This window comes from Hoplias malabaricus, chromosome 4 (genome assembly GCF_029633855.1).
Source record: "Hoplias malabaricus isolate fHopMal1 chromosome 4, fHopMal1.hap1, whole genome shotgun sequence".
Lineage (NCBI taxonomy): Eukaryota > Metazoa > Chordata > Actinopteri > Characiformes > Erythrinidae > Hoplias > Hoplias malabaricus.
The window spans coordinates 34,027,829-34,160,892 of record NC_089803.1 but is presented as its reverse complement, the minus strand read 5'-3'; the positions used below and the strand labels follow the sequence as shown (position 1 = coordinate 34,160,892).

Below are 133,064 nucleotides of genomic sequence, written 5' to 3'. Positions count from 1 at the left end.
AAGTCAGAAAATCTTATTGCATTTAATGTATGAAAACCACATTAGTCACACATGCATTATTTTATAAAGAACTAGGCAGCTGCTTTTGCAGTAATTGGTCTAACAGAACTTCTGTGTGTGTGTGTGTTTTGGACAGTGTATGGCCCGATTTGTATTGTTAAGAACACCCGTTGCTTGGTGACTTGCCTGATGCACAGCTTGGCTTAATTCTGATTTACAAACGAGGCACACTCTGTCTCATGTCTCTGTTTCTTCTCTCCTCCAAATCATGACATACTATCAGAGCACTTCAAAACACCATTCCCTCATATCAGCACAGCCTGTTTCACATCATTTCTGGACACTGAGGAAATATGCTTTCACACGAGCAGGACTATAGTAGTGTCCTATGACTATTACACTCACCTACTATTCCCATTCATATATTTAAAACCATTTCCTATTTTAACCCATTACATCAATTCACCTCCATCAAGGTGGTGATGCAGACATTAAATTAAAAAAATGAATTTGAAATAAAAAAAAATGAAAAAAATGAATATATATATATATAATATTATATTACATTATTGTTACTGTCTTCTAGCTGAAGTAGTGAATCTCCTGATTACCACAATACAGCATGAGCAGCAGTGGTAGCCATATGCCCATGCTCACATAACAGGGTCTCCATAAGGAGGTGGTCAGTCGTTCCTAGTGAAAACCATGACAGTAGGACTGCAGTGCAAGCCTTTCAACTGACAGTTGTGGGATTTACAGCCCACTACACTGACCCTCTCTCCATCCTACAGCTTGAGCTGCTTGTCCCTCAGTGCTCAAATGCCTCCCCACTCTCCCCAGCAGGAGTCACCGGGTTTGGAACTGCAGGAGTTGCAGTGATCTACGTATCAACATGTATAGATTCAATGTTGCAAACACAGCAACTGCACTGGCAAACATGAGCAGGCACTGTAATGCAGCATTTATCAAATTGTTTCATTCTAAGTCCATACGCACACATGCACACCCTCTACCTGATTAAAATAAATGCTGAACTCCATTTGAACTCACCACTTGCCTCACCAAGCCCTAGTTCAGAATCCAAGATGGCTGCCTGCAGTTTATTAGTGCTTCTATCTGTTTTCTCTCATTAGATTTACAGACCAACTGCTTTATGTGAAATTGTTTTCATGGTGGTTGGATGAGTACAATATCGCATAATGCACTGTTATCAACTGCTTTCGCTACCAATGCTAACCAAGGAAAAGCTAATAATGAAAACTTTGGGCATATGGATTTCTGAAAGGTTTAACAGGAACACAGTCAGCGGGTGTGGCTTTGTTCCCAGCTCCATCATCCTACTTACGTGGTATATGGAATGCAGCAATAATGACAATTTCAGACCCTCCTCTATGTAGGGTTTAGCCAGATTATTAGAGTGAGGGAAATGTCAGCCTGTGTTTGGTGCAATGGGCCAAAGTTTTCATACTGAAAAGTATTACAGATATGAAGATACTCCTTTTGTCTTCTTTAAGCAGTGGCAAGAAGAATGAGTATAACCATGAAAAATCATTCTCTGAGCTAAAGGTTAGCATTAACACTCAACTTTATAATGGAAAAAAATATTTTGTTAAATCACAACCACAACCATGGCTATCAGATTTTAAAGTTTAAATCCTGCTGGTTTTGAGCAGGAAAGAGCATTGCCAGTGCTGAGCTTGCACTAAAAGCCAATTTCACTCACAACTATAGCTCTATGCTGAGGTAGCATCAAAATCAATCACTCACTGTACACTTCCTTAGTCAGGTCCAAGATTGGATTGGCTCCTCTATTGCATTACATTCCTTTAATGTAATTAGTTTTGGACTTGAACCATGGTATGGCTGTTTATTATTCATGTAGGTCCCACTAGCTGAAGAGAAAGCTGAAAGGAAGCAAATGGAGACCAGCCTTCACAGTTTGCATGCCATCATTTGCACACCATCATTTGCACAATACTAATTGGTGGCTGTTTGTTTTCATTCAACCACTGGCAAAACCATCGGGGGAGCATGGGGGAGGGCAACTACACTGGGCCCCATGGTGCAGAGGGAGGCCTGTCAACCAAGGCCCCCAAATCTTTACTAGGCCCCTCGTATACACATACACTGATAACACTGTACCCATGAGTCACTGAAGAATTAAATTTCTTAACAAAACCTCATCAGTTAACGTCTCCTATATTCATGATGAGCATGGTTTTCAACATTGCATATTTCACAATTTGCGACGTGATCTATTCATTATTATTCTTAATGCTAAAGTCTAAAATAGCTGGAATATAATAATTGTTAGGTTAAATTTAGATGCTACAATGGTGGTACAATACATTTCTTTATTTATATGTAAAGTATAACTTTATAAACAACAAACTACAAAGTGTAATTGCATGAGCACAATAATATCCTATTATGAAACTCAGATCATCCCTACTCTCTGTATATTGCACTTATGAATACACATTGTAACTGCCGAATGAAGGACATTTTCACCTCCACTGTTTGGTGGCCTGACGTACACACTTCTGATGGACAAATGTAAGGTAACTGAGCAGTGTGTGCCTAAAAATGAACTGATTTCCATTAGGCACATTATGCATATTTTCTTTGGGTGTAGAAGCTGTTATCTCATGAACTGCATTGTGTACTTCAAAGGTTATAGGGAGTTATTTGAGATTCAGCCCTAGTTACACCTTTGCTAGCAATGTTTTGGGAGGGGGGAGGGGAGGGGAGTTGTTGTTTTTTGACTGACCAGTTTCTTTAAAGAAGAATATTCTACCCCATTTCCACAATCACATTTCCATGGGCTTTTAATGAAATGTTTTTGACATTCTTTGGTCAAAATACCACAAGGATTGAACAACATGGGACCATTCTCTCTGTGTATAAATCAACCCCGTTGAGAATGACAGGTTTTAGTGCCTGTCCCTTTAAATGAGCTTAGCACAATTGCCCAGGACTAAAGAGCATGGAGAAGAAGCTTTGGTTTTTAGTCATTTTATCTTGGGTCTCTTTCTTCTCTTTTTACAATATTTATCCAGTATACTTATTTATTCTCACTGCTGCATTTAACCTCATCTTGGTTTTCTCATATAAATGCAGGTCTAGTGCTCTGATTGAAGAGACTGAGAGCAATGCAGCACAAAATCAGAACAATTTGTTGTATCCAATGTTTTCTTATTTAGGCATCCCACAAAAAAATACTGGATGGTCTTACTTAATAGTTTTATGTGTTAATGTACACAAAAATATTTTTCTTCATAATATAGTCATTTTATGGCCTAATTCCTCATCCCAGATTGTCCTACTTTATTTCCTTAATTCTCCTCTCCTGCCTAGCTGTGCCTTCACAGCCCCTCATCCCTCAGACCCTCTGCCCCTCTTGGTGCATGATCAAGAGACCATGCATCAGGCCACCTGAGACCTGTGTTCTTTCCTGCCAGATTAAGGCCCTCTCAGCTTCCAGCACTATCCCTGCATAAGCTGCAAATTCCACTGCCGTTCAAACACTGCAGTTAGCTGTCAGCTCTCTTCCTGCTCTTTGAGTGGAGCATTGTCAGGCTTTAGCCCTGGAGACAGCTTTAGGAACACTGTCAAAACACTCCTCTCAAATTCTCACACCCCACTTCTGTAGATTCACTCAATGTATCAGAAAAGAGAAAGCCTTGGAAAAGTGTGTGTTTGTGTGAGACAGAGAGAAGAGAGAGAGAGAGAGAGAGAGAGAGAGAGAGAGAGAGAGAGAGAGAGAGAGAGAGAATCCAAGAAAGCGAGAGTTAAAAAAGATGATATGTAAGAAAAGCACAGAGTGTCACTCTGCAAACAAGCTTAATACATGGAATGGCGGTTCACTTGTTTTGTCAACACTAAGGACCAAAGGAACCTCAGTTACACTTGAAAAGCAGTTCCTATATGGCTTAAATGAGTATAAATCTTGCCTTCTCCATTCATCTGCTACTTGTCATTGCTAGTGTTTACATTCAGAGTGGTTGCTGAATGGGCAAAAGAAAAGGCCAAAGAAGCCTCTCATTAGCCATTGTCTTGGCCTGAAAAGACATTGACAGGCAATGACTTGCTGAAAGAGCCATCAAGATTAAGACCTTATATAGGACCTTTGTGTCAGAGACAATAATAAACTAAAACGTAGCTAGAACACTCACCTGCTGCTCTTCATTCAGTTTACTGTTGTCATGCATTAAATTATTTGTAAGTACTTTCAAAATGATTTCAGTGACAAGCAATATTGCTGTCACTGAAAAAAAAATTTGCTTCAGCGGCGTTCATACAGATTTTCATTCATTCATTCATGTCTGTAAGCGCTTATCCAGTTCAGGGTTGCGATGGGTCCGGAGCCTACCCAGAATCTGGGCGCAAGGTAGGAACTCACCCTGGAGGAAGCGCCAGTCCCTCACAGGGCCACACACACTCCCAGATTCAATCACACCTATGGACACTTTTGAGTCTCCAACCCACCTACCAACGTGTGTTTTTGGACATGGACACAGGAAGAACACACCAAAGTCCACCTTTTATACAGACTTATGTACTTCAATGTTTTTTCTCTATCCAGTTCCTTTAAGATGAGTTGGATATTAGACCTCTATTTAATACACCTGAAATTACTTGAGTGACTTGCGTGATCCATAACTAAACATATAACATCAGTGCCTGAACTTACTAATATTTTTGAGGATAAATATGTCAAATCCACACCACAACACTTCAGCGTTGAGTGCGAAGACACTAAAGAATAAAGAACGCTACTGCAGCATGTAGTATTCCAGGATCATATAATTCATATGCTTAAAAACTGCCTTTCCCTGCCACTCTTTCCTAAATCCAACATAGATTTCTTCCATATGTGCCCGCAGCTTAAAGAGGGCGTGACCTGGAAAAGAAAGCGCCAATAAATGAACCTCTTCTTCTCTGTAAATATGCTGTAAAGTCCTGGAGCAATTATCCCCATACTTGCTGGATCTACCTGTGTGTACTCTGAATGACCACTTTTTTTGAGTACTTGGTTAGCCACACTTGTCTATTAAAAACAACTGGAAAATTGTTCTTTTCCAGGAAAAGGCCCAATTACTCTAGGCATGGCTGTATTTCCAGGGATAAACGGGCGCTAGGTTTTACACTCTCAGAAAAAACTGTAACTGTATTGGAACCTTTTGACATATTGGGCCCTCAGTGGTACATTTTAGTACATTTAAATAGGGAACATATTTTTTACTATATTTCATTTTAATTGTAGATTTTTTAGTTAAATTGGTTTCTACAATGCAATCCTATGGATATTACATTTTGTTCTGGACAACAGACATTAAAATGCCTTTAATGTAGCTACACACTGCCATACCTTTGAGCACCATCTGTACCTTTAATGGATAAACACTGTACCCTTAGAATGTATTTCTTAGTGTTGTTAGTCATGATTGTAACCCATAAGCTACATGCTGCTTTTTTGAAGCATACTCAACACCAAAACATGTTCACACTTTCACAGAAATAGAAATGATCCAATAAGGATATACAGGGACAACTTTATCAAAGCTGTTCAATAAAGCATGACATCACCTTTTCAATGGCATTGTTAAGCCAAGCCTGCCTTTAGTAGACTGTACAGCAGGAGCCAGGCAGTGAGAGTAATGGCCATACTGAACGAGTCTCTGTCCGGCATGCCTCCAGCTCCACCAGCCACGTGAACGTGTCTAGCTTATCAGGTTTCACTGTGAAACATAGTGGTCTGTGCGGCAGCTGCCTCTTTCCTCAGCCAATCGCTCCACCATCTTCAAACACAAGGCTGTTGGTTTTCAAAGGCGGTTGGTTCTTTAATGCTGCTCTGAGGTACCCTGGTACTCCACCCCTCACCCTCACGTTAACCTGAGCCACAAAAAAAAAAAAAAAAGGAAAGGCAAACAGCTGACCTCAGATCTGCGGCTTACACTGCTCCTGTTGGTTTTACCTGGAAGTGTTCAAAATCTCATTCCTTAATTCTTTTTGTTCACAGATGACATTTTGTGAATGTAGCACAACAAATGGAGTGAGAGTAGTTGTCTAACATTTCATTAACATACATCAAAAGAAAGAATGCGTATTCTAGTAGTCCATTAAATCCCTTTTAAAGGCAATGTCAGTTTACATTCAGTATTTCCGCGTCTATTAAGGTGGACCGACAGGTTTACATTCAAACAGACACATTTAACTTGTCTTTACATTTTTATTCACCGTTTGAATTATTACAGAAACTCATTTGTAATTTGAGTTGTTCAATTATGTATCATTTTCGGTCTGTGTTTACTTTCATGCAGTTCACTCTCTCCTATTATCTCTCTCTTTAGAGTTAGGTTCACCTTAAGTAATCTGAAACATCAAAATGTCAGTATACACACCTATGGAACAGGGATAGAGCAATATCCTAATTTCTTTTAATGCTTTTCAATGTTTGGAGTTCACTCCGTCATGTAAACATCACCAGATGTCGGTTCTTGGCTGTGGCTCAGTAAGCGAAGCAGAGAGAGAAATCCTAGCATATTGGACTAAGAAACTTCATCCCCACCCACACCTCATTTACACCCATAGGGAAACGTAAACACATCAGACTTTTTCCAGCATGCAAACAGATTGGCAAGCAGCTAATTGTGAATTTTATAAAAAGTATTTTTTGATTAAAATCATTTACATTTTAAAACCATCTGGTGAAAGTCTAGTTTTTAAGCTCATAAATATGGATAAGCTTTTTCACTTTGAAACTGCAGTGTTGCAAAAAACTAGGGAACTTACGTCAAAATCCTAAGGAACCAATCCCATCAACTTGCAGGGTGCGGCTTTCAGGCTGCAGATTAGTGGTGGAGGGGTAGGTTGAGATACATGCGGGGACTAACTGCATATTCAGAGATTAAGGTGTACTTAATGTATTTGAAGATGTAATATTAAAGCATTGTCATATATATAGTTTCTAAATCCCTTATTTTAGATTGTACAATTGCATTCTAAATGTGAAATAAGTATCCCTTAATATGTGGACTACTTTAAGAAGCACACATTACAGACACAGATGTTTGGTTGTGCACAAAGTTTGTACAATTTTCGTATAAAGCATAAAATTATCCTCTCCAGAGGCATAAAAATAGTCCTCTGGAGCAACCACACATGAGTCTAAATTCACCATGATAAATGGCAATGTGGGCTAGAGGGGTATAAGCCCCACCAGTATTGGGATCAGTGGAGCAGTGTAACAGTGTTCTCAGGTGTGATGGAGCTCTATCCAATATCTCTGAGATGACTTGGAGTGGCATTTTTGATGCAGAACTAAACATAAAACATCAGTACCTGACCTCACTAATGTTTACACGGCTGATATCAGAAATGTCACATCATCTAATGTAAAGCCTTGCCAGAAGAGAAGCTGTTATTGCCACAAGTGCTGCAATCTTCCTATTAAACACTGTATAATCAGGTGTTCCTAGAGTGTACAAGGTTTTGTATGACATCAGTGTGCAGTTGTAGTTCTTCTTTATGTTACAACATCCCACTGGGAGAGATGATGAGATTTGTAATAGCCTGTCACTGAAATTCAGCACCTCTCCTAAGGAGGAGGTGGGAAAACATCTGATTTCATTTTGGCTGCAGGTTTTCCTCTTATTCAGACAGTGCTGGTATCTCTCTGTTTAAGTGCCCTCTCTACTGCCGAGACATGTGTCATGTTCTGCTGTTATTAGCAGCTGTGAGCTTTTAGCAGCACTGACTCATAGGGTCAGATGACAGTTCAATAGGGGGTCCTCCACTTCACCAGTCCTCTGCAGAGTGTCTCAGAAATGGTATTGTTGGAATGACTTCATTGCCACAAACAGCCTTGATCTAAACCACCCCCCACTGTCATCAGAGCCCAGAGTGTCCAGACTTTAACAGTCTTCCACATGCTGATGGCATAATGACAGTGTCTGCATTTCTGGCAGGTTATTTCAGAGGACTGCAGCTCTCACCACTTCTTTCTTTCTCCCTCTCACTCTGGCAGTGGGTCAATGTCAGCAGATGATGTTTTGCTGTTTGATATCATGAGGACTTTCTAACTATGACTTTTCTTTATTGAATTACTGTCCCATGCAAGAACTCCCACCAAAATAACGAGTTTCCGCTTTATTTTCCTAACCCTTTAAAAAGTATTCTAAATAATTCAACCATTTCAATGTGGCTGCCCACATAAACATTTAAGGATGGGCTGGAAAAGCCACTATATGACTGAAATTTATGGACACCCACGGAAAGGGCTTAAATGTGGGATTATCACTCCCTTGTTGCAGTAACAGCTTTAAATGTTCTTTGAATGTTTTACACTAGATTTTGGACAATTGTTTTGAGGATTTGGTCTTAAAGGGGAGTTCCATATCTCCAAAAAATGCAACTCCATTGCTCCACAGGCCAAATATATGTTTGTTTGTGTGTGTGTATGCATGTGTATGGGGTAAGTGTTTGGGGTTTTACCCCTTTAGCCAATTCATGGTGATATTTGGCCTCATGTGCAGCTGCTTCAGAGCACCTCCTGCCTCTTTGTGTCATATTAAGATGTTGTTGACATGTTTATGAATGATGAACAATACAATTATAATGCAGACAGGGGCAGAACAGTGGTCTAAGCCATCGTAATTTTCCTAGTGATGTCTGAATTTTGGACAGAGCAAAGTAAAGGGGAAGTGCATGTGGAAGAATGCTAGTTAATGCCCTGAAGCCCACTGGCGAGACAACTGCTGTACTATTTATGAAGTACAACCAAAATAGCAAGATAGGGAGTTGGGTAGATTTGGATTAGAGGGGACAGTGAGAGACTAGCTTGAGAGACCCTTCAGAACCCTATGTCTGCAGTTTAACTGTTCAAACACAGTTTGTGTAATCTCTGTAGAAATTAATTGCCAGTGGACTGGGATGCTCTGGAGCTGAAATACATGAGCCAAAGTTTACTATGGCTAATTTCATGTATTGACTAGAGGGTTATAAAGCTGCTCTGCAGCATCAGAGTGTGGAGCAGTTGTCTGGAGAAACAGAACTCCATCCAATACCTTTGGGATGAGGTAGAGTAGAATTGTGAACCAGAACTAATCGTACAAAATGAGTATCTGTCCTCACTAAGGTTCTTCTGGCTGAATGTAACCAAATCCTTTCAAAATGTAGTGTAAAGCCTTTCCAGAAAATTAGAGGCATCTACTACAGCCAAGTGGGTCAGACTACAAATTAATACATCATATGTCAGAACATTTAAAATAAATATGAACATACTATATAAACTATATAACTATATAAACAGAGCCTGTTAAAGTCATTGTTGATAACCATCTCTCTACAGAAGTTGTAAATGTGACATCAAACCTAAAGGAGATGCAGAAGTAATGACGTCTGATTAATATACACACCTATCATTTCTCATCATTATGAAAGGAAACACTCTCCATAGGCTTCAGAGGCACATTATCATCCACATGGCTTTACTCTACCTGAAGGAAAATGCAAAATATCTGATGGAAACCACATCTAGAACCACTGGAGAGTTTACAATGAGCTTATGTCATATCCTTATCAGGGTAATCCATTGTACTTATAAGATTCTAAGAAAATGAAGAACATGGGTTTCCCTGAAATTGCCAAATGAAAACCATGAGAGAACGTTTGAGTGCATGCTGTGATTTGACAAGGGATATAATGATAGTCAAAAAAACTCTAATATGAGTTGACCTAGTTTGGTCCATGCCTTCAACATATGGTTGTACTAGACTGGTTGTGGGAGTGAACTTGGGCTGGGCGTCTGGGAGGCTTCTGCTTTAAAGGAGCAATCAGTCATTTTCTACCATGATTTTCTTTTATGTTATGACAGCCATTTTACTGACACCTAGTGACTTGGATGTCTCAGGGATTCCACACTAAACATATTTTGAGTATGGCCACCCCCATGTGGGGGGCCCACCCCATGGGGCTGAAACTGATTCATTCCATGATTACAAATGATTTTTTCCACAGTGTGATTCTCTGCTGTACTGTGTACAGAATGACTTTGCAGCAGGAATGTTTCTAAGCAAAGTTCTTGTTTAAGTGCCCAGGCACCTCTTGGAGTTTAAACTCAGTTGAACTTGAATCTGTGGTAAAATTGGATGAGACATAAGTAATGGTTTTCACTCTGTCAGAGGGAGGGTAGTGTGGTAGCCTTAAAACAAGCTCTAGCCGTAACTGAGAATCTGTTCTTCGTCAGGAACACTAAACATGGGCTGTTTTTGGGCATCATTACATATTTAGACCATTGTGGTTCTTTTATAGTTTCTTGCATGAAAAATCAAAGACTGCGGAATGACTGATGAAATCAATATTTACATTCCCATTGTATATCGATGTACACTGATTTATATCTCCATGTACATCAGTAATTTACATATTTGAGGTGTTGTTTAGAGAAGAAGGGTTACAACTCTTTCATTGAGAGAGTTAGTAGGCCCTCCTAATCTGAAGCATGTTGTAGCAATTTGAATTACAAGGTAGATTATATTCAGAAGATACATTTTGTTGTTCTTTTTCCTAGTAAAAACACTAACATCCACATTTGCAGCTTTATTTACTGTATGTTTCAATATATTTACCAATATAGGAGCTTCTGAGCTTCTGAGATATATTGTCAGATATATCAAGTATATGAGATAAAATAAGATAAATATACAATGTGTAATTAATTATTTTCTGAATTGGGCAGAGCACCTGCTGCTCAGTAAGTTCATTGCTCTACACTGAAATATTTACAAAACAATTAACTGAACTGCTTTTAGCACTGGATCACATTACATATGCTTCAGCTCAGGTTCCATTATCTGGTCTTTCATTTTCTTATAATAAAGCAGGAGGAATCAAATATTTCTCACATTCCCCCTCATCTCTCTCTCACTATATATTTTTTCCTCTCTCCCCTCTACCTCTTTATGTTTCTCACTCACTCTGTTTCCCCACCCCCTCTTTGTCTGCCTGTGGTCTATTGACAGGGTGTCTGTTGACATTGGTCTGATTGCTCTAGAAGACATGGCAGTTCTCACAGTGCTGAGGTGATAACCAAGACTGAGCTGATAAATTCACTCTGAGTTAAGATAGCTCTGTGCTTAAGAGTCACCTTACTGTGTCCTTTCATTAACAGCCTGGGAGCTGTGTGTAGGAGGCTGTTCTTGTGATAAGCAACATGCTAATGGAGTCTAAATCCAACACAGCAGACACCAATCAATGGGTTATGTATGTTAACCGTCTAGTAATGATTTATGGCTGATTTCTGTTGTTTCCGTACTTGAACTAACTTTTTTGAAAAACCTGGAACAACTTTATAAGCATTCTCTCTCTCTCTCTCTCTCTCTCTCTCTCTCTCTCTCTCTCTCATTAGAGCAGAGTGAAACCAATGGTACAAGTTGATATTATCTTTATGGCCAACTTGCCTCACCTTTCCGAGGACAACTTCAAACATGCAAGTAAAGTTTATCTGTGTTGAATTATGCTTCTATTTAGCACAAGTGAAGACATTAATAAATATAATGGTTTTGCACATTTATCACATAGTATTCCCTTCAATACAAACACAATTTAAATCTCCACAATGTTCCCCTTACCATAAACATAGACAACAAGAATTCATTACACACATTTACCCTGGAGCAATAGGTGAGGAAAGTTTGAAGAATGGATGTTTGCCAGTCAGGTCAGAGCTGTGCAAATTGTATATCTCCTGGAAGAGACTTAATTATTATGTGTTTGTTGTTGTTTGTTCTTGTTCCTTAGTGTAGTAGTAGTAGCAGCAGCATGTTCAGTTTAATTACTTGTGCTTTTGTGTGTGTTTGGTGTGTGAGTTCAGTGGGTGGGGTGTTTAAAGGCTGTTGGTGAATCTCAATATTGAGTAACAGACATGTAACACATTAAGTGCACATTGTCCTCACCTCTTAATTTTGATGCCAAAAACCCTACAGTGGTTAAGAATCTCAGTAGGTTTTGTGATTTGTAATTTGCGTTTAACTTAATTTCTAGGATGGAAGATGAAAAATATAAATTTTTACTGCACTTTGTTGGTGTTCCTTCTTTCAGAGTGAAGTCATGTTAAACGCAGGCCCAAGTCAAGTGATGAGTTTCAAGTGAGACGCAAGACAAAATTACTGAATTCAGTCTTGTATCTAATTTATATCTTCTTGTTAAACACGGCAGTACACCTTGCACTTTCAGTACAAAACAATCGGGCAAACCTTGGAAACTAAATATGTCTTACTTGATGATCTACGCTGATAGGAATCACAGGCTAGTTACCATTTTGTCTTATCATTATATTAACCTTAAAATAAAGCTTTGTTGCATTTTCTAAGAACCCCTGCTGTTTCCTGCTTAAATGTTGATTGATTTATGACACTGTTCTGTGCAAAACCAGTACAAGACAGGTACAGAGGAGCAGCAGTGTATTCAGTGAACCACTTCATTATCTGCCCTCCTATAAAAAAGAGAAACAGGCGTAAATCCCCCCATGCCGCCTTTAATTCTATACCTGTGCAAATCCAAAGCTTCATAAATCCATGATGCCCCATTAAAAAGAGGAGAAAAGGGTGATTCTGAGGGATTATCTTCAGCCCAGGTGGTCTTCATTTTCATCCTTATCTGGAGGATACGTACTTCTGCATGCAACGTCCCCCTTTCATTTTCCCCACCATCACTCTTCTGTTCCTTCTCTCTCCACTTGTCCTCCTTGTCTCTGTGTCTCGAGTGTCTCAGAGCTCAGCACCTTGCCTTGATTTGCCTGTGCTCTCCTCACCTGAGCTCCCGGCTCATAAAACCCTGTTGAATCTCTATTACGCTGCTGTAGTCTGCAATGGATTAACAGCCCGTCACCAGAGGATTACACAGCTCTACAGCTGGGAATCGCTGAGAGAGAGAGAGGGGTGGGAGCAGTAAAGATTAATGTGGCTGTATTTTCCATGCTGACTTGATCCATAACAGTTATCTGTGAACTTTTACCTCAGCCGTTCGAGACACATCAGTTTGTGTTTGCCTTTGTTTCACTGACAGCCCATTTTTCATGCTCAGGTGTAGGACTTACTCCCTGCATGATTTAAATATGATGTAGTCCATTTCTTTATGAAATATACTCAACCCTCAGCCAGTATATTAAAAAATAATTTACTCGTACACTATATACTCAAAAGTTTGTGGACACTAAAAGATCGTCTACTCTTCTGGGAGCACTTTACACTAGATTTTGGAACATTGCTTTGGGGAGCCACAAGAACATCAGTGAAGTCAGGTACTGATGTAGAAATATTAGTTCTTGATCACAAATGCTACTCCAACTTATCTCAATGTATTGGATGGTGTTTTATCATCTTACTTCTCCATAGCCCAAAGCTGGAGAGATTTATACCTCATTAATTAGCCTTGGCATTGAGCATGGTTACTTTAGGCAGGCCCTTATGCAGCTACTCTAGAGAATTCTGTTTCATTTCATGCTTTTTGTGGACATTATACAAGTTTTATTCTGTGTCCACAATGGAGGGCCCTTAGTACCACAAAGTAGTTATAAGGTGTGTCTACAAACTTCTAGACGTATAGTGCACAGAGCACGAAACAATGCATTCATTTTGAAATCATATTACACAAGCTCATGTAACCTACAGCAGGAAAGGAATTGTTTCCTTGAGAAAGTGAGGTGGAGAGTTACCAAGATATTTTGAAATCTCTGGTATGCCACTGAGAACTGAGGATCTAGGCTGAGCAACATGTGTTATCACAAATTTATGCATGCAAACACACACACTCATACCTGCAACCATATGCAGTTTCTGGCACATTAGATTTTCTTGGAAATATATAGCACTGAAAAAAACAAGAATCAGAGTTCAGGAAACGTCTTGAACAAGAAAAATGCCTGATATTAATAACAAATCCTAATATTAATACAATATAAAAAGTCTTGTGGATCCTGTGGAACAAACTACCTCTTAATATACACATTGAAATAGCTCATTAGACTACATCACACATGTTCAACATAAGGCACTCAGATAAACTACAAAGAGCACATTAAAAAAAGGCCTAAAGCCTAGTTCACTGTTGAGCCCATGATGTGCTGCTTTTCCTTAAATTGGGCATTTGCCTGATGAAGACCCTATTGGTCAAAATGTTGCAACAGTAATTAAACAAGTGAGCTAGGTTTGTTTGTTTAAAAAAGCACCTGTCCTGCACCAGTATTGTAGTCTCGCTAGATGCAGACACTCATCTTTATTTCAAATTAAATTCAGTCAGGGTGAAAATTTCTAATACATCTTTTCATGAAGATTTTCCATGTCTGAACATGGAAATTCCCTTTCTATGGTCACAGAAAATACATTTCTGGTGGATGTAGTATACATACAAAATTTCCTGGAAGAAAAAATATGCACTAGGGTTCAGATTACCCCACAGAACAAAAACCTTTTTCCAGAAAGTCAGTGACTTCTGTCATTATGACAAAACCACCGCAGCATTCTCATTTAATGACTTTTTCATCTCACTTTTATGGGGAATCCAAAATTTTAGCAGACGTCTTAGAGTCACTTCACATCAGGAGATTTAAATGATCTGTTAGCGGTGTCTTTGGTGTACAGAGCTTGTATTATCACCTCAGGGGACCATTTTATTATTCACACAGTTTGGACTGATGGCTCAGAATACTTAATAACTAATTCTTCTAAAATTCTTTATGAGGAGCATAAAGGAGATACTTTTATTTTACTTAAGTGACTTCAGTAAGAGATTCCTTTGTCTTTCTGTCTGATCTGATTATTGTCAAGGGGAAGCTAAAAGATTTTATGGAGTTTTTTCTTTACTCTGAGGGTACGGGTGTTCTCTGACAGAGTCTGATGATGGTTTGGGGAAAGGAGTCTTTACCTGTGCTGAAGTTCAGTAAAACACCTTGAACAAATAATGGCGTATGGGGCAGGCAGCAGCATGAAGGGAAGAAACAGTAGAGCTTTGCTTCTGATGAAAAAAAATAGCACGGCACATAATCACTGTTGTCTGGTGTAGCCAGTATCACTCTACACACTATCAAACATTTAATGATTAAACTCTAGGGAAACACAGCCAGCAGGTCATTCTTTTTACACTAGCTCGTGTAACCTATAGCAGGAAGAGAAGGGTTTCCGAGAGAAAGTGTGGTGGAGAATTACCAAGACAGTTTCCGGGCTGGGTTTGCGGGGGGAATAAAGGCTCACTTTTAGAGTCTCGGTTACATAGCTTCCGCTGTCTGCCTTTCTGTTAACTCTATACAGATTTATTAAAGATTTCTGTGGCGGGTTGCTTAGGTTACAGCATACATAATACTGTGTTGCATGGGATGATAGCTATGGGCAGAAGCTAATCCCCAAATCCAGAAGAAATTTAAATGTGTGTGGTGGCACAGCTTTGAACTCGAAATTGAAATATAGGCCTTTCTCAGTTTATGAAAAAAAAAGAAGTACAGAACAGCCTGACCACATGTAATGAGAAACACTGCATGTAATTACAAGCGAGGAAGTGCGTATCCTGACCTGACATCACAGCGGCTACAGCATAAGACAGTGGGACCTTGGGAGCTGCCAAACTTGAGCCTGAAAATCTCGAGAACTGAAGTCAAAGCCATATGTCCATCCGCAGGCATAAACAGGCGTGGACGTGGCCAGAGAAAAGAGCCACAGGGAAACACAGGAACACGCTGGAGATGTGAGGAGTGTGCAGGAAGGCTGTGTGGGGGGTCTTTCTGCACACTCCTTTACAGCTTATTGTTCACCCTGACAGCTCCATGAGCCCTGCCTTCAGCTGAAATCAGTCCATGCAGTTTGACTCCGACACACAGCCGACCACCAACAGCACATTCAGCTTTCAAGCCTCTTTGCTGACCATCGCTCACCCCCTGAGAGGGTCAGGGGGGTTGAGTGTGAGGTCTGGGGCCATGTGTTCATGAGTGAGCATATTGTAATTGCCTTGGAAGATGGGAATTGGGACACAGCCTTTTTTTGACTAAAAAAAATTAACCTTTATTAATTGCACTATTAAAAATAGGTAGACCAATGCTACCTATTATTGACAGTCCTGCCATACACCAGTATTTGAGCTCTGTGTATGGCAGGACTGTCACAGCCCTTATCCACCATCACACAAACCTACCTGATGGTGGATAGTGCTCTGCCCGTGTCAATTTCCGTACACCAAGGGTACATTCACATACAAACACACAATAACTAAATCTCCCTGGCACAAACACGAGGTTAAACACAAAAGGGGGAGCCAAAACCAGTGTCTGTAAGTGTGCACTGGCACTATATTTTCAACTTGTTTAATATTGTTTTTATTAAGAGAAAAATATATTTATTATAATATTATGTGTGGTATATCCAAGGATGTGGATTGCCTTCCCTTATTATTCTGGAATGTGGGGTATTAATACAACACCATTTCCAGAAAAGTTGGGACATTTCAAAAAATGCAGTAACGAGAAGACTCTGTGATTTCTTCATTCTCATTCTTATTTCACAGTGTAATGGAATTCCAATGTTTAGTTTAACCAATACAGGGTGGGTTCCTGCTTTGTGCTCAATTAAAACAGACACACCATGACCACGAACAGGATGAAGCAGTTACAGAAGAATAATTAATTAGATGATTAATTAACGAACGGATGTACTTAATGTATTAGGTAAATATAAACTCAAATGTTGGCGCATAATCATATTACACCTATCCTTATAATCACACTCACTCACTGTCTGTAACTGCTTATCCAGTTCCAGGTCGTGGTGGGTCAGAGGATGCAAGTTGTTAAAGTTTTACACGTTTTTGCACATTCTGGCTTGAAACAAGACTTCATTGGCTCAACAACCTGTGGTAACCATTGCCTGATTCCCTTCTTCATGATGCACTATAGAGACAAAGCTTTTATACAGTTTAAAGCCACTTGTGTTTAGTGTAGTGCTTCATAACAGTGTGATATAAACTTTCTATGAACATTTCACTGTTATTTTGCCCCTGTCCCAAAGGTGGAGTGTGTTGCAGGCATCAGATTCTAAATGTCATATTTATTTATTTATTTTTTCCAGTTAAAAGTTTGGAAATTATTATTATTTTTTTAATGAAACTTCAGGATAATAAACAAGTCACTGTTATTGTTTTTATTGTGCTGCTCCTTCTCTCTGTCCCATTGAAAACAAAAAATAAAAGCAAACACCAAAACATGGAAAATGTGGTGTGGCTGATGATTATTTTGTCTAACATGCTACATAGGCCACCTGGACAGTTTCTGTGTACGTCCTTATAAGTAAGCAAGGCGTAATGCAAGATTAACATTAATACAACCAAAATAATTTGGTTTATCAATTTAAAAGTTTTAAAAAAGGGTCGAGATAATGAAAAGTTTTTTAAATCACATTCTACATATATCTTCAAGTTTTTTGGAATATTTCAGATAAAGTTTGCCCCTTTAACTGGAGATTTAAAAGTTGTGAAATCAATTTTCAATCTTTCATTCATTCATTGTTTGTAACTGCTTCACCATGTTCTTAGTAACTTAGGGTCACTGTAACACTCCACACACTAATCATCCTTGACACCTCCATAGAGGGATTGAGAGAAAGTTTGGGGGCTACAGTTTACTGAGATGGGGGTGGGGTGGGTAGTGGAGCTGAATGGCCAAGCGATGCATGTATTCGGCCCACCTGAGAAGGACTTTACAGGACTGCTTTGAATTACAGCAGTGGGTGTCAGGGCTCAATGTGGCTTGTGTTAGGGAGGAGCCATGGAGAAACACAGAGTGATCGGAAATTGACTCAAATAGTGTGCACTGAGCGAAATGACCTAATTACTTAACTATTCCTTTACTCCAAAACCAAGGAACAATTCCATCTTTCATGACCACCAACCAGCAATATACAACTCTGTTAATCCTTCAGCAACTCCATCTTTCCTATCTATTGTTAATGCACTCTATGTCATTTTAGAAGGTTTCAAAGCCAGTCTTCTTAAAATCTTAAAAAAAAATCTTAAACTCATGGACAGGACCATTTAAAGAAATATTTCAAATGAAACCAGAGTATCAGTTTTCAGTACTGTGACTATAAAATGAAATTATATTTAAAAGAGCCTAAAGTCATCATGCCCAATGCCAAGTGTTGGCTAGAGGTCATAAAGCCCATAGACATTGTCTATGGAGAAGTGGAACTGTGTTCTTTGTAGTAATAATATACCATCCATTATCTTTGGGATGAGTTACAGAAGGTTTTGTGATCGAGAACTAATTACGAAATCAGTCCCTGACCTCACATTGTCATGACATTATCATTGTGGTGGCACCCTCAATGTTGGTGGTACCTACATTCCTATACCGTCAGTTAATGAACATAACTGTACCTTATTCTATTATAATTGTAGATTTAAAAATTGTTTTTGATCTCATATGTACCATTTTATCTCCAGGATTTGCACTCATTTGCACTGCTTATTTTACACAGTTCTATAATGAAAGATTACAACTGGACTTTAAAACCAATGTTGTAACTTAAAGGTACATTTACACTGTGTACCTTTTGTGACCAGTAAGTTACAAGAAAAAACATGCACTAACTCTGTTGAATGTTGAATGCCACCAAATCCTTGTAAGAATGTGCCACAGCATCTATTGTAAAGAGTCCCCAGAAGATTTGAAACTGTGCTGGCAGTAAATGGAGGAAAAACTCCATCACACACCTTATGTATCCTAATGACACACTGTCTACAATAAGCAAAGAGAACTTTGCTTCCAAATAATTGACATAAAATTATGCAGCGCTGTACGCACAACCACAAAGACCATGTCAGTCTTCAACATGCAGTCACTAGACAAAACATGATGGAATTAGTGTAGTTTTTTGGTGTAACTGGAGTGGGATAAATGTTGAATTTTCTGGTGAATACAGTGTGGGTCGGAATTCCCCAAACGAGCCTTAATTTAGCTTTTATCAGAGCAGTTTAATGAAACAATCCAGCACTGTATCCTGTCCCTGAGGAAACGCTTTGTGAAGATGCCCCCCTCTCGATTCCCCCCTGCAATGGGTGACCATGATCTTATCTATAACCCACAGGAAGGGAAAAAGCCTGGTTCTGACTTCAACACACTTATGTGTGCGCACACACACAAAATGTAGAAACATGCCAGGTTTTTTTTTTTTCGGTGACTGACAAACCCCCTGCTTTTGGCGTAAGTTTGCAAACTTTATGACAAGGTCAGGGATTTTCTTTTCAGCTTGGAGCTGGCCTAGACCCTTCTCACAGGTTTGAAGATCTCTGCCTTATTTGTCTATTGAGCTTGGGTTTCAGACACTGCAAGCCAATAGCTGGACCACAGGGTTTTCTTAAACTCTTTGCCCAAACCCACAATGCCTCCTCATCCACAGAAGGAACACGTCCCTCCAGCAGCACCTTCCCCTCCTGGGAGCTTTCAGTGACCCTTCAGGCAGCCCCCAGAGCACAGCGGGCCCACCAACCCGCCTCAGAATGCTGATAAGTTCGCCATTCACCCACCACCCCCTCCTCTCCCCTCAATCCTTTCCCTTCAGTTCATATTTTCGAGGAGGTCCATTGACTTCCTCCTCCTCTCAGGCCGTCTCTAATCCGGGGGGCTCAGTATCCAGGGAGGCTCTCCACAGTGTGGGCCTTTATTCAGCCTTATTACGCCAGCGCTAGCAGGCTTATCTCCTGCCTGGTGACAGTCTTTTCAAGGCTGCCCTTAATGACTTGGGGAAGCTCACATGCTCGACTTCCCAGGGTTCAGAGAAGCCCATGATGTCAGCAAGCAGTGGAGAAGGAAAGCAGCAGTAGGACGCAATGGGTGAACAGTGCGAGGCTGGGTGTGAGTGACGAAGAAATGTGATCCACACTTTGAGGGAACTGACAAAAGATAGAAGCAGGGTTTTGTGAATTCTTTAGGTGAAAGCAAAACATTTTCCAAAGCACCTTGTCAGGTTAATGCAATAGAGGCTGGGGTTGCAGATCAGCTGTTTCGTTACATAATGTTCCTGAGAAAATGACATACTATCAAGAGTTTAACTTCTGTGATGAGCTATCCATGGAACTGGAAGCAATGTTTGTCCTTTTTGATATTTATGTTTAAATTATTTGAAAATATCAGCAGCTGTTTACAATGTTCCAAAATATCTGAGATAGAGCACATCAAGAGTGTGCAAAGATACAGCCCAATTCCCTGCTCTATTCACACTAGCAGGATAAAATCCGGGTAATATCCGGGACAAATGTTATAAATCTTCTGTGTAACGTTCAGAAAATGTCTGTGTTACTGTGCATTTGTGAAAAGGGCTATATATGCACATATTATATCATGTCTGAGTGTATTTATTCTTGAACAAAGGCAACAAGGCTAATGAAGCTAGCATGCAGTGGAAGCTTCTAGCCCCACGGTTAGATTATGTATACTGCATGTTTAAATAATTATACACCACATCAATGTGTTAAATGGGACACATAATACCCATTCTCCATAGGTTAACACAGTTCCCTGGGGTCTTAGTTAAACATCTTTGAAATGCTTTGATCAAAATACCACAAGAATCCAACAACACTGCACTGTTCTCCCCCTGACTAAACAGCCTTCTTCATAACAACCATTTTCAGCACCTGTTCCTTAAAATGAGAAAAAGCCAGGCTGACTTTAACACAAGTGAAAGAACCCTGGGTTTTAGGCATTTTTGCTGGGTTCTCTTTATTCTGTCCTTGTTTCACTATTTTTGCTACACATATTTCTCCATGCATTTTTATTGTGGTTGTTCTGCATTTAAACTTGCTTTGCGTGCTCACATGAACACAGGTCCAGTGCTGAGATTAGAGACACTCAGAAGAGGAAGTGCTCTAAATTCTGAAGTCCCTGTACTTCTGGTAAGAAACGGAACAAAATCAAATAACTCAGTTTATCCCATGTTTTCTGACTTGGGCAGCCCACAAAAAAACTGACTGGGTGGGTTTAATACACAGTTTGTATTAAGTGTCCCATTTAAGTAATCAAAGTTAGTAATACTGAACACAAAGTTAACGAAATTACAAACATAATTCATAATTTATACTAGTATACATTTTTACATAACAGTATGTAAATATATCCATATTCCTAGCACTAACATTAGCAATCTGGCTTCCTTCTGCATTAGCCAGCTAGCTCCAAAAAAATTAAGTCTTAACCCCTCAGTTTTTTGTTGTCAGTTATAATCATCAAACTGAAAGAAATAAACACTTGAAATATATCAGTATTGAATGAGGATAATATACAAACTTCACTTTTTGAATGGAATTACTGAAATAAATCAACTTTTTCATGATACTCTACTTTTATGACCAGCACCTGTACAGTGAGACCACTGTAAGAAGTGAGCACACATGTTTACATGGTTATATATTTCTGTAGCATCCTACACATGTATTGCTGTCTAGAGGAAACAGAATTAGTTCATTGATATTCTCCAACTTACCAGACAGTCTTTTCAGACTCTGCTCTGATTTTCACAAAAAGCTTTGTGGGCTTTTTTTCCCCCCAAATGTTTTTTGTTGACACTTCTCATAAAGGAATACACTGAAGAACACACAGCATTCATTCATTATGCCCATTCATTACACATCCATTCATACTCACCACACAAATACACACAGACAGGACACACACACACACTCACAAACACAAAATCTGGCATCCCCTGTGTAAACACATATCCAACACACATAGAAGTCTGCATGTGTACAAACACATGTGTCTTGCCAGTGAAATCTTCTTTTATTTAGTTTATATTAAAATAACTTAGCTTTAAAAAAAAGCTAAGATTTGATTGTTTTAACCACATGCAAAATTGAGCAAAACTATCTGTCAGTACACTGAGATCATTTTACCTGATAAACTCACTTAAAAATGTTATAAACTGATATTGAATGCAAATAATGACTAATAAATCTTAAATTATGATATGTTTTAAACAATCCTCAAAGGAGATCAGTTAGAAATAGAGATTATATTTAAGATGATTTCACTTGCCAGACACTAGTTCTTGCAGTTTGAGTTCTTGGGAACCCACTTGAAAATTTTACCACTTCTGTGCTCAATCTGTCAGGTTTTTCCTCAGCCCTGCTCTGCTGCTTTTAAGCAGTTGAACCCTTGGGGGAAGTTAATGAGTCCCTGCCTCTGTACGCATAGATGGGTTGCAGGTGGCCATCTGTCCCTCACATGGCATCCGGAGACTGTCCCTTCAGTCTAGAGAGGGAAGTTTATGTCCAGGTTTTGCATCCTCACTACCATAAAATGTTTAAGAAGCCCTGGGAAACATGGCCAATCGTCCAATTAAGCAAATAATGACTTCAGTGGAGCTAATTACAGCGGAGAGTCTGGAGATATGCACGCCCTAAAGCAGAGAGCAGGCCACATTTTACTGTGTGTACACATTCTGGCTCTGCTTTGCAAACCCCACTTCTCTGTTTGTGTGTGTGTGTGTGTGTGTGTGTGTGTATTTCCATTTACTTTAAGGGAAAAAGTTCTGAATGTTTTTTTTAGAAAAATCACTGTAAAATTTACTAGGTCTGGAACAGTAAATGTAAAAATAAAGTGCTTTTCTTCACAAGCTGCATTTCTCACCATTTAAGTTCAAAATTTCACAATTTGTCCCCTCTGTTGAGCAAACGGGACAAATGGAATTCAACTAAACCAATGGTGGACAGTGTCCTCGGCACAGCATACCTAAACATGTAATACATAAAGTGACCCTATCTCCTAACACGACTTGACTATGAATTTTAGGACGTTTAGGAAAATCAGTGTTTCCTCTCAGTAGATGGAAGTGGACATATTGACTGTTACTGGAATAAATGTATGATGAGATATTAGACCTCTGTGTTTGATTATAGGGCTCAGTCAGTCTTTGATCACAGCTGATGATGGGGAGAGGATGTGGACAATGGGAATGTCAGCAACTGTTTCAATAATTAAAAAAATTCTCCAGTAAATGACAGTTCTTAATACGTATTCCAAATAAACATTTAAAGCATGATTATACAAAAACATCAAGCTCTTCAACAGGTTTAATCATACCACGAGAGTATCATGAAAGTAGAAGCCTCTGTGGTGCTTTTTTCCACTGATTTACTCACCCAACTGCTTCATGTGAAAAGTTGATATAATTTTAAAAATGAGGAAGTAAACAATTTAAATGGTGAATTTTTATGCTCATCTGATTTTTATGCAATATATATATATATTAACTTTTGAACATTCATTCATTGTCTGTAAGCGCTTATCCAGTTCAGGGTCGTGGTGAGCCGGAACCTACCTGGAATCACTGGGCTAAAGGAAGGAACACACCCTGGAGGGGGACCCAGTCCTTCACACATTCACTCACACCTACGGATACTTTTGAGTCGACAATCCGCTTACCAGTATGTGTTTTTGGACCGTGGAAGGAAACCGGAGCATCCAGAGGAAGCCCACACGGACACGGGGAGAACACACCAAACTCGTCATAGACAGTCACCTGGAGTGAGACTCAAACCCACAACCTCCAGGTCCCTGGATCTGTGTGACTGTGACACTACCTGCTGCACCACCATACCACCCTCTTTTATAAATAATTTTGCTAAAGTAAGCTTTCATTTCAAACAAATTGCCAAATTAAATGAACATCTGTACTAGATGATTTTTTAAAAATAAACTAGATAGATAGTGTACTTATATATGAACACCTTGTTATTTGGATTTTCCCTTTTACTACAAATGTGCTAACATTATCTATTTTAGTATTTTACTAATTAAAATACTAATTATTCTTTTTTTTTTAGGTATCAGCTAACTGCAGTGTTCAAACATTCCAAGCGTATTAACTAATTTAAAATCTAAATTGCTTTTGTAGTTGTAATCCTCTCATTTACATACTTTAATAACATTTATGATGTATAAAATGTGCCTCTAAATAGTGTTCCAAAACATTTTTTGTGATGTAATTATTACTTTTACTGGAGAATTTGTGACCTCTACTTCATGGAGACACATGACACAACTGAAATGTGTTTCAGTCAGTATAATCTTAACTATTCTTCCAAGATGCGTAAACATTTTTTTAAATTGAGCCTAAAGGATCCTTCTGTCCCCAAATACCTTTTTTTGTGTGTATTGACTGTGGATCTATAAAAGAAAGGAGCTCGCTGTCATTCTTTAGATAATAACCTATTCTAAACAGTGTCCTGGAGAGCAGAAAACAGTCCACACACCTCCCCCTTCCCTGTTCTGAGCCTTTCATTCTTTGGCCTTACTGCGCTGAAAGAGCTGGGGATTATGGCAAGGTACTAATTGGACATCAAATTTGCTGGTAGTTCATTGCTAGAGAGCTTTAGAGGCTTTGTTAAGCTCTGCAAACTATCTCACTCTGTCCACAGTGTGTAAGTGCCATATTTTAGGGCTGTTAGGCCACTTATCTGCATCACTGCTTTCATTTACTACGAGTTAAACAAAAAACTGAGGCAGAAACCAAAAGTTTTTGTAGATTTTTTTTTCCTCAATAAGCCATGTATAAGCATTAATATAATCAAATAAAGAATAAAAACTTAGATCACATGCTTTTATTCAATTATTCTAGAGAATCATGTAAAAAAAATAGATGCATATTTTTATTTTATGACTTAGAAATTAAGGCATAAAATGTGGCCTGTGCCAAAGTTGTAGCACATTTATTATTTCCAATTCTATAAACTCATTAGCAGGTCTATCACTAGAGATAAATGATTAGGGGGCTAAGCTTTAACCAGTGGGGTCAGGGGTAACTGCCTCATGACGAGGTACAAATAAAGCAAAGCTACAATGTTACTTATAGTAGCAGGTCCAACATACGCTTAAATACTGAGAATATAAACTGGCACAATCAATGTGCATTTGTTCTATAGTTGTAGTTTAATAACCTGGGTGTCTGACTGTACAATTTAACAGCAGAAATAGTTTCTCAATTAAACGTTTATTACATAAACTGAGTTTTCAACAACTATTAACTCAACTTATTATATACAGATATCTGTAAAATACACACCCAGAACATCTGGAAAATTGGACTCGTGTGAAAAGACCTTTACTTCACGTTCATCAATTATCAGGATTCCTCTGCTAGCCAGAGGTGGCCAAGGCCACCATAAATTAATCCTGGCCCCCCACCACTGCTTTGCCAGTGCACCTCGAACAAATAGTTCTTTGAAGAAACAGATGGTGGCAATAATACTCTCAACTTGAGACTGGGACATGAATGCACATATCGTTCTGCATTAACTGTACTTGACAAGCAGTCCATGCTGCCGTGAGCCCCTCCTCCATCCCAAAACACGTACAGGCAGTCATTCTCCCAGTAGCTGCAGTCAGAGCTGAGAGGAAACCCACAAACTCTCTACTCCACGTCCAAACTTACAGAGCGTGATATGCCACCACATATGACAAGTTCAATCAGATGACCTACTCTTTCTGTGAGCCAGTACAACATGTACATTAGATTTGAAACTCAACCAAATACAAAATAAATAAATAAATAAATAAATAAAAATAAAATAAATATATAAATAACTCTGCCAGAGTGTCTCTTTTGTCACTTGGCCGGTCCTAAGCCCTAACCCCACAAGTCTTTTGATTCAATTTGAAATTCTAATATTAAACAATACAAGACAATATTGAGTTATGTAATGAGGGTCTAGTCATGGTTATTTTGAGATGTGATGGCCTATTTCCATAAAAAAAATAAAATAAAATAAAACAATTATCAACAGAAGAAAGTTCATTTGTAGTTCTAAACGTATTTAGAATGTTTTTGCTCACATTTTGTCTCTTCCATGATGTTATTCCTCTCTTCTACAGTGTCAATTACAAATGGAAAATTACGCAAATTGGGCGATGATGTCATTTAGCAACCTAGAACCTTTTACGACAGCCAATAGTCACACAACACGATAGTCACCCGGAGCGGGAATCGAACCCACAACCTCCAGGTCCCTGGAGCTGTGTGACTGCGACACTACCTGCTGCACCACCATGCCACCCATTAAAAATTCAATTTTTAAATTTGTCCCATGTAGGTGAAGTTCTCACACATTTTCATTTAGAAAGTCAACAAAATGTACTTCATCAGATGTCAAAACCTTTGCTCATGAAGTTGATCTGTGAAAAGATAGGAATATTTGATATAAAAGTCTGTGTGCATTAAAGGAAATACATTCACATAGCATCCATGTTTACAGAAGCTGTGCAAAAAAGGTTTAAAAATTTGTAGAAAAAAGCTGTTATTATTGTCATGAGTTTTGACAAGACAGGTAAACAGAAACTATCCATAGCACGTGTTAACACTATTTATTCAATCAAAGGAGAGGGATTACAAAGACAGAGAAAGCAGTGGAAGCTGTTTTGACATCTGGGGAAATATAATTATTGGATTTAGATAAGGGGGAATTCCATCTCCCGTGGCAATAAAAAAGGAAAAGAAAAAAAATGGTGTAAAGAAGAAGACAAAAGCACAGGGACATTCCCTTATGGAGATGAATGGCATGTTTAAATTGCATCATTTATTCCATCAAAATAAAAAAAGGAAAAGAACAAACAAGCATTAAACGTTTTAATTATCATATCCTGTTTGCAGGACAATAAAAAAGAAAATATGTAGACATGTGCATCAAAGGCACACATATGATAAGTGTTCTCTGGGTGGCTATGGCTCAGTTGCTGAAAGCAATGTTGACCGGATCTCCAAGGCCTGTCTGTACTTAATACTCCACACAGATGAGAAACCACACAAACCCAGCTCCATATGAGCATTATTTCTGTGATCTAGGGATTTTGAATAAAATGGCGCAATTAGGATTAGAACAATCAAATGTTTTGTAATATACAGAAAAGAGAAAAACACAGTATTAAATGCTGCCTGTAGTAAGCAGTTTATTTCTTATATGTACAGTCAACAAAATTTTGAATTATGTCCAGTTCAATAATACTTAAACGTTAAACTGATGAATTTTGGCAACACATTTTCTGGTCAGATGAAACCAAGCTTGATATATTTGGATCAGATGGGGTTCAGCATGTTTGGCATGGACCTGGCCATATCTGCCACACTGACTTCATTTCAAGGGTCAGGGTTAGGGTTAGGGTCAACCCTAACTGTGGAACATGGGGGAGGTAGTGTGTAAAGAGTTATTATGGGGCAGTGTGAGTTTAATGTTTTTTTTGTTTGTTTGTTTGTTTGATGTGTTAACAGTTTCATTCATTCATTCATTGTGTGTAAGTGCTTATCCAGTTCAGGGTCATGGTTGTTAACATTTTAAATTGACATATTGTTTACCATGAATATACCAAATTGCACCAAAATGCAAGGTGGTGCAAGAGTTAATGTTGCAGTCACACAGCTCCAGGGTCATGGGATATAGGATGATATAAGGCAAAGATATAAGGCTCAACGCAGACTGACAGAGCACACCCTCCCCACAGTAATAACGTATACTGAGATATTATTATGAGATGGTATGAAAAATGTGGATACCGCACATCCCTAAGACAAACAATTACTAATTCCATCAAATTTCAGGTATATCCATGCTAAGTGTGTTCATACAGACTTGTATGTGACTGAGAGTGAGTGATTAGGGTAAACTTTATTCTGGGATGCTGGAGGGTGAATGTGTCTCTGTTGTTGTCCAGTCCACACAGAGAACAAAGGTTAGTTTGACCTCTAACCTTTGCCTGTGAGGTTTAGAGAGGTAGTGGAGTAATGACACCTTTTAGAACATAAGTAAGAGCAACATTTTTACCTGAAGAATGCATGAATGGTTTTAAATATGGACACAGACTTAGACCAGAGCCGGCCCAGACTTTACTGGGGCCCTAATCAAAATTTTAATAAGGGGCAATCGTACCTAAACTCAGGGACATAATGTGACCATTTTTTGACAGTAGCACCTGATTCTCCACTAGTATTCACCCTCCTTTTTTGACTTAAGAATAATCAGCCAGCTATACACCTAACAAAATTAGGTGTAAACAACCCATATTTCCTCAAAAAAACAATATATAAATAAACAGTTAATACATAATTAACTTTGTGATCAGCCCTCCAGCATCCAAGTCAGCATTTGTCTGATTCTGTAACAGAAGAAAAAGGTGGAACAGAAGAAAAAGAAGCCAATGTAGTTGTTTATTCTCCAGCTTGCAGATTTTGTCACCTTAAATGATGCAGTAGTTTTGTCCAGGTTCCTGTAACTGCTTTAGTGTGATTGTGTGAATATAGTGTCAGCATTTAAGGTGAAACTGAAACTTTGAAGACCCCAACTTAGCACTTGGAAAAAACTACGTAATTTTTTAATGTGGGATGAAATAGTAAGCAATTTTTTAGACTGTACTGGTGTGTTTGTGGAAGTTTAAATGAGCACAAGACAGCATAAATACATCAGTACATTTTCACTTTTCTGATTCAAAGTTTGGTTCATGGTATTGTGATGTGCTTAGACGGACACACAAATACATTACTTTTTACATTTTTATAAAACATTTTTAAATTCAGATTTCCAGATCTCATAAAGTAGTGTGGTAGATCCATTACAATCATTTTTTAGAAGATTCATAGCAAATTTGCAATGGCTTTATTCGACCTATATTTGAATATTTGTTTTACCAGTTCAAATAAGAGATTTATACGTAAGTGAAATGAGAATGTACTCAATTTATTCATTGACATCACACCAAAATTTCATGTAAAATATGGAATTTCAGCTGCACCAGGCCTAGTGGCAGGGGGTACTTTAGTGGGCAAATACCCCACTGACCAATCATCATGCCCCACTACACCTCTTCATTTCTGTTGATGATTGAATAGCAGAAGATCAGCAGGCAGAAAAAGAATAAGGTGAAACTAAACTTCCTCTACTATGTAATGGACGTCCAGTTTAAAAGACTACATAGATTACTAAGAGTTGCGTGATTTGCTGTAACTCATGTTTTTGTTCTGGTGCTGGGCCTGAGCTGCCCACAAGGAAAAAGCATTTATCCTAATGCTCACTATAATGAATGCAATATGGCTTGAATTTTTATTAAATGCTGAGCTTACTGACCTATATTACAGCATAAAATTTTATTATAAGAGGGAAAATTTATTTTATTGGATACGTAGTACAGGATTTAATGGTTAAAACCTTTATGAATCCCAATCCTTTTTTCAAGTCTTAGACCACATGAATTAGAAGCAAATGCTTGTAAATGCTTTATACTACATCCATGGTTAAAAATAAAAAAAAGAATGAACACACTTTCCTACAGAATGGTTACCATCATATCTACTGAGAAATGGTTCATTTGATAGAAATCAAAATATGCCACAATTTATAGATTGGGACCACACAGTCTACACAAACTTATTCAAATGGGACTAAAATTACAGAGATTTGCTGGTTCTAATTATATCACCCACAATGTTAGACTAGTCCTGACTGGTCAGTATTGTTTACCTAAGCTCAGGTATTATGAGTAAGGGCCTCAGGTTCAAATCTTTTTGGTTAACCTTTCTGATCTATACTGCTGATGAACATTAGGCCATTTGTCTAATGGGCTCGAGAGATGACTACACAACAGACAGCAAATAAGGCCCCTCAGGCCTGACACCCCCATGCTACAGTGATAAGATCTCCACACTACTGAACCAATGAGAGACAGAGTCACAGCCTTAGGGCCATGGCGATGGAGAGGTCATCCGTCTGAGACCTGCTTTATCTACTCCTTGATAAAAACGGCTGGCCTTCCTCTTCTCAACTGTGTTGGTTTTGGGAGCTCTCTTGATGGATGAGAGGAAGCCTGTCTACATGTTTGTTCTTTTGAAGCCACTCTTAAGGTGTAAATAGTTGACTTTAGCTGACAAGGACAGGGTCTAAATGGAGTAATAAAATTTACAAGGAAACCAAATTCCTAGAAGCAATTTGGAAACAACCTTATGTTGGTGGGTTTTACATTTCTCTAGCCCAGTGGTTCTCAAATTTTTTTTCAGTCCCCATCTCAGACGAAGGGGGATTTCTGTGCCCCACCTGTCTCATATTGCACCCAAAAAATTATAATAAAATACACATCCAAGTTTACAATTCTCTAATTTATTTAAGTAACATCAACTTCTATCTCTAAACCAGTAGCTTAACATTATAACACCAGAAACATTAAGATCAATGTTCAAAAATTCAGAAAGTTTAATATTTAAACTGTGCTTCAGTTTCTCACTTTTCAATCTGTGGAAAAATGAGCAAAGGCAAATACTGCATTTATAGTGATGCGAGACAGATTAACATTAACGTTAGAGATGCTGTCTCCCAAACAACACACTATGGAACTTTACAGACTACCCTACAGAATCACTGCCAAGTGTGGTAGCTATACATGCATTTTCATACTATTCAGTGCAGCAGTGTGCAGTTTGGGACATGGCCAGAGACTAACGATAACTTGCTGCATGTTTAGAGTGCTTTCTCACAACCTGAACACAGCTCATATTGACGTTCACTAACTCTCAGATCCTCTGTTTCCCTAAAAGTTATATACAAGTCGCTTTTATAACTGTAATTAGCCGTCATTGTTATCTGATGTGCTCTACTTACTGACCTCAAGCCCAGAGCTGGTAAAAACTAAGAGGCCAGTAAACATCTATGACTGGAGCAGCTTTATATTTGAACAGGCGCCTTAATAAAGGGTTAAAGAAGACCCTTCTCAGACTCGCTACCAAAACACTTTAATCTCTGAAGCACATTTTCAATATAAACGTTTGCAAATAAAAGCATATTTTGGTTCCAGGCAAACTAAATCATTCTGGTCTCCTATCTAATGTTCTTTCATTATGTTTAAGGGCTATTAATGAATCCATTGTGAGTGGGTGCTTTTTCCTGAGTAAGATTTATAGGCAAAAGAGAAAGGCATTAATAAAGACAGGCTCATTATTAAAGAAATGTGCATTCCTCCAGATTCTTTGCGCCCCACCTGCAATACCTACACGCCCCACACTTTGAGAAACGCTGTTCTAGCCAATGCTTGGCATTTGAGTTTGGTGACCTTATGCTCATGTGCAGCTGCTCCAAAGCTTCTATCATTTAAAACTGTGTTCCACGTTTTTAAAATGCAAAAAGTTTATGTAAAGACTCAAAGAAATATTCTTAATATCAGAGTGAATAGACAAGACAAACATGATGCAACCCAACACTGCCTGACTCTGATTTCTGAAGGACTCTGGAATGTTTTCTCCTCAATTTAACTGTTGTATTCCCCCATATATTGATGACTACTGAAACCTTTGCAACAAAAGAATATTCTTTAAACATTTTAAAGTGGACTTCATTGGAACAGAGGGAAATGTGCTGAACTCAGTGTTTTAGAGTACATTAAAAGGGTCTTGAGCTTTCAACCCAGAACCCAGTGTTGGTGCAACACTTCCAGAAACATTCTGGAGATGTTTCTTCTACAAATCCTGCTTTCCATTTGTAAGGTAATGTCAGGGCTGGGAATGACATCAAACCTTGAATACTGTGTTTCCAATGTTAGCATCATTAGCATTAGCAGTTGATTGAATTAGGGAAAATGTTATGCATCCAAACACCATGGAAACAGCAGTTGGACAGTACTGTGTAAGCAATATTAATGAAGCAATGGATTACATTGTCCTCCAACACTAGGAACAGAGTGTAATCTGTTGTTTAATAAGTTTAGGGTTTTTTATGTTTAAAGGGAACCAGTCTTGCAGAATAAGCTTTAAGAGGTGCTTGACTGTACTATGTGTGTGTGTGTGGGGGGGGGGGGGGGGTGAGACCTCCCACCCTCAACTCCACATCCTCCACTGGCATTGGATGTATGGTATGGAGAGCATGTATTTAGGCCATGTTTATCCCCATTCACAGCAGGGAATCTGCTCACCTCACTGCCCTCAGCCTTCCGCTGTTTTCACCACTTTCTACAAGAATTTGCACCTAAACAGATTCCCACATTATCAAACAGAACAGAATGTCATATTACAATGACTCAGTGATCAAAGTTCTCAAAATATTCACAAACCGTGTGTGTCCAAAAATGGTATGAAGCATTTCTGGTGAATGGAGTACAGAATTATGGAGCCACTGTGGACACAGACATTCATACATGTTGCTTAATCTCCATAGAAAATAATGAAATAAAATAAGACAGTTCAAAAATACATTTACATTATTTAGCAGGTGTTCTTATCCAGAGCGACTCACAAAAGTGCTCAGTGTTCAGACAGAATATGTATTCTATAGGTTTGAGTCTAAACTCCCCCTGATCTCAGACACTGCCAGAACAAGGGCCAGTGCTCATACCTAGAAAGAAACAAGTAAAGTGCAGTATAAGTGCAGTACAGTCTGTTTTGGTGAGGTCACAAAGTGGGTCACAAAGAGATGGGTGCAAGAGAGTCCACTGTTTGGACAGCCAGTGGAAGTTCGTTCCACCATCTGGACTCTAGGACTGAGAAGAGTCTTGACGCTAGTCCTCCATGTGTCTCTAGAGATGAGCTGTACTTGAAGCTTGAAGGGCTTGAGGTGCAGCCCGACTCTTGGCCATTGCAATAAAGTAGGGAGAGACGGGTCCATTCTTGGCTTTGTAGGCAAGCATGAGAGGATTAAACCTAATGCAGGCAGCTACAGGAAGCCAGTGAAAAGAGCGCAGCAGTGGAGTGACATGGGTAAACTTCATAAGATTGAAGACAAGCCATGCAGCTGCATTCTGGATCAGCTGAAGAGACCTGATGGCCTCCAGAGGAAAACCAGCCAGGAGTGAGTTACAGTAGCCAAGCCTTGAAATGATTCTAAATATGTCATCGTACTTAAAGGGAACATCTATAATTGCGGGGAAGTGATATTCTCCGGTTTGTTTTCATAGTGTTGCATCTTTTATCGTAAAATGTATGTTTGAGGACGAAAAAAAAACTTGTTTGTATGTTTGTAGTTTTGCTGTTTGAATTACCACAGAAGCTCATTTGTAAATCACTTTTAAAGCACTTTTAGTCTTTTTTTATTAAGTCAATATTACCCACCTACGGAGCAGGAATAGAGCAATATCCTCATCTCGGTCCATGCTTTTCAACATCTGGAGACCTCCATATTGTCTAAAAACCTCCAAAATGCTGTTTTTCTCTTGTGAGCAGATAGAGAAAGCCTAGCATGCTTTACAGAGACACTTTTTTTTTTGTCTTTTTATATTTACAGACACTGGGGCTTTGTAAACACATCAGACCAGCTCGGATCACATTTTTCAGCTCTCAAACAGATTGAAGAGCACCAAATACCTTGCATGAAATCATAATACCAGTAAACTGTTTTCTCTGATGATGTGTTATTTTCAATTTAGTGAAACATGAAATCTGACTCAGATCTCCAGATTTTTGTATAAATTTGTATGTGATATAAAGCATTTAAGATCTCTTATGAAACACTGACTTATTTTAAAGAATGAGGAGGTGTGAGGCCTTGGGCAGTGGAGAAAGGTGGACGCAGGGTGAAGTACTATGTCCTACTGTGAAGCACACACAGCGGATTTGAGAACCACACACTGTGCACAGCTTCTCAGGTCTCTCAGAGGTGGGCAGCCATATACCAAAGAATTAGAGCCGGTCAATCACAATGAAGTGATTAAAGCCAAGCTAAGAATAGCAGCGCAGGACCATAACACAGATACAATTGCACAACCAGGATAGGGGATTTAAATTTTTTTTTTACACTGGAGAAGATTTCATGAAGACTTTTGATAGAAATTTCCCCAATTATGATCCCCAGATGATATTTAGAAATGATGGCTTATAATAACATAATCAAAAACATTTGTACAAAAAAAGGAAAGAGTTTAATGTTAAAAGGTTTAGATTTAATGAACATTTTTGTTGATCATTAACAAAATGTGAATGTCTTTCAGAAAATCATAATCATCTCTAAACTTCCTCCATTAAGCGAAGAAAAAAAAAACCCACACAGCAAACATGCAGTGAGAATGGTGTTGGCAGAAATTGTTTTGACCAACAATAATAACAAGAAGAAATGGAAGAACGGAAGTGTGTACTTACATGAAATTCTCATCAACTGGTAAATGCTGTTTTTCTTTTTTTTTCTTTTTTACTGAAGTGGGCTATTATTATGCTATGTGAAAGACCACACTAACAGTTCATTAAGATGAGGTTTGAGACATTAACATTTATGGGACTTATTAAATGGTCCAATGAAAAGAAAAGTATGTTACATTAGTTATGGTACTCACACAAACAAATGTAGTATTAGGTGTTTTGCCCATGAGCTCAGTATGGCATGTTCATTCCCAAACTTAAACATTAACAGTAACTAAGAAATGTTAAATTTGTGCAAAAGGATGGTGGATGATTATATACATTTTTTATGTTTTCAAAACATTTTTAAAAATCACATCATTTGGAGGCCACTGACATTCTCTAATCTGATTCTTCCATGATAAGCTTTTTGTCTCTTCTAATTTGAAGAATGGATTGTCATAGATAAATCTGACATTGTAAATGTAAATAATGAATGTAGACTTTGAACTCAGTAAAAGAAAAGGCTGTAATATTACCATTTTGACATTTACTTAAAAAAATTGTGGGTTTGATTTTCTCCTATCAGCTTTCAGCAAGAGTTCAAAGACAGAAACATATGAATGTAAAAGCATATACAGTGAAGTACACCTGAGCTCTATCCGTTTACAGTACATGTCCACACTGGTTGATGACAGGAACTGACAGACAGGTTTTGTGGTATTGTCTGGAGAATTAAATCCCTATCATCTTACTTTTGTCATTTGACTTTTTGTCAAGTCTTTACTTTGTGCTTTGAAGTAATTGAAAACACTGGGAGCCTGCACAAACGTAACGAGTGCAGCGAATGCTGGGTTGTTTATTTAGCTGGAGGAAATCTACAGGCATATCTATTTCCTTCTCTGATGGCAAGCTTGTTGTAACACTGGCATATTAAGCTCTACAAGGCAGAAGGTACACATATGACCAAAATAATAAATAAAAAGAATCAGTAATACAGCAAGGAGAGTGTGAGGGAAACACTTGCAGCTCTACAGCTAAGTGTTTACTAACAGCTGCTACTGGCAGGTTCTCAGATGTGTGGATAAAGTTGATTTTCTCTTATCGTGTTTTCTACTTATCTGAAATGAACATATTCACACAACTTCCATTTTAAAAGGGAACATATTATGAAATTCTTTTCATATTATGGACTTTTTCAGTGGATTTGGAGCACTTGCAAAACCAAAAACTGTGAAATAAAACAACCCAATTTGCGTGTGTGTATTTTTCTAAGCCTGAAAACATGAGAAAAAATGTATTTATTTGATTTATTTGTTTTATTTATTTATATAGATTTATTTGTTAAATCTCCCTGTTTCTGGTATAATGTCCTCCGTTTTCGGGTAATAAAATTGGCCACCCTGTGTGTGTGTGTGTGTGTGTGTGTGTGTGTCTGTCTGTCTCACTGCCACTGACAGGTTAAACGCAGAAGTGCCTCACTGCTGTGCACCTTGTTTTGGAGTAAACAGAGGCGCATTCTCAACAAGCCCTGAAACCTCCTGATTAGGTCTGTTTAAATAGGCTAAGAAATGTGCGTTGTGCGTTGTTTGATCCTTTAGGCATTTTGACCCAAGCATGTCACAGATTTTAAGACCACCGAAGTCTGTTAGCTATGACAGGCCATGGCACTGAAAAAATAAATAAATAAGATTCAGAGAATAAAGACAGAATTCTGAGAATAATCTCGGAATAATTCGCTGCACGTATAATGACTTTATTCAATGCTCTGGCCCTAAAAAAGTTAACTTGTGGAGTATGTGGTACTGCCAATAAAAAATAATATATATATATATATATATATATATATATATATATATATTAATTGAAAAAGAATTTAAAAGCCAATGAGACAATTACATCATTATAATTGGCAGGTTTTAACACACCACCTAAAAATCTACTTTGTAACAATTTTTTTTAAAAATGAATTTGTTTACTTGTAAATACTTAAAAATTATTTACACATTTACTCAGAACCAGGTTGACTTATGGCTCCATTTACCTGGTAACGTTTTGACAGTTATGTTAAGCCATATATGCAAACCAAAACTGGCTAAAAAGAACTCTCTAACGTCTGCCCTAACTTATACCATGATACAAATGGCCCAGCAGCCTACGAAGTAAGAGTGTAAAGAATTGCCTTGGGTCTAGTCTGAGATTTCTATAATCTCAACTAATTGCAAAATGCCATATACAGTAGGCTAAATGCTAAATAAACTGAGCCACCAGCATACATGGCTTACATTTACATTTACTTGTTATTTTTTCCTCTTCTTCTCAGATCTCAGGTAAAATGGGAGTGGACAACAGGAATTTAGGTTCAGTAAAAAAGAGAGGGCACTGTTATGAAATGTTATTAGAGCTCTCATTCTCATGGATGGATTAGTAGCGAGGAACACTGGATTACAGGGTCCCTGCTGGTATGTCAGAAAACCTAGCCAGCACCCTCCATTTCCAGTTTAAAGTAGAAGTTGCCTTCTTGTGCTGCTCTAAAATCAGCATCCTCAAATCCCAACCTTCACCTTGTAAATAAAACTAAAATACTAACCTCAGACTAAGGTTAAAAGGCAAATTGATTTAATTACAGATACCTAGTCAAGTGCCCCATACCTTATAAATACTACTGGTGTAAGTTTGCCCTTCATCAATGATTCACTGAAGCTAATAGAGAAGATTGTTCAGTAATCAAAGGTCAGAGCTGAGCTGTAACTACCCTCTCATTCCCAGGGATTAAACTCAAGGCCTGTCCGAACCTGAACAAAAGAACAGGAGATATCAGCAGAAGCCTTTCTAAATTCTGAAGGATTATCCCCTCGCACTGATATGAAGGTTTCCCTTGCTAGGTGAAGGACAGAACTGAGGTTAGAAGGTGTTCCAGAATCAATGCAAATGGAAGACATCTATTGTGAGGAGGCTAATTCTTAACCCACAACTCATTAATCCTTGTAAAGGTAAGGGTCAAAGCTAAGGAAGGGAAGAGGGTTGGAAAACTAAAGAGAAAAGGTTAAGAACCAGGTTAATGAGAGTTAGTATTAACATAAGTAGAAGGCTATGGAGCATTCTCATGTCTTTCAGTTCCCAAAGTAATGGATTTAGAGCTTTAGCTACCCCACAGTGGGGGCAGGGGTGTAAGTGGGTTTACATAGTACAATAAAGTTTAGTTTTACTCACTCTGACTGGGCATTTATAGACATAACTTTTTTTTACTGTTTTATACAGTAAATACAATAGTAGCTTCCATCCAACACACCCACATGTCAACTACAGCATTTCAACATGCCGTTACTGCCCCCTATGTCTTGGAGTAAGAAACTTAAAAAAGACAAGTTAAAATTGAAGCTTTATATTAACTTTAAAAGTGTTCATAAAAACTCTTTTAAGATCCATCTTTTGAAAAAAAATTTAGGATTCTGTTGGGCACCATAATAGTGTTATTACGATGTGCATTATATTCCTCTGTCATATGCTTTTAAAAAAACGAATAATACACTAATAATGCCCTTGCTTCAATGCTTTTGTCTGTTTAAGTGTTTGTAAATGATCCAACAATGCTGTATGTAGAGTTGTTACATTAACATTCTGGGAAGCATTGCACTTCAAACAAAAAAACATTTGCTGTAACAATGAAATGGAAAATTTGGCCTTATTTACCTGTCAAAGTGATTAATATCCTTGTTATTTATAACCATTGTAAGACTTCCTGTAGTCCTTCAGTATTCTACAGTGCCCCCCCAAACACACACACACACACACACACACAAATGTTATAATAAAAAGAAAGATAGATAGATATAAAAATTTAATTTTCTAATGGTTAAATCCTCATTGTGTTGGTCCAAATAGGTCAACAAAGTGTCCCAGCCCTTTTGCCTGTGTTTATCGCGGTGGTTTGCTCTCCTGAATGCAGAGGCTTGGTGAATCTTTAGTTCGTTTGAGACAGATTCGGAGAGGATCTACAGATAGTAAGGAGAGGAGAATGGAGGGAGGGATGCCAAGAATAGCCCCCCATGGCTTGTCCAGTCAGAGAGAGAGAGAGAGAGGCAAAGCAGGCTGACCAGAATCTTACACAAACACAGATAATGCCTATAGATTCTGGCCTCTCCTTTCCTCCTTTCATACTGTTACTTTCTCTCAATTGCTGTCCTGCATTCTCTTCTCCTTTCTTCGTGTTTTTGGGTTACTCTCATTCATAGATGTAGCTGACACTCAACAATGCTGGGCCACTGGAGCTGAAAGCTTCCCAGCATGATGCTCACTATCCATAGAAAAGGACAATCAAAGAAGAGATCTTCTTGATATATTTTGTAGCTTCTCCTATCAATGAGATCAGATGGAAAGACAAAGGAGATTTTTGCTCAAGACTCCTGCTGTTTAGATATTTATTCTGAGATAATACGCTGAGTGTCTCCTCTGGAGTTGCAGGTGAGATCTCAGTAAAATTACTAAAAACACTGAGAACCTTCTGGTCTGAAGCTGTCGATTTGTCCTTTGTCTCTTTTTATCTAATGCAATTATTCATCAGGAGCTTCAGTTGAATTACAATTAAGTCCCCTGAAGAATTAACAAGCAACATTTCAGCAATTAAAATGTCCTCTGGGTTGAACAGCAATGTCTGTAAATGTTCGGTTCTCCATCACAATAAACACATGTTCCAATTATCCAAACAAGTCAGAAAAGAATTATGACTGTAGAATTCCTAAAGAGTGGGGTTACCACAGGAGGAAATAACACAGGCAAAAAGTAATAGAACACAATGTACCAAACTATAAACAACAACGATAAACAAAACAAAAACCAAGAATATATGACTGAGGATGTCACTGCTCTGTTTTTCCACAACCATTGACTAGCCCTTTCAGCTACCCTTAGATCCTGGCCTCTAAAGCCTCTGTAGGATGTGGTAGACTTAGCTACAAATCTCCTAACACCTATCTCTACCGGTCTTATATGCAGCTGCCATCCTCAAATGGAAATGATAACTCTATAAAATAAACTATCCATTTACTTTCAGAGTACAACACCATGTGTGGCCTCAGTGTAGTTAATGCAATACACAGAGGGACCTGTAGTTTTGTACTTTCATCTGCTGATATTTTCCCATCTCACACTTCATCTCATCTCCAGATATTTATAGATCGCGCTCACTGCATCATCCAGGTAGATGCTGCACATTGGTGTTAGGTGAGGTGACATCTGTGTGACTATTAAAGGGGACATTTTATACCTGTTTTTCCACAAGTGGAAATAGTTCCCTAGGGTCTTAATGAAAATTTGTTGACATGCTCTGGTCAGAACTCCACATGGACCCTGTTCAGACCCACCAGTATCAGCACCTGTTGAGAATGAGCCTCTGTGTAAACCATAGGCAAGGCACCCAGCCGTGAGGCACAAGGAGCAGAAAGGTTTGTTTTTAGTCAGATTCACTTTGTTTAATATATCTTCTTCAGATTTATTTATTTACTAATTACTTATTTCTCCACATTTGTCATGTTTATTTTAGTCCTTTTAGCCTTATCTTGTGCTCAAATCTGTGACTGGAGATACTCAGATGAGGAGATGGGACATCTCTGAAGTGCCTGTTTCTATGTAAGATGCAGGACAAATTCCAAAAAACATGTTTTTCACAGGTTCTCACAGTTTGTGGGTCAGTGGGAGCACCAGGTCTACAAATTAACATTAACATTATATGCCCTCATTAATGATCATTTAGTCAACCAATAGAAATGGTACAAAATTAATTTTAATAAATCTCTTGATGCTAAAATAGAGTTAAGGACATGATTCCTTCTCCTACACAGATGGGTGACGAGATCTACTCAAACAGCACAGAAATACATACTGTGTGTGTATATATATATATATATATATATATATATATATATATATATAGTAACAATTAGCTGTATATCCAAAATATATGTGCTGTATATGTGACAGCACTAACTTTTCTTCAACTCTGATTTTCTGGATCTTTTCCAAAACGAACAGCAGGACAGTCTGATATCATAAGACCTATGTAAGGTGGTCTCACCCTGGTGTTACTATAGTTACTGCTGCTCAGGCCAGTCAGCACACCTCCATTTGGATGTCACCGTGGTCCTGCCGACATCACATGACCTGCTCTGACCACTTTCTCTGCGGATTGTTTTTTCCTCTGGTGCTGATTTAACATGCTCTGGCATCTTCTTACCGGATCCCTTTATTTTGCACGACAGGAGGTCTTCCTCCACCCCTCCCTCATTCTCTCCCTCTCTTTCTTTTCAGCCTCATTCTCTCTCTTTCTTTGTCTTTCTCTCTGACATATTACCACTTCCTCAGTCATTTTTCTCACTTGGTCTTTCTCGTGAGGTTCTGTTTTATCAGTCTCTTTATAATGTATCTCTGGCTCTTTTCTGTCTGTTGTTTTGTTATTTCTCTCTTCCTCACATTCTTTCTTCTTCAACCACCTTTTCTGTCTCTCATTTTTAATTGCTTACTGTTTCTCAGACTCACTCTCTGGTTTTCTCAAGCATTTCTCTGCCTTAATTTTTTATGACACTGACACCTTCTTTGTATGGGTTAATGTATAACAGAAAGCATCTTTTTTGGGGTAATTTTTAAGAGATTATGTAATTATATCCCTAATAAAGCCTTCTCACAAGAGGAAAGTGTTGGAAAGACATTTCTGATACTTGTTTTTCAGAGTTTAACCTCTGTTTGTGGTTCTAAATGCATTTACACAGTTCTTCTATTTCACTCTTTAAATGTTTTTCGAGACATTGGAAACCCTGGTTGGTGTGTAGACAGAAAAGGTGCAGAAATATCAGTTTGCGCCTTTAACACTTGTACCCAGACACAACCTAGGTGTGATACAAAGGTTTGTATTCAAGCAATAAACAAACCGCACTGGGGTGGCAGATAGAGTCTCAGCCACACAGCTCCAGGGTCCTGGGGTTGTGAGTTCAGTTGGCTGTGTAAAGAGGCCACAGGTGTGAGCGTGTGAGAGTGTAGTTGTCTGTAAATGACGGAACGTGAATCAGACTTGCTGAATAACTAGATTCACAGTCTAATACTGCCCTCTGCGGTCAATGAGAGAAACGGCATGTATGTGAACGACAAATGAAAAATTAAAAGCATTGATTGTATCATTACATTGTCACTTATCCAGGGCTGAACAGGCCGCAAGTTCTTAATGTCGATGTGTTTGAAGTAAGTGCAAGGGTCTGAGCTGGATGGCATTGTCAAATGAAGGCACAAATTACTGAAAACGTTAATACTGGCTCTGACAGGAAGTTGTCAGAATAGTGCATCACGACACTCTGTCTTTCTCTCTCTTTCTCTCAGCTACAACTACCACTTTACCACCTGTCAATAAATATGTGTCTGGACTGATTTGGGGAGAAATCTAGGGTGTGTGGAGGTAATTGTAAACGTTTTGAGGAAAAGTCTAGGCTGTACAGCAGTAGTGACCAAGGTCCAGGATATCTGCCTATCTCCATTGTCTTGTTCTACATAATGAACTTTTTCATACGTCTATAGCTTTATACATCTATAATTAATTAATGTTAGTAATCATGTTAAGTAAAACAGGTTAAAAGTTTCTGCCAATAAAATATTACAGTAAATTAATGAGAGGACACATGGTGACCTGTGCTGTACAAACTAGATGAATAGTACAAGCATTCTCCACCCATCCATCCATTTTCCACTGCTTATCCGAGTCCGGGTCGCAGGGGAAGCAGTCCAAGTAAAGAAACCCAGACCTCCCTCACCCCAGACACTGATTCCAGCTCCTCCGTGGGTATACCGAGGCATTCCCAGGCCAGTCGAGACATGTAGTCTCTCCAGCGCGTTCTGGGTCTTCCCCGGGGTCTCCTTCCCATTGGACATGCCCAGAACACCTCACCAGGAAGGCGTCCAGGGGGCATCCGGACCAGATGCCCGAACCACCTCAACTGGCTCCTCTCGACGTGGAGAAGCAGCGGCCCCTCTCCGAGTCTCTCCCGGATGTCCTAGCTCCTAACCATATCTTTAAGGGAGAGTCCAGACACCCTGCAGAGAAAACTCATTTCAGCCGCTTGTACCCGCGATCTCGTTCTTTCAGTCACTACCCAAAGCTTGTGACCATAGGTGAGGGTTGGGACGTAGATTGAAGGGTAAATCGAGAGCTTTGCTTTTCTGCTCAGCTCTCTCTTCACTACAACGGACTGGTACAGAGTGCTCATTACTGCTGATGCTGCACCGATCCATCTGTCAATCTCCCGCTCCATCTTTCCTCCCTCGTGAACAAAACCCAGAGGTATTTGAACTCCTCCACTTGAGGCAGGATCTCACGTCCTACCTGGAGAGAGCACTCCCCCCTTTTCCGACTGAGTACCATGGACTCAGATTTGGAGGTGCTGATTCTCATCCTTACTGCTTCACACTCGGCTGCAAACGGGTCCAGTAAGAGGTGGAGGTCCCGGCTCGATGAAGCTAACAAGACCACATCATCCGCAAAAAGCAGACATGGAATCCTGAGACCACCAAACCGGAGCTGAGTACACCATACTCCCAGAGCACCCCCCACAGAATATCCCAAGGGACATAGTCAAACGCCTTCTCCAGATCCACAAAACACATGTAGACTGGTTGAGCAAACGCCCACGCACCCTCCAGGATCCTAGCGAGGGTAAAGAGCTGGTCCTGTGTTCCACGACCAGGGCGGAATCCGCATTGTTCCTCCTGGATCCGAGGTTCAACTATCAGTCGGACTCTCTTCTCCAGTACCCCCGCATAGACCTTACCGGGGAGGCTGAGGAGTGTGATCCCCTATAGCTGGAACACACCCTCTGATCCCCCTTCTTAAAAAGGGAAACCACCACCCCAGTCTGCCAGTCTAGAGGCACTGCCATCGACGTCCACGCAATGTTGCAAAGACATGTCAGCCAGGACAGCCCAACAACATCCAGAGCCTTGAGGAACCCAGGGCGGACCTCATCCACCCCCGAGGCCCTACCACCAATGAGTTTTCCTACAACCTCAGCCTCCTCAGCCCCAGTGATAGATGAGTCCTCCCCAGGGTCCCCAAGCTCTGCTTCCCCTTATGCTCGAACATGGTGTTCATAATGGATAAACTGTGAAGGGCACAGAAATCCAATAACCGAACACCACTCTGGTTCAGATCAGCGGGGCCGTTCCTCCCAATCATGCCCCTCCAGGTCTCACTCTCATCGCCCACGTGAGCGTTGAAGTGCCCCAGCAGAACAATGGAGTCCCCAGAATGAGTACTCTCCAGCACCCCCTCTAGGGTCCCCAAGAAGGCCAGGTACTCTGAACTGCTGTTCGGTGCAGAAGCACAAACAACCATCAGAGCCCTTTCCCCAACCCGAAGGCGCAGGGAAATTATCCTCTCGTCCACTGGGGTAAACCCCAACGTACAGGCGTTAAGCTGGCTGCCACCCGATCCACAATGCACCAGACCCAGATTACTACCTCTCCAAAGGTGGTGGGCCCATGGGAGAGTGGACCCATGTTGCTCCTTCGGGCTGAGCCTGGCCAGACCCCATGAGTGAAAGTCTGACCACCAGGCGCTCGCCGAGGAACCCCTCCCCCAGGCCTGGCTCCAGGGTGGGGCCCGGGTAACCCTACCCCTGGCAAGGGAAGCTGTGTCTCTTTTGTTGTTTTGTTGTTGTTCTTCTTCTGGGTCTTTATGGATCACTCTTTGTTTGGCCCATCACCTAGGACCAATTTGCCTTGGGAGACCCTACCAGGGGCTATTGCCCCCGACAACATAGCTCCTAGGCTCACGCAGGCACGCAAACCCCTCCTCCACGTTAAGGTCGTGATGATCCTATTGTTGGAGACTAAATCTAGAACTGTTAATGAGTGTCAGCTCTGTGATTGCTCACTGTTCTACCTCAATGTATTACTCTGATTAACACTGTACAAACACTGTTTTAACTCTACTTTAAAAGAGCAATCAGCATTTTTCTGCAATGGTTCTGCTTCGAAACAAACTGCTAAGTCTGCTAAGAAACAAATATTATAAATGGGACCAAGTGGTCCCATCAGATATTCTGTACACACATATTTTAAATATGACCACGCCATTTGTGGGGATGTATTTTCATGGGCATTGGCTGATGCATACAGTGAAAACAAAGCAATTTAATTCCTTATCTCCGTTAGTAAGAATTACAGATTTTTAAAAGTTATGTCAAAGGGAAAAAAAATTCTCCCAAATGCTTTAAAAATCAGCCAAATGTAAATCAACACCTTCAACTACACTGGATACATATGGATATATGAATATGCCTATAGTCCATATCCATATCTCCACTTATCTCTGCACCACACTGCTCCAGCTGGAAAGATCCACCCTGCAAGTTGAGGTTTATGATGTCAGAAAGCCTGTCTGTCTGAATTTGCCCATTTGAGTCTTTGGCACACTGCAGTTTCAAAGTCAAATTGCTCAGCCATTAGCTTATAACCAGCACCACACCGACACATTAACACAGTACAAACCTAGATGGTCACTGGAGGGCGTCTTTAAAGTATTCAGCATTAAACTGAAGTGGACAATGCGTTGTTACCATGGCTCACCACTGGATGGCGGAGTGGAGCACTGCACTGAAACCATAGATCTCTCCATGAGAGCTCTTTCACGAGAACCGTGAGATCTCTCTCGTTCAATACATACTTCTGTGTCTGTTTTCTTCTTACAGCTGAGCTGGCACGTTTAGGTGTCTTGCTGCGTTTAGAAAATACGAATTATCACATGTCGGTCACCCCTGCTGTACTTTATTTGATGTTATTAGCTATTTCCGCGTTGAAGGGGCGATGAAACCTCAAGGGAAATGACTTCAAAATGAGGAAGTTTCACAATTTCGGGAAAGCCTCCACAGCGCACACAGGCTCGAAGAGATTGTACTTACCGCTCTAAACGTGTGTAGGTTTTCGGTTTTAGACCGTAGTTATTGGTTGCTGAGTATGAGCGCCACTGTAACAGCCGACACTTTTCTCAGGAAACTGAGTCACTCCACTCTCAGAAAACTATCCGACTTTCTGGACCCGCAAGACGCCTGGAAAACCGTCCTTGTTGACATCCAGAAACCGTTAGGAGGGCCCAGATACACACAGCTACACCTCAGGTAGCATAAGTGTCGTTTTTGCCTTTCTATTCACTCATTATTGCAGCCTAAATGAGTTGTAATTTATGCCACGATGAGATTTTTGATGTCGAAACTTTGCACAGATACTAAACTGATGACATTCAGCTATAAGAGTTTTGAGGATTAACTTTAGCTCTGGGTCATAAACACCACTTCAACTAATGTTATAGTGTTGAGTAGTGCTCAGTCCAGAGAACACAGCTCCACTTCTCAACAGCTCAGTTCACTTGTGCACCCGAGGCAGATGTTGGCTTTTGCATCTTTCACTGATAACAGTCAGGATACTCTCCCCATCCAGTCTTTTTGTAAATAAGCTGAAAGTGGACTCCTCTGACTATAGCACAAATTTGCACTGTATTTCAGACCATCTCAGATGAGCTCTGGCCCAGAGAACTGTGCTGTGTTTCTGTGTAGAACTGATGTGTGGCTTTCACCTTGCATAATTATTTAAATCCGAGTAAGAACAATTTCGCTTGAGCCTTTGGTGGGTGCTCATTATATACCTCTTATATACTGTTCATATGATTTAAAACAGAGTAACTTTACATTACGTACAATTTCTCTCCTATTTTTCCCCATCATAACATTTTTTTTAACTTGTATGGCAGTTCTTCAAGTTTATTCTTCATTCATCATACATTTTACTCATTCATTCATTTACTGTAACTGCTTCATCCAGTTTACATTCACTGTGGGTCTGGAGTCTACCTAGAATCACTGAATAATAAATCCACCTACCAACATGTGCTTTGGAACCCGAGCACCCGGAGGAAACCCACACACACAGTGAGAACACACCAAACTCCCCCTGATGTGTGGATTGAACATACAACCTCAGGACCCTGAAGTTGTGACAGCAACGCTACTTGTTATACCGCAGTGCCATGCCACACGGTTTATATTTACAAAATATAATAAGTTGGTCAGTGAAAACATTGGAATTGTTTGTACGTTCATCAGTTAAGAAATATTCATAAAAATCACAGATTTTTTTTTTATTCTATTGCATTTTACAAAATGTATCAGTTTTTCTGTAAGTGCGTTTGTACTTTACCCACTGTCTAGCGGCCTTATTATCTGTCCACTTAATATGTCTATCTGCCTATGTCTGAAGGTAATCAACAGATTTCTTCAGATAGTTCTTCGTCTGTTAGAGTAACTGGCTTTACAGAAGTGACACTATTTTCATAAATGATGTTTCTTTATTTTCTTTGTCAGGAAATTTGAAAGATTGGTGTTTCAAGGTAAAAGTCCCACAGTAGAGCTGTTGTATGACTGGGGGACCACAAACAGCACGGTTGGTGAACTAGTGGAGATTCTCGTCAGACACAAGTTATTTGCTGCTGCAAGTGTCCTACTGCCAGGTCAGAGATTCACTCAAGTAAAACAACGGTGTCTTAATAACAAAAGCTGTAATAGTGGTTATGAAGCCCTATTACGGCGGGGGCTATGAATATGTTTCCAATGTTTTCCTTTGAGAGAAAATTACCGCTGCACTTATTTTGTTAATTTTGTTTACATGTGCCTCTGAAAGCAGATATAAGTGCACCATCTGCTACCACAAACATAAGAGAAGCAGCAAAGGATCCTCCCACTGCATTCTATCAAGTAGAGACTCGGCTTTGTGAAAATGTACTTAATAAAGCATCAGCTGTGAAAGAAGCACCTTACACAGAACCTGACAGCACCACGCAACCAGAAGAAAGTCAAGAACCTGACCATGAAGGTGCGAGTATATACAAACCACAGTTCCTGAAATGTTGTGACAAGGTGCAAAATGGAAATAAAAGCAGAATTCAATCATGTGCTAATCTTTTAATCCATATAGTTTATTGAAAATAATACAAAATACTTTTTATTGTTTTTTGAAAAATATTTGACTATTTGATGCTAAAAACACATCTGAGAACTGAGGCCAATTGCTGTGGTTTTGAAAGTGATATGATTTCCCACACTTCCTTATTATAGGCTTTCAGCTGCCTGACAGTTCAGGTATCTATTGTATTATTTTTAATTTCATAATTGAGCACCTCTCAATTATTATGGAACAATGTGGCCTATATTTTTCTCAACATCTGATTAGGTATCTTTACACTATTTTTTATCAATGTAGGGTTAAATCATTTACACATCATTACATTCTGTTTGCACAGCACCCCAACTGTTCACACAATGAGGGTTGTTTTATGGTTATAATCGGACAAAGGCAACCTACATGCTCCTATAATAACAGTGTTATGTGATTATGTGAATGTCATTGTCAGATATTATTTGAAGTAGCCAATACTGAATGGAAGTGCAGCTTTAGTTCTAAATTTGAGTGGAACATTTTTAGATAATATCCAAATGTATAATTCTTTTTTACAACCAGATAAAGAATCCTTTAAATAAACTTAATGTGAATAATTTAGTTTTATTTACTCATGTTAACTTGATACTTAGTTTCATTTAAAAATCTCTGATGAAACACCCACCTAATTCTCTACATACACAATATGGTGTGGTTTCCCAAACAAGATTTAAGCTTAGACTTGGACTTTATCATCCTTTCAATTGAAAATTGCAATTCAAAATGCTGTGTAGTCCAAGACTTGGCTTAATCCCTGACTGAGAAACTACCCCAGGGTTTCATAATTTAATCAGCAGTTTATCTGTTTCTCTCAGTACAAACTTCAAGCCAAATCAGAATTGTTTGATTATTGCAAACTGTATTTTTTCATTGAGATTTCACCAATATTAGCAATAACGTTTTATATTGATATTTATGATATATTGGTGGTGTGAACATTTTTGTAAAATACACACTGTGCCTATAATTGTTGTTTTAAAACTAATTTATCTCCAGAAACATTCAGATTTTCAAATGTAAATAAATAAATAAAACAAATAAATAAATAAAATAAAATAAATAATAAATAAAGAAAGAAAAAACACACTTAATTAAATACTGTGCCTATAATTGGTGTTTTAAGCAATAATATGTATCATTCTCATTCTCTACCACTCCATGAATTCAGGTTTCTACACATTTACATATGAAGAGTTGAGGCAGATGACAGGGAACTGGGACGACAAGCCTGTTGCAGAGGGTGGCCGCAGACTTGGAGAGGGTGGGTTTGGAACTGTGTTCAAAGGCCTCCTCTGCAGCAAACCTGTAGCAGTAAAGAAACTCAATTTAGTAAGTATTTATCCAATACTGTACAGTCAAGGTTTCATAATTTCAGTAATTATATAATATAAATATATATATATTTTAAATATAGGCACTTTTGCCTATTGCATTTATTGCATAATTGATTTGCATAATACCAGATAATAATGAATAATAGGTTTAATGTACTGAATAATACAGCTTTCTTCACATTCCGATCCACTGTGTGCACTATGATGTCAGTACATGTAAATCTCTTGGAAAATGGAGAAAGTCAAATACTGACATAACATTTTCCATCTATAGTTACATGTACTTTTTATTTATGTATTTTATCTTTTTTGTGCTCTCATTGATTTTCCTTTTTTGAACGGCATTGTTATTGGGTCCTGCATGTCAGAGTTTCACTTGCTTTTATGCTTATCTGTGTAATAACATGACAAAAAAATGAATCTGAATTTTGAGCAGTTAGTTGTGATTGATTTTGATTATTTCATATTATTTTTATTCATTCATTATCTGTAACCGCATATCCAGTTCAGGGTCGCGGTGGGTCCAGAGCCTACCTGGAATCATTGGGCACAAGGCGGGAATACACCCTGGAGGGGGCGCCAGTCTTTCACGGGACAACATAGACACACACACACATTCACTCACACCTACGGACACTTTTTGAGTCGCCAATCCACCTGCAACGTGTGTTTTTTGGACTGTGGGAGGAAACCGGAGCACCCGAAGGAAACCCACGCAGACACGGGGAGAACACACCAACTCCTCACAGACAGTCACCCGGAGCGGGAATCGAACCCACAACCTCCAGGTCCCTGGAGCTGTGTGACTGAGACACTACCTGCTGCGCAACCATGCCGCCCATTATTATTTTTATAAATAGTGTATTTTAATTTATTTTACACATGTACTAGTATCTTCATGTCAGAGGCTTCATCAAGCAGTTGACTGTAAATTCATGTTAGGATAATTCTGTTGTTTAATAATTGTAGTAACTGCACTGTTCAGTGTACTCTATATTAATTTTGAGGAGATCATTTTGCTTGCCACTATATTTAAAATGTAAAACTTTGCCTCTGGTCACCACTTCCAGGAAGAAAACATGTCTCCTGAAGACCTCACAACTCAGTTCAAACAAGAGATTCAAACACTGAAGAGGTGAACTGATAGCAAGACACTTTATCTGCCAATAATCATATTGTTCCTGTAATGATTTTATAATTGTGTATATATTTGTTCGTGTTTTTCTTCCAGGTTAAAACATGTGAATCTAGTGAATATGGTTGGTTATTCTAGTGATGGCCAGCACCCATGTTTAGTGTATACTTACATGTCCAATGGATCATTACTGGATCGACTTGCATGCTTGGTAAGTCTCAAAATGTAACAGTTATCTTACAAAACTTTAAACATTCAGTTATGGAGCCATATTGAGGTTCCTTTAATTATCTATTTATTTACCTTTTGTACCAGCTAGAACTTATTGTAGAAATTCTGTAAATAACTATCCATCTCTCATTCAGATTCAACAGGTTCAACCCATTAATAAATAAAGTACTACTCATAATAGCTCATTTGGGCTATAGTATGTTCATGTGGAAAGCAATTTACTGCTTTTTTTGCTGCTAGTATTCTCAGTGTATGTTCTATACAATATATCTTAGTGGCGCTAAGATATATTAAAGATAAAAAAGGCTTGGGTGGAATAAAAGAGTGAAACATGTAAATGTTACAAAATCCAACTAGAGAGTATACTAGAGAGTCTCTCTTCTAGAGATTTGGTTGAAAATCTGGCTGCAGAGTTCTGAATTAGCTGTAGTTTCTCAATAGACTTATTTAGAAGACGAGTAAACTAAGATTTACTATAGTCCAGTCTACTTAAAATAAAAACACAAATCAAATCTGTATGTAGTTGAGTTACAACCGTATTGATAGCTGATCTCTGTGTGCAGGAAGGAAGCAGTCCTCTGTCCTGGGGAGTGAGGTGTGAAATAGCACTGGGGACAGCTCAAGGACTGGAGTATCTTCACCAGCACAACCATATCCACAGAGATGTGAAAAGGTTTAGCAGATATTTCGCTGAAATATTAACTTTTGGTTCCATACATATGTGTTACTCACAAGGGAACTGTTGATGTTTAGCAGGTTGTATCAAAGAAATATCCATAACATGATAAGTAAGTATAAATATTATTAGCACAGTCCTAGCTAAAGCTTGGTTTTCTGTCATGAAACCTTAAGAAAATGTTAAGGGCGGTTTGGGATCACATTTATTATACAGAAGTGTTTTTAATGTGATAGTGACAATATTTTTGGGCCTTTTCTAGCACTGACAGTATTCAAGTATACACACTGTGTGTCATGAACAACTTCTGTGTTACTAAGAGTTAAACAAAGGATGTTGACTAAAACATACTTTAAAGGTTGTTTGTTTGTTTTTTCGGTTTCTCCCAACAGTGGAAACATACTGCTGGATGAATCCATGGTTCCGAAGATTTCTGACTTTGGGTTAACCCGAGCCTCGGCTAAGCGCTCATGTACTACAGTGATTACAGAGAGAATTGTGGGTACTACAGCCTACATGGCACCAGAGGCACTGCGCGGAGAGATCACCCCCAAATCGGATATCTTTAGCTTCGGAGTGGTACGTTCTCAAGTGTGAGAGCTGTAACAGAAAGGTAGCTATAGAGTCCCGTGCAAAAGTTTGGGTACGTCCGATCAAATTGGAAATATTGTAGCGAGCACCAAAGAAGAAAACCGTAGACACAGCCATATTTGCTCAAGAGTGCTATTTATCACGCCTTTAACCCTGGCAAAATGATCAGGAAGAGAACAATTTGGGCTTTTCTGATGTGGAGATAGTGCATTCACTCATACACTCAAACACCCTATAATCAGCCCCAAACCGTATGAACATGACAAGGGGGCAGAGCATGGGTGCCTTTCTTGACTTCAGAATTGGAAAGGAGTATGACATTTCATAGCTGCTATGCTGAGACATATTGACCTGCTAAAACAGGGCAGATTAAGACCATAACGATGCAGAGAGTCACAGTGGCCTCCAGACCACTGCAGAGAAAAGGCCAGCTTTTTACTAGCCTCTGAAATGTCTAATGAATAAAGCATATGCTTAGTTCATTGAGGAGGGGGAAAACCTGACATTGCTGACTCTTACAGGTCTTGCTGGAGATATTGTCTGGACTTCCTCCAGTTGATGAAAACCGGGACCCAAAGCTTCTGGTAAGTTCAGGGTAGAAAAGCATTATAGAAAACTTCCCCACATAGGTTTCAGCTGTTCATATATCACATACTCTTTAAAATAATGGAATCAATCCAACAAAGACAGAGACCACTTTATTCTATAAAGATCCATTATACTATTCGTAAAAACTAATTTATCTCCAGAAACATTCGAAATTTCAAATGTAAATAAATAAATAAAATCTTAACAAATATATTTTAGCACATTTCTGACACTATTGTCCATGCATTTTTTACCCAATGTGTGAGTATTTGAAACAAAAGGAGGTATGTGTTTTTAAAACATGTCTCTGAGTGTGAAGTTTATTGTGTTTCTCAGATCGAGATGAAGGATGAAATTGAGGATGAGGAGATCACACTGGAAGAGTATGTTGATAAAAAGATGGAAGACTGGGATCTGGAGTCGGTGGAGAGGATGTACAGTGTGGCTAGTCAATGCCTGAATGAGAGGAAGAACAGGAGGCCTCTGCTAAAAGAGGTATTTGTGTCTGCAGCTTTTTTTTGTTGGTGCAGAGATAAAGAACCAGTAGTGCCATGATTGGAAAAAATACAATTATGAATACAATAATTTAATTCAGTTCTGTTAAACAGGAATGACGATCTTGTAATAAAGCATTCAGTTGATCAGAAAACAAAGACAGTATCCAGTGTTGAAAAAAAGCAAAATGTGAAGAAAATAATCACGCTAGTGACAACATTTCATCATATTGTCTACATATTATGGGAGGTATACTGATTTAAAAGTGAATGCTGATCATATGTGGACAAAAAGTTATAAAAGTAAATATAAATCATTACTATTTTATGATATTTTTCCTTTCATACATTATTACACTTACTACTATTGTGCAGATTGTGGCTCACACTCCTTCCACCAACACGTACTTTGATACTTTATATTTTTCATTTAGGGGGTGCCATCCTAATGTCACTAGATCCAGCTCTGCACAGTGCTAATGAAAATAAACAGAGTGAAAATAAACAAACATTGTTTTAAGATAAAACACAGCTTTTAAGTCATTTTCACATGCTAATCATGAGGATTAGCATATGTGTGTCAACATCATATCAATGTCATAACATATGCAATGGCTATATATATATATATATATATATATATATATATATAATTTTTTTTTTTTCCCATCTGTAGGTTGCTACGGAACTAGAGGATTTGACTCGCTCAAGATTTGACAAACAGAAAGAGTGAAAACCTCGACAATATTGTGTATTAAACCTAAAAGTCTTGATTTGATGTGTTTTTAAATGTAAATATTTGTATTTAATTTTTAGATCTTTTTTTTTTTAACCAGTGGTCAGTAATTGACCCCATATTGTATAATAAAATATCATTAGTGATTTAAATATTTTATTCTTCTTTTAAAAACATTTTACAGAGAAAAGCATTCTCAAGACCACCAGACATAAGACATAAACACTATATAATTCCATTTACATGGGTACACATTACAGATGTTTAACAGTGGATTGCCTCACATTTTCAGTAGCTTGGTGCCTTGAATTTCATCACACCTCAACTTTTCCTGACACCTTGTGCTACAGTGTGCAGAGCACACAGCAGTGCTTCATAAAAAGCAGCAGTAGCTATTGCAGTATTTCAGTGATCAGCAACTAGGGAAGCTTAATTGACATCAGAGTTGGGGTTCGTTGTTGTCAAATAATCCTTTGAAGGAAACTAATATTAAACCACACATTTCTAATTATTTTATTTTTATTTTATTCTGTCCTGGAGCTATTCTGGCGTTATTCTCCACAGGGCTAATTACACCTGGTTTTACATAAAGTAACTAATTTTACATTTTATTTCACATTTCCCTGTTCAGACTGCATTCTCGATCAATGGGTCAAAACCTCTGGACACATTCCACTGAAACTGACCCCAACCTCATGATTTCTAATATACCCCATGCCATGGCTACATAGACAGATTAGAACATGACAAAAATCAATTAACAAACAATGAACCATCATTTAGATCAGTATATACATCAGTTGCATAGGAAAATATGTTTCTTGGCAAATGGGAACATCAAAGTGTCAGTCGTATAAAAAAATGGGACATGTGGTATAAAAAGTAATGTTGAATGCTAAAATATTGGTGATCAATCAGCTGGCAATACATGTGATCTTACAGCTGTGTGTTTTGTAAGATCTCTAGCATTTAGGCCTTGTGTAAAAATACAAAAATTACAACAAAGCTGGAATGGAAAAAATAAAGGAATGGGGGATTTGTGGAGGTCTCTTTGTTCTTGTTCACATTTAAGAACATACATGTTCATGCTTAAACAGTAACCACCCAATAATGTAACAATTCATACTGCACTTACTGACCTTTGCACAACGTAAATTCATGATTCATTTTTCATGAGTTCTTGTCAAATTGGTAAAAGACATCTCAGCACATAGCATATTTGTAAAATAGATGTTCTATGAACAGCGTTCATGCTGTATGTTTCCAAATGTTAAGCCTAAATCTTTATTTAAATGTTTTTTTTTTTTTTTTCTTCCTTAAATCTGATATGTAACCTTTGTAATCCTGCACTTGGGCTGAGGTGCGATTCCTGACCATATCCTAAACAAACACTTTTTCCTCACAAAATAAGCTTCTATTAGATACCACAGGGGTAGCTACAGATGTCTAACCACCATGTGAGTGTGTTTTATTGTATGCATAGTTCATCATGTGGTGGCTGTATTTGTGGCCTCTGTCAAATTAGGGGAAATCTAGATATATATGTGTATTTGAATAAAGGTAGAAAGCTTTGTGTGAAATAGGCTTGGCTTCCATGGTCTGGAACGTTCCACCCAAGCACACAGAACAGGGAGTTTGGTCTTGTTTGTCTTTAATCTTCAGCATCCTCTCCATCCCCACGCTGCCGAGTGATCCTGCGGTCTCCTCTTCTTCCTGCAGGGCCTTTGGGCTTAGCAAAGGCCTGCTTGTGTGCATGCTGTTTGGGGTGCACCACCTCATACAGGTAATCACCAGTCAATTCATCACCATTATCGATCTCTAGCTACAAATGAGAGAGAGAAACGAATGCTTAAAAGGCTATGTTCAATCCAATATTTTATTATTATTCAAAATAATAATAAGTTCTCATACCTTTTTTTCTACCTGCATCTGCAGTTTATTCTCCACCATGTCTATGAGAGGACTCTTACAGCTGGAGTAAAGCATCCTTTCCTTAATACTGCAGTTGTATCCCGGCATTGAATATATAAACACTGCAGTAAACAAATATGTACTTAATAGTGGGAATCATGGGTGATAATCAATGTATATACATATACATACATACACACACACACACACACACTAGGGGCTGTGAACACACACCCAGAGCGCTGGCTGCTCGGGGAGTGTTTGGGGGTTCAGTGCATTGCGTGTGCTCTATATTTTCACTTAGAAAATGATCAGAACATGTCATTTGACCAGGGGTACCCAAACCTTTGCAAAAAATGTATGAACAAAGCTGTTCACCTATAGACTCTAGGTGGTCCCCCTCGTGCGAATGCTTGTAAAGGAAGAAGTGATAGCGTGCAGCATCTTTAGAAATCCTCTTGGGTAGGTCTCTCACTTCTGTCGGGTCTGTGTTTGACAGCATGATGAGCTCCTTGTCAAAATCTATTTTCTGTTGATGGATCACATGGGGATATGGTTTTAACACGAGAATGAAAGAAAACTTGTATATAGCAATTTGTTTTATCATGATTTAATAGGAATGCAGTTCATTCCTGATCCACGAAATCTAATAACCTTCAGTACTGATCTGAACCTAATGTTTCAATCCCAACTGAGGACCTCAAAAACTGCCTGTTTTTACCTTTTTCCTGAACTGAGGGCATTAGGAGCTGGATTATTACCTTGTGAGCTGGATCAGGTGTAACAGCAGAAAAAGACACAAACGTGTGCTTTATAAGGGACTTAAAAAATTAATCACTGCAGTTTGGAGAAAGACTGCTCTCCTACAGTCTGTTTTTATCTTAACAAATATGATAAAGAATTTCACAAAAGGGATGCTGATTCTGGGTCACGAATCTCTCACTTAATAAGATAGCTGACACAAAATGCTGAGCCAGTCCTTTTCTGAACTGCAGTATCTGCAGAGCAAAGTTTTGCCAAATCTTTAGTGAACAAAACCCCCATATTCACTTGCAGGAAGCACAGATATGGCAGCCTTACCAACTGAACATAGTTGAGTTTCTTGGCCATGAATTTCTGCAGAGCATCCATGGCATCGCCATGTAAAGGGAAGGCTACTCCCTGCAGAGTCTGCTGCTTGGTGTCCACACTGATGTCAGTCTGCACCTGGAGACAGAGATCAATGCAACTTAGCCTACATTATATATTCCAACGTTTGTAGACAACCCTAATTTTTAGCCAATTTGGTGTCATTAAGGTGTATCCAACATGAATACACATGTTCTATAAACTCCATAGAAAAGTCTGAAATGAAATGCTACACACCGGAGCAGCTGCCATGCTCTTAAGGCTGTGAACCTCAATGTCAAATATGTCTAGAGCGCTTATAATCTCCCAACAGACTGTGGGGCACTGTAACTGCAAACTACATCAATGAAGGACCTTTAAATATTGGAGAACTAATCATTCAATATCAGCTCACGTCCTCACTAATGTTCTTTTGGCTGAACGCCATACAATATTTACAGGAATGTTTGAATATCTTGTCTAAAGTCTTTTAAGAAAAACATCCTGTTACTGGAGGAAATGGGGAGAACATTACGTAATGCTCTTGACCTCAGAAGAAATGACAAGCTGGTGTCTACAATTTTTGGTCATAGAAATGTATGTTACTTTATTCTGAGTAATGCACTGTGATTCCACCACTGTATTTTATATAGTGAATATTAACAATCTTCAGATATTAAATATTAATTCATTTTATACCAAATATTATATTCTTCAAGATCTCCCCTAATGCTAGCTGTGTGTGGAGCGTTTAAACCTGCCCTGCAGCATATGGGCAACAATTAAAGGTATGCCAGTCAAAAGACATTTATGAATGCTTTGGCTTGTAATAAACTTATTTGTTTTACAAAACAACCTAGATTTGTGAGATATACATGAAGACCGATACTAGTTTAGTGCCATTCATATTAGTGCAGTGTTAACTGTTCTCTGCAGAGTTAGTGACAGAAAAGGCAATCCAACTTCCTTTTATATTTCCCCCCTCTGATTGGCCAACTTCAGAGAAGAGCCATGGCCCTGCTTTTTTAGTGCATTGCCTTATATGGAATGGGTTCAACGCATGCTATTCCCATTCAAAACTAGGAACTCAGCAATTACTGAAGAGGCTAAAACAAACACTTCTTTGCAAGTGGCAGGGATGCTTTGTTTTGGTGCATACACCAACTAGTAAGACTGTCAATGTCAACACGGCAGATTCTAGGAAATATACAGCTCTCAGCCATAACATTATGACCACCTTCCTGTTTCTACGTTCATTTTTCAGTCTCACAGCTCCACTGACCAGAAAGGAGCACTCTGTTTTTCTACAATCACAGATTGTAGTTGATTTGTTGCTCTGCATACTTAATTTCCCCTATTTACCCTGTTCAAATTGTCAGGACCCCCATGTGGCAGGTACAGTCTGATTTGGCTAGTGGATAATTCTCAATGCGCTGCAGGGACACTGATGTGGTTAGGGACACGGTGTGCTGGTATGAGTAGATCAGACACAGCAGTACGGCTGAAATTTTTAACCCCTCAGTGAGAGTCACTGCTGGAAAGAGAAAAGCCCACCAACCAAAAATATTCAGCCAACAGTGACCAAAGATTTTACGTCTACAAGTTAGTTGTGTCTAACTGACTGGACAGTGAATGGACAAGGCTTTTAAACACTCCAGCAGCACTGCTGTCACAGTTGATTTCATGATGCACACTTCTACTGAAGCTGCAGTAACAGTAGCCAACAAAGCGTTGCAGATTTACTGCAGTGAGCTGCACTATAGTGAACGGGTTTGTTATCATTAAAGCAACATATAAAGTGTTGTTTATTTTAAAGTTTAATTCTAATTATAAAATCAAGGTCAGAGGTACAGAGATAAGTCTGTATGTGCGCATGTGTGTGTGGTTGCGGGTACCTCACTGAGTTTGATCTGTCTCAGTTCCTCTTCAGCGGCAGTGAGTGGAAGAGGAGCAGACTGTGAAGTGATGTGCTTCTTGTATCCATTAAGAGAAACGTCATCCTGAAGAACACCAAAAAAAAAAAAAAAAAATATGGCTTGCAGAAGTGCTTTTTATATCACCTTACTGTAATGACTCTATGACCTTGTATGGGCTGGAAGCTCATGTTTGTTTTTGGATATCTGACACAATCTTTGAACGTGTGACTCAATTTGGCCAATCAGATTGTATTATTAACACCAGTGTCATTACTATGGGAACCACTATGGCTAACACAGAAGCCAGATTTAGCCAGCAGAACCTGACAATGTGTTTTATAATTAAAGTTTACATTGCATTGGGGGGGACACATATATGCCACAAGGAAATCAGCAATTAAAATGTTAAATACATTCAAATATGAAAATTCTTGGTTGACAGAAGAGTTTGTTTAATTGTGGGTATAAATATATTACAACATTAAAAGCTAACCAACATATGATAATGGCCCATCCTTTATTATAAATATTATTTCCAATATTTCACTGGTATATCCTCAATTGTTTATGAAGATGATACTCTTTACATACTCCTTTATGCATATGAGAGTGGCAACATGTTTCCCATTATATGGTCTTGACAGAAAATCAACACCAACATTTGATAATCTAACCATTTTTGTACCATAAATAATTAAGAATGATTCCCCAATGCCTAATTACACAGATGTTTTTAAAATCTAATGTACATACCTTTACAGTGCCAAAAATTTCATCTTTAATTAGGCCGCCCCCAAACTCTTTCTTCACCGTAGCCCTGGTAGCGGCATAGAGCATTTTATGTCGCACCTGTTAAATATAAATCAAACAAAAATGTGAATTCTGGTGCTCTGATAAATGTGTCATATATCACTTTCCAACATCAAATACAGCGTAATGTATACAAGCTGATTTCAAATCTTTCTCAACAGCTTCAGAATGTCAACTTATTACTGTGATTTTGATAGGGCCACTACTTGACTTTCCTTCTACGATGAGAACAGAATTATCATCTACTAGAAAAACAACAGTTGCCTAGTCAAACAAAACCAAACTGAAAAACAAAACTGTTCTTTCATTAAGACAACACACAGAAGGCAGAAGATGAACTGAAACTACAGTACTTCTTAGCAGATTCTGTATGTACCTAAAACACACTGAGCATTTATTCTATATATCTAGGTTCATTTGTTTGCATACCTACTTGATGACACAAATATAAGTTAACAGCATATTTATATTACTGTTAATGAACAGAGTTCAGAGATCATTTTCAGTAAGGAGTATTTTTGTAACCTGACACCATTGGGCAGAATTGCTAATACAATAAAGCAAGCCATTTGTGTCTCCTGTGAAGATGGTACTTATGTAGGAAATTCTGCACCAACTTCTGCTTGGCCATACTCATTATGACGGCAGAAAGAACTCGTCACTTTTTAACCTTTCCATTTAAGGGTTTTAGGTGGAAATAAAACTTTTTAATGGGTAAAAGAGTAACTGCAAAAATGAATTCATATGTGTAAGCAACTTCAACAAATGTCTATCACCTCACACACTCCTGGAATTGTGCTGACAAGTCTAAACCTGTTAGAGCTGCACCATGGGTAAGAATGTTTTGCCTTGGCTCCTGATAATCTTATTGGTTAAAAAAATTTTGCTTTGGGTGTCAGATTCTCTTGCAAATCCAATCACTGCTGACCTGGATCCAACTAACATTTCTCCCCACTTACCTGCATTAGGAAAATGCCAAGAATGTGTAAGTGAATTCACACTACTAATCACATATCAATCGAAAGTTGTACATCATTCTATGATGTAATGAGAAAAGCAAGTGCTATTTCTAGACACTAACAATGTGACAATCTTTGGTAAACATTGTTCAAAGAACAATTTGCTTTTGTTCTATGTGTATTTACCCTCCAAATATTATAAAATCCTCTGAATGGGGTGATTATTATTATTAATATTATTATATTCCATCACCTAGGGCTGAAAGATCAATTTAATTTATATCAAAATAGTAACTTTAAAAGAGTTGCAATTTTAACCACAGCCTATTTTAAGGGGCAAAATTTTACCTGATCAGAAGCAATCAACTACTCATGTGCTGTGACATTACAACCACACAATACATTCAAGCCTCAAGCAATAAAAAGATGATGTGATGGTCCCTTGGGCCAAAATCATGTCTTCTTTAACAGAGAAAACATATTAATCAATATATTGATCAGAAAATATATATTGGTCTTATCAATGTATGTTGCTAAAAATGTAGCATAATACGGCCAAAGCAACCAGACCACCACACTGAAAAAAGCCTGCAGGTTTGTATGATATTATTTTGGCTGCCCTATTGTCAGTATTTTATGTCAGTTCTATGCGCAGATGTGTTAGCTTTCATTTAACAACAGTCATATTTCATCTCTTTAAGAGCTATACTATTCTAAGAAAAAAAATGTATGACAAAATATAATCAGCAGTAGAACATAGCATCACTAGTATCATAGGCGTAATAGTATATTTTTCAAAGGGTTATTCTTATTTTTCATGAAGAAAATATAATGAAACACAGCATAGGTCTGTAGTTCCTAACATAGACATGATGCAGTCCACAGAATGAAAACCATCAGTCTATATTCATTAACTATCATACAATAATGCACAGTAAAAATGAGACCAAACAAAAACTTGTTTCTAAGAAAACATGTTTCTAGTTTTGGTAAAGGTTTTACTAAATGCCTTTTTCATAATGACAATCAGCAATAACTTTACCCGACTTAGAAACAAATTTGTGTCTTATAACTCCTCACAATCCCTTACCGCAGCACTGTCTGGTGACCAGGCGATGAACACCCACTCATGCCCAAAACTATTGGTGGAGTCCAGCCTGTACAAGATGTAGCATGGCAACTGGTTCTCCAGGAGAGGAAGCACAAGGGAGTTATAGTCTTCCTCCCAACTCCGAGATGCCCGCTTGGTTTCACCCAGAACTAACTGTTCTATTAAAAAAAAAGATGGCAAACATTAGATGGTATGATACATTTACTAAAACTGAATGCAGTTTGTTTTTGTACATGTATGTTCAGCAAGCTGTGTCTAAAATGTAGGTGACAAGGAGGTTCTGATCGTATGACTCATTGCTCTGTGAGTGTTTGGAAGAACAGGCTATAGCTCAGTGATGGGATGTCACTGTCACATGTTTCTTTACCGCTTTCAATCACAATCTTCAGAACTCTGTAGTCTCCATTTCTGGCATTGGCAAATATTTCTTTCAGCTCCGCAGCAGCTTAAAGGCAAGAAGATACGTATGATTAAACAACAGTACAAGCGTAGTCACTAAGATACTATTTTCCATGTGCTATTTCAACTCACTGCCAAATTCCACATCTGTAGACAGTAAATTCCAAAACAACACAGACAGCTGAGCCTGTTATTGTGTCTCTAATGCAACCATTCCAGAGTTACATAAAAATCAGTCTACAGATATTTTTATTAAAAGAAAATCAGTACCTAAAAAAATGGTGGCGGTTTTTGACATGGCACTACTCATGCATTGTGTATGTGTTTCAATATATTATATAATCATGACAATTTCTTTTTTTATGTCCCCCTCTGGTCATGGAATACCCCCTAAAAGTGGGTAAAAATCGCAAGGCAATTAGATTTGTTCCTTAGGTTTATGACATAATGAACTCTGACTATCTGAATTTGCCCATTTGTTTTTGGAACACTGCAGTTTCAATGTGTGAATACTCAGCCAAGGCTTTGACTGTTTACTTCGCTCATTGTACGTCTTCTAGCGTATAAACACACCACACATGGCATTTCACTGCAGGGGGTCTTTACATATCACAGTATGAAATAGCTGCCATATCTCACAAACCATAGGCTATACACAAAGACACACTGACATTGTCTTAGTCTGACATGCCTTCATTTAGAAACAAGCTTCTCTTAGTGAAGTAAATTTAACACTATGATTGTAAATGTAAATTAAATTAAAAGATAGTTTATGCAGAGTAGGAATGTCTTTAAATAGTCTGATATGACATTTCACACAACCCCTGAGCAATACACACTGACCTGAAAGGAAAGCTGGCTTACATTAAATCTGGCTTCATATAAACAATCTTCCATGAGAGAGGTATGACTATCGTTGCGATTTAAATGTTAAATAAGTTAAGCCTAGTTAACTCGAACTCAAACACCTGGACAGCAGCTGTTAATCAAATCCTGACTCTCACTCCTTGCTGAGCTCTACAGCTCTTATCATGTGAAAATGGAGCAGCTGGACTGAGTGAATGAAGGCGTTGCCCGCTTCAACATCTCAAAATCTCACACCAGCCAGTGATTTCAGCAAGAACTAGTCCCTTTACACAGGCCAGCCCACAGAAGACGAAACGATAAAATCGAAGACGGTATAAAAAACCGCTGGCTGCTTTCAACAGGGAGTAGGTTACTGTAGATAGCTGAAGTTGTTCGAGTCTTATTCTGATTTCCCGTTCCACCTTAAATGAAACAGCAGTGGTAGAAAGACACTGCTCTTCAGTGAAATCAATTCCCAAACCTCGCCGCACTGTTCTTCCGAGGAGACAGAAGGCTTAAGGGAGCGCCCAGAGCCCGAAGTAAATGCAGTTTTACCCTGTATTCCTGTCTGGTGGGACATTGTTGGACACTCGGAGCTAGTGGTCGGTCGGTGCGGAGATCACAGTCAGGAAGAAGGAAACACAGCGAAGACACGCCACTGGCTCCGGCCCGCGTGACGTCACTCGGTCGGCTCTTGCGACGCCTCCTCTTTCTCTTCATTGCGCATGCGCACAGGGGAAACGACTGTCGGTAGAAGAGTTTATCAAAATATTCTCCCCCTTTTCTACAAATTAACAGAGTTCCAAGGTCTTAATGATACCAATACCACTTGGATCAAAGATGCACTGTTTACCCTCTTTGTAAATAACACTGCTATAAATGCTTCTGTTCCTATGCAAAAGCTTCAGCTCAGTTCAGAAATGGAGCCCAGGAATAAGGAGCAGAAGCAGGGGATTTTAGCCACTTTGCTTTCTTCACCTTTCCTGTTTGCACCATATCTTTGTTTTCTTAAAATTATGCAGCAGGGACAGCACGGTGGGGCAGCAGGTAGTATCGCAATCACACAGCTCCAGGGACCTGGAGGTTGTGGGTTCGAGTCCCGCTCTGGGTGACTGTCTGTGAGGAGTTTGGTGTGTTGTCCGCGTGAGCTTCCTCCCACGGTCCAAAAACACACGTTGTTAGGTGGATTGGCGACTCAAAAGTGTCCTTAGGCGTGTGTGTGTGTTGCCCTGTGAAGGACTGGCGCCCCCTCCAGGGTGTATTCCTGCCTTGAGCCCAATGATTCCAGGTAGGCTCTGGACCCACCGTGATAAGCGGTTACAGATAATGAATGTATACAGCAGTGTTTCTCAAAGTGTGGGACATGTAGGTATTGCAGGTGGGGTGTGGTTGTCTTTATTAATGCCTTTCTGTTTTGCCACTCACAATTCATTAATAGACCTTAAACATTATAAAAAAAGAGCATTAGATGGGACCCCAGAAAAGCATAGCTTGCCTAGAACCAAAATATGCTTTTATTCGCAAATTTTTATTTTGAAAATGCGCCACTGAGATTAACCTGTTTTGGCTGCGAGTCAGACACAGGGTGGGCCATCTTTCAGCCTTCGTTAATATAAAGCTGCTCCAGTCATAGAAGTTTACTGGCCTCAGAGTTACCGTCAGAGTCTGGTTTATAAAGTTAGTTTTTACCAGCTCTGAGCTTGAGGTCAGTAAGTAGAGCACATCAGATAACAATGACGGCTAATTACAGTTATAAAAGCGGCTTGTATATAACTTTTAGGGAAACAGAGGAGGACAGGAGAGTTGGTGAACGTTAATATGAGCCGTGTTCAGGGTGTGAGAAAGCACTCTAAACATGCAGTAAGTTAACGTTTGTCTCTGTCCGTGACCCTAACTGCACACTGCTGCTCTGAATAATATATATATATATATATATATATATATAACTGATAAATATATATATATATATATATCAGTTAATAAGAAGTGATAATATGAAAACCAGCTACTATAACACCAGTAGAGAAAGAGTAACCTGAAAGTGAGTGATTGACCAAAATCTTGTGTGAAAAGGTAGGTTCTCAATCTAGATTTTCATTCATTATCTGTAAGCGCTTATTCAGTTCAGGGTCGCGGTGGGTCCACAGCCTTCCTGGAATCATTGGGCGCAAGGCGGGAATACACCCTGGAGGGAGTGTCAGTCCTTCACAGGGCAACACACACTCACACCTATGGACACTTTTGAGTCACCAATCCACCTACCAACGTGTGTTTTTGGACTATGACAGGAAACCGGAGCACTCAGAGAAAAGATTCTTCCTCCTGCAGTGTTTCTCTTAATGCGGGGAACTAAGAGTAGATGGACATCCTGCGAACAAAGTGTCAACAAATAAATTAAAGAAAACAAGTAGTCAGCAGTAGTGTGGCAGATCGAACTGGACATACTGAAATTCAAACAACTTAAAGACACTTTCTCTGAACTGAAAATAACACTTTGAGTATTCAGATAGCTGTACAAATAGAACCATTATTAATAATACTTAAAGAACCTTTAATTAAAACTTATAAAGTATAGAATTTTTGCTACCTTATTTATTTTACTATGGGAAAACTATGGGAACTATGGGAAAACAACTTGCATAATATTTAAAAAGTATTACATCAATTAGGCATAGTCTAAAATAAGTTGACAAAAAGTGAGAGACTGGACTTCTATTTGTAATTTCTGTGAACAGACATAAATATTGCCTTCAATCTCCACCTTGACTTTAAGATTTTACCTGTGTGTATTGCTGCTCTATGTACTATGTTGCCAGTGATTTTAACGTATTAAGGTATTACTTCCATTTGGGACAAGCTGAAACAAGGTTGTCTTTATAATGGGAAACAAAGACTGTACTTGGGACGTGTATTTGTGCTGGCCCAAGGTTATTAAGGACCTCAAATTCCCTCCAGAATCTCAGACTGGCATGCATTTAATTGCATGCGCAATTGCTCAATATGCCAAATTTCCAGTTAATTTTAAAGCATAAAAAAATTTCAGGCCAGGCAAAATCCATGTTTTCCTTGTAAGAGGAAATTTGTGCTGTAAGGGCCTCAAATTTCCTCCATAATCTCAGTTTCACATTCATGTTTTCTTTGGGTGCACAATTGCTTAATGTGCCATGTTTCCAGATTAAAATTAAAGTATAAAATCACTTCGGGGCAGGCTAAATGCATATTTTCCTTACAGGGGGTTTTATCATATTTACCCTCACAAACATAGATAATATGGAGTTTTTAAAACAACACTGCGTAATTCATGGTGCTTGTAAAAATTATTTGTAAGACAATTTCTGGTAACAAACACACTACAAATGAGCTGAATTTCTCTCAGACATAACATTAGTTATTAAAGTAAGGTTAAAACAGTAATTCAGTGCAGGTGGTCTAGGAGGGACTTTGACTCTGTTGGCTGCAGCACTGAATGATGGACAGCTAACTCTGGCTACTGATTGGCTAAATAAGTGACGATCAGTGAGAAGAAGCATGGTCTGACCTGCTGTGGAGTATTAGCCTCTTCCTCTGGCTGAGCCTAATTGTCTTAACAGCTTCACCTCAGAAATATGGAATAAAACGCCTCCCGTATCAGTTCCAAAAAGAGCATGGCTTTAAGTGTCCAAATACAGGATGGTTGGCAATTCTAAACACGACCCTTGCACTCCAGCTCTAAATCTGACTCGCAGGAATGTGTGTTTTTGCCAAACAGTCAGAAAGGAGAGTGTGTCCGTGGACGTGAACTCGCATGCGGGTAATTCACTCTGGCTGACTGGGTGGCCTTGGTCCAAATTGGTAATGCTCAGGCCAACCCCTGGCTACAACCCTGAACCAAATTATTTTAATTTAGAGTATTTTGGCGGGCTGGATCCAGCTTTAAAATGCAACTTTGTTGTCAGAAAAAACCCGGGGCTAATGAAAAAAAGGCCCGGGGCTATAGCCCCATAGCCAGGCCCTAGGCACAGCCCTGGTTATGGTCACAGGGGGCTGGCTTCACCAGACTCAGAAGAACTTCAGGAGATTCTGAAACTTTAGAATTTTTCCTTTTTCTTTTCTTTTTCATTTCCTTTTCTTTTTCCTTTCTCCTTTCGAGGGAAATTCCAACCTTGAGAAACAAGATGGCATTGCCCTTAAATGAGGGGATGCCTTGCACTCTGCCAAACCTGAAACCAACCAAGGAAACAGGACAGCTTTGCTGACTTTAAGAAAGTCTCATAGTCAGGGCTGCTGGCTTTCAGTTATCACTGTAATAAAAACATATTCTCTGCCTTACTCTGTTTTTTCAGTATGTCAAGACAGTAGCTGAGGATATTCAAAACAGTTATGACCAGCTCTTGAGCTTTTAGCAATAAACACACTCAGGCAATATAGCAATAAATACACAGAATCATTGTCCAATGCTAAAAAGTGAGCTAATCAGGGTAAAATTAACAGGCATTACCACTCACACTTGTTCATAAGTAAAGCCCAATGTATACTTCTGCATCAACCCTACGACATAACAATGTCCATCCAACTTCTGACCAATCACAGTCCTTGTGGTCTGTGCCGACGCAATGTGTAGTTACATTTCTGGAGAGGTGTGCATCAGGCTATGGCCATAACAGCCACTCTCCATCTTCTCCAGGCTCTACCATGATGTCTATACTGGGGAAAACCTAGCTAGATTTTTCTTATAGCAAGCTAAACACTCATGAGCTGTAAAGTGCTACGTAGAGTTCTCCTCCCAGTGATTCTCAAGCCATCGTTTTGAAGCTGTCATTTTAAGATAAATATCCTACCTAGTGATCCCTACTGAAAGGATCAATTCACCTAGGAGGAAATTTTTGCAATATTAGTGAAGTGTTGGAAAATGTAAACTGTAGGCATGCAGGTCCCCACATAGCAGGCGACTTCGATCTGGATCCGTTTGTCCTCTGGCAGATCTGCATAGCAGTCAGCTACGGTCAGTGGATACAATCCGGATCCAGTGCAGGTTGTATTTCTGATTCTAATCTCTGACATGTCACTGGTTTGCAGCTGCACCGGGCCCGGAGTCACTGCACGAATCGGAGCCACACTCAATTGACTCTATGGTCACTCCACCAACGCTGCTGCAGCCCTTTCGGTTCTCTAACACTTCAGGTGAGTAACAGTCAGATTTTTGTTAATTTCACTGTTTATAATCAAATTTCACGATATGAACTGCTTAAGAACGACCAAATCTCATCAAATAAAGATGGCGAGACACTTTTTTTAATGCCTTCCAGATGTTTTAACAAAATGTTAACATAGGCTTTCCAAACCTAGCTTTACTGTTAATATGAAATGACAATAATATTTCTGTATGAACTTACTTTGGTAAAAAGTAATTAAAAGCAATAAAGATAGGTTAGTGAATTGCTGCAATTTGTACATAATGATTTTTCCTCTTTAAGTAAAAGAAACCAAGCTTGGTAACATTAGCATACTGCTAATAAGCAGCTTCACTTATATGAAATTCAGTATTGTCATGTAAAATATGAAATTATATATATTATAATAAAAATATAGACTATATAATAATTATATCTTTAATATATTATCTATACAAATTATTATTCCATGATACATAAATTATAATCCTAATTTATAAATATTTTTCAGGTGTTCTTTAGCCTGTTATCAATAAATAAATAAATAAAATGAAATAACCTTTTTTCACAGTAGTCATAAAAATCAGAATTACCCTAGTTTGTGCTAAAATAATTTTAAATAACTTTATGATGTGACCATTAATGTGTCACATTCTCTTTCTGTAGGTAATGTTGAGATTTACAGTAAGACCTCCCTTAATCTATATGCACCACAGGTGGTGTTGTCATTTCAGCAGGTATATGTAGCTTGTAGCTTTGTAGCTACTTTGTGGCTATTTTGCTGAGTTCCAATTACTCACTGTAGCACATCTGCTGCTGCACAATTCATCACTCTACCTCGTTCCACAGTGGAAAGAAACCACCATGGGTTCTCTATTCTCAGTAAAACATAAATACCAAAATACTTCACAAAGATATATATATATATATTAGTTTTAAAACACTATTACATTACTGCATTAAATGTATAAAATGAAACCTAGATAATTTGTTGGGTGGTCTTGACATCTGACCAAATATTCAGGCATGACATGACCTCAACAAACATTGTATAAAAATGACTATAATCTAGTCATTTAATCTTTGAAGATCTAATAAAATAGAGCTTTTCTTGATTTGTTATTTAACTAAATAGTGAAACATTCAATATTTCCAAATTGTAATGTAAAGTTAAGTATATATACTTATATATATATATATAAATTAAAGTTGATATAAAAAATAAAACAGCTGGAGAAAATGTGGATCCGTGTTGGAGGAGAAACACATCTGAAATGTCGGTCTGCAGATCTGGGCTGGAGCTGGAATAGATCTGATCCAGAGGAGGTGGCTGACCACGGATCTGGACCGCATCTGGACCAGAGGAGCACAGGAACAATAAAGATCTGGGCAAGGTCCGGCCCAGCTTAGTTCCAGGTCTGGAATCCGGATCTGGTCTGTTGTACAATCGGACTCAGGACTGTTCTGGATCATATGATACATCCGGACCAGATCATTTTTGCTATCTGGGTCATTAAAAGCTGAGATGTTTGAATGTGTAGAAAAGAGAATAGGCCTCAGACTTCACATATCACGCATGGTGCACAATTTGTGGGAATATTGTGTTATTACAATAAGAAATCCATATTTTGCTAAAATTTAGAGAAAAGGAGTATTTCAATAATGTCATCACTCAGTGTCATTGCACTGTGTGAAACTATATCTTGAGTAGAAAGGCAATTTGTCCTTGAACTCTATAAACGTGGTTAGGTTTTATATTGAGTATGTATACAGAAACATGTTAGATGGGGAACAAGTGTCGTGTTTGTGTTGCCTTAAGGCCTTAGCCAGCAGCGGCATTAGCCCGCTAACGAAAAAAAACATCTGCTATATGTTCTCTCAGACTTATAGCATCATCCCGCCCTGTGTGTCTTTAAATAAATGTCTGTCCCCCGAGAGAGAAAGAGCTGCTCTGCTTCTGATAATCTCTCTGTGTGAGTGAGTGTGTGTTTCGGTCGACTGACTCTATTGTATGAGCTGCTGCTGTTAGCTTCTGGCTACAATGTTACATCCAGCAGCAGCGCCTCACCAAACACACCAGAGGCGAAGAGGAGGAAAGGATTAGTCTAACGCACCGCTCCAAACCCCCCATCCCTCTTCCCGCCCCTACCACACTTTCTACCATCATACACATGAAGATCACTAGACACTGAACACGCCGAGAGGACCCCGCAGGGATGTACCAGGTACAGACCACCCTCAGGGGAAGGGGGGAATATACGTGTGAGTCGGGGGTAAACCCCGGGTACGCCTCCTCCTCCAGTGCCCGTGGCCCGTTCTGACAATAAGCTCCACCTTAAATGGTGCAGCAGTCCCAGCCCACCGAATACACTTAAGCTTAATTGGGGAGTAGACGCGTCTGTGTTTGTGTAGTCTGCTCAGATTCATGGCCAGTGTAAACAGCGTAATCACACAAAGTAAAATGTCTGTGTATAAGTACTTTGTTGCAGCTTGTTCTTGTTTTTTTTTTCACGTTAATCTTAAAACTGGTGAGAGGGGGAGTCACTGCTGTTAGAATTGTCAGACTTATGTAATACAAATAATAAAATGTGTTTGTAAAATAAGGAGGGGGGCGGGGGGGTGTAAAATGAGTGTGTCACGATTTGGAGACCAAAATTACATTTTAGGGAAATTTGGTCCCCTTGTTTAAAGATGGAGAAATGTTTCATACATAAATTAAATGAAAGTCTATGTAATACCCCCAAAGTTATTTTAAACAACACTGTGTGTGTGTGTGTGTGTGTGTGTGTGTGTGTGTGTGTGTCGGGGGATTGTTGTTGATGTGACAGGAGAGGGGCGGGCTCGTCGTTTCTCCGTGTCCATGTGTTCGTCTTTCTCTGTAGTGGAAGCGAATTTTCCCGTGTCTGCCGACGGCTCTATCCTCTGTCGGAGACGGGGTTGTATTTCAGGCTGTTTCAGCGTGGACTGTGCTCCGAAGAGTGACAGCGGTAATGTGGTGAAGTGTGACCGCAGGAGGACCGAGGAAAGCTGGAAGAGCTAAGCGCTAACGGCGGCGATGGGCTCCGACATGCTGCACGACTGCCTCCGTAAGAGACCCGCAGCTTGAGAACCATTCTTCTTAATCTCCTCTCAGAAAATACTGAAATGGGCTCGAAACCAAAGTACACCTCGCTTTTGCTTGACCAAGTTACCTCTGTAGCCCGTTGTCGAAGTCAGTGAGCAGTAGAAACTGCTGGAATGAATGGAGAAAGTGTAGATCTGCTTTTCCAGAATGACTAGTAGTTTTTGTGTTCTTGTTGGTACAGTGTGGCAGGTTTTTGAAATTCCATATCATTTGTTCGCCCAGTGTCTGGGTTAGGGTTAGGATTGGGCAAATATGTGTTCTGGTTGTGTCTGGTTTTGCTAGCACTCCTTGATTTGATCCTATATCACCTTTGACTGCATTACACACATGAGCAAAATACCACAACAGTGCCCCGTATTTCACAGCAGTAACCCAATGCTATTCCCAAGCTCTTACATCACATCTTGTCTTCATGGTGTATATTTTGGGAAGCTGCCGGAGGAGGGGGTGTGTTGGGCTTGTTGGTGGTCTCCAACCTGGAATTAACCGGGCATAATCTGCCCCAGTGATCTAAACCAGCTGTTTTATGGCCTTGTTTATATGGATATCTGAAATGTGATTTTGATTATTGTGGCCTACATTTATTACTGTATTACAGGTGAGTGTTGTTGACTCAAGTTTTGTGTGATTGCTCTGTCCTGCCAAAAAGAAAGTGAAGTTAAAAAGGATACAAACAACTTTTTAAAATGTCTGCACAACTGTTGCAAATGGTGCCTCTTAGAGAAACAAATTGGTTTCGATTTACTTACATTGTTAGGGAGAGAACACAAGGGCTATAATGCCTTTAGCAGTGGCATTTTTATTACTATCCAACATCAACAGTGAAATTTCACATACGTTGTTTTTACTTACAACACCCTGCACTTACTTCATGGCTGTGAATATTATTATTTTGTCATTTTTCTGGCGTCATATTTCTGATTATAGATCATAATCTCACACCGGATGTACCCTTGCCATGTGTTTCAGAGTGCTGCCAAAACTTATGACTTGTATCATTGTGTAATCTCAATCTGGATAATCTGCTGCTGTCTCTAATTGTTGGTAATCTCTGTCCTAAAGGGACATGTAAAATTGAATGCTGAGTCGTCTCTCTTCCTCTCTCTGTCAGGTGGCCGGTGGATGGCGAGGCTTGGCAGAATGGAAATAGATACCCGCTTCCGTTACTACTTCCAGCACCCCTGGTCTCGCCTGGTTGTGGCATACCTAGTGACCTTCTTCAACTTTCTCATCTTTGCTGAGGACCCTGTTTCCCACAGCCAGACGGAGGCCCACATGATAGTCGTGGGGAACTGTTTCTCCTTCATAGTGAATAAATATCCAGGTGGAGGGTGGAACTTCCTGAAGGTGTTGATGTGGATTCTGGCGATCTTCACAGGCCTCGTCGCTGGGAAGTTCTTCTTTCATAGAAGGCTGTTTGGTATGTATGATGTCCAGGTTTTAAGTTTCCTTTTGGCTGCTTATTTGCATTTTACTTCACTCCAGATCACAATTCTGTGAACATCAGCTCTGTCCCTAATGTCTAATGTTCTGAATATAATTCATGAAAGTCTTGCTCATTATCTGATGGGTTGACTTAACTGACGTCTGCAGTGCTGAGGGCTGCAGATTGCTGTATAATGGATGAATAGTGTGATGAAAGGGAAACATGCATACACACTGCTGCAGAGATCTCATGTCTGTGTAGGCTTTATACTTTAGATTTAAGACTATCTGTTCTAAGGATCAACTGAGACTGTCTTTTAATAACTGAAACTTGAAGCTGTAGCTAAAAGCGTGATGCTCGTTTGATTCAGCCATTAGAGTTGTTGTGTTAACACATGCGCACACACACACACACGCGCACACACAAGCTCAAACAATAGCTCACATTCAGTCTGCTGTAGTCCCTGATGCTTCAAAATGATTTAAGTGTGACGCAGTAAAAAAATTGACATATTTAGGTCACAGAAAGGCAAGGCTAGCTTTCCCCCAACCCAAATACATTTTGCATTCTCCCATCTTCTTTTTCTTCTTGCATAGTCTTCACAACTAATCTTCTCTCCAAGCATTCTTCTGGCAGCCTTTGTTATTTCTAACCTTTCAAATCCTTCACTTTCACATCATCTAAGGGTATCACTTCAATTCATAATTAATTGTTTTTCTTTACTTATAGTCACTCTCTATTTTACTATTTGTGGTCCTCTAACTGAATCAAGAATTGCTTCCAAAATTAGCAAAGGCAATCTGAAGTTAATGCACCAAAGGATAGGCCTGTTTTGAAAAGGCAATGCTAAGTTGTGGTAATCAATCGTAAGTGGTATGAAAATGTTGTCCTTTCATCCTTTAATTAAATTGGCTTGACAAACCATTTCACTGTTCCTTGTTGTAGATGACCTTTTTGAAAAGTGGGACCTTTTCAAATATTACTGCTAAAGATGAGGTTACAGCTGAAATAACTCATATTCACACTCATTTACAGTGCATACAGACATACTAACTCCTATTATTGGACAATATCACACTGTAAATACACAGTAAACACATACAGCATGTACAGAGTGACTGAAAGGCATTAATATAAAAACAAATAAAGGATCCATCTAACAAATTCCTTGCAAACTATTAGTGTCCATCTAATTTTCAGAGCTCTTATGGGAGAGTGAATTCTGAGGAAGACACCCAGTTCACCATTTCCAGTCATTTTAGCTGCTAATAGTGTGGCAAGAGCAGTTGTGTTTCACTTTTCACAATTAATTTGTAGTTACTTCTCAATGTGGATGGCATTAAATATCCTGGAGCTCCTCTGTTTTATTTCCATCCAGATTACCAATGTCAGTCTTTCTCACTCCTCTTTTTTTAATTTATTTAGCAATTTAAAAAGTTCAGGAGAGTGCGTGTACCCACAGCTCTAGTGGAAATTCACTCTTTCAGGAATAATAATTAAAATGCTGATAAATAGATAATCACTGGCACAAACAAGGCATCTACTTCGAACAGTGAACAAACTCTTCCGGTTTGCTTAAAAGCTCTGGATTAAAATAAATAACGCTGACATGAAGAACGCGTCTGTATGTCTATTTATGTTTTTATGATAGTTGTAACAATGTGTTTGTGATTATTATGGATATTGATTAAAATAAAACAACAATATGGAGTGTAAAAAAATGTGCAGTAAACATTAAATAAAAGAAAGTCAGTATTATACATGACGACCATTTATTTATTTATTTTTATTTTTTCCCCTTAAATATTAGTCCTAGGTACAGTTTTTATAGAATTTTATAAATGAGATGGTAGTTTTACTGAGTGCCTTGGAGAATCTGCCACAGTTCCTTTAAGAAGTTGGATTGTCACACTTCTTTTTTCATGCAAAACCTATAATAATAAAATTATTATAGGTAAAGTAAATCTAATATGTTTTTGTACTGACTCAATAATGCAGAATTACTATAATAAATATCTATAACAGAATTTGTACAAAAAAAAAAAGAGGTGCCTAAAGCGTTTGCACAGTACTCTATGTATTATATGTATAACCTAATTATACTTATATTAATCAGAGGGAACATGAGTGGATAGGTTGTTGAGGCTCTGGGAGCTGGGCCATCTCTCGTTCAATTCACAAGATGACATTAAAGAGTTAAAGCGCTCTGTGTGTTATGTCCGTCCACTTCTTTGTGTCCTCCTTCTTCTGGATGATAACTCTGAGGATGTGGTTGAGACTCAGTGTTTCGGTCTGTGTAGTTTATAGGAAGTCTCGCACAGAAAAACAAAAAAAGAGCCATTACTTACTTCTGTGTTCCAAAATAATGTGGATATAACAGTAAGAAAAAAATTAAATAAAATAATAAAAAAGCAATTTAAATTAAAAATATCTAAAATAACCAAAAAGCACAAATAAACCATTGAACTAAACATCAAAAATAATGAATTTCACACAAAAACAAAGAGTGCAACACATTATGAATAACCCACTACCTTCAGTCATTCTTTCACATTCTATTATTTCACTGTGTAAACAGTTTTATCAAGAAATCTATACTTGGTTTAAATCGTCAAAATCTTTTTCTAGTTTTGTCAATTCCACACAAAGTTAATTCAAACTTTGTCCTTATAATTCCCTTTATAGCATTCTCCATCCATAATTTTGTCAGTGTTTTTATTTTCCCCACTGACTACAGCCTGATTACATCCTGTAAACCAGACCTCCCAGTCTTTTTAAACCGAATGGTTATTCCTATATTTCTGGAAGAGATCTTGTGGCGTATATTAAACCAGGTTCTTTGCAGTGGCTCTGTTGATTTTAACAGGATAAGATGATGAAGGTGTTCACTGTGTTAATTAGTACCTTTTCACCTTTGTATCGAATAGAGTAAGAGCACAAAAGAGAAGTACTGAAGAAAACGCTTGTCATTATGACCAGCCCCACATCCTGCATACTGTGAAACACAGAGAAGTAGAGAGGCTGTGATTCTATTGAGAATGTAAAGTTATTATCTAGCACCTGAGAGTCATTGTGTGTGGAGCAGCTCTTACTGTCTGTGAGATCAGCTAATTGCAAAGCCTTAATGGGATGTATCTAGTGTATAGGAATAGAGTTTGCACTGGAGCTGCGAAGTGTTATGTTAACAATAAAAACTTGATTTCAGCTTTGTAACAGCAACAAATGTTGTGCCCACTATTAGTGACCAAGAGAAAGAGGCAGACAGAGTGGGATCTGTGCCTAGCCAAGCAACTTTAATGCAGAAATCTGGGGTACCAGATGGTGTGTGTGTATGAGAGTGAGAGAGAGAGATAAAGAGAGAGAGAGATAAAGATTGAGATTGATGGGAGTTGCTCTGGACAAATGAATGTTAAAGACAGACAGAAATGGATGGGAGAGCAGAGTTTTGTAAAACATTTTGCTCACAGTGTTACATAATCCTAAACCTCAGAGAGAGTGCTGGGTTGTCTGCGCTGAGAGTAGTAGCAGGGAAATGTCATCTATAATGCACTGTTACCACACACACACACACGCGCCTGTTCAGTTGTAAATTATACACACATACATCCTCACCCATTCTTCTCTCTCTCTCTCTCTCTCTGTTATTTTCACTTTTATGTAATTCCTCAAATAAATCAGTGTCTCCTGCAGCTCAAACTCAGAAATAGATTTCAGTTATATATTGTAATGGGGGTCATGTTGGTGAATCTGTTGTCATTTGTGACATAAGTAATGTCTCTGTTATTCATTTCCCACATCATTTACAATGACTAAGGATGCATGATACACATTAATGTCATATCAGTATCAGCAGATAATTGCTTTAAACCTCTTTTACCATTTGAATGCCCCGATTGTCAGCAGTAAAATCATTTATAAATTTCAGTATGTAACCGGAGCATTCCATGTGCTGCAGTGCACATTACATCCTTTATTGTTTGATGCATTGTAACATTGTTTGATTAATTGACCCCCCCCCCCCAGTGTGTGAACTGTTTCAGGATATAATTCAGATCAATAAGTGTTTATTAGGATGTCTCAGAGCGTATAAAAGCAACAGTCAAGCTATTATTGGAAAGTGTGGCTTAAAATGAAAGAAAATGAAGAAACAGACACTTAACACATATCCTTATAATGCTAATTTAGGTTCATCTAGGCTTATTCTCTATAAATTATAGATTTTATGGCATTGGTTTTAGAAAACGGGTCACAATAGTGATGCACTGATATGGGAATTGTGGCCTGGTACTCATAGACTTTGCGGACAAGACTGCTGGTCCCTGGGTTACACTCTCTACTTATAAAGGCAAATTACATCATGAACTGATTGTAGCTTTGTGTGTTTGTGTGTGTGCTCTGTTGTGTTAGTTTTTCACAGAGGCGTGTGTTACTGCATAAACAGTGCATAATTTCCCACAGCTGTTTCCAAAGATTGCCTGCTAACTAACTGGCACATCTTAATCATCTGTTTACCAGAGAAAGTGGTATCAATTTATTGTAATACACATAACAGTGTTTAATTTCTGCTTCTCTGACACTTACACATGCCCTTTAGAACCAGACAGAAGGATGTTGGCATAATAGTAAATAATATTGAATAACATTTTCTCAGTCTGTGGTGGTTGTGCTGATGTTGTGCTATTGTTGGCAACTCAGCTCTTTTTTATCACTGTGGAGACAGTGATAAAAAATATATTTTTATCCAGATCATTAGTTGTAGTCCTAAACTGTATTTAATGTAGGACCAATGTAGAACTTTGTCCATTTTTTTATATTCTGGAATGACAGAATATTAGGCTTATTAGGCTCTCTTTTAGTGCTCATTAATATATGCTCTCTGTCACTTGCTACTCTCATTTTTTGCCACTCATTCTGTCTTTTTCCTTTACTACGTTCCAAACTGTTTCAGCACGATACTAGAGAACTTTCACTCTTTCTCTGTCTCTCTCACACTCTCATTCTCATTCTCTTTTGTCTCATTTTTATTTCTCTCTATAGCTTCCTCTTATTCTTTCCCTTTCTCTCCCACTTTCTCTTTGCCACTTCTATATTCTCACCTTTCTTTAATTTCTATCTCCACACAGTTCTCTCTCTTTCTCTCACTTACATTCTCCTTCTCATTATGTTCTCTGTCTTCATCTCGCCACTCAAATAAACTAGCCATTGGGTGTCATCTGCTCTGCTCCTGGAGCAATAGTTGCCAAGGTCACTGCACTTAGATCGCCCTGCTGCCCTCAGGGGTCAATCTCACCAAGTGTCAAGTGCCTCTGACCACTAGAACACGGTGACTAATGTATCACTCAATAAGTAAAGACGACAATCTCATCTTAAAGCAGACCTTAGGCCTAAATCAAGCTGCCTGACACAGCAGGTCACCTCAAAGTCAGCCTCTGTTGCCTCTGAGGATCTGTGGGAGGAACAATGTTCTTTCTGATCCTGAAACAATTATGGCTTTCTGTTGTTCACAGAAACTTTCACTGCTTGACCAAATGTTTCCAGACAGTGAGGGTGTAGGGTGTAGGTTGAATGCTGAAGATTGTTTCTCTATGAAGCATGCAAAAAGATTGTGCAGAGTCATCAGGATCCTCTGTGCACTTAAAGACAACATTCAACATTCAGACCATGATCAAAAAACCCTTTTTTTAAAAAAAAATCAGATGATGTTTCCTCACCATTCGCTATCTCCGGTTTTTGAAACCAGTCTAATGTATTTACGAAGCCCCAGTGTCTGTACATTAGTAAAAAACCCAATTGTCTTGGTCTGGTAGGTTAGGCTTTCTGTCTCTCTCTTCTCATGGCAGATGTATCTGGAGTTTTTTTTAGACAACAGAGAGAACTAGAAACAATCAGAAACATGAACCGAGATGAGGATATTGCTCTATTCCTGCTCCATAAGCTGGCACTACTGACATATTTTTGCTGTTTCGGATCACTTAAGGTGGAAATGTCTCCAAACTCAGGAGATGGCTAAATGCATTACCGAAAGTGCTACAAAACTAAACAACTTGAGTTACAAATTAGTTTCTATGGTAATTCAAACAGTGAATAAACTTCAGCCACGTTCCAACAAGTGTTTTTTCCCCTATAACTCACAATTCCACCTTAAAAGACACAGAGCTTCTGAATGTAAACAACCAAAAAGGGTGTTTCACCACAATCATAGGAATCAATAGCACACTGAAGCAATTTTTTTAATATTCTAGATGTGTTACTGTCATTGTAATATACACTAGTCAATCACACCATTATAACCTTGTTTCTACACTCATTGTCCATTTACACACAGTAGTCCATATGTTGCTCTGTATAATTCTTTTTTTATCCTTCATTTACCCTGTTCTCCACTGTTCAGGACTCCCTCAGAAGTGCATGTTGTACTGGTATTCATGGATCAGACACAGCTAGAGTTTTTAAAAAGAGCAGGGTCCCTGCTTGGCAGAGAATAGTACACCAACCATAAATATCCAGCCAAAAGTGTCCTCTGGGCGTCCATCTTCTGACTACCGATGGAGGTGTGGATGGTGGGAAGAAGATAGTGCTGTTCTTTTTATTCCCGCCACAATCAATTTTCCTGCCAGTATTGGGATTCAAACTGGCAACCTTCCAGTCCCAAGCCCACTTCTCTAAACTTTAGGCCAGAGCTGCTACAACACAGACAATAACCAACACAGAGCTACTGTCTCTGATTTTGCATCTCCACTAGTGAATGGACACACTGTTTAAAAACTCCAACTGCACTGCTATTTCTGATCCACTCCATACCAGTGCTACACACACAAACACATCACCACCAGGTCAGTGCCACTGCAGCACCGAGAATGATCCATCACCCAAATCATACCTGCTCTGTGGTGGTTCTGACTTGTGAAGAACAGAGTAAAAGGGGGTCACAAATTATTCAGAGAAACAGATGGAATACAGTGTGTAATTGTAGACCTACTTCAGTATGGTCAGTGAAGCTGATAAAACCAACAACAAATGTGAAAAAAATTATTATATATCATTTTAATCTGTATTATTGTTATGTATAGTAATTGCGATGAGTTGGAATGGCACTTTTTATCCTAAAAATAATCTCTGTCATCAGCAGCTGATCTTATTAACATTTATATGACTGAATGTAATTCTCAATTAATCCAATTCTAGGACATTTAGAAGTACTCTATATCTAAATTGGTCACTGGAAAGTCGATAAACTGGGTCATGTTTGATTGGACTCGCAGTACAGTGTGAAATTAGGACATGCTAATTAGAGATGTCTTTATATAGGTAAGAACAAAGTTTTCTTCAGTAGGACTTGAAGGCTATTTTTGTGTTTTACTGCTGTAAGTCTATAGCCCAATCAGATCACAGCACACTCATTACAGAGTGAATATTCTCATAAAACAGAGGGACTGTGACTCGACAGATATCTGACATACTGCTTATAGCTGATTCAGTCTAAGCACCAGCTGCTGTCATACTTCCATCAGGTTGTTTTAATGGCATGCTCCATAGTCTGCCATTTTCTCCACTCAATCCTTGGCTCAGGCCTAAGGATTTCAATCTGTTTTTTGTCACATGGCATTACAGTAGAATTGCGCAGGCGGAGTATTTTATGGCCTGTCTCTCAGTGCTGTATTAACTCAGGGTCCTGTTTTGTGTAAGGCAACATGCACATAGTAAAATATCACTATTTTGATTCTGTCAGGATCACATATTTAAGATTTTTAGATTTTTGGGCACAGATATGTAAATATTTAAGTAGAATATTTTGCATGTTAATCAATTAAAATCCACATGCACCTTATGCTGTTCTCCAAAAATTACCAAGACAAATGTAGGATTCACTTCACCCACACTTAACCGCAAGTATGTAAAGGTTTATATTATTACTGATTACACAACTGATACACAACAAGGACCCTCAGTATCATTGATGGGAAGCATTGGATTGTGCCCCTTGTGGATGTCTGTGGAAAAGTGGCTAAGTCTTATTGTTGATTTAAGTTCAAGTGGATTTTATTGTTATTTCAGCCATATACATTGTACATTGATATCTACTGTCTTAAAAATGAACATACTCATATGTAGTGTAACACCAAATGAGGAATTAATGTTGACTAATTATTAATCACTGTGATCCTGAACTGGATAAGTGCTTACAAATAATGAAAGAATGAATGAATATCATTACTCATGGTGACTGTTGTGATATGGGTTATTGAAAAATATGTGGAGTATTGGACAATTAATTTCATTATTAGTATAACCTTTAAAGTTATGCTAATGAATCATATTACACATATTACAGTTCACTCTGTGAACCACAGGCTTCCATCAGGTTGGCATATGTGGTTGGTATAATGTATGGGTCCATTCCACTTATTTTTGATTAGACTTTGATTCTCTGCTGAGCTAAGCACCAATGAACATTGAGTATGTCACACTGCCCAGTAACAGACCTTAGACGAGACTAATAACAGTGTGAAAGTGTGCATCTGCAACATTATTTACTTCAGATAAATGTGTGCACCAAAATCTGTACATGTATTTAAAGTTTTTGACTGCAGTTGTGGTTAACTATATGAGGCATTTTGTGTATGGATGCTTACGTCCTGGCAGTAGCTCACCAGTTCTTGTGCTCAGAGTGTTGTGCTGGACAAGAACTGGTCTTCGTGACAGGATCTATAGGCATTTTATGTGGGGTTCATGCAACATAACTCACTTTACATTGTCCAATACTGTCTTAGCCAGAATAGAAAGGATGCGGAATAAGGATTATATTGTTTACTGTAACTGAGTGTTTACTGTGCATATGACCATAAACCTCTTGAAACGTATTGAGATTTTGAGGTTAAACCATGTCTGTTCTTTTCATCAGTTGTGCACTAGGTGGCAGTGTTAGCATCTGCGTGAGAGCTTTCTTGTCCTGCCCGGTGTTAAAGCCTGGGGATTGTTTAAAATATCTGGCACAAGAGCAGCCTTGACAAAACAAAATATTTTGACACTTGTCATTGGTTATTTAACATTTGAGACACTTCTTAATGCAAACCTGAACACACAGGTTGCCATTAGTGTGCGGAAAACATAGATTTGCTTTGTGTGGTTTCTGTACCTTGTAGCAATTTATCTGTGTGTTTGAACAGGCACTGAACAGAAGAGTTTACATGAGCTTTGTTTGTGAACAGCTGCTGTGTTCTCACTGTTTCAGCACTGCTCTAATTATTACAGTTACTGTAATAACTGCAGTGTCACAAAACATACATTTACAATTTAAGAACAAACATTTTTGACTGAAATAGAAAACTTGACCAAACAAAACCAAAACAAAGAACTGACAAACAAACATAACATTTAATGTATGGTCACAAAAATTTTAAAGAAAATGGAAATGGAAACAACAAATAAAAAGGTTCTTTGTTCCTTTCACTTTCCTGCACTGGTCCATCTACCATTCAAAGGCAGTTAAACAGTTTGAGCAACAGAAACATGGGAATTGTAATTTCATGGTTTCTACAAGGAATGTCAAATAAGCTGTGTTCCATATAAAAAGACATTCTGCTTGGTATGCACGATACAACAGCACAGCAGAGACAGAAATGGAAATCCCAGTGAGCACACAGTCTTGATCCTGCAGAGCTTCAAAGAGTTTAGACAGGCTCAAATAAATAAAAGTTCTGGAACAGAACATTTCCATGCCTGTGCCCCAAAATTTAATTTTCTAGAAGTTAACACAGGAAAAAAAAAGCCAAGGTAATTTCAGTGTGGGTGTGTTTATAAAATAAGCCCCTCCCCCTCAGATGATTGGAAGCGCCCACATTGCAGGTTTTAATGTCGACAATGGTGTCAAAACAAGAGAGCAAGTAAGAGCTCTACATTAAGAGAGGCCTGTCTATTAAACATTCATAGATTTCAATACACCTAAAAATGTATGTTTCAATGTTTTTTAAGGCATTACACAACAGTGACAGATAACATGTTAATCCCTGACCAATATCTGTCCTAATCCTGAGTGTCTGATTTTCTTGGACAGAACAACCACAGTACTGTGTTCCTCTTCATCAGTAGCATTCAGGAGCTGAACAATGACTGAATTCACACAATACATTCATTCCAGTTCCCAAAATTTACCAGTTATTCATAGCTAATGAATTATTAGACATGTGGAATAAGGCTGTATAACAAACAGCAAACCAATCAGTTCAGAGTAAACATATTGTCTTCTGCTTTGTTAGACATGTGCAGTGAACAGGTGTTTCCAAAGTCCAAAGAGAAGAGCTAACAAATGGCAGGAAATTGCCTATTGCTTTCAGGATGAATGGATTTTTGACTCCATTGGTGCATGTATCATAAAGGGCTACTGTAGAGGTGGTGTGCACTCATACAGCATGTGATATACATACTGCGTGTGTTGAAATACCAGTATCCTCTAGCCGTGGTTGGACAGCGGTATATTTGTCTCTGATTAATCGACGTGACCTGTGTTTCCCTGGTAACCGACTCCCGTGGGTCAGTTACTGTGTGTTGGCTCCTTGCTGCTAGCCCTGAGTCCCTGCCCTTGTAGAACATGATGAATGGATTCTCTCCGGCCGAGTCCACAGAGAGTTGGGCAGATGTGGTTAGGACTGGGGTTCGGCCGGCTTGGATTCACCCTGCAGTGTTAGACACCTCAGGAGGAAATGTACAGGCTGTGTTCCATTTTTAAACCTAAGTGCCCAGACATGTTCTTGTTAGAGCTTCCTCCAAGCAATAGATAGATTTTAAAATGTGCTTTATTGAATATTGTAACCGATGTTGGTAGCTTTTAAAATCTGAGATACAGCTCTCATAGTGCTTTCAATATAGTTTTGTTTACTGGCCTAATCAGACTATAAATAGCAGATTACAAAAAACGTCCCAGCATATTCTACCTGCTTCATAGAACAGGAATGAAATAGTAGATATTTGATAGTGAAAAGCAGATTTGACTGAGTTAACTAATGTAATTTTACATGATCAAAAGTGAAATGCAACAGTTTTCAGTAAATAGTGCTTCACTTAAGCAATAGAAGACACTCGAGGTTGTGTGTTATCATGAAATAACAGCATGGCTGAGATGTGGTGGAGGCACAAGGCGAAGGCGAGTGCTATAGTCCATCTCAGCCATGCTGTTATTTCATGATAACACACAACCTCGAGTGTTCTATTGCTTTTATTCAACAGTTCAGGTAATAACTCGAAATTACAGTTCCTCAACAAGTAGCTTGTTGTTACGTCACCGCAATGAATTCTACTGAACTGCACTCACCGCCTCTGCTCACCACTACAGTATCACTACCCAGACCCCTAATCTGCAGAATAAACTACTTCAGATAAACTTGCTTCTGCCCAAGAGAGTCTTTATCTACCCGGAGAGCTGCAACTACCTGAAATTTCCGCATGTTCCCTTTGTAGTGCACCATTTGAGGTAACCACACATAATGCATTACACTTCTAATATAGCTAACATTTTAATATTGAACCATGGTTGCATGACTTAATTTTAAATATTTTGTGCTCGGTTCTAAACCCACAGTCATGACTTACATGTAATGTTAGTGCACTATGTAGGGTATGGGGAATGCATTAAGGCGCCCTGAATATACAGTTAAAAAAAAACAGCTCAGCACGAATGCTAAGGACTGTTACAGCAACTGAATCTCCGATTGGCTTTCTCACCACTGGTACCTGGTTTCTGTCTTCATTTTTCTTGTTTTTGTGTTCTTAAACTGGCATTTAATTAATGCCTTATTTTGAATTAGTGTTGAAGTGTTGTATTAGTCTTTAGTGCCAGTCACTGCCCTCAGTCTCCATTTATTTCAAGTTAAACTTATGAGTAAAACGTGTTAATAACAGTGATTGAGTATATCAATCACGTGATTCTTATCAGTATTAGTATTCTCAGAAGTAAACTGATGACAGTTTATTGGTGTAAAACATGAACCGAAGCTAATTTAGCGGTGAAAAATGTGATAACGACACCTGCACCACAGAGAGTTTTTAGCAACAGCGTTCAGTCGACTGATACAGAGGTTGTGGAAAAAAAACGTGCTGTTATTGTGAAATAAATCACGCTTTAGAACGCTTCCCAACCAATCAGAATGCACGACCGGAACTAAGGGTTGTATAAAAACTGATATGGTTCTCATTTATAAACGTTAGTAAAACTGTATTGTTTTACTCTCATAATTCTTAAAAAGACAAAGCTGAATTTGATATAATATGAATATCAAACTTAAACAAAAGTACACAGTGCATGTTACTCAAAACACAAACACTTGCAGTCATCAGTCCATGGGTTCTTTCCTGTGGTTCAATTTGTTCAGAAAATGCCACACAGTTTCAAAGGGAATAAGTGGGATCCATTAGCACATAGTAATATGTTTGTGCCCCCTCCAGGGTGTATTTCCGCCTTGCGCCCAATGATTCCGGGTAGGCTCCGGACCCACCATGACCCTGAACTTGATAAGGGTTACAGATAATGAATAAATGTGTTTGTATGATTTTAAAGAGATAGTTTCAATGTTTTATCTAGAGGGAAGTGATTTATACCAATAAATATGTGGAACTTCATATTGATCAGGAATGTTTGTATCAACACAAGTTGCATCTGATGATGTACAGTTTTAACTCTTTAACTCTGGTAAACCATACCAGGGCCAAAGCCTCATATCAATATTCAACTCTGAGGAAATCCTATCCCCAGCATTGGCTACAATGTAAATACAGAATATCCCAAGCCTATTTTGATTTCCATGTGACATACCTCTTGAACATAGGTAAAAAAAAAAAAAAAAAAAAAAGACCTTGAAATCAATGTACATCCCCAAGAAAGCTGATTTCACAGCAGTGGCTGTAAGAATTCAGTTTTATGTCACCTGTTATCTAAATTTCTAACTGAATTCTTACTGCTCTTTATCCCTCTAACACTGCGTCCTGAACTCCCACCCTCCTGCTGGCTCTGCTGCACATCTGTCTTGTGCCCCTCTTTAGCCCCTTCCAACATTTCTGGAAGCGCTCACTAGCCAGAATGTACAGCAGGGGGTCCAGACAACTGCTCACACTGCACATAGCCTCTAAGAACTCATTGGCTGTGTAGAGTGTGTTTACATTTTCATCAGTTACATGACCAGTGTATCGCATGAACACCAAAGTCACAATCATGATATGGTACGGCATGTAAGACACCACAAAAACCACCAGAGCTGCTGTGATGAGAACAAGAGGCTTTCCAGCTCTGCGGGAAATGCCAATCTGCCGCCTGCTCCTCTGCCTCTCTTGCTCCCCTGGCATGCTCTTCAGCACGGTCATCATTTTGGCATAAAAGGAACTCATCACCCCCAGTGGCAGGAGGAAACCCACCAGCGTACGCATCAGCGAGATGACCGTCATATAAGTGAATGGGCCGTAGAGGTGGTCCATGCAGACACTGGCATTGTCAGGGCGACTGAAAGCAAAGGTTACAAAGAAATCAGGAATGGATCCCAGCAGAAGCACAAGCCAGGTGAAGACACAGCAGATGCAGGCTTTCCTATTGTTCCACCAGCGCAGCGAGCTGATTGGGTGCACTGTCCCAGCATAACGATCAAAACTGATTAGAGCCAGGAAGAAAATGCTCCCGTAGACATTGATGTTGAAGAGAGTTTTCTTAAGTTGGCAAAATACATGGAAGCTGGCCAAATAAGGGCGCTGTGTGGTGAAGTATAGCGTAAAGGGCAACAGAAGGAGCCAGACGAAGTCGCACAGGGCCAGATTTAACAGGAACACAGTCCCGGTTGTCCATGAGCGTTGACAGCAGGTGTAGTTCAAAATGGCTGCAACATTACCCAGCACACCCACCGGTAGACCGATGATAAACAAGACAAGCAAGATGGAGCAATACCATGGATCATCCCTGAACTTACCGCAGAATGGAGTGGTCAAGTTAGAGTACGCCAGCAAAACTTTGTAATAGTGATCTGTATGGAGACATGGAAAAGAACTTTTCTCAGATTGAGTGGAATCTAAAGAGAAGTCATTTAAAATGTTTCTGAAGTGGACCTGTGAGTATAGTATTCCTAATAGTTGTCAAGTAAGTTTTTAAATATCCTACTTTTTTATTGCAAAATGTTCCCATTAAACAAATCCGCAACAGTGTATAAAGTGCAATTACTTAACACATTTTCAGAAGGTGTAGTTTGAGTGTTATATTATTATTTTGCTATGTCCCATGGTTCACATTAGTGTTTAACTTGTTTGCTGTGAACAGTCTTAATTGCTCTGAGAACGAGTATTCGTGTCTTGAGGTCCCAGGTGTGCTTGATTATTTTTTTTAATTAAAGATAGGAAAATTCTTTAAGATTTGTTTCAGCAATGAGCAAAATCAGCATACTGCATCTATGTAACATAGTAAAATCAAATGGATAGGTGTTTGCTGCGATTCCAAAAATAAAATATCAATGTAAGCATTTAAGATAAAACTTTGTTGGTAAATTTAATTATTGTAAATAAAATCAATATTGTAATTTTACATTATACAGATCCACATAAAATGCACTATATGCTCTGCGTATGTGAGCGTGTGTGAGAGAGAGGTTGGATCCTACCATATTTATTGGAGTTATTGATGAGGAGAGGGATCATGCTGGCACACGACTGCTCTATGCTCGCTCTCTGTCTCCTAGCTCCATCTGTCTCATCAATCAGCTCACAGCACTGTGTGTGTGTGTGTGTTTGAGGAAGTTGCTCTGGAAATGTGAGCATAGGTACTGAGAGCCATGGTGTGTGTGTGTGTGTGTGTTTCTCAGTGCCATCTGGGCTAAACTCTGTTCACTTTAATCTGCTTTAGTGTTTTCATTGGTGCAGGAAAACCAAGTTATTGCCATTTTCTGTCTTTCACCACTGTGGCTTTTTACTGCACTCTGAGGTCATCTCAGTTGTCTGAACTACATCAATTTCAGCAGAAGTCGTTTTCCAGGAGTAATTTTGCTTTTAGATGAAAAACTGTATGATGTTCACAAATTACAGGACTTGCAGGATATAACCACTAGATGGAAGTGTCTGCAATGTGTTTGTCCAATGAAAGACACGTATCTTCATTTTTGTTCACTACTCATTCGAAAACAGGAGCATCACATTGTGTGAATATTTCATGACGAATAGAAATGCTTCAAAATGACTTAAATAAAATCTTTTTACCTTGACTTCCATTTAAGAAGTCCTCCTTGGCAAAAACACATTCTTTTATAGAAAATAAGCTCAATGTAAAAAAACAGTGATAACAATGTTACGAAAAATCACGATTAGGTATTTCCTGACATCACACAGCCTTAGAGGGCACATATGCAAATGTGGCTAGTGTGCATTTTTTAAAAACATTCATCAACTATGTCTCATTACTAAGAGAGCAGAGTCCGTCCTGGTTAATTTGATTTAGTGCAGTATGGGAAACAGAGAATAAAAGCCATTGTACTTATTGCCTACCCCTACTTTTAGGTCTAAGAACATTATTTTTTTGGTTTTACATTGTGCTAAGTCTTTCCCATTCTTTTGTGTCTATTTTGTAGACACCTACAAACTCTAATAATGAGTTTATCACAATGATATATGTTCCTGACATTCTTTGGTATGAATGCCTATGTATCCAGGTCAAGTACACGTTTTCTTCACTTAACTGCTAATCAATTTTTCCTTCTACACCCACTCTGTCTGTCTTGCATGTCCTGACTTTTGCAATGATGAATATTGGTTCTTATCCTCCAGGACATGGTGCTGCACAAAGGCCAAAATGACTACAAGCGGACGACTGAATAATCTCCAATCAGCTTTGGTCATAATTGTATTTAGAACATTTAGTGCACACTCACACATGCTGTTTTTCATCTTTGTGACTTTCTCCATTTTTACTGTATTTTTCTCTTCTTTGCCTCTCTCTATCTCTCACTCTTTTTCCCACTCATACAAACACACAAGTAATCATTCATATCTACCATTCTGACACTGTTCACCTCCGCCAGAGCCATGACGTTGAACACCCAAAGCAATTAAGTTCATTCATGCAGTTCAATCCAATTATGCAACTGAGACAAACACCGAAATTAACCAAAGTGAGCTCAGTACAATAACGACTCAGGGTAAAGTCCAGCTGTAAGGGTTTCAAAAGGACATTTTTCTTACTAATACGTCAAGGTATTTCCAGAAATGTGTTCCAGGTTGTGAAGGCCCAGTGATAATGACATATTCTGGTACACATTTAAATACACACGTTGCCTAAAAATAAAACAAAGTATATTTATTGCTACTGGTCAGGACCACACAGCATTGTACAATCAGTACTTCTGGGCAGAACTCAAAAGTCTCACTCTAAAATAAAAGGCATTATTATTTTCATTATTTCCCTTGTTGAATACAAGTGTCAGTTTCTCTCAAAGATAAAATCATAAAAATATGGGGATAGGGGGTTCCCTGGAGGTTGTGATTTCCCAGGTAGGTACTAAAGTGAAAGAGTTGCAATTACAACCCTCTGCAATTGCAAATTGAATTCAATTTCTGGTTTAGCTTTTTCAGTCCATATTCAGCCTTGATACTAATTTGTTTATTACTATACTTTGATAACTTTGAAACAAGATGTTTTGGCATTGTCATTTCCTTGGGTTATGCAACCATGCTGTGCTGCACCATACTGCACAGTGCAAATATAACCTGAAAGGTACTCTTGTATTGTAACCAGATAAAGCCGCACAATACAGACATAAAACAAACAATGTTTGGCAATGCTGTCAGATATCACTGATGATTTGAAAAACTGTATGCTGACAGTAGCAGTTCTAGCTTACTGTGTTTCAGTGTGTGTTTTAGAGGAAAGGTTCAGGCTATGAATTGTAGCAATTACAATCGCTTACAGTCAGAACCATTTTGTGCCAAGTGTCACAAGCATGAAAGCATAATGTATGAAAGTTAGCCTACAAGAACATTTATGGCATACATTTCCAACATCCAAGGCCATGTTCAAAAGGCTGTTTATATATGAGGTATTCATTCATTTAGACATGTTTCTCTTTCTTCAGACAAAAGATGAGTGCCTGGGCAAAGTTCCAGACTTGTAAAACAGAATGTACTGAATATAGAAATCATGTGGACATAGAGTATAGACTTGTCTAAAGTACATATTCTAAGCTAAAACATAAATATAGATGCTGAGTAATTGTTGGTGAACATCTAAGCAGTGTTTCAGGTTACTGTTTTAGTCTTGTGGTGACTGTGTACAGTAAAACAACATAAAGAAGAAGCCTAAAGTTAATAAGCTAGAAACCAATGCACTAGTATGCAATTTAATAAATGGTCTATAACTTAAACTCTAGAATAGTTGAGAATGCCAAAAATATGCATTAAAAAAAAACAAAACAAAAAAAAAGAAGGAGCTGTGCGGGAGTCTTGAACTGTCAATGGTGCCTGTTTTGTGAAACGGAGATTGCTAGGCTTAGTGTGCCATGCATGTAATCCCCACTTATCCTGAACTGGTACAAGAGGAGAGGGTGGAAACAGAAACGAGAAAGTAATGTAAGCATTCAGAATGAACAGTTCTGAATGGCTTTGACTGTATGTTTTTAAGCACACATTAACACACAAGATGGAGCATTCCTAAAGATGAATTCATAATTGTTTGAGAAATTGAGATATTGTTTGTGAGTCAAAATATCAATATTGGAATACATATATACACCGTATCGCTTCCTTTTGTGGTACATTATTGCTGCACTGGTGCCAATTTATATTTAAATTGAAATATGTAGGCGCTCTAAACCAGGGGCACACAACTTCTTTTAACCAAGAGCCGATTTCACATAAACACCTATATCAGAGGGCCACAAGTTCATTTTTACATCAGGTACTTACAAAAAATGTCTTGGTCATTGGGAGATACCGCATTGCCTTTCTGACCCCAACTGATTAATGTCAGGCTCCAGTGAAGTGGTCACAAGTCTGAGCACTGCCTGCAGGTTCTCATCAATTTGTCTTGTTCGTAGGGGAGGTTTATTCAGCTTCAAAAGTGAAGAAATGGTATTCGTTTGTTTTAAGAAAATACATTAAGTTGATTTTAATTCATTTAATCCATTTGTAGAATATACTTAAATATTTGTGTTACATGAACATAATTATCCTAATACTTAATCAAACATAAACCAATCAACCCAAATGAAAGAAAATTAATTCAAATTAATTAATCCAAGGCTCTTGGGATTTCTGTGATATCACAGGATGCATGTGATGTGAACACGTGAGCTCACATATGAGCCTGTGAATAAGGTTGAGACATGCCTCCTCTGCCTCTCATCATGTCTAACTGGTGGAGTTGCTTGTTCGTATTCTGTCTCTTCTTTAATTGGTGAATATGTCCGTCCGTCAATGTTTTTGTTTAAAGCTGACCAATGAACTCAAGAATTCACTAAGGTCTTATCCATCCAGTCAGTTACACTCCATGTTTTATTCAATCAGCGTTGGAGAAGTGCTTGATAATTCTTAATTTTGCTGAGGTTGGTGCGGTGCTTTGGGAAAGTGATGAGGAGAACAGAGCTTCAGAGCCCAAGGGGTTTCAGTCTGTTTGAGGAATGGTAAGTGTATTTTACACAAAACTTTGTTTTCTAATATCTCAGTAATGGGTAGTGTATTGCTAAATGCTGCTAATGTGCACAACACTTGAAATTAATGTGTGACACAATAGCTGTAAACTTGTTTATTACACTCTGTAGTTCCCTTAGTAACGTTTACTCCACATTGTAAAAGTTTATAGTCTAACCTTTAGTAATGATTATTTCACAGTACATGTTCACTTCACTGTGTAAATTTCATAGTCTCTACCTAAGTAATGTTTACTGTGTACACAAGTTGTTTCCTTGTGTTTAAAGTAAGCTTCCTTTGCGAATAATATAAATGTTTTCATAATATTGTCCTGTGCACAATATCTTTCTTAGAATTATACTTAGTTGTGTGCATGTGTGACTTTATACTGAATGTAAAATTACTGGAAATCTCTGCTCAAGTGTAGAGTGCAACGTTCGATTTGTGTGAGAAAGAAAGACACACAAGACATGTCCCAAACCTCATCTTTCAGGTGTGCATTCCTCTTAGGTATGAGTAGGAGAAAGGGAGTGAGAACCTCTTTCAACTAACTTAGTAGTACTTGAATTTCTTTTACAGAAAGGATTCACAACTCTCACTAACCACATGTTGCATATCTACACCAGTCAGCATTACTTCAGCATTCACAATCTCCTTCTCTGCCTGTGACAACACAGTCAGCCTCAGGTGAAGTGCCCCCCTCACAGTCACCAGCCCCACAGGTTTTTCCTAGGCACAAGCAACTTCCACACAGCCACCAGCAACCCAGGGACCACCTACTTGAGGATGTGACAGAACGTTACTGTTCCCAGCAGCCACATGGCCGTCAACAGCTTCATCACTCCTTTATGTTGTCTCAGCCATCACAGATCATGCCACGGAACAGACACAGAGCAATATCCTGAAGTCATCATCTTAGTTACCCTGATGAAGATGGTGAAAATGTCCATAATAACAAAAAAAAAGGGCACAGACCAGTAGATTCCAAACCCCTAATGGACACACTCAGGAACACCTGCAAATCATTTTATCATCCCCACAGTGACCTGGCTGTGGATGAGAGACAGGTTGCCACCAAGGCTAAAACTGGGACGACCCAATATATAAAGGCATAACCCAAAAAAGTGGGTGTTCAAGCTGTTTGTCCTGGCTGACTCAAGGCTAATGGCTACACAGTAGACTTTTCATTTACACTGGCAATGAACATGGACATGGCCTGTCTTATAATGCTGTTAAGTTTTAGCTCTTACACTGTTAAGCTTATAATAATGGACAAAAGGTGACACCGTAAAATCTAGCTAATATTGGACAGACCATGTACATTTTGAATTATTTTTAGCATTTGCTAATGGACACACAATGAAGTTTTATACAGTAATGTAAGTTTAATTAATGGTTGATTTTGTCAAATTTGAATGAATATTTTGTCAAGTAGAGTGATAAATGGCACTTTTACTAAATAAATGACTTCACAACGTTTCATTTTAGAAATGTATTGTGCATTTATACAGTATTTAATTCATACAGTCTACATATTTGTGACACGAAGACTGTTTGTGATTGTAGTGGGTTTGCCAATTTTTCCAAATTAGTAATGATATGTTTTGACAAGAAATATAAAGAATTTCTAAAATCTGAATTGAATTTTCAGGGTTTGGGCCAGTTTTTTTTACGCAATGTTTGTACGCAAAGTAGTGTCGTAGTCATACAGCTCCAGGGACCCAGAGGTTGTGGGTTCAAGTCCCACTCTGGGTGAGGAGTTGGCATGTTCTCCCCATGTTTGCGTGGGTTTCCTCCGGGGGCTCCGGTTTCCTACCACAGTCCAAAAACACATAGTAGGTGGATTGGCGACTCAAAAAGTGTCCATAGGTGTGAGTGTGTGATTGAATGTATGTGTTGCCCTTTGAGGAACTGGCGCCCCCTCCAGGGTGTATTCCCGCCTTGCGCATAATGATTCCAGGTAGGCTCTGGACCCACCGCGACCCTGAACTGGATAAGCGGTTACAGATAATGAATGAATGAATGTTTAGTCACATGGGCCTCATTTATAGACAGAGCTGAAGTTGTTCTGAACATTTTTAAATAAAACATATGTATTACAAGTGCTTTTAAAGGCAAATAAAAGAAAATATGCAAAAATCTAGAAAATGTTATTAGACCCTTTGGGGTTAATGTAATAGAACTAACATAAGTAAAACCAACACAACAAATTAGCTTTAGATCAACTTTAACTTACATAAGTAAGTTTCATTAACATTACTAAACCATATTCGGATAACATTAAGTTGGTATTTTAAGAACATATTAAGTTTATCCAACTGTAAATTACACTGGATCAACAAAATAAACTTAAGTTTAAAGAAAGCAATCATATTGTGTGGAAAGCCAATGATGTATTTTTGAGCGAAGTAGTAGTTTCATTTTGTCTTTAATGATTAATTATTCCTCAGTAATTATGTAAATGTTACACTATAAAATAAGTGGTTAGTTCCTGTGTAGTTGGTATGTAAGTACTGTGTAATTACAGAAAGGTGTAATGATATAATGATAGTTTACCATGTTACAACACAGTTATTCCTCAGTAATTATGTAAAAGTTCCTGTGTAGTTATGTAGATAGTGTAATAATTGAGTGGCATACATTGTTTAAGGTTAATAATAAAGCAACCCGTTTAAATAATTTCATAAATGTTACACTGTGAAATAATGGACATCTGCTGTCCTGTCACAGAGTTTAAAACTGAAACTGGTTACAATGTCTCAAACATAATAAATATAAGCTACATGTTAGAAATTAAGGCAAATCCAATTGAATTTCTTAATGTATGTTAATACATACCTGCCAGAAAAGTCTTCTGGGGGGGGGGGGGGGTCTTGTCTCAGTCTGTTTACTAATGTAATTACATGAGAGGATGTCCTGTAACAAATATAAATATTCAATTGTGTAATTACAAAGGCAAAACTGAAGTTGTTACATAATGTAATTACACAAGCTTTACTACTGTAATCCATCTGTAGTTAGAGAAAATATAAAGTGGGACCGTTTTTTGTATAGTGAGATTCCTAGTGGTACCCACGGCTAGTAGTGATGACTCCTAGTGATGAATAGGAAAGTCATGTAAGTGGCTGTCAGTGGAAGTCTATCTTCATTTGAACTGTTCTGAATGTGTTGGACTGCAGTTTCTTGAGCACATGTAATAAAACCAGTAGACTACTTGCGTGGACACACATTGTTCGATTTAAAATGTTTGCATATTTTAGCAATTTAACTAAAGGACCTTTGGTGAAGCACACATTAACTTACCATGAGAATGGGACTGAGGACCACATAGGAGAGCTTTATAGACATTACTTCAGTTAGGTTATTTCAGTACATGTCGAGAAATCAGGGATCATTTCGCAATGTGAACTTAGACAGGCCTGGCATGTGAATGTTGAACAACTATATAAATGTTTATATGTGAAACGGAGCTGAACACGAACGTGATCCTGACATATCTGTTAGTGGAGTTCAGTTATTTAGGGCCACCTGCTTGTCTGAAGTTTGCCTGTAGGGTAGATCCAGGCAGGGACTGATGACAGATTTTAAGTTGTTCAGTAAACTGGCTGCACTGAGCCTAAGGGGCCTAGCGTAATGGACAAATAAATAGGTTGATCAGTCCTGAGTGGTGTCCGGATGTGTGTCCAGTGAAGAGGTTAACTCAGGCCACAAATCAGCCGCACACGCCAAATCTTTCTACGGTCTTATCTGCAGGTCACAAAGGGGCTAATGTATCCATTCACACCTATCACTTGTAGACTGTCAGGTTAAGACCTGAGAAAACTCTTATGATGTTTCCAGTTAGTTTGGGAGGTGTTTTAATCCAACTAAACTATTATGACACTAGATAGCAGAAGATACGCACATACCTTGTGACATTGCATTCCAGCATCTTATAATTGTCTTCTTGGCACATTAAGATTGAATTCTGCACATGTTCAATTGCATAGAGAGACTTACACTTTGTGGTCATAATGATAGTTGAATATATGATAATACACTAGCAATGTATTATTGTGTCTGTAGATAGATGACATTAAATTTAGAGCCACACCATATAATATACAGTCATGATAAGGCAGTTAAGGGAGATTCTTTTTGTTTCATTTATTTCTTCAATATTTATATGTAAACGGTCAGAAAGAGGTATGGTACAAGTACATCCAGTGTTGTTCCTTAAAGGTAGATTACATTCTCTTCTACAGTGGTGAATATTTGTAATCTTTAATTACAGAACTACGTAAAATAAAATGATATAATTCCCTGAGATTAAACGGGGCACATGAAATCAACATTTTAAAATCTACAATTATTTAGAATAAGGTGCAATTATTTCCTCTAACTACAGTTACTGAATGTGCACACGAGGGTACAACCACAGTGACAGAGTGTCTGACATTGTAGAAGCCAAATTGATGCAAAGTGAATAGAGATACTTCCAGAATGTATAACCTTTGAGACAATAGCTGTACCATATTCTAATTTAATAAATAAATACAGGAGTCAACACTGAGGAGAATTTATTTAGTGCATTCTCCTATGTTTAATTACAAAAATCACGTTCGTAGTTATTGTTTGAAGACAAGAGTCTTAGCACAGCAGATGTAACCAAATGACCTTCAATGTAGAGTACAGGGGGTGGTTCTTGTTACCACCAAGAGCAAGGGCACTAAAGCAGCCAGACCTAGGTATATAGTCATGTCAAAGTTTTAAAAAAGGACATGTAAGCTGGTATGCAGGCATGTAATTCTGGGCAGAAAGGTACAGAAATGCCAAAGACTTTGAAGCTTGGAATGTGAGAACCAGAGCTATATCTGATTCTTTCTCCTGCAGGAAGCCAGTAGATAGATCTCAGCTAAGGATTCACATGGGACATCTTCGGCAGTTTATGCCTCAGCTGCAGCATTCTGAATGCTTCGTAATGAGAAAATGACAGGAGGGAACCACAGTAATGTCTAGAAATGATGACTAGAACTTGCAAGAACTTGCAAGCAAACTGAATGGGTTATATTCTCTAATCATCTGATGTAGTAAGAAACTGTAGAATCTGTTGTTAGACATCATGTTATTTGAGAAATTAAGTTGATCATCCAAGATAACTTGGGTGGCACTGTGGGACTGCAGGTAGTTTCACTACCACACGTCTCCAAGATCTCTGGGTCCAGCCTCTTGGGTCATTTTTTATGAGGAGTATTCTCCCCATGTCTGCTTGAATGTTCTCCAGGTGTAACAGTGTACACCCACAGACCAAAGACACATGTTGGTAGGTGGATTGCCTGTATGAAAGTGACTGGTTGAATGTATGATACTCTGTGCTGGATTGGCAACCCATCCAGGGTGAGTTCCTACCTTGCACCCAGAGCCACCGCAAAACTGATCAAGGGGAACCAATGAAAGATGATGAATGAATCATCCAAGATACCATTTTAGTCCTTTCTGCATAATATCTGTATATTTGTGCAGAGCTCTAGTGTAATGCAGAGCTATGCAGATAGTTAACTGGGTTTTGTCATTCTAGGTGGTTGGTCTTCATCCATAAAGAGATATTAGAACGTCAGATATATTGAAGTAGACATGTAAGATGTGGTTTGTGGAAATGTGAAGTTCAGCTGGGTCTAATCATCATAGCATGTGTGTGCACCACTACAAATGATTCTTACTGAAGCACTGCCTTGCAGAAGAAATACTTGTTGTGCTCAGCTTTAAGCAACGTCCTGTCCAATGATACATTTTAAAGTGCAAACTTAATTTCCCAGAAACATCAAGTCAGAGGAGAAACAGAAGGACACAATTATGCATTCAGAGCAGCTGCGTTCCTATCTGAATCAATCTCACTCTCTCTGAGAAAAAGCTAGCAAGGGAAGCAGAGAGAGGAGATAGAAAGAACATTATCCTGAAATGATTTGATTTTTTGCGATCATTTGATTCTTCAGGGAAGAGAAAAGAAAAGGCTTTACAGGTTGTGCATGTCAGAGAAATCTCTGTGATCATATAAAGTCATCACACATCCCAAACAGGAGATCACCAAGCACATTATGAGGTGACTCTCCTGATTGAAAAAATGCCCTGCAGAGCATTGGAGGGTTTATACAGTGCAAAAGCCATTATTGCAAGACGAGTCTTCATTAAAGTAAACGCAAAGTGATAAACTTGATCTGAATACACAATAAAACACTTAAGTCTGAGTCTTTATTTTCTTTGTTGTCTCCTTTATTGGTTTTTATGTAGTGTAAACCATATGTAAATATATAACCCATGCTGATAAGCACTGGTATAGAGAAATGCTGCAGAAGACTATTTGCTTTTGTGTTTAGAATATTTACTCTCCTGTGGAGGTTTTTAAGAGATAAAACTGTTTGTCCTCACACTGAGCCCTTCTTCTCTCTGTGTACTAGGGCGATACCTGCGTCTGAAGATGTTCCGTGAAGACCACGGTTCCTGGATGACCATGTTCTTCAGCACCATCCTCTTCCTCTTCATCTTCTCTCACATCTACAACCTCTTGCTCCTCATGACTGGAGGCATGGGGTAAGTCTCCATGTGTTTTGTGGTTGTTTGGTATTTGTATTTCCGTGTTCTCATATTTTCCTCTTGATTATGAACACACAGTAGGTCAGCATGTGTATGCACAAAAAGTAATAAAACAGCAGCCAAGTTGGAACACTAGAGGCAGTCCAAACATTGACACCTTAGTTTGTTTGGGTACGATTTGCTTCATGTGTACACTACACATACAGAGGTTTGTAGACACTAGGAATGGGTGGTATCCACACTTTTCAATATTTTAACAGCATAAAATGTTACCAGGGAATGGAGAGCTGTTGGGCTGTTTGAGCCTCATATCTGTGAGTGGGGGTCAAGTGAAGGGTTTTTGGTCTGGTGCTGGACGAACAGAAAAGTTTAACTATAAGTAAAGTAGTAAATTTTCTACACTGTTTAGGAATACATCTGGCCAGCTAACTGGTACCTGTGGCTTAGCACACCACAGCAGATGATTTTTCCAGTGAACTCCAGTCCAAGTCACACATATATACAAGATAAAGCCTCATACCGAATTAAGGGACTTCTGGATATCTTGCCTGTTTTCAGCTTTAGTCTTCTCTTTTAACTCAAACTCAGCACTTAACTCACAAATGGGCCACTGGGCTTGTTTTTTTTCCCTCCACCCGTTTTCACCCGTTTTTTTTTCACCTCCACCCTGTGACAACAGCAATCAGTGAGCGCCCCCAGCGCCCCCTCCCTGTGGCTCTCTTAAAAGCACATGAATGAACTCTGGCTTGTATTTAAAAACACAGAGCAGAAATTCAACACACCACACAAGTCGTAATTTTGAAATACTGCCCCCATTTTGAGATAACATCCACATTTTTAAATACTGCGGTATACCTGAGCTCACCACAACTAATGCCACCTATAGGATACAGCTGTATGAAGCTCCCTGGCAGATAATCTGATGATCAAGTAAAATATATTTCTTAAGGGTGAGAAAGATTTACCTGTGAGTAAACATGTTAAAACACTATGTAATATTGCAGTAAATACAATTAAAAAAAATGCAGTAAGGCTGCATCTTTATAGGTTTTCTTGATTAGAAGGATACAGTTAGAAGAACAAAATTTGTTTTCTTATATTTCTACACTCCAGAAACTGATAATCTGAAACAGGTTTTGGTGTGTAATCATAAATACCGAGCTTCATTAAAGGGTAACTTAATAAGCTAACGAATTAGATATATGTGGTAATATACACGTTTTTCATTTACTGATAAGAGAAATAGATTTTCATATCTTAGTTACCTTTAACATGTACACAATATTGTACATCCATGTACAGAAGGATTTTTCCCCCTCAACATTAGCATGGCTGTGACTGGTGTGAGAAGCCTTCTCTTATCAGCTATTTGGCCTCAGTCATGACACAAGACAGATACTCCGTCTTAGGGTCTGTTTCTTTACCTCAGTCTCTAACATCTATGGTTTCTGAGGCAGCTCAGAGCCTAAGAAGGACGGATCATTTCTCTCTGAGATTGAATGTGTTTGTGTGAGTGTTCAGACTACGATATCTCTCTCCAAGGTTACACTCAGCGGACAGAAGAAACACCATTCTCTAAGGAACATGTGGCCTGATGGTGGTGCCTTTATGGTTTCTCACCATTGATCACTTTCAAACGTTTGCAGTCAGTATATGACTGCATCACAAAAACAAAGTCTGAAGGATTCATCATTTTTTAAAATCGCAGTCAAAATTATAAGGAAGTTATATTTCAACAGCTTAAATTTCTGTAGATGAGATCATCAGCAACAAAAAACTCATGTGCAGCAACTAACCGAAAAATCATTCACAGAAAGTACTAGCAATTTTAGATGCAATTGAAATATTGATATGAAACAATCTCAATGCGACATCTCCTTAACCTCTTTCCGCAGTAACGCCCCCTACGGTTCCGCCGGAGGAACCATTTTTATTGATCAAAATGTGTTAGTTGATAGCGTCAAATGATTTTATCCCACAGCCCTCAACACAAACTCATATGTTACAGAAGTAACACAACTACCCCCACACCGATTTTCAGCCGCCTACACTCAACCGTTTTCCAGAAAATAACAAAGAGATTCCACCGTGCTCGGTACTGATCTTTTACACCTGGAGCAGGACGCCATTTAAACTCGGACGTTTAAACCATAACAGACATGTAAAATCTCTTTAAATTCTGTCTTAAAATATAACTTACAGTCTCAGGAAAGGAGCCGGGACGGTGAAAAGCTCCAAAAGAAAATCCCTTTCTCACCACGCCACAGTAAACATGCCTTTATTTCCTGCGTAACAGTAACGCACTGTTCTTGTCCTCCTGGCGCCCAGGCAATGGAAAGGTTTTACGTAATGTATTTGTGAATTAAAAGCTGAGGGCGTTCCTTCTTAGATTCAGTGTAGCTGTGGACCAATGAGCGGCTGCCGGCAATGATCGGCGTCCTATTAAACGAGGGGAGGAGGGGTGCGCTAATGGACGTCGCTCTTCACATGGATTCGCTTACAGCTCTCAGCAGGCGGGTCCGAAGTGATTGACACCTCTCTAAACCAATAGCAGGGCTTGGTAGATGAAGTGGCGCAGATGAGCGCTCCAGAGGCGCACGGTAAAGCAGCGCCTACGGCTGGACGTCATCCGAGCCAAAATATTTTTAGAATAAACGTAGCTTTACTTGTTTTATCGCAGAACAACCAAATAAAACGTTTATGTTTTGTGACAGACTTTTTTGGCCACTTTGAGGTACATTTTGTCTACTTTTAGAAAATGCTGTATAACTCCACAATACTTGACTGTTTTTGCTTACATTTTTATAAGTTGTCTTACAAAACCCTAGTGAATCAGAAAATGTAAAGAAATGGCAAGTCTGTTATCCTCAGCACCCAGTGAAACATAGTTTACCACTAAAATAATAGGTGTCTTTAGTTTTTTGCCATTTTTTCTATCTTTAAAGGTTCTCAATTGGAACTTTAATGATGGAAACAAAAGTCTGAAGGTGAATAAATGCCTTGGCCCATCAGTTTAAGCCTTGAATACTATTTGTAGAACTAGTGTTAAAGTGGAGTAGTACAAACCGCTATAAAATGAGACGAAAACAGCATCTGTGAAAAGGGGTAAAATCTTTAAGTCTTTCTATCAGCTCAGTCCTCGTCTTTTGTAGTAAAAAAAAAAAGTGTTAGACGTGTCCTTTCGGTGGTCTGTTTAAATCCAGTTTTGTTCTGGGGATAAATTTCGTAGCTTGTTTGTCCACTCAGGTCAGGAAATTGTTGAATGAGCTGGTGTAGACCAGGCTTTGGGTCATTTAGTATGGATTGTTGAGGGCATGCTGATGTGGTCAGCTCGTTTCTCACACACCCGAAGCCATGTCAGAGACATTCATCATAGCCCTTTCTCGGATTGGGTGAGAGACAGGAAACACATCACTGAGTATCATTAGTCAATGAAGAATTGACCTATAAACGTGGAATAAAACATAAGGGTAAATTACATTGTTTTGTTTCGAATCTTTGCCAGTGCCAGTGCTTTACTTTATACACATTGGACAGTGTAGTGGTGTAATTGCTGCTTCTGCTGTTTTGTTGTTTGATAAGAGCTTGATTACATTTGGTCCAGCAGCAATTATAGCAATTATATTTCAGATCGTTCTAGTAATAGGACAGCTAAAAACACAACGAAATGATATGGCACACATCAGTGCCAGTGGGTGGCGCTGTGACACAGCATCTGTGTCCCTCAGGCCACTGTGAGAGACTCCTCTTTCTGTTCTGGAATGACTCTCTCTCTCTCTCTCTCTCTCTCTCTCTCTCTCTCTCTCTCTCTCTCTCTGTCTGTCTGTCTGTTCAGTAGTCAATCTACTTTTCTGCCCGTCCTGTCAGGGTCTCAGTGTGGAATTTTTGTCATGAGAAATTAGTGTTTACACCTGTGTAAACAGCAGACACAGAGATACCCCAGCATGCCCACAACAAACAGGTACCACTTGAGGAGAGAGAGAGAGAGAGAGAAAGAGATAATATTTAGGTGCTAGGGTCACATTTCTATATATTTTAGTTATGTTTAATCAAGCTCCTGTTATAGACATTAATCAGTACTCTGAGTACTCAGCATTTCCTTGTGTTCTAAAACCCCTGGCAAAAAAAGTACAAATTTGTACCATTACAAATGCTGTTTTAAAACACAATTTTGGTGTATTAAAAACTGTATTTTCAGTTTATTACGTGAAAAATGTAAAACAAGTTAATGGCAATATAAAATGTGACATTACTTTTACACACGCCGTGATTTATTTGTCATTTGTTCATTACATTCAACAAATCAGCAGTAACTGTATTTATTGTCACTTAGAAAAAGGAGCCATGTGATGTAATTTAAATATGTCATATTTTCTTCTCTGACTTCTCATTGGCATGTTTTCAGGGCTTCCCAGACAATGTGGCATTATCATAAATAAATTATTTTTAGATGCATCACAGCTGTCTTTTGAATCAGCTCCTGAAACATCTTAATCTGACGTTTATATTGGCTCAGGCTCATGATATAAAAGTAAAACATGGATTGTTATAAAGTAGTATTGCATTGGAGTGGCCTGGAGGAGGGAATATCGAAACTCATTAATGCTCAAGGGTTTCAAGTGATAAATTAGTTTCAGTTTTTATGTTTATGAAATAAAAGGCTTGAGACAACTGTAATAACTTCTTAACAATATGCAGCTTAAAAATCATGTAGGCTATAGATGCCAAAGAAAATAGATGCATAGGGAATTTTTTATTGTGTCTTGACACTGAGTAGAAATCTAATCTAATAGTGGGGTACCTAGAGATTCTGGTCCATATTATTCATCCTTACTGATATATAGACTGTCGATCAACACCTCTTCAAAACTCCTTGGAGAACGAGAGAGGAATAAGAAATAAAAATGGGCTAAAAACAAAAGCATGAGAATAGGGGGGGTTTGAACTGGTGAAAAATAAAAAAAGTTCTGGCTCAAATTATACTGGGGAATGTTTTAGATGTGAGTCCTGGTATTTTTTCAGGGTTTATTTTCCAGTGTGTGATGTTTTCTACACAACGGAGTAGTATCAGCAGGACCAGGTGTAGTCTGTGTTCAGTTGAACATTTCACAGCAGTTGATTTGTATTTGTTTGTTTTGGGTTGTAACAGGAGGTTTAGACACTCTCTGGAAGACACTGTTCACACAGTTTTATTTCCAAATCTTTTGTCACATTTTTTGTTTGTCTAGGTGTGTTTCTTTGTTAAGATTAATTTCTTTTGTCTGCTTCATTGCTCTTCCTCATAGTGTGGGGCTTTGTTTCAATTCCACTCTTTACATTTGCACATCTGTGTGTCTGAGCTTTTTCGATGCCCCTCCTTTCCTAGCTCTCTAGGTGTGTGTGGGGGAGGGGGGTGGGGGGTGGGAGTTGCTCCTGTCTGCCTGCTGTACCTCTCTCATGTGTAGAGCTTAGAGCTGTCTCACCTGCCGTCTTTCTGCTCAGACAGCATCTGTTGCCTCTCATCTCATCTCATTGATATTCTTTTATTCTCCATGACCTTCCTGCCTGCAGGGGGCCTATTCACCCAAAACCCCTCCACCACTCACACACAAATCACATTTAAGCTACAAATGTGTGCTTTCGTCCGTGCCGTGTCTCTCTGTTAAATAAGTCATATTAGCATCGAGCATTGGGTCCGAATTTGAAGGTCCACTGGATGGGATTTTTCTATTCAAATGGAATTAAGAAAAGACTACAGTGAACTGGTTGCTTCTCTTGACTGTACCTGGATATTTTTATGTATGTATTATAGTGTCACTGTTATTTTACAATAAGAGACAAAAGGACACTTCCAGACGTCTAAAATATTATCTTATGTCCCCTTAAATCTGCTTTTATGACACTCTTTATTATAAAAAGAGTACTGTACAATTATAGTGTTTTAGTCTGGTTTTATACTCTTTAATTACATTTGACACATCCAGTCCATGAGACACAATATAAACAAGCAAAAACCTTTTGAAACTGGATACCACTGCTTAATGGAATAGATTGAACTATTTCGTATGTGAAATATATGAGTAAACATAACTTTAAACCTGAAAAAGCTCTCTGTATGACAGTATATCAGTTTAGATTATATATTTCCAAACACCACCTTTACATCAAATATCTTTTCCTCTTTCTAAAGCCCATTTTTCCACTTGTGGAAAAGTTCTCTGCTTTAAAAGAAACCTAGACTGTAGTGAAGCTCAATAAAACACTGAGATTAGCTCTGGAAAGCCTAAATAATAGAGAGGATTTCTGATGGATGCTGGAATGACTGTAATTTTATTGAACAGGGTGTAATGATGTTTAAGGAAAAGCCAGACTGTCACAGAAATAATGTCTATTCACCGCAAGGGTGAAGTCTTACATTCTGCACATTCAAGATAATGCTGGGGTCTTTAGCGTTTAGCCTGAGCAGGGGCTGAATGACTGATAGAGCATGTCTAGCTGAGCAGGAGCTGTCTCACAACACCACACAGCCCCGCAGTCTGATTGGAGGCAGAATATCATCACGGGACGCTAACCTGCACTTGCTGGCTGCTTCTGTCTTTGTCCCATTTGCCTGCTCACTCAGACTGTCAGATCAGGAGACCAAGCACAAGGAGAGAGAGAGAGAGAGAGAGATGGAGGCAAAAGGGAAAGTGAAAGACAAAGAAAGAGAGAGGGGCATGGGAGGAGCAGACCCTCTCCATTTTCCTCATCATGACATATTAAGGCGTCCATTATGGGCATAAATCATTTGCTAATTAAGTGATGTTATTTAATTAAGAACGCCCGGTGCATGAAGATGTCATTAATCACGCCCGATTTAGAGCCACACAACATCTATGCCTGGCGGAGGAAAGGATCTGCAGGGACCCTGTGACATATCTGCAGATAGAGAGCGAGAGAAAAAGAGAAAGAGGATAAAAGAAGGTGGGAGAGGGAGGGGACCAAGAGAGCAAGCTTGATTGAGAGGGGTGTGAGTGATGGAGAGAAGATGATAAGGAGGGGAATAGTAAAGAAAAGGGGTAGAAAAAAGAACAAGAGAATGAGTGGCAAAAAGAAGAGAATAGACAAGAGGGAGGGAGGGGGAGGGAGAGGGAGTGAGAGAGGCAGGGAGAGAGGGAGAGAATGTCACTTATTTTGGCCCCAGTGTTCAGTGCTGGAGAAAGGAGGATGAGAAAGTGTAACACACTGGAAGATCATCAGCTACACTGGGATTGCTCAATAAATATAAATAAATATTGTTTGTTTATTGCCATGGCAATATTAGATTTGCAAGAGTGATATCGCAAAAGGCTGCAATATGCAAATGAGCCCTCTAACCAATCAGATTTTATTTAATGAGCTGTGTGAGACTTGAACAATTACAGTTTCAGGGCTTCCACTAGTGTTTACATGAATAAATTATTAAATATTTATATATACATTTAGTTAAATAATAACTAAATCTCAAATGTTTAAACCAGTTGGGAGTGTTTTCCCTTCAGGGATTAAGGCTAGCCCTTGACAACACAGCATTTTGTATAATACTTTTTAATTGAAAAATTGAAACTTAAAGAAACTGCTGAAGTACTATTCTCTTTAAGAAGTGCCCAGTCCAGAGCGGAAGTCTACTGGAGTTTTGGCCTGAGATCCACCCCTCTGCCACATATTACAGTCCAAAGCACTGGGTTGTCAGGTACAGAAACATAGCATCCTGCAGCCATTAAGTGACCAAGTGAACAGAGATAATGTTAGATTTTACCAGACACAAAAAGCCTCAGTGCCCTTCTAAAAAGCTCCATGACTAAAAACGGTGTAAAACTAGAGGAAATATTGGCAATGTGTTTGAAAGATGGAGGCAGCATAGAAGCAGCAAACTACCAAGACTGATTCAGAGTTGGCCAATTTTCTACTGAACAGGTAGCATTTAAAAAAAGTCAGTCATAGCAATGATTGAAAGATTTTAGGACTTTGTTTTGTGTTTTTTATATGAAAAAGGTGAGAAACAACATGATTGAAAAGTCTATGGTAAATACCATAGTTTTTTATTATTTTTCTTTTAAAAACCTGTGGCAGTTTCATGTGTGTTTCTCTGTGGTGTGTGTGTTTTAAACAAATGAAGGAGTTTTGTATGAAAAGCCATCTATTTCATTGAAAGACATATGTTTCATTGAACATTTCACTTACTGTACAACACAGTTTCTTGGAGAACCCACTGTCTTTCATATTTTAGGTGTTTTCCTGCCACTACACATCCCCCTGACCTAAAGAAGGGCTTGCTAATGAGCTGCTTGTTTGGATCAGGTGCAATGGGAGAAAGGGAAGCACTAAAATATCCAGGGGAGAGGGTGTTCCAGGACTGGAATTGGGAATCACTGCTGTAAAACATCTAATTAAGCAAGACCAACTGTGCTCTCTTGGACTCTCTTGGAGCACTGAAATCCTGCACCTCAGAATCCCTTTCTAAAGCTCTTTGTCATGATCCATGCAGTTATTATTTTGGAAGTACTGATAATACCCTTGATACTCTAACATATATTTTTGCGTGATTTCTCACTAAACCAGTAATCATGCACCTTTCACCATGCAAAGGTGAAACCAGGTGACACTTCAGTGGCAACTCGAATCTCTGACTGTCTCTCTGACATATCTACATGGATGAAGGAACATCACCTCCAATTGAATTTATCCAAAACGGAACTGCTGGTCCTCCCAGCCAAGCAAGCTATTCTCCACAACATCAGCATCAAGCTAGAGTCCCTATCAGTGGCTCCCACCAAGGCTGTAAGAAACCTAGGTGTCATGGTTGATGACCAGCTGACCTTCGCAGATCAGGTTACCACTGTAGCTCGATCGTGCCGCTTTTCCCTATTCAACGTAAGGAAGATTAGGCCATACCTAACTCAACATGCAACACAGCTCCTCGTTCAGACGTTAGCAATCTCCCGTCTTGACTATTGCAACGTCCTTCTGAAAAGTCTTCCGGCCTGTGCTGTGAGACCGCTACAGATGATCCAGAATGCTGCAGCAGGCATGGTTTTCAACCAGCCTGAAAGAGCACATGTCACGCCCCTATTAGTTGAGCTGCACTGGCTACCCTTAGCTGCTCGCATCAAATTTAAATCACTAATGATGGCTTTCAGAATATTCACTGGCTCTGCTCCAGTCTACCTCAATAGACTCTTAAAACCATATGTTAGCGCCCGCCCTCTCCGTTCCTCAAAGGAGCGCCAACTAACACGGCCAACCCCCCGTACAGGTCAGTCGAGGCTATTCTCATCTCTGGTACCACGCTGGTGGAATGAGCTTCCAAGCACTATCAGAGCAACAGAAATCCTCTCCGCATTCAAGAAATCCTTGAAGACCCAGCTCTTCTAAGAGTATCTCTTGCACTGAAAGTCTTTCTTTAATGCACTTATTACTTCCTGACATATTGCACTTAATGTAAGGTATTTTGTATAAATTGTGCTGTAGTTTGAATGTTAGATCCTCTTTTGTAAGTCGCTTTGGATAAAAGCGTCTGCCAAATGCATAAATGTAAATAAATGTAAATGTAAATGCAAAGCTATCACATTACTATAACATTATCTCACGTTTAAACATGTGAATATGTTTTAATATTTAACTATTAATTATTTTATTCATTCATTCCTTCGTTTTCTGTAAACACAAAAACAAAATGTTCCTGATAAAGGTTGGAGTCAGAAGCACTGGGCACATGTCACGGTGGGCACACAACAGGGAGGTGGAAAAAATTGTCCAGAAGTGTCCATTTAATTAAACTAAGCTCACAACAATGAACCAAAAATAATAAATGAGAGAAGTAATATAAAGTACAAATAATAAAGAGAACAGAGACTGAATATACAAAGACACACTAATACACACTTGAACTAATCAAGGACTAGAGAACTACACAAGTGACATGTAACTAGAAACCAAATTATAGGAGTTAAAGGGAATGTCTATGATTGTGGATAAACACAGTTCTCTCTAGTTGTTTACATTCAGAAGCTAATTAGAAGCTTTTAAAATGGAACAGTGTGTTTGAGGGGAAACAACATTGTTGTTTTTGTTTGTATGTGGCTGAAGTTTAACTTGTTTGTAAGTTTTGTTTTTTCACTGTGTGAATTATCACAGAAACTCAATTGTAACTTCAGTTGTTTAGTTTTGTAGCACCTTCTGTGATGCAGTTATCCATCTCCTGAATTTGGGTACATTTCCACTTTAAGTCACCCAAAACAGCAAAAGTCAATATTACCCACCTATGGAGCAGGAATAGACCAAAATCCTCATCTCATTTTGTGCTTTTCAACATTTGGAGTTCTCTCCATTGTCTAAAAAACTACAGATGCCTCTGCCAGAGGGAGAGGGAGAGGGAGAGGGAGAGAGAGAGAGAGACTAACACACAGTACCAGACAAATTAGATCAGTTTCCAGCACACAAACAGACTGGAGAGCTAGCAAATGGTGAGGAAACATCTTCTTAATTTTATAAAATGTGTTTTTGATTCCAAATGTTACTGTCACCTTTAAGGAGGAAGACTAGGCTACAAAGGCTAACCAAAGATCAAGACCAAATCAAGAAACAAAACAAACTGGCACAGAGCAGAGAATAGACCCTTACAGAGATTAGAAATCTAACCCAATCCAAAAAAGGGAAACAAAAGTGTAAATAGAGACTAATTACAGAGAGAGTAGAAGAAGAAAAAAAACTAAGTACACCTAGATGTACCAAAAGATAAAAACTAGCTCACAATAGGCACAGGCTGAATACAAACACAGAGAAGACCAGAAATAACAGAACAAACCAGAGACGTAACCAGATCAAAAACCAGAACTAGAAAAACAAGCAGAGGCAAAACCTAAACAGAAAAATACTAAGGACAGAACTGAAGCTAGAACTACTACATACAAGACCCACAAACACAGAGGCTAGACTTGTAAAGACAGGACAAATGGAAACATCCGGGAGTGAGTAACGAGGACAAGGGGTGTGGCTAAAAAAACACAAGGACATAGCAGGTGGGGAGAGGGAGACAGAGATGCAGGGAGAGATGGCCTGTCCTAACATCATAAGGCATGACCACACCTGGAAACAGGGCATCACGCACTCACCCAGTCATACCTCACACCTGTTACGCTGCACTGTGTATGTGTATGTTGCTCTCTCTGTCTCTGTAAAATTCTAGGTTCTGCAGTCTGTCCCAGGCTGTGTGCTTGTTCATCCGTCTAGAGTTCGTTCCAGATTCCAGTTCATGTATTTGTTCAGCGTCCTGAGTCTGTTCCACAGTCCAGTCCAAGACACACCTCATTCTGTTACGGCTCAACCCTAGACTGGGTCGTAACACACCTAAATATTCTTTCGTTCAGCCAGTCCACCTGTCAAATACAACATATTTGTTACAGAAATTGTGATGCCGGGGAGTGGTGGGGTGTATTGCCTTTTTGAGGGGGTATAAACTCCTCCATTTACTTGATAACTTAAGCCCAGAGTCAAGCTTAATCAAGAAGGAGTTCCTACTGAACGACTCGCACCTTGGGCTTGAGGTACCCAGCGAATACTCAAAACCATTTAATTCATTCATTCATTCATTCATTCATTATCTGTAAGCGCTTATCCAGTTCACGGTTGCGGTGGGTCCAGAGCCTACCTGGAATCATTGGGCGCAAGTCGGGAATACACCCTGGAGGGGGCGCCAGTCTTTCACAGGGCAACACACACACACAGATACAGGTTCACTCACACACTCACAGCTACGGACACTTTTGAGTCTCCAATCCACCTACCAATGTGTGTTTTTGGACTGTGGGAAGAAACCGGAGCACCCGGAGGAAACCCACAGGGACAACACACCAACTCCTAAAACCATTTCAGCATTGTTTTAAAATTGTAAAAATATATGTTAATTTTAATCTAAGCCTGAAACACATTCCAAAAAACTGACAGCAGTAGTTTAAGACTCGAAATTTTGTCAGATGCTTGACATTCTTAAAAAGGTGATGTAATCAAGCCTGCCTATATAAGTTGTATCCAGACAAGGCATAGTCCTTTATGAGCAAGAACCTATTGAGGCTTTGCCAATACTGTGTCAATGAACAATCCAGCAGTTTAAGTATAATGAGAGGTTGCAGGGACTGTAGGCATTTCACCTTCTACAACACAAAGTCATTTCAAATAACCGGGTATTATCACAAAACAGCTATGTTAATAAGAACAAACAATAAAAGTGTTTTGAAACCGAATTGATTCATCACTGCTCCCAGTTTAATAAATATTTCATGAACGTATTTTAGAACTAGGGGTGTATTTTTTTTGGGAGTGTGAAGATTTATTGCTAGTGGTCCCAGTATTTCTCGTCTGTTTTCCATAAACAACAGTAGGTCTTAGGGTAGAGATAAATTTGCTGTTAACTCAGCGTTTGCATACGCATCATGGTTGCCTTGCATATCCTGCGTCCTTTTTTGCACGTTGGTTGTGCATGTCCTCAGAAAATAAACAATACAAGTAGCAAGATGCAGTACAAGCATAAACAGTAAGGGCAGTGCAGGTGAAAACTGGATCACAATGGCGGAAATTTTAAAGAAGGCTGTTTCAAAGCCAAGTCTGCAATTACCTCTCTAGTGGAAGCTTCCAGTTACATGTGTAGCACATAGGCTACATGTATGTGACCAGTTATACTCACACTCATGGACACACAAACACACACATGTACATGCACATGCTTTGCCTGTGTCTCTAGATAAATGTCAGATTGATGGCAGCAAGGTCATGGAGGTTGGCTTCTGTAAGCTGTGGTGTTGAGACCTCACCACTCGATCAATACAGAGCGAGAGGTTGAGAGAGATAGACAGAGAGAGAGAGAGTGAAAATAAACAATGTTTTGTCTGCAGTTTATCTCGCCCTGTGAAGGGCCAGGAGGCCAGAGCAGGGCACATATAACAAGGTCACTGGTGCCCTGAACTGCTGAGCTTGAAGCATCTTGACCTTTGCCTACGAAACTGAAGATCTCAGTCCATGATGGATGTGTTGTTTCGGATCCCACTTAATAAGCTGAACCTAAACGTATTTAACCCCTGCAAGCTGTAATTAACACAGACAACCAGAGCCTGGTGTATTTCTGTAAGAATTATTTCCCACTCATTGCTTATTCTGTTGATTCTGAACCTTCAGTAAATACACCAGCTTTGTTCATAAAAAATTCAGTGGATGATATTAGGGCAGACTTTAACTGCTGGTTTCCTAGAAAAAGATTAAGCTTAGTCCTGTATTATATCCGTTTTCGCAATGGAAAACTACAAATCAAAATGCGGTTTAGTCCAGGACTAAGCTTAATCCCTGTCTGGGAAACCACACCAAAGGCTGCTAGACTAAAAATTCTCATAACCAGTGTTCCTTGCCCCCAGTGATTCTTTGTGTGCTCCAGACCCACTGCAACCCTGAACAGGATGATGCAGTTACAGGAGATGAATGAATATTTCTGAATCTATAACACTAAAGTGCAAATGTAATGCGTTATATTATCCACTATACAATCACATATCACATCAATAATCACATCAATCAATACATTAGACCATCAATCAGTCAATCTGCCTTTATTTAAACTGGAAGTATATTGAGGATAACTCACAATTTAGCTTAGCGTTCTATAATTAACATATAAAATTGGGACTAATAAAGAATAATAAAGACTAATATAAAGACTAATAAATCAAAACTGTAAAATAAATCTGTTGATCATATAAATAAAAAAATGTGTATCCAAAGGTTTCCTGCATTTCAAACTTTTATAAGTCTATGTGTCTTTTTGCTATTGATAATTGATAATTATGCAAATTAGCTGTGCCGCTCTTTCTACTTTTTGGTATATCAGCCTGCTTTAGTGCTCAGTTGTCTTTGTGTTTTCCTAATCTGATTGAACTGGGACCCAGATTTTCTCCTTGGAGCTCCTTCTCCCACAAAAAACACTAGCTCTGAGGCTATGTAGGCCAGGGGGAGGGAGCTGAGCTGAGAGGTGTGTGTGTGTGTGTGTGTGTGTGTGTGTGCCGTGCTCTCACAGGTCAAACCAACAGGAGGAGCGCCTGTTCCACTGTTACTGAGACAACCGGGCTAGTCCTGTGGGAACAACAGATGCACATATAGCTAGATCTATACATCAAGAGCAACATATTTTGTGTGTGTGTGAGTGTGTGTGTGTGTGAGAGAGAGAGAGAGAGAGAGAGAGAGAACAAGAGAGACAGTACTTACCTCAGGCCACAGGATCCTGAATTACAACTCAATATTCCCATCATATTGAGTGTGGCTTTACAAGCAGAAGATATCATAAATTAAACTGTTCCAGCTCTGTTAGCTGTCAGCTTAGCATTCAATATTCCCCATAAAACCCAGCTTGACATTTCTAAATATTGCACTCCATCCAAGTCCCCCTGAGGGAGAGTAAGAAAAAAAATCTGTTAATTTACATTTGGTTGGAGTATGATTATTTACTGTCTAATTGCTTATCATAAACAGTGTTAAACACATCTCCGTGCTCTGGCTGATTGGAATTGTAAATAGAGAGGAGCCTATGATAATGAGATATTGATATTCACACAAGCTTCATTCAGATTAGTTCTATTCAGACTTATTAGTTTATACTGCATGCAGTTTTCATTGAAGGCTTGCAATGTTTACTTCTGCTGCTTTTATACAATCTAAAAATTATGAAGTGTTTGGAGACATTCAGAGCCAGTGCAGAATCATTTCCGTTATACATTGGATAATTGGATTATTTTGCAGTGGTCACAACACTGATGCATGTACACCCCTTTAAGTGAAGTGTGGAAGAGCAGTGACACACCTTACAACACAACCTTTCCAGTTTCTCTAAATGTTGTTGTTGTTGTTGGGAGCGTTTGTGCTCATAAATGAGGTTAACTCTCCCCATGGCAGGTGACACGCCGGGCAAACGAGGTTTAATAGCATCACAGAAGAGTGAAGACAGACATTTTTGAGGGCATTCCTGTCTTACTGTGAGCCAGTGATTAAGGCTGCAAAATGTCAACAAATCAAATCACAATAGAGCCCTCTTGTGGAACATTCCCTAAATGTGAGTGTGCATAAAAGAAATAGCCCACCCCCACCTCTTCAGAAGCAATTCCTAACCGTCATTGAGTGAGTATGTAATGAGGCGAGTGTGTGTGTCTGTGAGTGAGGCAGTTCCATGAGGTGCTTTGCATCTGAAAATAGGGGGGCATTTCTGTTGTGATCTTTTCTTACAGACACGCCTCTCTCTCTCTCTCTCTCTCTCTCTCTCTCTCTCTCTCTCTGCAGTTTGACTCTGCTCATTTATTTGACAGTTTACTGGAAGGATGCGGAACAGAAATTTCCTCACGTAATCATTTTTGTATACAGTCATCACATTATACCTCAAACCACTCAGTCCTACTTTGCTGTAATTAAGTTAATTATAGTAGACATAGGTAGGTTTTTTAGTTTTCCAGTGGCACTACACATAGCAATTTGTAAAAATTGACATTGTGTAGGTAGAAAAAGTACTACCCGTCTACCTTTCTATATACAACAGCAGGCCTTTGTATAGACATATTAGGGAGCAAGGACTAAGCAGAAGAAAGGGCAACCTGAATGCAAAAGAAATACTATGGAATGTACTGCATATGCCAGACATAGAGCGGTCTGTTTCAGAGGATCACGGATAAAGTGTGAGGAATCTTACAGGAAGATCAACTTAAAGCACAACCTCCAGCATCAAGGCCAAAGTATTTGTCCATTATACTATACGAATCAGTACGAATCTGTGAGATTCAGCTGTCTCTAAACATATTTGTTTTTCTCAAAGATTAACATGTAAATATTAATTTTCTGCAATAAGGGAAAACATCTGTTTAGAAAATATTAGCAACGCTTACTTCTAAAATTACTTAAGATTTATTAGCTGGAATAATTTTGTTCCCTCTTGAAATAAAGTAAAGGACATCTGCACTGAAGGATTATGATGTGGTGGTAAAAGATACAGAAAGGAGTATTTATACATCACAAGTGTCAAATAACTGATCCTCATGAAGGATTTGGCTTTATGAGTGAGAGCTAAGCAGCTGGGGAGCCAGGTTGATTTGGACTGAAGAGGTGGTGTATGCATATTAATGTGCATGGCTGGAGCCCTGCAGGGCCCGTGGGCTTATGGTGCAACTGGTGAAAGCAGTGGTTGGACATGCCTTCTGAGCCCACACTCAAATTCATTAAGAATCTTGTCACGGCCATTGTCGACTCTGGAGGAAAGTGGGTTCCTCAAAGTGCATGAGCTCCTTCCTCAAACAAGAAAATACGGCTAGCGGGAATGACTATACAATTTTGCAATTTCTCACGTTCTTGATTCGAAGCAACAAGCAGAACATCTATGACCTCTTTTCTGCAGATCCCAGGCACAGGGCCTGCTTTTAACAAGCCTGACCACTGGAGGTTATAATTAATAGAAGGGGACACTGGAGCAGCTCAGTGGCAAATAGCAGCCTTAGGCAAAGTGGTGCTCTTGTATATGTGTCTGGCATCCTCCCAGAGGGCTGTTGTACAGTTTTACAGTGGATAATCACAGCGCTATGGTAATTTCTTCTTCTGTGTGTTCACTGGTGCCTCACTTCAGTGGGATTCGTGTGTAATGGGGGGCCTTCAGTCTACTCTTTCTGGTGTAATGAGAGAAGCGGCACTATGACATGGAAAGCATGCTGTTTCTGGAATAGAACAATATAGGTGTTCTCTGAATAGATTGGAAGATTGTCTGTTTTAGAAGATTACTATATATGTGTGTGTCAGTGTGGGTAGGTGGTTTTTGCAGGAGCTAAGTTCTCCTAGAAGCATTGCGTCAATGTTTCAGCACGCAATACCCTTCCTCATTAGGTCACTCGCCTCGCACCGCATTAAAATTTCAGCCTTCATGAATAAGTCAGAGCCCCCAGCCTTTAATCACGGGGGGTATGGGGGAAAAGGGTGAGAAAATTTAGAGGGAGAGCAGAGAAATTGAGAAAGTGGAGAGAAAATGTGGGGGAAATAAAAAGGAAGGGGGATTTAGGGCTGAGATAAAAACAAAAAGGCTGGCTCACAAAAAAAAACCTTCCTGCGTTTTGTTGCAGAAAAGAAAAAGAGGAACATTATTATTCCCCTTCTAAAAAAATGACACCTGCACAACTGAGAGGAAGGTTTTTGTCTGGCCATGCTGTTTTAGCGTGACGCAGGGAGCTGACAGAGTCCAGATTTATCGATCAGAATTGCGGCCTGCGTGAAGGACTCCCGGTGGGATCGTTATGGCGACTGGCAGCGCTCCAGAAACAGAAGGTGTTCCAAAGTGACTTAACATCGTGACAAATCTGCATTCTAATCACAGGCCCTTACTCGTGCTCACTGCCTCAGTCCGTCACTCTAATGAGGGCCTCTCCTACGAGCTTAAAGGATGGAATGTAGATGCACTTAGATAAATCACATGTGCCTTAATGGAGGGCTTTTGGTGGCGGTTTGATGCAATATGCTGTTTGTGCAGCAGGACACAAAAATGAATGAGGAGGAAGCGAATGTGATGCAAGGATGTGTGGGTTCTCCCTTTTTCCCTTTCTTGAATAATAATCTCTCTGCTGGCTCTTGGTCTTGATGGGCGAGTGTATGTAATGCTGTGCTATTGGGAGGAAATGTCAGCTAATGGCAAGAGGAAGGGAGAGATAATTGGCATTCATTAAGTTGAGAGGCTGTTAAACCTGTCTGTGCTCGTTAATAGGATAATGAGATTACGGTGGAGTTTGGGAGGGCGGCAGAAGGGGTGCAGCTGGTGGGATTCAGCCGCTCCGGGTTGAACTGTGTTCATTCCATCAACAGCAAATTCAAAACGCAGTCGGCCACAGCCACAACATTTCTCAAACTCCGTCTCTTTTTCATTCTAACTTCATTAGCCTTTGGTTTTTGCAGAGTGTGATTAAGCAAAGTCTGCACAGAGTGCAGTCACGCTGTCAACTTTTCTTGAAGAGTTTTTGTTATGTGTCTGCACTAATTTCTGTAAGCGTGTGTACTGATGTGAAAATGCTGAGGGGTCTCCAGGAGAATCCTCAGCTTTATCTCCAATTATTAGAGGCTTGTACCTCGCACTGCACTCATCATAAATAGTAACCGTGACACCTACACAATGCACTGGGAACTGATTTTCTACTCGGTGATTGTGAAGTCAACTAAAAGCCCATCGAGGCCCTGCCTGATTCAGCAGGTAAAACGCTTGTGTTTTTGTGCTTGTGCAGGCAGATGGAAATTGATTGAGTGTGACAGCTAACATCATGATGCTTTGCTGTTTTGACCATGATTTCCCCTCATTCTCTTCTATTTTCTCAAAAAAAAAAAAAACTTCTTTCTCCACTCTCTGTCTCACTTTATCTTTCTCCGTGCCTCTCCACAGCCCTCACATGGTCACGGAGTACATGGGAATAAGGAACGAGAGCTTTATGAAAATGGCTGCTGTTGGTACATGGATGGGAGACTTTGTGACTGCATGGATGGTAAGGTGGTTTTTAACTACGCCTGCTTTTAATCCCTTTTATCTTTTTCTTTTGCCTAGACACCTAACGCTAAATCCTTCAATTCGAAATCCTCTGAGCACGAACAACATTGCCTGCTGATGCTTCTAAAGTAATACGCTGATTTCATAGCATATTTTTGCTAAAACAACAAGGAGAATGTAAAATCTGGTGCAGATTAAACAAGATGGATGTGTGATAACTATGCTGCTTAGTTTAAAGCTGTGCTTCTGTGGTCTCAGAGCAGAGGTGAAACCCACCACTGAGGCATGATATGCTCTAGAGGTCTCCCTTGCAATAGCTGTACGGACAACACACTACACTTGAATTTCTGTGAAATAGTTATTGTGGAGTCTACAGTATGAGCATGTGTTCCATAGACACATTTTGAAACGAATCAGTGCCCCTTTCTCACCAAAGGTGGATAGTACCACACTAGTCTGGATTCTTTGCATTCCAGACCTCAAATGAAGAAACTGTGACTGTAAATCAACATAAGCCTTCCAGCATCTGCAGCCTGAGAGAAGCCTTAGTACGGTGGTCCAGAGAGGAAAAACACATCACCATGAAAACAGGAAGCAAAGAAAAGACAAGAATACTAAACCAGAAAGAGAGAGATGAGAAACTGACAACATTAAATTTAACACTGAATACACATTTTTGTCTTCAGCACAAATGACTTTTGTGTTCTCTGTTCATGATTTTGTTGTTGTTTGTGCACCATATCAGGCTGTGAACCTGCAGCTGTGTTCCGATTAATAGATATGATCCTATACATTTACTCATTGCACACATGACTTAGGGCGACATGGTGGTGCAGCAGGTAGTGTCTCTAGCTCATAGCTCTAGGTTGTGGGTTCGATTCCCGCTCCGGGTGACTGTCTGTGAGGAGTTGTGGTGTTCTCCCCGTGTGCGCGTGGGTTTCTTCCGGGTGCTCCGGTTTCCTCCCACAGTCCAAAAACACACGTTGGTAGGTGGATTGGTGACTCAAAAGTGTCCGTAGGTGTGTGTGTTGCCCTGTGAAGGACTGGCGCCCCCTCCAGGGTGTATTCCTGCCTTGCACCCAATGATTCCAGGTATGCTCTGGACCCACCGTGACCCTGAACTGGATAAGTGGCTACAGATAATGAATGAATACCTGACTTATTTCTAGTCTCTCCTCAGATTTAAACAGTCACTGTTTTGTAGTAAAGAATCAGATGAGATACAAAACCAAAATAACTGGGACACAACTTTTAACACATTGTTCCTCCGAATTTGGGCCAAATGCAGATGATACATATTTGACTTTAAGGGAAATTCTTCATTAGTCTCATAGAAGATATGAAATATTATACTATTATACTATACTAATATTATTTTGAATATTACACATAATTGAAGATTCTCAAATCAATTCACTGAATAAACAGCTTAGACTTCAAGGGGTTAAAGTTTATGTATGATCAGAAGTAAAGGGCGCTGGGAGGTCACACTGCCTCGGTGCTGTGAGCCGTGCTGTCTCCTGTCTCCCCTCCACTGTCCACCCACACTGCTGTAAGATGAGAGTCCTCTGGGACATAGGAGTCTATGGAGGATGAGCAGGACTGACACTTTCAACTGTATACATGAGCGTGATTGTCTGGGGTTGTGTATGCATAAGTGTGTGTGTGTGTGTGTGTGTGTGTGTGTGCGCGTGTGTGTGTATGAGCAGCCTTGACAACCCTCTGCTGCCTGCCTCACATTAGTATGCCTGACAGGCAGAGAAAATAGAGGAAGAGTGAGAGATGCAGAGAGAGAGAGAGAGAGCAGACTCTAAAAGTGCTGAATCGAGACATTAAGCTTTTTTTTTTTACATTCCATTAATTCAACTAGGCTCTTTCTCAATGACCTCCTCTTCTCCTCCATAAAGTTGTGCATTTCTTTTTTTTTTTTTTTTTTTACTGTGGGACGTGTCACGGTCTGAGGATACACACACACACACACACACACACAGAGACAGAGACAGTTTCCTGCTGCTGGCCGGAGCAGGGAGATCTGATGCCAGGTCTGTGTCCCACCGCGGGGACACTCTGTGTGTGCTCTTGCCTCAGGGCGTGATAATCTATCGACACGCTAACCTTGGACAAAATGTGTCATCCTGAAAAGGCCAGATTTGCATAGAAACAGAGGGGAGAGAGGGGGGGCGGTGCAGGCAGGCACCTGAGTTTAATTACTTTTACTGATTGCTCAAGGGTGATATTTTTCTCCCAAACAGCAGTAAACTTTGACAGGGTAAACGTGCTCCGACTGTGAAATCTGTTGGCAGTAAACTCAATCGTCCGATCGTCAGCTTTATAGAAGAGCAAGAGGACTAAACTTGGATCTATAAAAAAATTTCATGGCTCTGTTTGCCACCATTTCACCATAACAGCATTCTGACCCAGTGACCAAGAGTGTTTCTCTCTACAGTATTTTTAATGATAAATAGTTTGATGGTTCATAATTTAATTCAGCTGTTCCTACTGAGGTACATAACCACTGAAATATTCTGAATATACATTTTTTAGTATTAAAAACATTTGTCCTGGATAAATCTATAAAAACACCCTCAATTTGCTGTTGTGCAATTTCAGTGTTCGAATAATTAATAGGAAGTTTTAAATAATTTAAGATATATACAATATAATAAATGATGCAGAGAACTGTAGATTGTTTTTTTAAATTACCTGCATACCCACCCAGAGAGAGTGAGACTTATTATTCCCTCTTAGCCTCTTCCAACAGTGGAACAGCACTTCTCGGGGGCCACATTTGGTGTTTTTAAAATAGCAGAAGTTATTGTGAATAATGTTAGCATGGAGTGACAGGCGCTGTTGCTGCTGCACAGCTCTGGGGGCACTGGAGTGTTAGGTATGAGCCTCAAGTCACTTTGTGCGTGCAGTCTGTTGTGTTCTCCCCGCATCCACTACCCAGACCCTGGTGTTGTGCTTGTGTGTCCCTGGTGCCAATTCCAATCCTGGGAAATATTGGAGGCATCCGGCATACAAATTGTGCCAAGTAGTGTGTGCTGATGATTGGCCAATTTGGCGACCCCATGCTGGAGCATGCAGAAATAACACAAACATGATGACAAATAATTCAGAGCTCTTGAACAGTAGTGGATATGGACATTTTTACACAATATTTAGTGCCATCACATTTGTACAGGTTTACTGACTCCTGCCCATCTCCTCTGTCAGGTGACTGACATGATGCTGCAAGACTCGCTCTACCCAGACTGGGGACAAACCGCCCGACGCATCTGGAAACAGGGCAACAACAGAATTGTGCTTTTCTGGTGAGTTAATGGGGTGAAATCTGGCTCAGATGTTGGTTTTGTGAAAGAAAAGTGAACATGACAGCCATGTTGACTGGGAGCCGTTTTTTTCTCTGTAGCAGTCAGAGTTTGTTTCACAGTGTAGCCCTATTGGAGGTGTTCTTTTGTTTGTGTGTGTGTCTCTTTGGAAACCTTTAATTAATCTCAGTCAGCCTCACTGTAATGTGCCCCATCAGTATCACTGCCTGGTCTCTGAACATTAACACAGGTTTGACACAGACAAACCCCTTTATCACCTTTTCTGATCTATGAAACCTGTACTAAACTTTAGAAGCAGATGACTGACTCCATATATGACATGATGCATCAGCTTGTTGAAATGGACTGTTATTGAAAACAACACGTTCATATAAATCCATCTATTCAGCCTAAATCAGTTTAGCTCGGCTGATTTGTGTTATTGTTTCAGCTTGGACTTCTGCTTCTCAGTGAGTAATTAGCACACTCAGGCCAAGTTGGTACATTTTGCCAGCACTAATTTTGTTGTGAATATGCCTACTTGACTCCTACAGTGGTGCCACAAGGGTCTCTACATGGAGAATTCTCCTTTAAAGACTCTGAAAATGCTTTTTCTGGTGATGTTTCTTGAATTTAGAAGGAAATCCTAATACACTCCAAGAATTTGCGGCAGACACAGGAGGGCAGGTTATCTGAAATATTTTCACTGCGAACTGGCTAATGCAGAAGGGGGACAGAAACAGTTATTAGCCTCTATATCAATGGCCATGTTAACTGTCAGGATTTCTTTAATGTTGTAGTAGAAGAGTCGCCTTGTGTATTTGCATAATGCATGCTGGGAAACAGTCAGACAACGTGGACAAACGTGGATGGACAAAAATAGCGTATCATTAAGGCTAAGGGGGATACATCATTATATTATAGAAAATTACATAAGACAAAAAAGACATTCGATAATATTTTAAATTGGAATTCCTCTTTTAAAAGTGCAGTAACAAAACTAACCTTTGGAAAACTTAGTGCCAGCGTGAAATCTTTGAAGCATAATCAGTTTAGTTCTGCCAGCTTCTCCATCGCTTGGGTTCGATGCAGGGTGAATGCTGACTGAGATCCATGTTCTCTGTCACTATAGTAGCAGTCCATGCACCAGAGGAAACTCCTTCAACCAGAACAATCTTAAAGGTCATGAATTCAGAACAGGGGAGGAGCTGAGAGAGATGTAGTTGGAAACTTCGCCAGAGCTGGGATTCAGAAAAATGAACATTATATGCAGGTCTAAGTGTAATGTGTCTGTTCACATTCCAATGACTGTGCTATAGGAAAGAAATGGTAGCACATACCTCCCCGAGTGTGTATGCACCTTGTCTGCATATCTTTCCAGACAATGGTTGTGAAGGGTCCTGAAATGAATACAGTATAATTAGGGCCAGTAAGTTGAAGTGTCCTTCCCGAGCTGCACTAGTCAGCCTTTCTGATGCATAGGACAAACCCTAACCTTCATAGACTCCATAGATTAACCTCAACTGTGTTCAGTATTTCTAGCATTTCTACGGAAATGGTATTTACTTTATTCAAAACACTTTAACTAGTATTCTGAGTGCACACAGTTCAGTTAACTGTTTCTTCAGAGTACAGAGGGGAAAAAAAAGATAAACAATAATGTATAGAAACACATTTCAGCCCATAACACTCAAATGAGCCATTAAAATAGTCTCAGAGGAGTTATAAGATTACAGAGGTCTTACCATAAAGATGGAAATAGTAGCCTTACTGTTGAGAATATTGCACCCATGCATTAGAGGTATATTAAAGTTTCAGAAAGCAATTTTGCTGTCTCATTATAAGCCCTGTGGAAGCCTCTGGGATGTAAATGTTGCCCTTTTTTTTTTACTTTAAAAGCATACATTTTGAGGGGAAAAAAAAATTAAACACCACTGAAAAAGCCTTGGTCTACTCCTCTGAGCATTCATTTTGGGTGTGCTAGCTTTTTATTTGCAGTAAGTACTGCAAAATTAATGCAAAATTAATTCAAGTCTCTTATCCTCAGTGAAGAGCAGGAACTGGATGATCCAATAACTATATTAGCTTTTCTCAGCACCAAATGCTGACTAGTTTATCAGAAGTAACTAGTACAGTTTAATCTCTGTCTCTCTCTCTCTCTCTCTCTCTCTCTCTCTCTCTCAGGACAGTGTTGATTTCTCTGACGTCTGTAGTGGTGTTGGTCATCAGTACAGATTGGATCAGTTGGGATAATCTGAACCGTGGGTTTCTACCGAGTGACGAAGTCTCCAGAGCTTTCCTCGCCTCCTTCATCCTTGTCTTTGACCTCCTTATTGTCATGCAGGTACAGCACTGCCCTCCCCAATGACTAATTAAAAAAATAACTCTCTCTCTCTCTCTCTCTCTCATTCTCTCATTCTTTACTCTCTTTATTCCTCTGCTTGCTTTCTGTTTCTCCCATTTACTCTCTGCCACACTCACAAGGCACTGCCCACAATGTGTGAATGAGCCTCTTTTTACACGTGTTAGCAGGTTTTCTGCTTATGTGTGATTTTCAGGCATTTTGGTTGTTATGTTCCTCTATGTTTATTGTTTGTTGTGAATGTTGCTTTATGTAGGTTCTTGCAGTAGTGTTCATTCATAGTGCCACCATCTTATACAGACACTAATTTCATGTACGACTTTGAGTATTCTCAATGGTTTCTGAAGTGAGGACACCCTACAGATTTCACACTAAAACAGCTACAAAGGTCCATGGATTCCAGTGTTATCTGGAAAAGGGGCTTGAGGACCTGTTCTGTAAAAGAGGACTGCTGAGATTAGACCTCTATCCCTAGAATGTTTGGTGCTGATAAAGGACTTATTTATTTACTGTGTAGTATGTGTTGGGTCATTGTTCTGCTTCAACGTAAATCACCATCACTGTGTTTTAGAGTTATGTTTGATTGAATCTGAGGCATTTAGGATTCTTCTGTACACTTCAAAATTTATTCTATTTCTCTTTGTTCTTGCTCATAGTTCCTTCCTGTTTTTAAACAATGTAAACAGCTGTTTCTGATTAATTTATTCAGATCTTTTGGAATACTGTTTTGTTGGCTTTGATGTTTTTCTGTCCTCATGTTGAGAGACAACACCAACAGACTCTGCCTTTGAATGCTTCAAGAATAAAAGAGAATTATCACCGTCTAATTACTTAGACGACACAGCAGATACTAGCCTTCAATAATTGTGCTCCCCATCATGTCACCTCTTTGCTTTTAGAGTGGAGTTCAGTCCACCCACACAGGACCTTGAGTTCTGCTCAATATGCAGTGCTCATTCAAACAGACTCATTCAGGATTGCCATCTTCCATTTGCTGCCTTGTGTACCCTCAAACATGTTTATTAGCCTTATTTATGATTTCAATTAGCCCTTTACAGCTGGAACGTACTTCTCCTTGATCTGTTCTTTCTCTCACCAGTATGCTCACTGAAAACAAGGCCTTGGAGACTTAGATCTTTGGCCTCACCTTTGTCTGTGTGCGCTGCGTGTGACGGTTAATCTCCACGCTCTGTGTGATGCCACATTTTTTTTTTTTTTATTTATATTCAGAGGCTAATTAACTTTCCCTTCACTGTTGACACCAGTCATGCCAGAAATACTCCAGTCCATTGCTCCTGCTGGATTTACAAGGCCTTTCATTGCATACTCTTCTATTGGTTTTATTTCTTACGTTTATTGGGCTTTTTGAGCGTGATGGTTATCATTAATGGAAATGAGCTGAAACTGAAGCAGAGAGAGAGAGAGAGAGAGAGATAGAGAGTATGCAATTATGTATTTGGCTTAACCGAGAAATCAAAGGCATGCAATTTTGTAAACACAATGCTTAAGCGGTAGGACGCAAAGTGTATTTTCAAGGGAGCACATTCAGTTTTGCTTTAATTGGAAGTTAATCCTGCGCTTCACAAGTTCAAGGTACATTATGTAATCCTCATTTTCTGGGTTTTGTTGTCTCAGATACACCATCTCCAGCCTAAAATATGTCTTGTAATCCACACTAATGTTTGAAAGCTATCACTAGCTACACTTTCTAATGCTGAGTGCAGGTTTGATGGACTTTCTGCTCTCTCAGGTCACAGGCAGTTTTCAAGGCCACTCTGGGTATTTTACAGGTAAAGCTTACATCTGTCCATGTGATTGGACTCTCAGAAGATTGTAGCGCTGTAGAGCTGAAACCTCAAATATCCTGAAATATCAACCATTAAATTATAGCAGGGCAGCACGGTGGCGCAGCAGGTAGTATCGTAGTCACACAGCTCTAGGGACCTGGAGGTTGTGGGTTCGGTTCCCGCTCCGGGTGACTGTCTGTGAGGAGTTGGTGTGTTCTCCCCGTGTCAGTGTGGGTTCCCTCCAGGTGCTCCGGTTTCCTCCCACAGTCCAAAAACACATGTTGGTAGGTGGATTGGCGACTCAAAAGTGTCAATAGGTGTGAGTTAATGTGTGTGTGTCTGTGTTGCCCTGTGAAGGACTGGCGCCCCCTCCAGGGTGTATTCCCGCCTTGCGCCCAATGATTCCAGGTAGGCTCTGGACCCACTGCGACCCTGAACTGGATAAGCGGTTACAGATAATGAATGATTGAATGAAGGAATAAATTATAGCAGTATCTTCAGAAAAGTACAAGTGTCAGACAGTTTTTGAGGATATTGCGCAAAGAAAGAAAACAAATTGCAATATTATGTAACATCATAGATCACATTTTTTATGTTTACAGTCAATATGGCCATCAATTCATTAATTTTTCATTGTGAAAATAAAATAAGAGCCAATCTTAACATACAATTTCCTCCAACACTAAATATAGTACAAATTCTGTTGGCATTATTTCCAATTTAAATCTTCTGCTCTAAAGATTTTGACTGGAATTAATATAATTAAAATCAAACAATCAAATTTCTGTATCTGTCATGTTTCCACCTTTATTTGAAGTCATGCACAGAGTAACAAATACATATTAACATGTTGGATCTCCATTCTCCAGGACTGGGAGTTTCCTCACTTCATGGGTGATCTGGACATGAATTTGCCCGGCCTGTCCACAACACAGCTGAAATTTAGACTACCAGTCTGCAAACGGATCTTTAAAGAGGAGTATCATATACACATCACAGGTGCAGCCATGTTCCCCACTACTCATTTTAAAGCATCATTCATTTGCAACTACAGCAGTACAGTTGTTTTAAGCTGGTGTTTTAAGCTATGATTTAAGGATATTAAGAAGCTACAGGAATGTTTTCCTTTGTAATAACCTTGGAAACGGGCTTCATTTCTTTCTCTTCTACTCATTTGTTTCAATAAAACCTTGCATTTGTTCAGAGGGACCTTTGATGAAAAAGCAAATTGACTTTAAGGATCTGGTCCTCTTTAAATCCAGTGCAACATCTTTGACTGGCTCTGGTCTTTGTCTTGACAGCTATTGTGGGAATAGTCTATAGTTCCCGCATGGGAAGCATGCTGAACAATTTGCGATTGACTGTTAACCTTAATGTGCTGCACAGCAATTTAATATTATGAGAATAGTCTCGCGTGACTAAATTAAAAAACGAAGGCTATTAAAAAGTAGACTCCTAGAGAAGAATCTGCTCATTTTAAATCTTTCCCTGAGCAACGAGCCATCTGTTTCTTAATCAGAACCTGCAGGCTTTCTTTCACCGTTTACAATGATCGAATATTCTGGAGGCTTGTATGAACCAAGTTCTCCATTACAGAGTGTGGCGTTTGATTACTGCCAAACAGAGATTACACTGGGTGCAATAAGATAAAGCCTTGCACTCTTTTAAATGCAAGGCGTTAAAAATGTATGAAAATATCACATAGTACATATTTTAGATAAATGACCTCAAATGGACATTTTGATGATTCTTCGAGGCAAAGCTTTTAATGATATCGACATGCTAGGAGACAGGAGTGAAAAGGCAATGAATGATTTTAAATGTCTGAAGTAATAATCATGATGTTTTGTTTGGCAGTTCTATTTTGTATATATATTCCAGTATTGGTTGCCATGTTTTAGTAAAAACCTCTGGTCTATCAGTTAAACTGTATCATAACTGCTCCAAATGGAGCACATTACCAAGACCTTTTATCCATGCTTCAAATGATGGTGCAGCTTCTGATTTCCACTGTTATAATATTAATCTATTTGCCAAAAGAACATCAAGAGAAATCTCTTGTTTCTGAAATTTTTTCACATATAGATTAGAGAGTCCCTTATTCCCAAAATTGCAACTAAGGGATCTGGTAAACAGGTTCTATCAAATAGAGAAGAAGTCAAAGACTTCCAAAACTCAATGTTTAGAGCATGTCCAAAATCAATGACTGCATGTTGGAGAGATCTCGGTGAATATCCTTTGCAATTTGGCTTTTGAATAGTGAAGTCTATGAGCTATTTTGAACTGTATTAATGCATGTCTTGCATTTATTGAACATCTGTTAAAAATCTTTAGAGCATCTTCCCATTGTTCATCAGTAATCTCTATACCACGTTATTCCACCCATGCTTTGTTTGAAAGAGTTGGACTGGATGGTAGCGTGATCGTATAAGATGTTAAAAAAGGCAGAGACCTTTTGTATATGGACAGAAAGAAAGAATCTTCTACAAAGATGAATGATGTGGTGTGGTTTCAATTTAAACATCTTTTTAATGACTCCCCATTCTTGTTGATTGCAGGTAAATGGTTCAATTATGGAATCATCTTCTTGGTCCTCATTCTTGACCTGAACATGTGGAAGAACCAGATATTCTATAAGCCCTATGAGTACGGTCAGTATGTTGGCCCAGGTGAGAAGATCTACACAGTGGAGGAGCCGGACACTCTCAGCCACTTTAACCGTAGCACTCTGACCTGGGAGTGGCGCTCCACTAATACAGACCCTCGCACCAACCACACCTACATCCACAGAGACATGTTCCTGCACAGCCGCTACATTGGCGCCAGCCTGGACGTCAAGTGCTTGGCCTTCATCCCCAGCCTGGCCGCCTTTGTTCTCTTCGGCTTCTTCATTTGGCTTTTCGGACGCTTCCAGGACAGCGAGACATTTCCGGAGAGCCAAGACAAAACGTATGAGCGCATCAAGCGCAAATCGCCCTCGGATTTAGGCGTCACGCCGGAGGAGGTTCACGTGTCCATGAGCGAGACTCTGAAGAGAAGCGGGACTCCAATGCTGCTGCTGGTGGAAGCCCACCATTTCGGGTCTTCCACTAACTCCATATCCCCATGTTCTAATGAGACCCAGGAGACACAACCCAGTGTTTCTGTGGAGAAAGCGGCGGGTCCAGAAGCTGCAGATGTCGACAAACTCTCCCCATGATCTCTTAACCTTTCACAAAACTTACATGAATAAATGTGCGGGATGTTTCTGCTGACCTCCTACAGTTCTGTCTTTGCCTTTGTGGTTATCATCAGTGGACAATGAACCTGCCTCCAAAGACATTTTTCACACTTCTGGAACCTTTAAAACAGGGCTTCACAATCCCAGTCCCGGAGACTCCATAGTGTGCTTTGTCTTACTGAACTCATTTATTAACGCTGCTGATTGGCTGGAGGAGGTGGGTCTAGCCGGAAGAACACACAGATGTGTAAAGCACGGGGTCAGCAGGACTGAGATGGGGAACCCTGGCTTTAAAACCATGACAGAGGAGATCAGATGAAATCCCAAAATCCACTGTGGTCTTCTTTTCTACCTTTTAATAATAAGCTTTTCAAGACACCATATATGGCACCAAACATTTGGAACTCTGTGCAGTTCAACATGTTTCCCGTCAGAGATTTGTATTGTAATATGTTCCAATGGTGCTTAACATTTTATTTTTTCTACTGTCTTTTTTATTGAGCTATCCTTGTGCCTATATGAAGCGCATGGTAAACATGGTCATGATGAATATCCTTCAGATGAAGCTGTGCCTTGACTAATTATGTCCATTTATGGACAGAAAATTCTAATGACTTTTGGTTACCTTCTACAACATGTTCAGTATTTACACCATTATTTTTTTATCTGAATCTGATTTGAAATCTCAGAGGTTTTGCATCACCAAAGCATTTTATCCCAAATGAGTCATGTCATCAGTTTACAAACAAGGCTTAGTTTTTCATTTGCTAATTCATGCAGAGGGTTAGGTTTAGTGGTAACCCTAACCTTAGTCCTCGATTGTTTTTCATTAAAGTACAGAATCCATTAATTGTAGCTGACACACATATTACCACCTGTCTCATATGGTTTGGTGCGACTGGTTTTTCCAAACTGCTGGTCCTATTGACGTTCTAAGTAATTTATCTCATGTTTAGGATGAATTATAAAGATCGGCTTTAAGATTATAGATTTAGTGGCACCAAGACTTCAACCCAGTTTTATCACCTCATTACTGGCGCTAAATGTACAACACCTGCTTTTCTCTCAAAGTCATATCTGTCAGGCGTTTTGTTGAAAAAACTGACCAAAGTGGTTTATTATTTATTTTGCAGAGCCATTAAAATGTATCTCTTTGCTTTGTCATATTAATGTTGTGTTGTTGTTGACCAACAGTTTTTGTTTGATTGGGTTTTCTGGAAAAAAAAAGCTGGTGATGTGTTTTGTCAAATATATATTAGGCATTTGTGTAAGGCAGTGTTGTTAATAAATGGCACATGCTAAGCTGCAGCTCTCTGGTGTTGATGGAGTTGATGTTGATGTATCGTTGGAAAATGATGTCGCTCATTTTGAAACGCAACTGCTGGTTTCCATTTCAAACAGGCTCAGTCCACAGTGACCCTGTTGCCAAGCAACTCTTCAGGGCTAACCTCTTCCAGCTGCTGACCCAATTAGTTCATTAGGGTGGGAAAATAACTTTGTGCAGCCAAGGCAATCCAGCCCGCTAGAGATGAAAATTTGGTAAATGACCATCAGTTCTGATTACCGCTGGCATATAAGGGTTACAAAAGCCTTTCCACTGGGCTCCATGTGTTGTGAGAACCTTCAGGGGCATGAGTATTAGGTGTGTATGCAGTATGACCATTTGATATGAAGGTGTTCAATTGTATACACAGCTTGTAAAATGTCCATAGAAATGCACAGAATCAGTCAAACCCAAGCTTTTGATCACTATGAGCAATGTCAAGCATGAGCTGAAGGCGTATAAAACTGCCACAGCATTTAGCTGTGGATCAGTGGAACTGTGTTTTCTGTTGTGATGGAGCACCAGTCTAGTACATTTAATAAAATAAATTAATAATAATAAAATAACTGTAATTAACTGTATATTAGAAATCAATATATTGTTTCAGTATATTGTTTATTATTGGAATTGTGTACATTCCAAAATATCAAGACCTTTTAAAGCTTAGATTTACTGGACGCCAATTGGCTGCAAAGCGTTTGTGACACAAGCATTGTGTGGTTCCAAAATATATCTTCATATTAGCAGCCCATGAAAGTAATTTTGTCTTGTGAGCAATATCCTGAGTTTCAAAAAACTTTGTGATGCTGCTTAATTAAGAACACAGAGACCATAAACTTAAATTCACACTAATAATTTGAAGATGTAATTTATAGTTTGTTCTGTTCTGTTTTATGATTATGGTTAAATTGTGAAACACACATTCATATTTTATTAGAATTATTTGGAAAAAAAAGAACATAAATACACACTGCAAAATGCTACCAAAATACTTTTTTTTTATCCATTCAATTGAGTCAGTGCAAGGACCAGTTCAAAAGAACAAGGCTGGGTTTCCCAAAAGCATCTTGGAACAAAGAAGATTCTTAAGTGGTAGAGTGAGCATCACACTGAACACTCTCTCTCCCTATTGAGATGATCTTAAAAGTAAGATGTTTTTGGGAAACTGGGCCCTGTTCTTTATTATATTGAATGCGAGTGATCTCTATTCTGAACACTGATTGCTGAGCAGTTTTCTCTACAGCTGTATCGTGACGTGTAATTCTAAATAATATTCAAATTAATTAATTAAAACATGCTTTTTGTTGATCATACTGCTTTAGAAAATAAATGAACACAATCAATAAAACTCACAATGCCCACTCCTTAAAGCCCCATTTTGAATTTTAGAACTTTTTGTATCATTCTAAACTTGGGTGTTATGTGAAATGTTCAGCAAAGTTTAAATAAAAAAAAAACACAAAACAGAAATATGATAAATCTCTCCTCAAAAAGAGAACGGTGTGTGGGCGTAGCCCAATGCTACTAACAGTGTGTGACTGACAGTTCTCTAACTCTAGGGTCTAAATCCTACTCCTTAATCTAAGTGTGTATATAAGAGTTGACACTGGAGGATGCCAGCTTACCTCCACTGATCTCGGTCAATCCAAGCATGAAGCTCTTGAGGGTGGACAGTAGTCGCTAAGCAGTCACGTTACACAAACGGAGAGGCGGGAAGTCGGTGTCCGTCATACAACGCAGCCCATTACTGCACCCTGGACATCCATCATTCGGAGGCTTCTCTGCGACCCCGAACTCCAGGAAGCAAGCAGGTGACCCCCAGTGGCTGGGATCTGTATGTGAACCATGTGCTGTCTACCTAAGTACATTTTCTACACTCCTAACAATGGCTACACACAGCCTCAAGAAAAAGCAGTCCTGGGTTTTTTCTGTTTTTTTTTACTCTGAACTGCGGTTGTCATTTTACACAGGATACAATATAGCACAAGGTGGGTAGATGTATGTACATGTTCATGTATGTACCTACGGACGTCTTTTATGTGGCTGAGGTGGGGTTTCATGTGATCGTTTATATGTGTTAACATAATTGTACGACTTGTATACCTTATAGAGTGTCTCCAAGTTGATGTTTTCCCCCGCTGCTACTCTGCTGTACTGGTGACCGAGTGTGGCTGCTATCTCCACTGTACTGCCTTCCCCGCTGTTACTCTGCTCTGTGTGCTGGTCCAGTGCGGATGCTATTTACGTTGATACGCCGTTAATCTTAGTATCCGATCAGAAAGGAAAACAGTGGTATCGAACATTATTAATGTCTGGGACGTTGTTGAAAGGTGAGCAGAATGCGTGAGGGTTGAAGTGTTCAAGGGGTCATAGAGTTCAGAGCTGAATTAAGACACTCATGCTGCTTCAGCGCTGTAGCTCCTACATCCACCGCGGTGCAGCTCAGTGTTTTACTGGAGCCTCGAACAGAAATGTGTTGAACGTTGTTGAGGTAATATTTATCATAGTGTCTTCTTTATGTTTGGAGAATGTTTCTGTGACACAGCCTTTTGTTTTATACTATACATTTAACAAAGAGAAAGTCATCTCGTCTGTCCCTATAACGACACAAATACACGGACACATTTCACCGTTACTGACTTTCTGATAAGTAAATTACATCTGCTCAGCTTTCTCTGGATAATTAAAGCCAGAGAACACCAGAGCGAGGTGTTACTCAAAGTAAACGAGGCTGTGAATTAGTTACAGCACTGTTTTATCAGTCGGACCCTTATAGAAATGTAAGTCAGTAATAAATATATAGTTCCAGCGATGCCCTGTTCCTTTATCAAGTGTAGATTACTTGGTTGATAAAATGTTAAGGTGCTTGGTTTTAGAAATGTTCAAAAACTTAAATGTTAAAACGTTATCTTGTTGTTTTCTGGTAATGAGTTGCTTTAATGTCGTCTCAACACGGTGATTCAGTTTTGTAGCTTTGTATGAATAGAAAATAACCATGATCATATATACACTGTCAGCAACTGACAGTATATTTTTATAGTTTGTTGTTTGTTATTATTGTTTAAGTTGAATGGAAAGGAATATTAACTGTCCACAAGGCATGTGTTTGTCTGTCCAAAGTTCCTCTTTTTTTTGGACACCCTAAATATATACCACATATGAGATTCACAATTGTCTTCAAAACTCATTTTTGTGATTACTGCCACCCATAGTTAAAATAACTATATATATATATTAAAACACCTTACGTATCTCTGATTTATTTAGAAGTGTATTTAAAGCTTTGTAAGCTGGGCTTTGGTCAGCTTTTCAGACAGCTTCTGCTGAACATCTTGGGCCTGATATTCTTGGCGTTACTGAGGGCTTAAAATGAGATATTGATTTCTTCTGAGCATACAGTCAGTGCAGGGAAACTATCAAAGCATTAGTTTGGAGAAATAACTGTTTGAGGCAGAGAAGAAATAAGAAGCTCATCTTAGCTTTGTAATGACCAGTGTAAGAAGCACAGAAACCTAGAGGAACAGAGGGAACAGTGCTGAACTCAAGAGCAACCGCACATCGCAAAGAAACAACCATAAATGCATTTTATCACTGGAAATAATCTGTACATCTCAAATCCTTATTGGAACTGAATAAGGATCTTCAGAAAACAGAATGTAATTAGATATAATTCCGTTCATTCACACAGTTCAGAATGAATAACACACTGAAGGCCAACGTAAATGGATGGTGTGTTTACCCTGCAGTACGGAAAAAACATACAATGCCTTTTATTATTATTTATATATTGTGAAGTACTAAGAGAATTTAGAAGAGACAAGTAAATAGACAACTTACAGTGTTCAGCCAGAAAAGATGAACTACATCTAAAAAGATTTTTATCTTATAATGAGAATGAGACCAAAAAGATAAAAACAAGTGTACACAAGATTATTATTTAACTCAAAAAGGGAGCATTAACTTTTCAAAATATTACTGTCACTGATTATCATCAGTTTCTGCATTGGCCCTATCATAAAGACATTGTGAGGCTGGACATCCAAGAAAGCACAACTGGCCTCACCTTCTTCTGGTGGGAAGATTGGCTCAGCATGATGCTAGTGGATGAACGTGTCTGTAAACTAGAATAACAGAAATGGATATTAAGGGTTCTCCTCTAAGCATGGTGAGCTATCCAGTGATACTGCATTAGCAGCAGTTTGAAAAGATACAGTAGCTGGCTTTACATGTCTCAGAGGCATGTTGTAGCTCTCATCCTTTCAGTCTGGTAGCACTGTGTGATTGGGGAAGATCTAGCAAGTGGGAATAATTGAGTAAAAAAATCCCCACCCTCAGATCAATACATGACAATGCACTGACACATCACTACACTCCTAATGGAAAGGGAAAGGGAAACCTCCGGAATTGGCTGCCGAGCTGTAATTAATTCCAGAGGACGAGGACAGTCCACCTCAGCGGCGTGCACAGAAAGTGAAAGCAGCTCTGCGTAGCTCTAAATTGAATCATTCTCTGTCTGGTCGTGCACTAAATTTCTCCTGGATCAGTTGTCATGTCGTCCTGTTCCTCCCATCCTCCAGATCACAGTATCCTCCTCCACCAGAGCGTCCTCTCCCTCACTGACAGAGGCCGAGCCGAGGCTCTTCCAATCTGTCACACTTCCATCAGCTTTGTTCCTGGGAGATTGCGTTAAGGATGTTCTTTGTCAGCTGCTGGTGTGTGAGCACTCGTTTGGGACTCCTCCATTGCTCTGGACACTCACACAGCAGGGTGGACCCAGGAACAAATCCCAGGATAGATCCAGTCACTCGCTCTCAACTGAAAAAGGCCCTGCAGCTCTCTGACTGTCTCGCCCATTCTCTCTTTCTCTCTCTCTCTCTCTCTCTCAATTGCTTTCTCCTCAGATATGAAGCTGCATTTTTATCAACCCTGCTGCAGGGAGCAGAGAGACAATATTGCAGGGCGCTCTCTCGCCATGAAGAAGAAGAGCAAAATGAGAAATTACACATTTAAGCCCTTTTAGAGCCTAATAGCCATGTTCTAAATTCAGACAATATAATCATTTATCACGATGGTAGCCAACGTCGCTGCACATCCTTCTAATTACTTCAACAAAAATAACTCACTGTGGAGACTGATAACAATTCGGAAAAGCAGTTTTATTAAAAATGGGAGAAACTCTTTGGCACAGCTGTAACAGCTGCAACTGAAAAAAAAACACACTACAGGGGGCCCAAATACCAATGTTGGATGTACTCCCAAAGGCCACAGAGTGGACACCTGCTCATTCAACGAGTCTTCTGAAATCAAGAGTATTAACATATAGGCTGTTCCTCCATTGCTGCAGTAACAGCTACAACTCTTTACAGCGAAGGCTTTGCAGTAGACGTATAGACATTTCTGTAAGGATTTGATTGCATTCAGCCACAAAAGCGTTAGTAAAATGCAGTATAGATTTAGGACCACCAACATCACAGAAATGCATTCTCACTGCTATAAAGCCTAGTACCGAGGGGCTATATACACACTTCATTCATTCATTATCTGTAACCGCTTATCCAGTTCAGGGTTGCGGGGGTCCAGAGCCTACCTGGAATCATTGGGCGCAAGGCGGGAATACACCCTGGAGGGGGCGCCAGTCCTTCACAGGGCAACACA

General features: G+C 39.2%; 4 protein-coding genes across 5 annotated transcripts; 2 read left to right on the top strand and 2 right to left on the bottom strand.

Moving 5' to 3' along the window:
- The first annotated feature begins 44,754 nt into the window (after positions 1–44,754).
- On the top strand, positions 44,755–53,059 carry irak4 (interleukin-1 receptor-associated kinase 4). The gene is made up of 11 exons (XM_066667279.1): positions 44,755–45,259; positions 46,499–46,644; positions 46,818–47,006; positions 48,298–48,458; positions 49,534–49,598; positions 49,695–49,809; positions 50,393–50,502; positions 50,898–51,084; positions 51,618–51,680; positions 52,021–52,179; positions 52,855–53,059. The coding sequence occupies exons 1-11, from the start codon at positions 45,099–45,101 to the stop codon at positions 52,909–52,911; spliced, it is 1,413 nt and encodes a 470-aa protein (XP_066523376.1). The 5' UTR covers positions 44,755–45,098; the 3' UTR covers positions 52,912–53,059.
- Positions 53,060–53,074: 15 nt separating this feature from the next.
- twf1a (twinfilin actin-binding protein 1a) lies at positions 53,075–62,665 on the bottom strand. The gene is made up of 9 exons (XM_066667280.1): positions 62,529–62,665; positions 61,096–61,173; positions 60,708–60,886; positions 58,602–58,697; positions 57,828–57,932; positions 55,906–56,031; positions 55,204–55,354; positions 54,826–54,947; positions 53,075–54,736 (listed from the first exon to the last, which is right to left on the bottom strand). The coding sequence occupies exons 1-9, from the start codon at positions 62,551–62,553 to the stop codon at positions 54,566–54,568; spliced, it is 1,053 nt and encodes a 350-aa protein (XP_066523377.1). The 5' UTR covers positions 62,554–62,665; the 3' UTR covers positions 53,075–54,565.
- Positions 62,666–69,988: 7,323 nt separating this feature from the next.
- On the top strand, positions 69,989–127,356 carry tmem117 (transmembrane protein 117). 2 transcript variants are annotated; one of them, XM_066668477.1, is made up of 8 exons: positions 69,989–70,209; positions 71,359–71,667; positions 96,744–96,876; positions 115,304–115,403; positions 118,622–118,719; positions 120,901–121,060; positions 123,735–123,864; positions 125,424–127,356. In XM_066668477.1, the coding sequence occupies exons 1-8, from the start codon at positions 70,179–70,181 to the stop codon at positions 126,062–126,064; spliced, it is 1,602 nt and encodes a 533-aa protein (XP_066524574.1). In that variant the 5' UTR covers positions 69,989–70,178; the 3' UTR covers positions 126,065–127,356. The 2 variants fall into 2 exon arrangements, with proteins under 2 accessions (XP_066524574.1, XP_066524576.1); XM_066668479.1 differs by lacking the exon at positions 123,735–123,864 and having other exon boundaries at positions 125,424–125,616.
- On the bottom strand, positions 84,597–99,116 carry LOC136693756 (succinate receptor 1-like). Its single transcript, XM_066666895.1, has 3 exons — positions 99,080–99,116; positions 93,148–93,225; positions 84,597–85,159 (listed from the first exon to the last, which is right to left on the bottom strand). Exon 3 carries the CDS (start codon positions 85,132–85,134, stop codon positions 84,628–84,630), a length of 507 nt encoding a protein of 168 aa, XP_066522992.1. The 5' UTR covers positions 85,135–85,159; positions 93,148–93,225; positions 99,080–99,116; the 3' UTR covers positions 84,597–84,627.
- Positions 127,357–133,064: the final 5,708 nt, after the last annotated feature.

Coding starts and splice junctions, on each gene's coding strand:
- irak4 (XM_066667279.1), top strand. CDS start 45,099: ATGAGCGCCACTGTAACAGCCGACACTTTTCTCAGGAAACTGAGTCAC. Junction 50,503..50,897: donor ATCCACAGAGATGTGAAAAG/GTTTAGCAGATA, acceptor TTCTCCCAACAG/TGGAAACATACTGCTGGATG. Junction 51,085..51,617: donor ATATCTTTAGCTTCGGAGTG/GTACGTTCTCAA, acceptor TGACTCTTACAG/GTCTTGCTGGAGATATTGTC.
- twf1a (XM_066667280.1), bottom strand. CDS start 62,553: ATGTCCCACCAGACAGGAATACAGG. Junction 61,174..62,528: donor CCACCAGACAGGAATACAGG/GTAAAACTGCAT, acceptor CTTGCCTTTAAG/CTGCTGCGGAGCTGAAAGAA. Junction 54,737..54,825: donor AGATGCAGGTAGAAAAAAAG/GTATGAGAACTT, acceptor TCTCATTTGTAG/CTAGAGATCGATAATGGTGA.
- tmem117 (XM_066668477.1), top strand. CDS start 70,179: ATGGGCTCCGACATGCTGCACGACTGCCTCC. Junction 71,668..96,743: donor CTTTCATAGAAGGCTGTTTG/GTATGTATGATG, acceptor TCTGTGTACTAG/GGCGATACCTGCGTCTGAAG. Junction 123,865..125,423: donor GTATCATATACACATCACAG/GTGCAGCCATGT, acceptor TGTTGATTGCAG/GTAAATGGTTCAATTATGGA.
- LOC136693756 (XM_066666895.1), bottom strand. CDS start 85,134: ATGGACCACCTCTACGGCCCATTCACTTATATGACGGTCATCTCGCTG.